The sequence below is a fragment of the Rattus norvegicus genome, chromosome 15 (genome assembly GCF_021556685.1).
Source record: "Rattus norvegicus strain SHRSP/BbbUtx chromosome 15, alternate assembly SHRSP_T2T, whole genome shotgun sequence".
Taxonomy (NCBI): Eukaryota; Metazoa; Chordata; class Mammalia; order Rodentia; family Muridae; genus Rattus; species Rattus norvegicus.
The window spans coordinates 34769983-34895572 of NC_141548.1; the positions used below are offsets into that span (position 1 = coordinate 34769983).

General features: G+C 40.0%; 1 protein-coding gene and 1 pseudogene across 1 annotated transcript; one reads left to right on the forward strand and one right to left on the reverse strand.

Annotated features, from left to right (window-relative positions):
- Positions 1–230: 230 nt before the first annotated feature.
- On the forward strand, positions 231–73335 carry Zmym2 (zinc finger MYM-type containing 2). Its single transcript, NM_001399496.1, has 25 exons — positions 231–317; positions 1409–1471; positions 15002–15858; positions 22493–22775; positions 24610–24775; positions 25563–25775; positions 34619–34690; positions 35673–35823; positions 36487–36602; positions 39733–39849; positions 41854–42004; positions 45833–46005; positions 48770–48935; positions 49630–49664; positions 53028–53157; positions 54342–54457; positions 55173–55344; positions 57551–57676; positions 59137–59231; positions 60789–60957; positions 61471–61622; positions 67105–67219; positions 67767–68018; positions 69193–69313; positions 70641–73335. Exons 3-25 carry the CDS (start codon positions 15012–15014, stop codon positions 70831–70833), a joined length of 4131 nt encoding a protein of 1376 aa, NP_001386425.1. The 5' UTR covers positions 231–317; positions 1409–1471; positions 15002–15011; the 3' UTR covers positions 70834–73335.
- Positions 73336–105323: 31988 nt separating this feature from the next.
- Positions 105324–105416, reverse strand: LOC120097196 (U6 spliceosomal RNA; annotated as a pseudogene).
- Between the last annotated feature and the right edge of the window lie 20174 nt (positions 105417–125590).

Consider the following 125590-nt stretch of genomic DNA (forward strand, 5'->3'; position numbering starts at 1 on the left):
TGGGGAGGGCCAGCCGGCCGGAGGGCGTGGCCCACGACTGACGGACAGCCTCAGTGACTACCACACGGAGGAGAGTCCTGAAAGAAGGCCGACTGGGCCAATGGAACCTGCCCGAGGCATTCCGGGCCGCCCTCGCCGGCAGCCAATGAGCGTGCGGAGGGCGGGGCTTCCCGGGGCTCCGCCGCGCCGCCGCCTCCTCTGCCTCCTCCTCACCATCGCTAAAGCCGGGACTGGACCGAGCGGAGTTGTGCGTGTCGCCGAAGGGGGGTGGGCCGGGGGAGGGGAGGTTCGTTCCGCGGAGCTGCAGCCAGAACCGGGTGAGGCTTCTCCCCGCTGTCTTTCCTGTCGAGGGCCGCGGAGAGTGGGGGTGGCTGGGAGCAGCGCAGCCTCGGGAGGAGGAGGCGGAGGCGGGGGCGACTGGGGAGGCGGAGATGGGTGAGGGCAGCGTCGGGAGCCTCCCACGGAGCCCGGCTTAGCAGCCCGCGGCGGCCGGCGTCGCCGCTGCTGCGTCGGGGCCTCGGGGTTCGCTGGGGGCCGCGCTCATGTCCAGGGCGGCTTCGCGTGCGGCCCGAGGGGTGAGGGAGCGCGGGTGCGGCCGGGCGGGCTGGGTGAGGCGGCCGCCGGGGCGGGGGTCGTGGGGGCCTCCGGGTGCGGGCGGCGGCGGCCGGAGGTCGCGGGGTGTTTTCCTTTCTGTGCTGCGGGCGGGCGGGCCGGGGAGGGGCCCTTTGGCCCTCCCGCTTGGTGGCCGCACTCCCACCCTGTGTGCGGGACCGAGACCCCAAGTTTTCGTTGGCGAGGGGTGCCTTTTGAGTCTTGCCGAGTCCCCTTCGTCGCTGGTCTCCTCCCCAGCGCTATGCTGCGCGGTTCTTGCTCCTCACGTATTGTTTGGCTGGGTCTCTAATGGCGGACGGGGAGGCAGCGCTGCCGGTCTCGGACTGCAGGGGGGGCAAACCTCCGGCCCAGGGCAACTGCTTGGGGCAAATATGAGCAATATTAGCCCATCGTTGACATAAACTGTTCCTTACATGTAAATTGGTTCTGAGTTTGACTGGAATGACGGTGGTGGTAAGATTTGCTAGGGAGTGCAAGTCCCTTGCTGGCGTCGGGGCAATGTTTGCCCTTCCCCCTCCCTACCCCCTAGCAGGCTTGATGCCCTCAGGTCCCTTTCCCTGCAGATTGTGACTTATATATAGGTTTTGGCCCCAAATAAAATATTTCACTCCACTTGGGTAGGAGTGGGCCGTTTTGCGTGGGCTTTGGGGTAATAATAGAAGAGCCGAACCTCCTTGACCTCTTAGTCCCTTCTCTGCCTCCTTCTGGTGAAATAGGCTTGGTGCTTCTACTAGATTGGGTGTTCATCCATTTCTCTCTCTCTCTCTCTCTGTCTTTTTTTTCTCTTTTATCCCAGGACCAGAAATTTCGTTCAACCCTATCTGGTGCATCTTTGGCAGAAAGTGAGGACAACACCATTGTGAGTCCTTTGCTTCTAATTTGTTGCTTATTACAGAGGACATCGTCGGGTTATAGGGGTTCAGCTATGGGACTTGGCCCTCCTGGTTGTTCTTAAGGGGAGGAGCCTTCTCTTGGGTGGCAGTTGTTCTCGGGGAGAAGCTCCAGTGATGCCTGGGGAGGCAACTGGGAGTGGGCGCTGCTGTTTCCACCGCTGCAGACATCGCTTCTGCTGCTGCAATACCAACCTCAGCAACCAGACGACGGGTTCTGCAGCTGCTCACGTTACTGGGGGAGGAGGGGTGTCGGGAAGGAGGGCATATTTCTGGTGCCCTCTAGAGTTACAGAGTGGGAATTAATGTTATTTGGTTTGAAGTGCACGTAACCATTTTTGACATTTTTCTTGTCTATGGCTAATGGACCTTGAGTATTGAACAACCAGGGAGATCTGCTTAACTTTTTCTGTCTGATCTGAATGACAGAATTTGACCATTAAGGTGGATGTGTTTCTAGATCTTTTCATGTCTTTGGTTAAGAAAGGACACAATATCTGTTCTTTGCATCTGTTTCACCCCACCAAGTAGATGCTGCTCAGACCTGTGCGGCCTTCTACTTAGTCTTTCGTCTCTGGTGTTGACCAGTCTTCTATTAAGTCCCACTTTTTATAAATTTCTAGAAATTTATGTAATGTGTGAGTGCATGATGTGTTTGTGTTGGTGTACATGCCACAGCACCAGTGTGTAGGTCAGGACAACTTTTGGAGTGAGTTCCACCCTTCAACGTTGAGTGGGTTCTGTGGATCCAACTGAGGTGGTTAGGCTCATGTAGCAGGCGCCTCTACCGAGCTCAGCCATCTTGCCAGCCCTGTCACTTAATTTTGAGATGGAGTCTAATGTATCCCAGGGTGTCCTTGAACTTTTGTTGCATAGCCTAGAACTTTGAACTTGTGATCCCTCAACTCCCTAAATACTAGAATTACACTTGCACCCTCTTGCTAGATTTACGTGGTGCTGGGAATCAAACCCAGCTTCCTGCATGCTAGCAAGCACTTTACCAACTGTGCTACATTTCTAGACCCAGACATTACTCTTGAGCCCAGTACAGCCCGTGTTATTTGTATACTTTCAAAGGTGTGCTATAAGTATAGATGCTTATGGTTTCTTCCGATGCATTTTAATGCATGTGATTGTTTTACCTGCTTGATTGAATGTATGTGTGACATACATGTACTTGGTGGCCAAGGATGCCAGAAAAGGGTATTGGATATTGTGAGGCACTGTGTGGGTATTGGAAACCCAACCTCGTAAGAACATGTGCTTTTTAACTGCTGAGCCATCTCTCCAACCCAATGTTAAACGTTTTAAACTTGTAATTAAGTAATTTAATCCATAGGAGCACTTGGTAGTATAGCTAATATTTTTCTCTTCTGGATCCTGTTTTTATTCTGAATTTTGAAATAGGTATAGAAGGATACTGGGAAGTTTTTATAAAGCAGATTCTGAATATAAGCCGTGTGATGACAGAGGTCAGCATCAGCAGCTGTACTGAACTTTAGGATTCTCAAGTCATTGATCTCACATTTCAAACCAAGTCAAAGTAACCTTTTCCTGCTTGGGACTAGAAACATACAAAGTGCTTGAATCCTACCCAGTTCTTTCTTTTTAAAAAACAGAGAACGCTGGGTGGTGGTGATGCACACCTTTAATCCCAGCACTCAGAGGGCAGAGGCAGATCTGTGAGTTTGAGGGTAGCCTGGTCTATAGAGTGAGTTCCAGGATAGCTTGGGCTACATTGAGGAACTCTGAGGGGTCGGGGAATGACCGTAGTTAACAATTGATATTCATTCATTCATTCATTCATTCATTCATTTAATTTAGACTGAGATTATGGTCCAGGTTGGCCTTGAGTTCACTGTATAGCACATGATGTTTTTGGGTTATTTTTGCCTTTTTTCTAGTTAGTGGTGTTATGGCATGTGCCACCATGACCTGCTTCGTTTAGATTTTTTACTACCTTATTTCAACACCAATAGAGGCTGTTTGTATCAGTATAATGTTTTTGAAGCATATGTTCAGATTAGTCTGAAAATTTGAAGTAACTTTATTATTATTGAGATGAGGTTTTTGCCATATAGTTCTGGAACTCACTTTGTAGACCAAGCTGGCCCCAAATTCAGAGAGGTCCACCCGCTTCAGCCTTCCAAGTACTGGAATTGCAGGTGTCCACGTCTGTGCCTAACTTGAATATAAACTGCTAATGAATGTACAGTCCTTTTAGGAATTAAGTCATTCAGGTACTACATTTCAGGACCTTTTGTGTGGATGTTTTGTTTTTTTTGTTTTTTGTTTTTTGTTTTTTTTCTTTTTTTCGGAGCTGGGGACCAAACCCAGGGCCTTGCACTTGCTAGGCAAGCGCTCTACCACTGAGCTAAATCCCCAACCCCGTGGATGTTTTTGTTGTCCTGAATGATTTACTTATCTTCTCTCCTCCCCTTTTTCTTATATTTTTGATTATGAACCTAGCCTTTAAGAGACTGAGCCGTCTCTCTAGCCCTCCTCCCCTCTTTTTGTAGTTGTGGTTTTTATATGTTTGTTTTTTGAGACAGTCTTGGGGTGTGTGTGTGTGTGTGTGTGTGTGTGTGTGTGTGTGTGTGTGCGCGTGTGTGTAAATGTTGCCCAGCCTGGCCTAGATCTGCAGCAGTTCTGCCTCAGTCTTAGTGCCACTGGACATGGTCTGGCTGTGTCTGTTCTTTGTTACTTTGGTGGGCCACAGAAACTGACACAAGAACACTAACAGCTTGCATGGATATGAGCTTGCGGACTGTAGATTTGCATAATTGGATTTATTTTGTAGACTTATTGTTTTGCTTGTTTGAGATACAGAAGTATACAAGCAGTGTTATTGTGACAAAATAAATCTTTGGCTCTTATAACATGCTCTGGTATTACTATGACAGGAAAAAATGTCTGAAATACTATAACTGTTGTCAAAAGATGTGGTATAATTTTAATTTTGTCTCTTATGCTTTGATTTCTATTTCAGTGATAACATTAACACATAGTTTATTATGTTAAATGTCACCTATTATAAGAAATCTTAAGAATATTCACTTCTGTGTGTCTTTAGGGACTGTAATGAAAGTTCAAACTTATAATTTCTTTTTTTTCCCCCTCCCGCCTGGCTCCCAAACTTATAATTCCTTATCCTGCTGGGATTGTATGTGTGGTCCACCACAGTGGTATCTTGATACCTTAAGAGAGAGACACACAAAGGCAGACTGTCATCTGGAACAGCCCTCACTAGGAAATAGATTACCTGGACTCCATGCTTAGTGCATTTTTATTTGAATTTTACTTGATTTATTTTCTTCTTTTACTAACTGTATAGAACAAGGATTTTAGATTTGAACATACTCAAATCCAAAAGCTGTGCAGATCCTAATACATGTAATTCATAAAGTTGCCAGTGAGAAAAAATTGTTGTTGGATAAATGCGTAAGTCTGAAGTGTAAAGTTCAGAGCGGCAACTACAGTGTATTCTTTTGTAATACAATCTAGACAGTTTGTTGTATCTGGTTGGATATTTTAGTTTTGAAATAATTGACATCTTAACTTCTGTTTTTTAAACATAGAAATAGCAAGTGCATCTTCATTGGTGCCCGTGCTAAATTCATAATAAAAAGACAGTTGATCATCTTAAAGGGTGAATAAAACACACCTTTTATTTTGTTTAAAAGCATATCAGTTTAGGGGCTCAGTGATTAAGAACACTGACCATTTTTCCAGAGTTCAATTTCCAGCACACAAATGGTAGCTCACAGCCGTCTGTAACTCTGCTTCTAGAGGACCTGGCATCGTCACACAGACATATGTAGGCAAAACACCAGTGCACATAAAAGTAAAGAAATCGTTTAAAGAAGCATATCAGGTTAAAAAAATGAAGTTAAAATACTTAGCATTTTTAAAACTGCAGAATAAAATTTTTGTTCACCATTAAAAGTCCATTTTAGCATTAGAAAAGTGATTAGGTACCACAAATACTTTATCACACGGTGTGATTTGTGGTTTTGTTTGTTATTTTATTTTATTATTTTTATTAGTGTTCTATCTTTTATTAGTGTTAAATTATCTATTATTAAATTAAATTAAATTATCTATTATTTATTAGTGTTCTATCTTTCTTGCTGTGATAAAACACAGATCAAAAAAACAACTTAGACGGGGCTGGGGATTTAGCTCAGTGGTAGAGTGCTTACCTAGGAAGCGCAAGGCCCTGGGTTCGGTCCCCAGCTCCGAAAAAAAAAAAAAAAAAAGAACCAAAAAAAAAAAAAAAAAAAAAAAAAAAAACAACTTAGAGGAGGAAAGGATTTATTTGTTCTACAATTCTTTTTTTTTTTTTTTTCTTCTTTTTTTGGAGCTGGGGACCGAACCCAGGGCCTTGTGCTTGCTAGGCAAGCGCTCTACCACTGAGCTAAATCCCCAACCCCTTGTTTTACACTTCTAGGTCACAGTTTACCATGGAGGGAAATTAGGGCAGGAACTCAAGCAGGAACCAAGAAGGAATGTTGTTTGCTGGATTGTTTTTCTCCTCTCCCTCCCTCTTTTCTTCTCTCCTCGTTTCCCCTCCCCGCCCCCCAGAATTTCTTGGGACTTCAGACATTAGACCAGGCTGCACTCAAACTCAGAGACCTGCCTGCCTCTGCTTTTGGTTCCAAGTGCTGTTAAAGGCTGTGCCCTGTTCAGCTAGTTTTATACAGCCTAGGCCTCCCTGCTCAGTGATGGTGTTACCTAGAGTGGGATGGGCCTTCCCACATCAAACATGAGTCAAGACAATTCCTCACAGACATGGTACAGCACAATCTGATCTGGGCAGCTCCTCATTTGATACTTAGATGACTCCATGCTGTGTCACGTTGACAGCTGAAACTAAATAACTAGGCTACTCCATTCCTTGTCCACTTGACACACAAACATATCACTTGAAGCTATAGCATTTCAACTCTTTCCTTGTTTCTAAGATCTTGTTAAAATCATAAAATAAAATGTAGTTCAACTTTGAAAACACAGTTTTTATAAATTGCTAATACTTGAAAAGTTTAATCTTTTTAAAACTCCAAAGTCTTTCAACTGTGGGCTCTATAAAATTCTTTTTTTTTTTTTTTTTTTTTTTTTTCTTTTTTTTCGGAGCTGGGGACCGAACCCAGGGCCTTGCGCTTACTAGGCAAGCGCTCTACCACTGAGCTAATTCCCCAACCCCTCTATAAAATTCAAAACCAGTAATATCCTTATTCTCAGTGGGAAGAACTGGGCATATTTATACTCAGATCAACGCAAACCCAAAACCGAGCAGTATAAATCCAAGTTCTGAAGCTCAGTGTCTGGCATCTTGGACTCAGTCAACCTCTGGGCCCCAAAGGGCTTGGCAGCTCACCCCTTTAGCTGCACTGTCCACAGCACATACAACTTGTCTTTTAGGGTCAGCCCAACTCTGCTTCACACCTGCTATTCTCACATCTTAGTTCCTCAGTGCAAGTGCGACTGCACTCTCATCAATGGCTTCTGGCCTTTATTGACTCTGACTCTGCCAGATGGTGTCAGGCCTCAGCCACTTTCTATGAACCTCTCAGTCCTGCAACTTTATGCCTTCAGAACCAGTGCAAGGTGGACTGATTCTTATGAGTTGCCTAGTTTTGCTCACCAGTAGAATGATAAAGCCTTGGTGTCGTCGTGTGGCGTCTACACTGGAGAAATAACCACCTTGAAGAGTTCGCCTTAGTGATACTGACCTCTTATTCATCACTAATGATTATTCAGTCCTCACTGGATCAGAAACCACAGAATGATAATTCAAAATGCAGCACAAACAATTCTGTTGGGAGTCTTTGCTTCCCTCTGAGAAACCAGATAAGCCAATTTTTAGCATTTTTACCTTCCAAGCTCCATTATAGCCCATTTACTAAGCAGTGGTTTGCAATGATTCTCCAACTCAAAGTTTGAAAATTCTCCACAATTCTCTAGCCAAATAGTCCAAAAGCATGAAATGCTTATGGTCAGGTTCCCTGTAGCTACAGCCTCACTCCTGATACCCGACTCAGTTCTGTTTTGCCTTTTTGTTGATTGTTGCTGTGAGCAATTTTGAAGAAGAAAGGATTCGTTTGGCTTATACTTTGAAGGATACATCCCATTGTTGAGGGAAGTCGGGGCACAAACTGGAAGCAGAAACCACAGAAGAACACTCTTCCCTTGGTCAATCTCTGGCTTACTCACACGCTCATGTTTATCTAGTTTTCTTTTCTCTTGGTTTTTCAAGATGGTTTCTTTGTGTTGGCTTTGACTTTCATAGAATTCACTATGCCTTGAACTTACAGAGGTCTGCCTGCCTCTGCCTCCAGAGTGCTAGGATTACAGGCGTCTGTACCACTGTCAGCCATCTAGTTTTCTTACACAGTCTAGGCTCACCTGGACCAGAGATGATGTGTTGCTGCCCATGCTGGGCTGGACCCTCCCATATCATTCCTCAGTCAAGACAAGACATGGCACAGACCAAATTGATTTGAACAGTTACTCAGCTGCGACTGTCCCTTAGATTTTTTTTCTTTTTTTTTCTTTTTTTCTTTTTTTCGGAGCTGGGGACCGAACCCAGGACCTTGCGCTTGCTAGGCAAGCGCTCTGCCACTGAGCTAAATCTCCAACCCTGACTCTCCCTTAGATTACTCTAGACTATGTCACATTGGCAGCTGAGATTGACTAGGATACAGGGTATCATTATGTCCGTATTGGCCTCAGCCTCCTTGCTAAGTACTGGGGTTGCAGGAGCTTGTTAGCTTGCCTGACTAGAATTTTTCTATTTTAAGTTCCTAACAGTCCATTAAAAATTAGAAGAAATAACTTCTACTCTTGGCTAAGAACAAACCTTTCTTTGTGGCTATAATTGTGTGTGTCGTATGTATGTACATGTACATTTGGTTGTGTGTGTATGTCAAAGGTTGGTGTTGGGTGTCTTCCCAATTGTTCTTTATAGGTTTTGAGGCAGTTTTTCTTTTCAGTGTTTCTTGGGTAGGTGGTGGTTGCTTAAATTTAGTGTGAGATCTTTGTAAGAGGTATTAGCTGGATGTGGTGGTGCTTACGTTTAATTCCAGAACGCAAAGGCAGAGGCGGTGAATTCTCAGTGAATTCAATGCCAGCTTGCTGTACATGAGTTTCAGGCTAGCCAAGAATACATAGTGAGGTCATGTGTTCAAATAAATAAATTAAAAACAAAAAGATAGTATCATGGGTGGAGAGATGACTCAGTGGTTAAGGACTTTTCCTACTCTTTCAGAGGACCATACATAGTATAATGTAAAAGTATTAATTAAGCCTTTTTATCTTTGTCAGTATAATAAAATAGGTGTTCTTTAGAATCTAAATTTGTATTTACTTAATACAAGTAGTTCTTTTCTTCTTGGTAGCTTTTTTTTTTAAGTAATTTTTTTTTAAAAAATTACTGTTTTATTATTTTATATGTATGGTTATTTTGTCTGCCTGTTTGTAAACTTTGTGTCTGGCCAGAAGAGGGTGTCTGATTCTCTGAGAGTGGAGAGTTACAGATGTGTGTATTACCCTTGTGGGTGCTGGTAATAGAATCTAGATCCTGTGGAAGAGCAGCCCAGTGTTCATAACTGATGCTTATTTTCAACTGTTCAGATTCACTTTTAACAGAAAAGTACTTTTGGTCCCTATTTCCTGACATACTGCTCCTGAATCATTTATGAATCTCAAATGATGATACCTGTGCTAACGAGGTTTTTCTGATGGCTGGCAGTCCTGGTAGTTTCAGAATATGGATAGGGCAAGGGACTGGTAATTTGAAAGACCGGGGTATAAGAGAGTTGGGAGAAACAGTTAACTTTATCATCAGTGTTCACAGGCTTCTTTTATAAAAAGCTAAAAGAAAAGGTTCAGGGAGCTTTTGGATAGATGAACTTTTAGGGAGCCCTGGAGGATGGCACCCTAGAAGGGGCATGGGGCTCTTTTGTTCTTTCTTATTTTCCAGATCTTTTCTCTAGTCTTTAAAATACTATTTATACAAAGTAAACTGTTAAGTGTAAATCCCAAATTAAGTTTTATGGATAGCTTTAGCAAAATTTGGACCTAACTTGAGGACTCCCAGTTTAGAGTTGATTAATGAAAAACATGGTAAAACAACCCTGCGGCTTGCAATCTGAATTGGAAGATACATGAGTCCTCAACCCATGGATCTGATGTCTTTAGATAGAAGGCATCAGAATAAGCTGAATCAGAAGGTATCTTGCTGGTATTAGGGGAAGCCCTCTACAGTTGGTTATAGATTTTCTGTACTAATTTTTTAGTGGGAGTATTGGAGAAACTTTAATATATGTTTTTCCCCCTAATTGGCCATTCTGTTGCCCCCATATAGTTACTTGTCTTTCATTTTTTTCCTTTAAAAATTTGTGACATTTAAAAATACTTATTATTAACATTTTTTAAGTTTATTTTTATTTTATGTGTATCAATGTTTTGCCTACATGTATCTATGTGTACCATGTGTGTGCTTGGTGTACACATATACATAACACAGAATGCATGTGTACACCTATCATAATATAATTTTTAAAATGTCATTGAAGATTCTTCATTCCTTCATCCTTTTTTTCCTCTCAAGACAGGATATGTCTGTGTAGCCCTGATGGTCCTAAAACTTGCTCTGTAGACCAGGCTGATCTTGAACTTGAGATCCTCTTGCCTCTCTCCCTCCAGAAGTATTGGAACTTCTGAGCTGTGACTTATGCTGCCTAAGGGTGAACTACAGGTGTGGGATACTACACACCAGGTTAATGTGGGATTAGAGTCAAGGTTTTAGCTATGTGAGAACCCTAACTAGCTGAGCTATATCTTTTTTCTTTGGTAAAAAAAAATTTTTAATAGCTACATTATTTTACATTTCCAACAGTGCTAAGGAGATGTGGTTTTTATTCTTTTCAGTAATTAAAAAAGTTACATGTATTTTAATATGTGGTAAGCATTATGGAATATTTTCCAGGACATACTCTGTGTAGAATAGAAAGCTTGCACATTTACTTAATGGTAGTTTTTCTAAGAAATGACAGCTGACTTGTAATGGATATGATTCTCTCCTTCTACTAGGAGAATCAGGGACTAATTTCAGGTGGTCAGGCTTGTCACTAAGCAGGAGCAAGTACCATTTTGGTGGTTCCTTTGGATTTTTTTTTTTTTTCTTTGAGACATACAAAATGTAGCTCAGGCTGACCTGAAATTCTCACTTTGTCTCCAGCACTCTGAGATTACAGATAGCAGGCCATTGAGTTGAGATTTCTTGGTTTCCCATACATTACGCAATGACTGATAATGGACCATCTTTTGATTTGGTTATGGGTCATTTGTGTGTCTTCTGGCAGAGTGTTTTATTTAAGTGCACTGTTCATGTTAGAAAATTGTGTTGGGTGTTGTTGACGTTCCTACACCTACTTTCCTACCAGTCCTTGTTGATTGTTGATTTGCAGGTATTTTCTCTGTGCATTGTCTTTATTTCTTTGGTAATATTCTTTGCACAAATATTGTGAATCTTTTTCTTACCTGTTTGGTGTCATCCAGAATGACAAATCCAGAGGCATGGAATTTTCTCTGAGTTTTTAGTTGACTTCTATTTAGATCTTGCTTCTTTTTGAGATTTATTTATATATTGTATATGGTATAAATGAAGGACCAGTTTTTTGAGTTTTTCCCCCTTCAGGTCATCTTTCTGTTTTTTTGTTTTCATATATGAAAGAAAGCACAGGACTGGCTGTAAAAGTAACTTTTATTCTCCTGCAGTAACTGTTGTCTTGGAAGCTTCTAGCCTCTGTGTGATCTAATCTAGGCGTAGAATTTCCAGAATTATTGCTGCATAAGCTCACCTTTTCTAACTTTTTCTGAACTCTGGCTTGCTGGTTCAATTCAGCTGTTTGGGTTTAAATTCTTTTCCAAGCTGACTGATTCAATTTGGCTTCTTTCTCTTGGCTTCTGAATTTCTATGCTTAGCTTCATACTAACTTTGTTAATATGTCCTAATCTTCTGGCTTCTTATTCTAGCTTGTTCTCTGTCTTTCTGCAATTTGTCTCTGTATAACTATCCTCCATCTTTCTCTGTACTGCTCCTAAAAGAGCTTCCCTTTTCTCTATCTCATGAGAGTTGGGCGTATCCTAGTCTGTCAAATGTTTCTCTGATTTGTCTGCCGCTCAAGTAGACATCACTTTCTGACATGGGTGCTTTCTTCTACAAACTAACTTTGCCTTCATTGTTTGTTATTGAAAGTGCGTACTGACATCATCACCATCACCACCAGCACCAGCATCAGCATCATCATCATTGTTTTTTTTTTTTTTTAAAGGTTTATTTATTTCATGTATATGAGTACACTGTAGCTGTCTTCAGACACACCAGAAGAAGGCATTGGATCCCATTACAGATGGTTGTGAGCCACCATGTGGTTGCTGGGAATTGAACTCAGGACCTCTGGAAGAGCAATCGGTGCTCTTAACTGCTGAGCCATCTCTCTACCTCCCCTGTCTCCAATTTATTTTTTGCTGAGCTATTTCTGATTACTGACTTAATCAACTTTGCCTCTTTTTAGGTCTGCTCAGATTTCATAGTCTTCCTTTGTGTGAAGTTTAAGGATTTTTTTTCATTTTATTTTTGTTATCCAGTTTGGCATATGATGAATTGCTTGAGTTATTCTTTAAAAATTCTATTTCTGTAAAGTTAGTAGTAACACCCATTTTTATTTCCCATCTTAGTAATTTGATGCTTTTCCCCTCTCTTAAATAGATAAGTACTTTTTTTTTTCCTTTTTTTTCGGAGCTGGGGACCGAACCCAGGGCCTTGCGCTTGCTAGGCAAGTGCTCTACCACGGAGCTAAATCCCCAACCCCTAGATAGTACTTTTTAAGTATGGTTTACTTCCCTTTCTAAAGAGTCAACCTTTGCTTTTTTTTTTGTATTTTAATTTTTATTTATTTTTGCAGTACTTTTTTTTTTAATTATTTCCTTCCCTTATGAATTTAGGCTTATGTGCTTCCTTTTTCTTTGTTCTTATTGATTTGAGAGGATTTTTCTTTTCTTCATTTGTTCATTCTTGTTTGTTCATGTACTCCAGTCTGGCCTCAAATCCATTGCATAGCCAAGATGCCCTTGGAGCCCTACCTCTGCTCTGCAGTGCTTGGACCACAGACATGTGATAGTGGACCTGGTTTTTGTGGTGCTGAAGATAGAGCCTGGGTTTCCTGAATGCTAAACAAGCACTCATACATCTCTCTCTGATCCTTGTTTTGATGGATATTATTTCTAGAATAGTGCTGTGATAATAAAAGATTATTCTTGTCATTCTTTAATGATTGTTTAAATATATTTTATTATATTTGATATTTTGTTGATATATTAATATTTTGTGACTCATTTTTCTATTAGAAATTACTAATTTTAAATTGATTATATTAATTGAGAACTATAGTAAATACAACAAACAGATTAGCCGGTACTCTTGTTATAGAAAATTTATCTTAGCCTCCTATGATTCCTTTATGGAACTTATAAAATTTTTAGGTAAACACATTCTAAATGTTCTTTATTTCTTCTTTTTTTAAATTTGAGACAGGCTTTCACTCTGTTAGGCTTATAAGTGAGAAGATAATGATAATTTGCTTTTATTTTGAGACAAGGTTTCTGTGACGCTAATGCTGGACTTAAACTTGAATTTCATAAAGCTAAGCAAGTTATAGACAATTGTTAGTCAAATATGAGTGGTAGTAAGTTGCCTATAATTAAGTCATCTCCTGCTATGGTTCATAAAGGAATAAAACATTCGTATATCTTTTAAACCTGAATTGTCCTTAACAAGAAATTTAAGCTGATGGGAAAATAGACAAGAGTCACAAGCTGAAGTCTCCTGGTATATAACTTTGCTTATTCTGACACAAAAGAGGTAGAATAACATTTAGAATGAAGATCTTCCATTCACAAAGTCAGGGGATGACTTATGAATGCTCAGTTAGTGGGAACGTTCAAGTTTACCTGTGAATGAATAGTCGATGTATTTCCACTGTAAAGCTATTGGCACTGCTGAACACTCTTACTACAGTCAGCTCTCACTGTAAACCTTTTGATTTCCCCACCAGTTAATGTTATTTAATTCATACTTTTAAACTGTGTTTTGGAATAAAGTTTCTGACCATCAATTACACATTTTTCTGTTCTTACCTCTTTCTCATATTATTGGTTGATTGTGTTTTGGAGACAGAGGTTATCTGTGTCGCCTTAGCCATAATGGAACTAGCCTTACAGACCAGGGTAACCTCAAACTGCAAGGCCCTATCTGAGACATAAAAGCCAAGGATTTCTCCAATCTACCAATAAATTCAGCTTAAAAAATGAAAATCATGTGATATAAAACTTAGGAAAATGATAAACGGTGAGCACATTCTCTACCCCTGTCACCCATTAGTTTAAGTGCTCATTACATTTATGTCCTCCATCCTATTCGCTCTTTGTCCTCTATGACTTTAAGCCAGGCCTTTACGATTCATATAACCAGGGGTGAGTGATGGCTCAGGTGAGGAAATGCCTGCTGCGAGCGAGCGCGTGCAGGTGTGAGGACCTGGATTTGAGCACCTACAGAGGAAACTGTGTGTGCATGTCATCCTAGCAAGGGAAAGGTAGACACAGCAGGATCTTTAGTACTTGTTAACCAGTCAGTCTGACAGAGTGGTGAGCACTGTTAGTTAAGTGAGAGATTTAACATTGAGGTGAAAAGTATCCGAGAGAGACTCAGTGGTTAAGACTGCTTCCTTCTTCAGAGGACTTGAGTTTGCAGAGGACTTGAGTTTGTTCCTTGCGCTCATGCTGAACAGCTTACAACTGCCTGTTACTCCTGTCAGCTCCAGGGTATCTGATGCCTTCTTTTAGCCTCTGCGTAACTGCACATGTGTGGCATACATTCAGTATACATACCCATAAATAAAAATAAACGTTAATTAAAAAAAAGTAAGGTAAAGAAAAATCTGCCCTGGGATCAGATCAAGGCATCAGTAGTACTAAGCTTCCTTTGGAAGCCCTAGGACTTGCCAACCATTGTAGATTGGGTGGCTGTGAAAAGCTAGTAAAAGATTTCTGAATGTTCATGGACCAAAGAGTCAGTGAGTTCCAGGTAAAGATTCTATCTGGAAAGAAATAGAAAGGAAGATACCTGATGTCCCTCGCCCCTTGCTTTCATATTATCATGTCAGTTTTGGAGTTTCTGTTGACCGTTAACTATTTACATTTTGAGTAAACTTTATGGATTAAATAGTGTATCTCTTGAAAGTGGTAGTGGAAGTGTAGTACACATGACTACTGAAAATTGGCTATGTTCCTTGTTACCCTGCATGTAGCTATATGGATATGTAAACTACAAAATGTTAGAGACCACAGAAGATCCTGCTGGCATCTTATAGCAGAAAATAAATTCATCTTTAAAAATAAAGTCACTCTTATTTTTATTCTTTCATTTCTCTGAACAGGTTCTTTGGCATGGACACAAGTTCAGTGGGAACATTAGAACTGACTGATCAAAGTCCCGTTTTATTAGGAAGCACAGCCATGGCAACTAGTCTCACGAACGTAGGAAATTCATTTAGTGGCCCACCTAATCCTTTAGTGTCTAGATCTAGTAAGTTCCAGAATTCATCAGTGGAAGATGATGATGATGTTGTTTTTATTGAACCCGTACAACCTCCTCCATCTTCTGCACCTTTGGTTGCTGATCAAAGACCCATAACATTTACATCTTCAAAAAATGAAGAACTACAAGGAAATGATCCCAAAATTCTTCCTTCATCGAAAGAGTTGGCTCCACAAAAGGGCAGTGTAAGTGAGACAATTGTTATTGATGATGAAGAGGACATGGAAACAAATCAAGGGCAGGAGAAGAATTCCTCAAATTTTATTGAAAGGAGACCTTCTGAAACTAAAAACAGAACGAATGATGTGGATTTCTCTAGTTCCACGTTTTCAAGAAGTAAAGTAAATGCAGGAATGAGTAATAGTGGTATTACCACAGAACCAGACTCTGAAATTCAGATTGCTAACGTCACAACCTTAGAAACAGGCGTAAGCTCTGTGAGTGACGGCCAGCTGGAAAGTACTGATGGGAGAGATATGAACTTAATGATTACTCATGTAACTTCACTGCATAACACCAGCCTGGGAGACAGCTCTAATGGACTGCAGTCCAGCAACTTTGGTGTGAATATACAGACGTACACCCCCTCTCTGACATCACAGACCAAGACTGGAGTGGGACCGTTTAATCCTGGTAGGATGAATGTTGCAGGAGATGTATTTCAGAATGGAGAGTCTGCACCTCATCATAATCCTGGTAAGAAGTGATACTTTGCTTCATAAAGATGAATTTACTGTTTTGTTAGATACTTTTCATTGAAATAAAAGTGTTGTTTAGTGGCCTCATATAGAAACTGTTTTAATTTTGTTAATATTAAAGTTTGGAATGTTAATGAATTGTAAAATATATAATTGTAAAGTAGAATATTAGTCCGATTTTATTTAATGAATTAAAAATTCTGCATAAACTTAGCATATTTTTATAGGTTGATTTTTGCTAATATAATATGTAAATTAGAACAAAAGGATTAATAACATACTTAAAAACATTGTATATTGTTCTCTTTCTGCATGTTTTTCATGTTTTTATTAAGAATTGACTAAGGTTTTTTTTTTTTTTAATTTCCTACCCTACCCCCCACCCCAGCCTGAGGACCAAACTCAGGGCCTTGCGCTTGCTAGGCAAGCGCTCTACCGCTGAGCTAAATCCCCAACCCCTATTTCCTATCTTTTGAAGAAAGCAAAACACAGTTTTAATTTTTAGATTATTCTAAGGGATGATTGACATATAAAAACTGTACATGTTTACTACATTCAACTCATTGACTTTGAGGTCCTTGTGCTTTGTTTGCTTGCTATTTTCTTTGTTCTTTGAGATAGGGCCTCACTTGGTAGCATTGACTGGCCTGGAACTTGCTGTGTAAACCAGGGTGACCTTGGACTCAGAGATCTACTTGCCTCTAAGTGCTGGGATTAAAAGGCATGTAGCAACACGCATGCCTTGCTTTGATTGCTCATTTAGTGTTATTTTTTATTTATTTTACATTTTCCAGTGATTTTAATAAGTACTTTATTATTTATCAAAGTTGGTATATTTTCCTTTTCTTTTAAAATTTTTTCTGATACAGGGTTTCTCTACATCCGTGATTGTCCTGGAACTGACTCTGTAGACCAGGCTGGCCTCAAACTCAGATCTGCCAGCCTGGCCTCTGCCTCTGCCTCCTAAGTGCTGGGACTAAAGGCTGGTGTCACCACTGCCTGGCTATGTTGGAATATTTTTTGACTATTGGAAGTTCCCTTTTTTTGTAAGCTTCTTTGCTCTCTGCTTAGCTGGGTGTAATGGCACATGCCTGTAGCCTTTCAGAGATGAAGGCAGAAGGATGAGGAATTCAAAGCCAGCCTCTGCTCTACATAGCACATTTGAGGGCATCTTAGGCTACAGTGAGACTCTATAAAAGGTCTCTCCTCAAATAAAACTGGCCTTTTCACAAACACTGTGTCTGTTCCTCTTCTCTGCATGAAGATATGTCTTCTACCTCAGTTTCTATGTGTTTATCTCCACTTCATTATTTAGTCTCATTAGCAATTTTAGCACCTAGAAAGTGTGTAAAATTAATGTGGGATCACCAAAATGTCGTTGATATGCACTGTTCCTTGATATATATGAGGTTTAAAAACCACTTTACTCACTGACTGTGTATGAGTATTCGCCTTTGTGTATATATCTGCACCATGAGCTTGGGGAGGCCAAAGAGGGACTAGAACTCCTGGCACTGGAATTACAGACGTCTGTGTGAGAGCCTCCAAGTAGGTGCTGGGGATCTAACAGGAGTCGGAAATGGCAGCTGGTTACTCAACCTATAAGCCTGTTATTTTTGTTTATTTACTTCAACATTAGTCTCTGATTAGTGGAGAACATTTGGGAAATGCATAATTAAGAATGAAGGATAGGGGCTGGAGGAATGGCTCAGTGGTTAAGAGTGCTGGCCGCTCTTCCAGAGGACCCTGGTTCAATTCCCAGCACCTACATGGCAGCTCATAGCTATCTGCAACTCCAGTTTTAGGTTATCTGGTACCCTTACACAAACATAAATGGAGGCAAAACACTAATGCATATAAAGAGAAATAAATACATAATTTAAGAAGAGAATAAGGGTCAATACCCTTATTTTTATTAATGGAAGATGATAATTGCTATCAGTGTTGTTGGTAGTTATCTTTAGTAAGTCCTGTTTCTGTTTCTCTTAATTTAGCCTAGTTGAAACATAGCTCTGTATAATGTAGTTTTATGTTTTTAAAGATAAATTATTTAGATTTGCTTTATTTTATGAGTGTTTTGCCTAATCCATAGTAGAGACTGGACTTTTGAAACCTCAAAGCCCACCCCTAATGACACACTTACTCCAACAAGGGCCATACCTACTCCAGCAGGGCCACATTTACTAATTTTTCTAATCCTTTTCAAATAGTGCCACTTCCTGTGACCAAGCATTCACACATATGAACCTTTTGGGTGCATACTTAGTCCATCAGCATAATGTCTACATATGCATGTCTAGGCCAGTGGTCATTGTTGGCTGTGTTCTTCAACCACTTCTTTATTTTTAGGCAGGGTTTCTGAATGAACCTGAAACATATGGGTTTGACTTGACTGGCTGGCCAGCAAGCACTAGGGACCTCCCTGTTTCTGCCTCCTCTTTACTGGAATTCACTGTATCTGTTGGGTTCACTGTACCTGTTAGGTTTTTGGTTTATTTTTTAATGTGTGTTCTAGGTGATGAAACTCTGGTTCTTATTTTTCCATGTAGAGTGCTTACCCAGATCTTTGTTATTTATTTATTTTTTTGAGACAGAGTTTTATGTAGCCCAGTTCAGTATGGAACTAAAGATGACCTTGAATTACCAATCGTTTTTTGCTTTTACCTTCTGAGTGGATCACAGGCATGTGCCACCACCATGTCCAGTTGTTTTTTTTTTTTTTTTAATTAAATACTTTTCTCCTCCATGACATATATTTAGGAAAAGCCTTAAATATAAATAAAAATTTTCTTCTCTCTTTTATGTATGTGTATTTACAGTCATGCTGTCTTGGTTACTTTTATATTGCTGTGATAAAACACCAAGACCAAAAGCAGGAAGTGGGAGGAAAGGTTTATTTCAGCCAACATGTCCTGACCACAGGCCTTCATACTGAATGGAAGGACAGAAAGCCAGCCTAGAGTGTGGAGGCAGCAGCTGCTGCAGAGACCTTACAGTGTGTTGCTTACTGACTCACTCTCCTGTTTGCTAGGCTGTGTCCAGCTTATGTAAAGCTAGCCTGGGCACAGCCAAACCTTATAGGAGTCAGTATCTCCGTCTTGTAGGTCCTGGGGCTTGTTGACAAGTGCCTTTACCTGCTGAGCCATCTCACTTCCTCGTGCTTAGGTCTTTGCAGTGTTCCGGATCAGCTCGTTACACAGACTCTGCTGAGCCATATACCCAGGTTGAGAATTTTTGATTTATGACATATATTGCTATATGTTTTCCAGACCATTTTTAAAAATTTATATTGCCACCAGGTAAATATTAGTATGTTTTTCATTGTAGCTTTTTTTAGTTTATATAAATGTAGTCAGAGTTAGTTTGTCCTCAATGTTAGTTTTAGAATAGCTGTTTTTCTAATCATTATAAGTATGTCAACAGTATTGATATGAAAAAGCAAATGGCATTGTCACCATTAAGAGGAATCAATCACTTCAGCTAGGCCTACATAGTGAGACCTGTCTAAAAAATAATTGATAGTTTCTATAGTTCTGAGAGCATGGTGGAGATACTGTTCTGAAGTCTCTATACCATTCCTTTAAATACCTAACAGGTTTTCCTTTCTAAAAGATTTATTCTTAGTTATGCCTTACGTGCCTGTCTGTTACGTGCATGTATATGTGTAAATGCCTGGAGAGGATAAGAGGGGGCATCAGATCCTTCACAGCTGAAGGTATGGCTAGGTATGAGCTGTCTGACATGGGTGTTGGGTACTAAACTTCAGTTCTAGAAAGCAGTTATTCTTGACTGCTGAGCTATCTTCCCAGCCTCTACAGGAATTTTTAAAGTTTGTCTATGTCAAGTTTATGTGTATCAAAGTTCTTGATTCTTAGTTTAATTCTAGTTTTTAAATGTAATTATTTTTAATATATGCATTTGTCTTATTTTTATTTCTTTAGGAAAATAGATGGGTCGTAAAAATATGTATTACTCCTATACTGCTTATTTGTTATATAAAAGAATGTAAAAATTCACTTAAGAAAAATAGAGGCTGGCAAAATACCTCAATGAATAAATGCCCATGTCACTTGAGGTTCATACCTGGTGTGGTGGAAGAGGAGAGCTGTCTGTCTCCCAGAACGAGAGAGCTGACTTCTGCAAGTTGTTAAAAAAAGAAAACAAAAGAACAAAAAACCAACCCCCTCTTTCAAAACCTAAAATGCAGTCAGACTGATAAAGTTTTTAATTAGCCTCTTACATTTTTGGACTATTTTCATTTGTAATAGAGAATAGATTAAGAGTTAGAAAACTTACTAGGCATTGTGGTTCTAATCTGTAATCCTAGCATTTGGGAACTAAACCCAGGAGTGATCAGTAATTTAGAGTGAGTTACATAGAAAATTTGAGGCTACTCTGACTCAAAGAAGAAAGTTATAATTCTGCTATTTATATCAGTTCTTCTACTCGTGTTATTTGGAAAAATATAACTTATTTCGTTATCTTTTTATATAAAAGTGAGGGTTTAGATAAATGATTAATTACCATTCCTGCCTATCCCTAAAATGTTTTTAAATATTGGGGGAAGTGAAAACCTGGAAGTAGGGGAAATGTAAGAGATGTTTTTAAGAGATGTTTTTAAGATGATATGTAAAGAAAGCCATATACTATTCCTCAGGAATTAAGCTAATTTTTTTTCTTTTGAGACCTGGTTTCTAGTGTAGGTAGCCCTGGCTGTCCTAAAACTCACTCTGTACCATGCTGGGCTTGAACTCAAGAGATCCATCCATCTGTTTCTCTTTCCCCTCTGCTGGGATTAAAGGCGGTGCCACCACTACCTCACACTGGAGGCTTTTATTTTTAATTTATTAATTATTAATTTATGCATACCAATTGAAACCTCCCTTTCTCCTTTCTTCCTAGTCCTTCCCTCTCACCTCCCCTGAAAAACTATTCTGAAAAAGACATTTTTTTTGGCCTATGGCATGTGCATATGCAGAATCAAACAATAGATAAAATAGAAAAAAAATTAAAAAGATGTTTGGAAATAGATTTATGTCTTTTCAAAAATGTCATTTGTTCAAGGTTCTTATATTTTACTTCATTTTTTTTTTTTTTTCGGTTTCTCTGTGTAACAAGTTCTGGCTGTTCTGGACTGATGTTGTAGACCAGGCTGGCCTCAGACTCACAGATAATCTGCTTACCTCTGCTTCCTAAATTCTGGGACTAAAGGTGTGTGCCACCATGCCTGGGGCCATATTCTATATGCTGATATGTTTGTTCATTGTAAATACATCTACACTTCCTGTCTCATAACTGATGACATTTTTAGTGCATCCTGAGTGCTAGTCACTGAGCTTTGTTTTACAGTATTAGCACAGTTAATATTCTATGCCATTTGTAGTTTAGAGAAGCGTGAAACACATTTTATTTTTTTATTTTTTTCGGGGCTGGGGACTGAACCCAGGACCTTGCGCCTCCTAGGCAAGCACTCTACCACTGAGCCAAATCCCCAACCCCCAAAATGTGTAGCCCAGGCTGGCCTCGAACTCGTGATCCTCCTGCCTCTGCCTCCTTCAGCAAATCCTACCGGCGTGCGCCACCACAACCGGCCACATTTTTTTAATAGTAGCATACCAATCTTAGAAGTAGTAGAATACAAACTATTACTTTAAATGTGTTTTTCCTTGTTTGCTGTATGTGCATGGGTGTTTTTCTAAGGTACATGTGCATTGCTGTGAGGGCCAGAGGTTAATCTTGATTATTGTTCCTCAAGCATTGTCTATCTTAATCTTTGAGACAAGGTTTTCTCATTTGCCTAGAGCTCACTAAGTAGCCCTGGGGGTCTATCTCTGCCTCCTCAGTTCTGGTGTTATGAGTGTGTGTACCATACTTGGCTTGCTTTTAAAAGAAAACAAAACAAACCAAAAAAAAAAAAAATGTGAGTTCTGGGGATTGAACTCAAATCCTTCCTTATGCTTGTGCAGCCAAATAGTTAATGGCTGAGCCATCTTCCAGCTCCATTCTTTTTTTAACTGACAAACAAAAATAATATGCTTTTATCTCGGAGAACATGTTGATTAGAAATATGTATATAGGGCTGGAGAGATGGCTCAGCAGTTAAGAGCACTGACTGCTCTTCCAGAGGTCTTGAGTTCAATTCCCACCAACCACATGGTGGCTCACAACCATCTGCAATGGGATCTAATGCCCTCTTCTGGTGTGTCTGAAGACAGCATTAGTATACTCATATACATTAAAAAAATATGTATATATTGTAGAATGGCTAAATCAAGCTAATCATATATCATAGCATATATTATATACTCTCTTGCTCGTTTTAAGACTACATATATTGTTTATAGAAAGCAGACAGTCTTACTTGCAAACAGTTCCTCTCAGCAAATTTGCTGCTTCATCAACATCTGAGACAGGTCTCTTACTTCAGAGCTCAGGATGCTCTTAAATTCATGGCAACCTCCTGTTTGAGTTGTCCAGGTGTTGGGGTTATAGGCATGAACTATCATGTGTTTATGATAGTTAGTATCATAAACTTGGGCAAACTGGGAAAGTAAAACTATTTCTTTGATAATAGATTTCAATGTCTTTAAATACCTATTTGATTATTCTTCTCTATATATTTTATTTTTAAGATTCTTGGATCTCCCAGTCAGCATCATTTCCTCGTAACCAGAAACAACAAGGAGTGGATTCTTTATCACCAGTGGCCTCACTTCCTAAACAGAATTTCCAGCCCTCAAACCAACAACCCACTAAACCAGTTAAAGTCACTTGTGCAAACTGCAAAAAACCTCTACAGAAGGGGCAGACAGCTTATCAACGAAAAGGATCAGCTCACCTCTTTTGTTCAACCACCTGCCTTTCTTCTTTCTCTCATAAACCTGCTCCAAAGAAACTCTGTGTTATGTGTAAAAAGTAAGATTCATCTTTCACACAATTCCATGTCATCGAATATTGATCATAAAAGTTTTTAGAGATTTTTTTTTGGTGATGAATTTATGTTCTAAAAATCGGTAAGCTGCTTTGAATCTTTGAAGTCCACGTTTAAGTGGCTTATGGATAGGGCTTCCTATTTGTAGGCGTGTCTAGGTCCTTGTAATTATTTTGACTGTCATCTCCAATGGATTCATTAAATTTGAAAAAATGTGATTATTTACAGTTTTATATTTTTTGTTTTTATAGCACCAGGCTAGTCTAGAGCCTCCCCTCAGAGACGCTCTACTACTAAATTCACTATTAAACATAAGAATATAGCTTAGTGTTAGACAGTTATGTCTTTATGTTTATAATACAGAATGTATATATGGCACATTTTCTATTGTAATAAGCCACGTTTTACAGTACCTTTGGAATGTGGTTTTCAGTGGATAAAGCTTTGGGTTTTTTGTTTTGAATATTATCAAAGGCTTATAGCTTCATGACTTGGGAATACAGTTTCTGCCCTTGTTTGGAACTGTTCTCACTGATTACAAACAAATACAGATGATATATAGGGTTAAATGAGATGAATTTTCTACTTTCTTGGAGCAGCCCAAGTCTGCAGCTGATTTTAGCCAATAGACCCCTGGGAAGGACTTAGTGCTTCATTTTTGTAGTAAATCTAAGCACAGAAACAGTTGTTCTATAGTGTTTAGATTGTTTTACAGTACCTTAAATACTGTAATAGAGAGTTTAGAAATGTAGTTATTTCAAAGAAGTGTCAATACTATTATTATTTAGATTTTTTTTGGGGGGGGGTTGGTTCTTTGAGAGTCACCTTGTTATGTAGTCCAGGCTATCTTAGAACTTTATGTAAGTCATTCTGGCTGCAAACTTGTGGCAGTCCCACTACCTCTCCCAAGTCCTGGGATTACAGGTTCATCCCCTCCCTTCTATTTATTTGTTTGCTCATTCACTCACTCACTCATTCATTCATTCATTCATTCATTCATTCATTCATTCATTCATTCATGTCCAAACATGATCTCATGCAATTTAGATTGGCTGTACACTGAAATCTTGAACTCTACGATCCTCTAAGTATTAGATTACTGGAAAAGTAAAACAATTTTTTTGATAATAGATTTCAATGTCTTTTTTTTTTTTTTTTTAAAGATTATTTTATTTATTATATATATAAGTACACTGTAGCTGTCTTCAGATACACCAGAAGGGGGCATCAAATCTCTTTACAGATGGTTGTGAGCCACCATGTGGTTGCTGGGAATTGAACTCATGACCTCTGGAAGAGCAGTCGGGTGCTCTTAACCGCTGAGCCATCTCTCCAGCCCTCAATGTCTTTTTAAACCTCTACCTTCTAAGTATTCAGATTATAGGTATGAGCCACCATGCCTGGCAAGTGGTGCATCTAAGTAGATTATTTTATGTAGTTTCTCTTGATGTTAAATTCCATGATCTAGTCATCTCATGTGTACCTATTAATCAACCAAGGAGGGGAATTGAACAGGCATTGTCAATTTAAATAATTAGTCTTTTATTCCATGTTATTATAGAAATTTTACTTTAATGTTTCCAATAGCCAAAAGCCTTGTTAGTGTATTTGAAGATAAATTATGAGTGACAGGATCAAATATTTTGACTTTTAGTCTTTTTGTTCCTAAGAATTTATATTTTATACTAAAAGTGATTTTCTGGATCTAAAAATGGTATTTGGTTTCCATAATTCAATCTGTGGTTAAACTATCAGTTCTAGCCTTTACTTTTGGGTTCTTAAGAAATGGAACTTTAAGTTGTACCTCTTGTTTTTCAGAGATATAACTACAATGAAAGGAACCATTGTTGCTCAAGTGGACTCGAGTGAGTCCTTCCAAGAATTTTGTAGTACATCTTGTTTGTCTCTCTATGAGGACAAGCAGAGTCCTGCTAAAGGAGCTCTAAATAAATCAAGATGCACAATCTGTGGTAAATTGACTGAGGTTTGTACTTCTGTACTTTTCACTTTCTCATAGTGCAGATTTGAACAGTTTTCTTGTGCTCTGAATTGATGTGTGTGTCCTCAGAATGCCGATATATAAGGCTAGGATCAGATAATTCTAGTCTTCCAAGGAAGCTGACTCAGGAAAAAATGACCTTGTTCATTTAGTCCCAGAAAAAAAGTCAGAGTATTATGATTGCATTTCCTTTTTTTATTGGCCTAATAATATGTTTATTTGTACAAATAGACCGAGTATACCTGAAAGACAAGTACTTGTAGCCAAAGAGAAGTGGAAGCATTTTCAAAGACTCACATTATTAGTTATGATCTTTTTTTTTTCTTTTTCTTTTTTTCGGAGCTGGGGACCGAACCCAGGGCCTTGCACTTGCTAGGCAAGCGCTCTACCACTGAGCTAAATCCCCAACCCCATTAGTTATGATCTTAAAGCAGTGTATATATACATACCTTATTTGAATTGATTGTAGTACCAGTGCAGTGTATTTTGTCATTTCTTTTGTTGTCTAAAGATTTTAAAGCATAGTGGCTTTTCTGTCATTTTATCTTTAAAGAGGTTTATAGTGATAATTATTATGGTCATTCATTTTTTTTCAGTGCCATGCATGTGTGCATATATTCTTTCATACACGAACAGTTCAGTGACATGAAATGTATTTCGATTTTTTTTTCTTTTGCTCAAATTAGCCTTCTTGGGCTGTAGTGCCTTTGTTGCTGTTGAAGCACCTTTTTAGCTACTTGAAAACAGATAAACTTGTTTGTTTTTCTTTTAGATTCGCCATGAAGTTAGTTTTAAAAACATGACTCATAAGCTGTGCAGTGACCACTGCTTTAACAGATACAGAATGGCCAATGGTCTGATAATGAATTGCTGTGAACAGTGTGGAGAATATTTGCCCAGTAAAGGTGCTGGAAATAATGTTTTGGTGATTGATGGTCAGCAGAAAAGATTTTGCTGTCAGAGTTGTGTCAGTGAATACAAACAGGTAATTTATGTGCTAAAAAACAAACCAGGTATTCTTTTGGGTGGATTTGGTAGCATTGTATGTATTGCTAATGTAGGAGGGTTTACTTAGATTTATCTTGGAATCCCATTTAATTTTGATTGTCTTCATATGAAGAGGGCCTACCTCAAATGAATTAGGAAAAAAAAATATATATATATATACACACACACACACACAAACACACACACACACACACACACACACACACACACACATAGTTGGAAATCAGCTAGTAATTATACATATAATAGTAAATGCTACTAGTGCAGTCTTGAATTTTCTTTGGGGCAGTTGGAGAGGGATTTTCAAACTTTTAGAGCTTGGGTTGAGAATGATTACCTTCATATTTAAGCTTTAAGATTAATTTCTAGTTTTAGGTCTCATTTGAGTTTGTAAATACATTTATTTAGAAGTAACATGTATTATAAGATGAGCTTTAGTTCAGCTGCTGTTTTGTTTTCTCCTTGACTCTTATGCATTATTTGTAAGTAGTACTTTTCAGTTTATAGTTTTTTGTTCCGTATTCCTTTTGAAAAATAAGGAAATAGCTAACTTCATTGTTAAGGTTCTTTAGTTTTAAACAGAAGTATGTATTGTTCTGTATGTCTCTTAACTCATTCGATATCAAAATCTGGATAGCTCCTTCTCATTCTTTATGATAGCATAGGGGCTGGAGAGAGACTGCTCTTCTGGAGGTTCCAAGTTTAATTCCCTGTAACCACACGGCAGCTCATAGCTGTCTGCAGCTCTAGTTCCAGGGAATCTGACACCTTCAAACACTATACACATAAAAATAATTATTTAAAAAAATACCAGAGCCTTTATGGTAGCATAGTCTATTTTATCATAATTTTATGAATCCATTATTAAAAATTAAATTGAAACATATAGATTAGTATTAATTAGTTCTTTAGAGCTGCTGTATACCATATACTGTAGACTCTGACGTAAACAATAGTGATTGGCATCTCTTAGTTCTGGAGAGTGAAGTCCAAGTAGTGGTCTCTGCTTCTGCCTCTTACCTACTTCCTGCTTCCTATAGCTGTTTCTTTTTGCCTTGTTAGTATATGACATTTCCCTCTTCTCATAAAGGAAATCAGTCCTATTGACTAGTATCCTACCCTCATGACCCTCTTTAATCTTAATTGCCTCTGAAAGATCCCATCTTCATATAACAATTACATTGGAGGTTAGAGTTTCAAAGTAGGAATTGGGTTGAAGGGAGCACACAGTTCAGTCTACAATTATAAAAGCAAAGATACTCTCACTACATTGTCTTATTTATTCTGTATTGTGACAGAACCTCTTTTGTAGCCCAGGCTGTCCTTGAACTTGAACTGCTGCCTTAGCCTCCCCAGTACTGTGTAGGCATACATCACCATTCCCGCACTGCTTATTGCATTTTATCTTTTCTCTGCGTGCTTGTAGGTTATTTGTATTCAGTATGTTTGTATGCTGGCAGCACAGTATGTACAATAGAGTACCTCTGTCTCTTCTCACTCCATGCTCAGTTCCATGCTAAGAACATAATTAGCCATAGCAGGAGTGTTAACCAATAAATCAAGATGTCTTCCTGTAATTCCTTCTATGGTGCTGGGAGATGACTATAGGATAGTCAATACAAGCCTGTATTGTAGTAGCTTTGTTGTTGATTGGCACTTAAGCTATGACCCGTCTTTTGCTCTTATAAAATAGTTAGTGAATGATGAATAACAGAGTATTCTGTTTCCCCCATAGTTGGGGATAATAGGTATCTATCTATAATCTCAGTAGTTGGGAGGTTAAAGCAGGAGGGTTGCTTATCTGAGGACTATCCATAGTAAGACACACCTCAAAAATAATTTGATGCTGGCTTTAGAATCATTTGGTCCAGGTTGACATAGGGCTCTACCCATTATTAAGTATGTTCCCTGTTGAAATTACTTGTGTGCCTTTTCTGTTTTTATTGTTTGCAGTAGGGAAAATGCTGACCTTTGTGCAAGAGCAAATGTGTACCTTATATTCTTGGGAACCTGCTTCCCTGCTTTGCTATTGCGTCTTTCTTGCCTATGTTTTCGTTTGCTTTGTTTTTGGTACTAAGTAAGTCAGGAAATAGTTTTGTTTGGCTACCCTCAATTCAGTTCTTGATTGTTTGGATATTTTGGGCCATTCTAATTTTATATGCATATGAGAAGCTGCTTTTCAAGTTCACAGAAATAGAACTTTGATATGGTGGCATAGAATCTACATCTTGACAGTATAAGGCCTTGTATTTATAAACGTGTGTTTGCATTTACTTAGGTCTGTGTCTTGAGCAGTCTCAGTTTTCACTGTGCAGGCCTTCATTGATTATTATCCCTCCATGTTCATCTTGGACTTGTTAGTTGGCACATTTATCTCATTTGGATGAGTTACTGTCCTTTGTGGTCCTCAGCTTTGCCGAGAGATTCATTACCTCTAATGTCTGCGAGCGTCTTGGGGTTTTTTCTGTAGTTTTAGTCATTCCATGTATCTGGAATTAGAGCTTTACTTATTTTCTAATATGGATGGATGCCTTATATGGTTTTTCTTTACCGATTGCCGTTGGCAGAACTTAATGTGTCATGTCTAATGGAATGATGAAAATGACCCCAGAGGGAGCTTGTTTTTCACCAGTTGGTAGCTCCTGTAGCTTAAGTGTATTGGGTCTTTTTATTATAAAAGGTTCTGTTGGAGTCAGCTTAATGCTGTTTCTGTTCCTTTGAGATAATTAAAAAATTTTTATTTAGCAGGTAGATTGATTTCCTCTTTATAGGGATAAAGCCCATTTGATCTTTACTACACATTTTTTTAAAAGATGTATTTAATTTAATTTATATGAGTACACTGTCACTGTCTTCAGACACACCAGAAGAGGGCGTCGGATGCCATTGCAGATGGTTGTGAGCCATGATGTGGTTGCTGGGACTTGAACCCAGGACCTCTGGAAGAGCAGTCAATGCTCTTAACTACTGAGCCATCTCTCCAGCCCTTTACTACACATTTCTAACTAAGTTCTTGCCTACTCTGATTTTCTTCTGCTGTTATATATGTTTTGTTGTGAGGGTATTGCTGGCAGGTGGAAAGGTGGGTTAAAATGTTTCCTCCACTTTTTAGAAGAGATTGAGATCCCTGTTGTTTATAGAGTTTAGCAGTAAAACTGTCTATTCTTGGGCTTTGATGAAAACTTGCATTAGTCTTGAAGTAGAATCTTGTTATGTTCTCTGGGCTGGCCTCAGACTACTGTGTGTAGGATTACAGCTGTGTGTCATCATGCCAGTGGCGGGGAGTTTTCATGGATTAAGTCTCTTTACTTAATAGGAGTTTTTGTGTCTGTTTTGGGAAATTCTAGGTTGAACTTGTTTTGTACAACTTTTCATACCACTTTCTTGTACTCCTTTTTTCCCAAAACATTAATGTCATTTATGTATATTATGTTTTTTCTCTCCATTTTGGTGTATGTATATATGTGTGTATATGTGTATACATGTTTGGATATGGGTTCAAGTGTGCGTGTGTAAGCCATAAGTCAACCGAGGGTGTCTTTGTTTAGGTGTTTTCCACCTGGTATATATGTCTATACCTTTGTTTTGAAATATGATGTCTTATTGACATGGAGCTCACTAAATTTTATAGGTTGCTTGACCAGTGAGCAAGACCAGGGGAACTACTATGCTCTGTTACAAGTGTACCCAGCTTTTTATTGATTCATTTTTAATGTGGGTATTAGGGGTGGAACTCAATCTATCAGGTTTCTGTGTGGAGGAGTTTACTGCTTGAGTTATTTCCCCAGCCTTTGTGTATTTTGTTAATGTAGCAAAAGGGTCTTGTTTGTTTGTTTGTTTTATATTTCCCCCTCTTTCTGTACCTAGGGCCTCACACATGCTAAGCAGATGCTTTGCCACTGAGTTGTGGCCTCATCTCTCTTCTTTCTTTCTTTCTTTCTTTCTTTTTTTTTTTTTTTTTTCTTTTTTTCGGAGCTGGGGACCGAACCCAGGGCCTTGTGCTTGCTAGGCAAGCGCTTTACCACTGAGCTAAATCCCCAACCCCATCTCTCTTCTTTCTATATTTCCTTTTTTTTTGTTTGTGTGTGTGTGTGTGTGTGTGTGTGTGTGTGTGTGTGTGTGTAGCAGGGAATGGTATGAGCGGTTGTAGATGCAGGCGTGTTTACAGGTATATATATATGTATGGAGGCCACAGGTCACTCTTGAGTGTCATTCTTCTGTCATCCTGGTTTTTGAGGTAATGCATTGCCATGAGATCAGTGGCTCACAATTAAGTTAGACTGACTGGCCCAAGAATATCCATGTTTCCATCTCTCCAGCACTGTAATATAAGTGCATGCCACTATGCTTGGCTTTTTAGTGGGATGCTAGGGAGTATTCTTTTGTCCTCATAATTGCTGAAAACACTTTTTAAATTTTAACTTACTTAACAATTTTATGTATATGGTGTTTTACCTGTATGTATGGGTGTGCACAACACATTCTTCTGGTACACACAGAGGCTGTAGCCTCTGAAAGAGCAGCCTGTGCTCTATTTATTCATCTCCCCAACCTCCCCGACTCGTGCACGCACGCATTCAAATGAGACAGGTTCCCAGGTTTGCTTGGAATTTACTGTGTAGTCCAGAATGGCCTAAAACTCATAGCAACCTATCTGTTTTAGTCTCAGTAGCTGATATTATAGGCTTGTTACCTACAGGTCTGGCCTTTATCTTTTTGAATAATCAACTTCTGTTGATTTTTATTTTTTAAGTTTACTATTTTTTTTCTTTTTTCTGTTGTCAAGTTATAGCAGTGATTTGCTGGAGCTCAGTAGTAGAATATTTACTGCTTGCCTGTGTAAGAAAAGCCTTTGCTTCAATCTCCAACCCCTCCCCCCAGGGTTTCTCTGTGTATCCCTGTCTGTCGTAGAACTCACTCTGTAGATCTGCTTGTCTCTGCTTCCTGAGTGCTGTGACTTATGGTGTGTACCACCACACAGCCAGGTTTGTTCTTTCTTTGCATGTTTGTTTTTCCTTTTTAAAAGGGAAGTTGGAGTATTGATTTGAGATTTAATGTATAAATGACAAGTTCTTGTTAAGGAGCCAGATTGTCTCAAATAGGTATTTTTCCTGTCTCATCCCGTCTCCTGCTCCATGACTAGCAGCTGTGGTGTGTAAGAAAAGCCTTTGCTTCAATCTCCAACCCTCTCTCCCCCCTTATTTTTCTTTGTATCCCAGGCTGAGTATGAGCTTGTGTGTAGGTGAAGATGACTTTGGAAGGCTGGTTCTCCTATATCTACCCTCAGGTGGTACAGTTATAGACAGGCACTAACACAGTGGTTTTGTGTGGTTCTGGGACTTCACTATGGTCTTCATTGCACATACATTGCACTGAGATACATTGCCAACCTCTGTTGTTTTTGTTGTTTGTTTTTTAATGTTTGAGATGCCTAATTGGCCTTGTTGCTGCTAGTTACTGGTTTGACTGACTTAGGTGAGACCACTTTAGTAGGATTTGGGTTAAGAGTAGTTGTTGGTGGGGTGGAAGATTTGGTCTTTAACATAATAGTGTCTAGATTGGGGTTCTTAGGAAAGGTATCTTCTACAGAAGAGTGAGATGGGAATCTAGTCTCTTTGCTTTTGCTTGTGGGTGGGACTAGAGAGGGGTTGAATGTTTTGTCTTTCTATGCTGTGATTGTAGTGTAGTTGTGTTTTTTCTGTAAATGTTCTTTATTTTTTTCTAATTTCAAGATTTCTTTCTTGTCTTTAATTTTACCAAATTGTTGGTGTATCTTGTTTCTTTTTTCCTGGATGGAGGGGAAGTTACTCTACGGTTTACTCAACTCCTAGCTGTAGGTCTAGCCTTCTGCCTAATGTTAGGCATCTCCAGGCAGTATTTTTTGGGGAAACTTAACCTGTCTAGCTCTGTCTTTTCATCTAACGCTCCAGAGATTCATAGATAGGAAATAGTACAATTTCTTATTGTCTTACAATTCTCTGACCTTTTAGCATTCTTTTCTTCTCTGTATTATTTCTTTGTTTTTTGAGATAGCCTTGGCGCAACTTGAACTCCGCAGAGATCGCCTGCCTTAGCTTCTAAATGGTTAGGATCAAGGGTGTGCACCACCACACCTGGCTCTGTGTCTTGTTTGTAAACTAGAGCTTGTACTTTATTCTTAAACATACTGTGATTACTGAAGCAGTATTATGATGGCTGTCTGTGAAATCTTAGCTAGATAGTTCTAACTGGTTTTAGGTGTGCTTTTGGTGATAAGGATTGCTCTTTCTAGCTGAAGTGTCGAGTTCCCAGTCTAGGGGCCTTTTTTCTGTTTTACCTAGTTTTCTTGGTGTACTCACGTGTTCACTGCATGTCTTGGAACCCATGGTGATTCTCCTTTTCCTTCAGCCTTTCAAGCGGAACTTCATGTTAGTTAGGCATGCACCCACCCTATCACTGAGTGCCACAGCCATGTCATATTAAGTCAAATTAGTAAGTAAAAAGCTTGAAATGCTTTTTTATGTTCTTTAAGCTATTATTTTCATACTGTCATAAATAAGTAGGTAGGAGTTCATGCCGGCCCTTTCATTGATCTCAAGACGTAAGCAGACAGGTTGGAGACCACAACAAAATATGTTCTAGTCCATACAGTATCTCCATACAGCTTAGGGCTAAAATTACATGATCCTTTCTTAGTCTGTCCCTCTTTAGCTTTGTCCTTCTGATGTTGTCCTTTGGGGTTTTTTTCTTTTATTTATTTTTTAGGGTTTCTCTGTGTAGCATTGGCTGACCTGGAACTCACTCTGTAGACCGGTCTGGTCTTGAATTTACAGAGATCCACCTGACTCTGTCTCCTGAGTGCTAGGCTTAAAGGTCAGCATGGTGGCTGACTTTTAATCTATGTCCTCACGGCTAAGTATCTGGAATTCTCATTTTTTTTTTTAATATGCTGTAGATCATAGTAGTGTATACAGTGTGATGCTTAATTGCTTTTCAGTAGCTTTTGACTTTTTAGCATATTTTGACTTTTATAACATATAAGAGACTTAATTTTACTTACTTTGAACTTATATTTTAGGGTGAGGATATATATTTTATCTATTAGAGGCTATCTTAAGTGCTTTAAAATAATTTTCAAAACAACACATTTTGTAGTAATGCAAATTTAATTTAGATTTAAGATTTTATTATAGTTTAATGATTTTTGAATATGCTAGGTTATCTAAGAGGAACAATTAATTTTTCTTTTTTAAAGGAGAAGTAAATGTGGTTTAGTACTACAGGACTGATCTCAGCTAATCGGGAAGTTGATGTAGGAAGATCCCAAATTTTAGGCTAGTCTGAGCTAGACAGTGAGTTTAGAGGAAGCCTGAGAGCAACATAGTAAGAGCATCTCAAAACTCAGAAGTATAGGGGCTGGTGTGATGGCCTCACATGCATGCAAGAGTGATGATCTAAGGCAAGCAAGGTAGCATGCTGTCTGTAATTCCATTGCCCCTACATCAGGATGGGAGATAGAGATAAGACATCCTGGAAGCCCAGGGTCCAGATTTCTGTCATACTTGACAATCAGGAGAGCTGTCTTAAATAAGGTAAAAGTCAGAAGTGATTCCCAAGGCTGTCTCCTGATTCCACATGTTCTACATGTGATTAAAAACATCAAAAGGGCAGGCTGGATATGCTGGTGCACTGTTGTTTTTTTTAACAAAATCTTTGTAAAAACACCAGTCAATTTTACTAGTGAAGACTGGGCTGCCAGATGCTGGGGTGAAAGCCCGCTAGTTCAGAGAGGCAGAGAAAGCACCCAGTTGACCTTCCTCCTCAGCCTTTGGTCAGAAGCAGTCCCATCAGGCTATCTCAAAAAAAACAAACAAACAAAAAAAAAAAACCCATCTACAAACTCAGTGTCTGTCCCTTCTACTTCCCATGTGTGTCTCTATCCACCTCCTGACTCCCTCTTACTCTCTATGTTTGTTCTTAATAATCCTGTGTTCATTTCCTGTCAACTGATTGCTTGCTCCACCTCTTGACTTATGGTTGACTTTAATATCTATAACAGTACACACCTTTAATCTCAAACCCTCAGGTGTTAGAGGCAGGACACGATCTCTGAATTTGAGATTAGTTCATTCTGAATACCAACTTCTAGTCCAGCCAGGGCTAGCTATGTAGTGAGACCCTTCCTGAAAAAAAAGAAAGGGAAAGGAAGAAAAAAAAAAAATGGAACCAAGACCAAAACAAAAGGCCAAAGGTCCAAATTCTACAATTAAGATATATTTTAATATATCTAGCCAGGATGCTGGCTCATGTTTTTAGTTTCAGCAAGTCAGATCTCTGTGAGTTTGAGGCCTGTCTGGTCTACATAATGTAGCATGTGTTGGTGTTGTTGTTGCTGGTCTACATAAAGTAGAGTGTGTGTTGTTGTTGTTGTTGTTGTTGTTGGTGGTGGTGGTGGTGTGTGTGTGTGTGTGTGTGTGTGTGTGTGAGAGAGAGAGAGAGAGAGAAGAGAGAGAGAGAGAGAGAGAGAGAGAGAGAGAGAGAGAGAGAGAGAGTGTTTAATACCAGAGTGCTTATCTAGCATTAAAGAGTAGGTGTTGGTTCTTTAAAACCTAAAGGGTATGGAGGGAAGGAATCAAACTTTTTTTCTTTACTGTGTTGTTAAGTTAGTGTTTTATTATTGTATCACTTTTTCCCCATCAACAGTGGGCATGGAACAGAGAATGCATTGTTGTAAGTTAGATTATAAATTAGTCAATAATTGAATCAACTTTCATAGATAGTTCGTTTGCTTTTCAGGCTGTTATTCTTTATGTACTTATAAAGTCTTTCTGAATGTTTTAGGTAGGTAGCCATCCAAGCTTCCTGAAGGAAGTTCGAGATCACATGCAGGATTCTTTCTTAATGCAGCCTGAGGTGAGCAGAAACGTTGGTGAGATCTAAGATCTATTTAAAAAATTTACACACACACACACACACACACACACACACACACACACACACACACACACACACACACGAGCTACAGATACTGTATCTGTGTGTGTGTACCATGGTGGGTGTGTCAAGGTCAGAGGACAACTTGTAGGAATTAGTTATCTCCTTATACTATGTGAGTCTGTGGTGTCAAATGTATATGAAAAATCACATCCAGTTTGAAGCATCAAAATGTATTTTTAGCATAATAGTTGTTTAAATATATTAAAATTTGTTTTCTTAAATAATATGAGATGATGAGTGTTTTTGTTATCTCTAAAAGAGATTTTTCAATTCCACTAAGTTTTACATGCCTTTTGTCAGAAAATACTTGTGTTCTTAGAAGATTCTTTAGATATATATATTTTTGTATTGTTTACCCAGATGAGTAATCCCCTCTGATATCTCTGACTTCATGCAGCACCAGCTGCTTTCATGTCTAGGCTTCTTTCTCACAGATGCACATATTAGTTCTTAGCCAGATACTTCTTCTCTTCGAGATACCCACAGTCAGACAGCCATTGTTCTACTGGTGCAGCTCCCTCCATTAGTTTGTTTTCCAAGCTGGAGTTTCTAGAACTTCATTTTTTAATTCAACTTAGTAACATTTCTGGGCTTCAGAAACTGCGACCCACCTCCAGGCACTGAGATTTAGTAGCTCTGCTGTTCGCTTGGCTCTTGTTTCTTTGAGAATCAGTCTTGAGCATAGGGCCAAAATCACTGCACACATATAAAAGGTAGTCCTAACCAGATCTCAACTCAGTTTTAGAAAATCACGGTTTTTTGAAGGAGAGTTAGATGATGACAATTGGTTTGTTAATACCTAATCTAGTTAACAGTACAATGATATGAAATTGGTTCTAGTTGAACTGTATGTGTGGTATGTGTGTTTATAAATTATCTTTTTATGTTCAAATTTTAGAAGTACGGAAAACTGACAACTTGTACTGGTTGCCGAACACAGTGCAGGTTTTTTGATATGACTCAGTGCATAGGTCCTAATGGATATATGGAGCCATATTGTTCAACTGCTTGCATGAACAGTCACAAGACAAAATATGCAAAATCACAAAGTAAGTTTCAGATATTTGGAAAGTTTAAAGAATTTAATGACATAATTATTTATTAAAGGTAACTGATCTTATTTTTATTTAGTTTTAACTGTTTTTTGTTTTCCCTAACTAACTTTGGTGATTTCCACACTTGTTAATTTTTAAAAGTAGTGACATTTTTTTCTGTATCTGAAATTTTTACCCAAAACTCTTATTACACCCAAAAATATCTAATCCATATTTTTATGTATCCTTGTATGTTTTAGGTAATTTGACAGGTATTTTTTATTTTTTATTTTTTTAATGGCAATACTTTTCTATTAAGTATCTATTTTTATTTTATGTGTCTGGGTGTTTTGCCCAAATGTATCTGTGCACCTTTGTGCATGTAGTGCCCATAGACGTCAGAAGAGGGTGAAGGATCATCTGGAAATGGAGTTACAGGTGGTTTTAGCTGTCTGTGGGTGCTGGGAACTGAACTTTGGTCCTTTGAAAGAGCTCTTACTGCTCAGCCATCTCTAAACTCCTGACAGTATTTTTTAAAGATGGAAATAATCTTGAATAACTTAAGTTACAAATAATAGAATAATTTATAAGAGACCCATTTTTAAAAATTAGTTGCCATTTGTAGAAAGCCTTATTTTACTTTATAAAGAAATGAGGTATATATCTTTTCTCTTATAGGTTTGGGAATTATTTGCCATTTTTGTAAGCGAAACTCTTTACCTCAATACCAAGCCACGATGCCTGATGGAAAACTGTATAATTTTTGCAATTCTAGTTGTGTGGCTAAATTTCAGGTTGGTTATTTACTTTTCCCTACCCCCATGAATACACCAAGATAACAGTCAGTGTAATAGGCTTTCTCTTTTCTGTTACTTTTAATTTGTTAAGTGCCTAATGGGAGGTTTGAGATTATAGCCTGAATCACAGAAGGCTGGCTGTACTTTTGTACAGATTTGATTGATTTTTAAATTATTACTATGATACAGATCTTGAAGGGGGAAAATGAATTTTAGTATGGGTTAATTTGGTGCTTTTCTTGTTAGTTTGAGTAGCTGTGCTCTATGATAAATGAGTGAAAGTGTCTTCAGCCTGAAAGTATTAAGAATATATGCTTTTCAAATTAGAAATGAACCTTGTCAAAAGGGAATTAGGCTTCTGAGAGTAGATCTCAAGTTAGTGTGTGACCCATTTCACGGAGACAGTATTGATGTGGTAAATATTTTGGAACTGTCATAGTTCTTCAGAGTTGGAGTATGGATAATCTCAGAGGATACTGTTAAAGGTAGTGTTGAGACTTAGTTTGGTTGATCGCTCGGAGGGAATAGTATAGAGGGACTCAAGCATTCGTTAGGTAGTACTAGTAGGTTTACCTATTGTATGTGAAAATTTCAGGGTATTGCCCAAAGGTTCAAACCAGTGCATAAAGTCATGCTTGATGAGTTAATTCATCCAACAGTTCTACTTTATTCCAGGTACTGTGCTCTATGTCAATTTATTTAAACTGAAACTATAGTCTTAAATATGCTACAGTGGTTACTACAACAGTTAAATTGAGGTTTTAAACTCAGATGAATGATTGTTGTTTTCTTGAGTTATATCCTCATTAAAGGTGGATGATCAAGTTAGTTAAGGTTTTGTTTTATTCAAATGTTTAACACTGTAAGTTAGGCTAGTCTAGAACTGGAAGTACATATCCCTGTTTCACACTTGAAGTGCTGGGATTGCAGGTTTGAGTCACTTTGACCAGCCTAGCTACTTTCACCATTTACTTGAAACTCATGTTGGCTCTGGTGTGATGAGACTGTACATGTACATTAAATTTTTCTTTTTTTCTGGTTTTTTGAGGTAGGGTTTTTCTGTGTAACAGAGTCCTGGCTGTCCTGGACTCACACTGTATACCAGGCTGGCCTTGTGCTCATAGTGAAAGCCTGCCTCTTCCTCCTGAGTGCTGTGATCAAAGGTGTGCACCACTGTGCCTGGCTACATTAAATATTTTTAAGTAACAATTTTGAATAGCATAGCACATTTAGGGGTGTGTGTGTGTGTGTGTGTGTGTGTGTGTGTGTGTGTGTGTGTGTGTGTGTGAGAGAGAGAGAGAGAGAGAGAGAGAGAGAGAGAGAGAGAATGAATGTGTGTTACCAATTTTATGTAGTCTCATTTATGTATAAATAAGACTAAGCTGACAAATAGGTAGTATTTTTATCTCTCAAGCTGTATAACTTGAACTTTATATCTGTTAGATATATATAACTTTATATCTATTAGATAGTTTCCTTTTAAAAGCAACATAATAGGACTGGAGAGATCGATCAGCAGTTAAGAACACAGACTGCTCTTCCAGAAGACCTGGGTTCAATTCCTAGCACTCACATGGCAGCTCACAGGTGTCTGAAACTCCATTTCCAGGGCATCTGGCACCCTTACATGCATGCATTCAAAACACCAGCATGCATAAAAATGAATATGTAGAAAGATAATAGTCTTCTTTATCTTTTGAAGCTACTATTACAAGATAGCTCATAAGCAAAAGTTGCTGTAAGTTCACAGTTTTAGAAGTTAAAAAATCCAACATGGCTCTTGCAGTTTTGTGACTCAAAGTCCTCTTGGACTTGAGTAGATGAAGGTGTGTCAGATGGCCTAAAAGGCATGTGACATTTTAGTCACCTGATAGTTAATGTTTTTTTTAAACAAACTTTAATCATACTGTGTGATATTTAAAAATGATTGTTTCTCCCTCCAGTGTTTGTTGAATAATTTTATTAGCTACTTTATAAAGGCACAAGGTTATGAGTCACATGTATATGTGATATGTAATATAGTTCAAAAGAAAGACAAATACAAATTAAGAATAAAAAGAAATAGCTTTGCGTGGTGGTGGCTTATACTTTTAGTCTCCATACCCAGGGGGCAGAGGCAGTGGATCTTTTGAGTTTGAGGCCAGTGTTGTCTATAGAGTGATTTCCAGGTCAGCTATGGCTACACAGAAAAGAAAAGAAAGGAGAAGAAAAGAAAGGAAAGGGAGTTGGGGAGAAAAGTTCTTTCCTTTGTGGTGGTGTTTGCCTTTAAATCCTAGCATCTGTAGGGCAGGCGGATCTCTGCTCCATATAGCTAGTTCCAGGACATCAGAGACTGTATGGAGACCCTCTCATAAATGAAGACTCAGAAAACAAACACAAACCCAAAACAGAAAAGCATTTTAAGTCCACGTGTGCTTAAATATTCTGTCTTATTCTGCGAATCATTTCTATGTGCTTATACTGCGAATTCTGTCTTATTCTGCGAATTATTTCTGGTATGATACCAGTTTTTACTCCTAACCCACCTAGCTCTGAAGAATTGATTCCCTTTTACAAAGTAATACATGATGTTTTTCTTGATAATAACTTGTAGTGAGAGTTATAGGAGTGATGTGAGTTATTTGTAGTTTAATATTTGAACCTTAGAGAGGTCAGTGCGTGTTTCTATCTTCTTTCTTGACTTTCCCCTTCCTCCCTCTCTCCTTATCCCTATTCTCTGAGTTTATTTACATTTTAGAACTCGTGAAACTAACTTTACTTTTTCCATTTTCTTCAGCTGAAATAATTAAGCTGTAGTTTTTCCTTTTCATGTTTAGATAATCTCTTGGTAAACATTTCATTTCTAAAGCTAACAGTGGGGCTTTTTTGTTGTTGTTGTTTTTAAACTACTGGAGATTAAAGCTAGGACCTCGTTCGTGCTTGCTGAACAAGCATCTTACCACTGAGCTGCATTCGGTCCTTTGACACAGTATATTTTAAAGGCAAAATTAAGAATTGTTGTTTCATGTACTAAAGAAATAATTAGCATAGAAACTTGCTTTCTGCATGTAGTAGACATTCGATAGTTCTTACAGATAGAAGTTCTAAAGTACATGTCAGACTAAGTGTATTTTGTTCTCTATTTTAGGCTCTAAGCATGCAGTCATCTCCAAATGGCCAGTTTGTAGCACCTAGTGATATTCAGTTGAAATGCAACTACTGTAAAAATTCCTTTTGTTCAAAACCAGAAATCTTGGAATGGGAGGTAAGTCTTGATTCCTTATTGTGTTATCTAATGCTAAGACAAGAATCTAAGAACATAAGTGGCATTTCTGTTTGGAAACTTCTTTTTTCAGTGGATAATCATAAGCTTTGTATTTTGTGTCATTGGTATGTTTACTTCGTGGAAATGAAACCAATAGGATAGATTTCATGGAAGCAATTTATTGAAGTCACATGTGCAACTGTATGTTTGTAGTAGAGTGTAAAAGTCAGTTCACACCCCCGAAGTCGCTGCGACCACCGCTGTTCTCGCCTGGTCACCATCGGCGTCTGTGAACTGTGAATACGCTGTTGCTCACTATTTGTACAAGTAGGATTTGTAAGGCAGATACTGTGCTGGTGTTCACTATCTTACACTTTGATAAGGGAGTAGAGGCTGTGAATGGTGTTCATTTTTTCCTTAGCTCCTAACCTTTTCCAGTGCACTGATTCATGTCATGTTCTTCCTTTTGCTGTTTCCATGTGAGTTTGTCTCTTTAAGAGGACAGTAACGGATCGGTAGATGATCCAGGCTGCCCATGGATGTAGTCAGCAGTGTTTACTTTTGGTCATCCTTCAACTTTCTTTTTTGGGGGGGGGGGGTGGATTGGGTGGTTGGAGGGTAAAGCATGGAATATATAGTTAAAAAGTTATATAAGATACAAAACTAAAATCAAACTCTTTTCTATGGTTGTTCACATTAACTTAAAATGTAATGCTTAGGTCAAGAGTGGTATCTAAAGTATTTTGGAAATTTGGTGGTTTATTGTTTTAAAGCCTGTGAAATTCTTTACTTTTATTATTATTTTATTTTGCTTGGTGCTGTCTCTACAGTAGTTAAACCATTCATGCTTTTGAGACTCTTGATGGTATCTCATCATGAGTTTTAAATAGCAGAAGTAATATTGAATACCCAACATGAGATTAAAGGAATTGCCAGGGAGTAAAAAAAGAGATCTATGGGCAAACATACAAAATAGTATCATACAGGAAATGAAGATTCCATGATAAGCTGAAATCTGATAAAGTTTTAAATGAAAATGGCAGTTTCCCCACTTTCCATATTTTGTAGTACTGTAGTGTTGCCTCTACTTGAACACAGAACTCTATTGTTAGATGCCATGAAGAGATACTGCCCTACTGAGTGAGCATTTCTCTCAGGAGACTGTGGGCTTAGGATCCCATAATTAGCGGTTATGATTTTTTTCCTCTTAATTTGTGCATGTGTGTGCATATGTGTGCGTGTGTGCAGCTTATGGAACCCAGGACCTTGAGCATGCTTAGCAAGTACTTTAGTTTTGAGCTCCCTCCCTGTTATCCTTCTCTTCTGAGTTTTATGTATTCATAATGGGGCGGTTTTCCACTCATGATTGCTTTAACTACTCGAGTTGTCTTCTAGACTTTCATTTTCCTTATTTTAGTCTTTAGATATCTTTATGTATTACGTTGATTATTTAGACTTAATCTATATCTGCTATAATTTTGGGAGAAAAGAAGTTTTAGTTCTTAACTCCTGGATCACTCTTGAAAAAGTAGGCCTGACAATTGTGGCTTGAAGCCAGAAGAAATAATAATTAATAACCTTTCATGTAACTAACTCAATCTCATGTTTTTGCATTAGTATCATATAAGAAGAGCACCAAATTGAAAACTTTAATAATCAATGTTTTTATTAAAATATGACAGGAATGTGTTTGAATGTGTAAAAATGTTGTATTTTGTAGATTACATTGTATTTTTCATTATTTTGTGTCTCTTCAATTCATTAGCATATCCAGGCTGATACTTTATGTTAGTGATTGTTCTCTCAGTCACTTGGTACCTAAAGGTAGTTAATAATGCACAGTTGGTTAACTTAGGTGTCTGTGGCCTTTAGCAAATGTAACTCCAAGGATCATTACATTTAGTAGATTAATGATTTAACTTTCTGTAAAAGTGGCTTGTTTATTTCTTAAGCTTGGTCTTGAGATGGCTCTCATACTTACCAAGGTTCCCGTTGTGCATTTAGAACAAAGTGCATCAGTTCTGCAGCAGAACTTGCTCAGATGACTATAAGAAGTTGCATTGCATAGTTACATATTGCGAATACTGCCAAGAGGAGAAGACTCTGCATGAAACAGTAAATTTCTCTGGCGTTAAGAGACCTTTCTGTAGTGAAGGCAAGTGTGTATACAGCATTGTTCCTCTAATATATATATATATATATATATAATGTTTTTTGCTAAATTATTTAAGGAATATATAATTACAAACGTCCAGAATAGGTACACAATTTTAATATAGTTTAACAAAACTTAGTTTAGTTTTCTACTGAATCTTTTTTTGTTGTTGTTGTACATGTATTTTTAGACTTCTGGGCCTAAAGGTTTCATCTCTAGAAATATGGGGATACAGTGAAAGAAAGCATTGTCGTACCGTGTTACTGCTAGAATTGTACTTGTGCCCTGAAAGTTGATTTTCAAGAACAGGAAGAATGCTTTGCATTAGCCCATTTCCCCTACCGGCTTGCAGCTGTAGAGTTTTTTTAGTATATAGATTGATCATCACTGACCCCAAAATCTGAAACCCATGATACTCCAGAAGTTTCAGGTTTTGGATTTTCAGTTTAAGGAAGTCACTAAAGTCCATGCAACTGTTCAGAACAAATACCCCACAAAAAGCCCCCAAATTTCTCAGACCCAAAGCGTTTTAGTAAGTGTGGTTGAGGAAGAGGTGGGAGGGCTTACATGCAGGAATAAACACAGTGGATCCATTGTGGTCTGTGATGTCTGAGACACATTGGGTTCACAAGTGCCCTTTCTCCTCACTTAGAGTTGCACTGGCCTTATACAAGAATCAGGTTATAGACATGAATTTGAGCTCTGAATTTATTTCTCCAGAGTTAGAAACAGGATTGGGTTTTAGGTGTTCTTTGTTGCTAGTGTTTACAACTGTCACATTTTTGCTCTTAATTTGACTTTTATCTTCTGTCTTTTGTTGGGAATCAATAATGTATCTGTTCTATTTTCTTCTCAAATATCTATCTATCTATCTATCTATCTATAGACATATATATACATAGACATACACACAGACATATATATATGTGTGTATGTATATGTGTGTGTATATATAGATATACCCCCCCCCCCCCCCCCCACTTAAAGAAAACAGCTCTTTCCAACCTCCATTAGAAGCCATCAACTGTGAGGAGCTATATTCCTATTACTTTTTTTGTTTGTTTTTTCAGACAGGGTTTCTCTGTGTAGTTCTATTGTGTAGACCAGGCTGGCCTTGAACTCAGAGCTTTATCTGCCTCTTCCTAACCCAAGTGCTGAGATTAAAGATGTGTTGCTCCTTACCCCCCCCCCCCCCCCCCCCGTGAGCCCCCTTCCTATCACAGTTTTTAAGGCCTCTCTTCAGTGACTTCCTGTCTTGACAGTTTTGTTTTGTTAGGGTGGAGTTAGAAATCATAGGGAAGCCTTCAGTATCTCACATTCTCAATTGTGAGTCTGTAGTCATTAGCAATAAATACCATTACAGAAAAGCTGCCTATCTGTTGTTTACACCTGTTCTTTTTCCATTGAGGACTCTTTGTCCCCTGCTTCTACTTTTTCTGTAAATTCCTGTATCAGATTTGGGGCAAAAGGGAAGTTGGATAATCCTGAATGCCAACAGTCAGTGGCAGAGAGAAAATGTTTGTTTATGATATCTCCATACATCTCACATAGTACAGAATGCATGTTAGAAGGTATTCACAAAGCAGAACGTTTCTACGTAGTTGTAATTGCTACATCCCACCCAGAACCATCCTTTACTGTTATTTTCTAAGAGCAAAGTTATAGTAAGAATGACCAGTTCTAAGGTGTGATGTCACACATCTTTAATCCCAGCACTCAGAAGGCAGAGGCAGTTAGGTTTCTGTGAGTTTGAGGCCAACCTGGTCTACATAGCAGGTTTCAGAACTGCTAGGTCTATTATGTAGAGAAACCCTGTCTTGAAAAAGCAATAGAAAATTAATACTGAGTTGATTTACTCCATCACCTACATTTTTGTGCCAAAAATCGTATAATTCACCTTAAGTCTGAACATATTGATTATTAATATATCCATCAGTGATCTTACAGAGATTATATTTTTATAAATCTAAAATGGATTTTATTAAATTGAAGAGTGCATCTCAAATATTTATTTGGTACTTAGAAACATAATTTTTATTGGGAAGGACTTAGAGTTTCAAGTGGGTAAAAGTGTTAAGGATATGAATTTTTATTTTTACTTTTTACTACTGAATGAGTTTTTATTTTTTATTTTTTTAAGTCCTTTGTTACCCAACCTAGTTTTCTAGGTAAAGTATTTACTATCAGTCAAATTCAGTAAATTGAAAAAGGCCAGGTGCGGTGGCATATACTTTCAATCCCAGTACTCTGAAGGCAAAGGCATGAAGATCCCTATGAGTTTCAGAACAGCTTGATTGACACAGTATGTTCCAAGACAGCCAGGGCCACATAGAGACTGTCTCCAAAAACCAAAACCAAAAACCAACCAAATACCCAACAACAAAAAACTAAAGATGTAATTAAATATTTTAAAATATAGTTCAAAGGCTGGTGACGGTTCATTGGAGAAAGATGAGAGGCCTGGTGACCTGTTTGATTCCTAGTACTCATATAATAGAACTGACTTTTTAAAGTTGTCTTGACTGCCGTGTGTATGCTATAGCATGATGACATGACATGACACATACATATTTACATATGCAAATCGGTAAATGTAATTTTAAACAAAATATAGTTCATAGTAATAAATTATAGGATGTTACATAGTGATTTGCAAAACTTTTATTTTTTAAAGATGTATAGTTAGGTATGGTGGCAGTTGCCTACAATCTTAACACTTGGGCATCTGAAGGAGGAGGATTGGAAGTTCAAAGCCATCCTGAGTTAGATTGTAATGAGACCCAGCTTCTAAAAGCAGAGATTCACAGATAAGGCAGAACATTTAAACACTTGAGTTCATGAAACATTGTATATGGTAGAATTAAAATTTGAGCTTTTTATTAAAGGGTAGATCAGATTTCCCAGATATTAGTAGATTAATCTACTTACATGAAGTAGCATGAGCAAGAAGAATGTGGAGGCTTATTTAACTTTAGAGGTAGTACAGGTGGAAATTAGATATGTCAAAATACATTTATGCAGAAGATAAGGAGGTATTTCATTAAAGGAGTAGATAGCAAAGTATTTTCTCTAGTCAGAGTTCTATTTTCTTGAAGAATTTCTATATGAAAATAAGCTGTTAGGAAGAATCTAGAAAACTTGAATAAATGCCTTCTAAAGAATATATCTGAATTTGGTCAGAACTTTTAAGCAGTCTGCATTCATTTTGCAACACACTCACTTGTATCTTTGTGATTTTATTCAAATAGAAAACAGTTCTGAAGCATTACTAGGTTTAATGTCTTAAAAGTATTGTTTGAACCTATGTGATGGATGATAGGTTTTCTAGTATAATAATGTTCTGTTCTAATTTCTACAGGTTGGTGTTGTTATAATAGACGTAGTATTTCAGAGGGCCTGGGGGAAAAGTTCAGTCAGTAAAGTGCTTGCTGTTCAAACATGAGGCATAAATACCTGAGTTTGGTCCCTATCATCTATGTAAAAGGTGGACCTGGCAGTCTGTAGCCCCAGCACTGGGGAAGGGAAGCAGAGACAAGAGGCTTTGGGGGCTTGCTGGCTAGCCAGTCCAGCTATATTAGCAAGCTTTAGGTTCAGTGAGAGACTCTGTTGAGGCAATTGAGGAAGACTACTGGCATCAAGCTCTGGTCTCCACATGCACCCGAGTGTACACATAAAACATGGAGGTTTTTAATCAGAAGGGAAGAGGACTTTATATGAGAATATATTCAACAAACTCTGAATCTGATAATCAGCTAGTCTTTTAAGATTTGTCTCAGTTTAAAATGTGTCGTTTTATGTGTTCTTTTTAAAAAATACAACATTTTTCAGGCTGCAAGCTGTTATACAAACAAGATTTTGCAAGACGATTAGGATTAAGATGTGTTACCTGCAACTATTGTTCTCAATTGTGTAAGAAGGGAGCCACTAAAGAGCTGGATGGAGTTGTCCGAGACTTCTGCAGTGAAGACTGCTGTAAGAAGTTCCAGGAGTGGTACTACAAGGCAAGTCAGCACCTGGTCAGGAGAGCAGCTGCTTTGGTTGTCTTCTAAAGTGTTTGGTAGCCGTTGCCGTGGCTAGCAAGTGTCTATCTAGTTCTGTCTTTCATTCATGTACTCTGTACCTAGTCCTGTTTTTGCTGTTCATTAAGATGGTTTTTGTCTTTCCTGCTTGTTTTTTATATTTTGAAGTGGAATTATTAATTTTCCTTATGCATTACCAACCATTAGACTATTCATCTTCAGTGGTGAAGCTTTATAAAATGGATATTTCTCTAAAATTATTTTTAATAACTCCATTATCAGTATTGAACAATAAATGGCAGTAATAGCTTTAAATACTAAGCTAGTATTTTGTAAGTCTTTGCTTCTATGTGTATGTGGGTTCACATGTAAACATCTCTTTGTGGAACAGAGGTGAGGAACAACTGTATTTTGTATATTATAAAAGACTTTTTTATAAGTCAATAAATGATACCCTTTGGCCCATTGTATTAACCACTTTTTTTGAGACAGTTTCATTGTGTAACACTGGCTGGCCTTGATAACACACATCTCTGCTTTCTCACTGCTGGGATTAAAGGTGTGCACCCTCATTCTTGTTGACTTTTTTTTTTTTAAAGACAAGAAAATAAATATAAATTTGGGGTTTGTATGATGAGATTATATCCAAGAATAAGTTACTAATTTCTTCACTGATAACATAGAAAAGTACCTCAGTGGTAAAAGTTCATGATATGGATATCATGTGTGTGATAAGTCTGGGTATAGTTTTAAAGCATGTGAAAATAGGTATTATGACTACTAATTTTGTAGCATAGATTAAGTTTGAAGGATCTGACTAACACTTCAAAGGATGAAGCTGGTTACTGTCATAACCTATTGCCAACCAGGTGCTCCATTGTCAAGCACCTTTTTGAAGGGAAAAGTGCTTTCACAGCCAGCAACAGGCTTTAGAAAACGCTTTCTAAGAATTTCATCAAATCTCAAAGCATAAATTTCTCTGGAATTAACAGGCATTTCTCATTGGCTCAAAACAAAAAGAAACAAAAGAAATGTTTTCTGTTTTGATGGGTAGAAATGTGTTTTTGCCTAGTACACATATATCAAAACGTGTGTGTGCTGTTTCTTTTGTACCAATATAGTAATTATTTAAAACCCACAGACCTTTTTGCAGTATGCATAATAGAATTGAGAGGCTACCTAGAATTCAAATAATTTTATATAATTTTAGCATTTAAATTTAATGAGAGTTAGCTGTATAGCTCAGTGCTTAGTAGGCAAAAGGCTCTGCGTGATGCTAAGTACTACAAAAATATATTTCATTGAAATATTTAACATTATGCTTTTAAAATTTCTGTTAGTATGTTATATTAGTTGCATTTCTATTACCCTGATAAAATAACATGGGCAAGATGACTTATAGAAAAATTTATTTTGGCTTAACAATTCCAGAAAGATAGAGGTCATAATGTATATGTATATATGTGAAATTGCAGATGGTTTTGGTCTGGTTGTATGCCTCGCTTTGATTGGATATCTTTTGTTTCTTTGTTTATTTATTTAATAATTTTTTTTTTCTAAGACCAGGAATCTCTGTGTAGCCCGAGCTGTCCTGGAACTTACTCTGTAGACCAGGCTGGTCCACCTGTGCCTGCCTCCCAAATAGTTGGGCTTAAGAGCACATGCTGCCCTTGCCCAGCGTCTAATGGGTCATTTGCTAGATTATTTTACTTTTAAAGTAAATAGTACCTGTTTTAAAATGTAGTTTCTAAGTGCTTGTAAGAGAATTGACTTCTTTTTTAATTTTATATTAAACTGTCAGAAAATAAGGTATTTTAAGTGCCATTTCTGAGTTCCTATTTTAAGAGCTTGTTTCATAATTATTCTGATCTTCTTGGAGGCATCATTCCTATTGCTGCCCTGTGTGCTGTCCTGCAGTACATTCAATGAACTTTCTTTCTTTAAAAGAAGGTGTCTGTTTATCAATAAGAGCCGTTGAAGACAATACAATTGCTAGAGACTTCTTCTGGTTATGATTATGGGCTTCAGCATTAGTCTATCTTATGTTACGTGCTGTGTTTGGTTTAAGTTTTTGTTTTATTTTTATTTGAGTCAGGGCATTACTGTGTAGTCCATGGTGGCCTCAAACTTGCCAACTTCTTCTTTTTTTTTTTTCTTTCTTTCGGAGCTGGGGACCGAACCCAGGGCCTTGCGCTTGCTAGGCAAGCGCTCTACCACTGAGCTAAATCCCCAACCCCGCCAACTTCTTTCCTTAGCCTATTGACTATTGGAATAGTAAGTATGCACTACCAGTTCCAAGATTATTTTCAAGTAGATTTCTATCAACTTAGTATACTTATGTTAAATAATCATTAATTATTTTTAATTATTCATGTATGTGTGTATACATGCTTCTATTTGAAAACCGTAAGAGGGCGTGAGATCCCTCAGTTGAGTTTATAGGTATTTAAGGGATGCTGTTAGTTTTATGGATGCTAGAATCAGAACTTGAGTCCTTATGATTGCATAGCACATACCAGAGAGGTGCTGATCCGTCCTCCAGCTATTATTCTTTCTTTTTTACTTCGTGTTATAAGATTGGAGTTTGTCAGTTGTACCACACATTTAGTCTTTATGTTTGACTTACAATTTTATTTTATTTTTTTGACATCATTTCAGTACTACTCATCACTTTGGCCAGCTATTGTGTGTGCTATGTTAAATCTTCTCAGTTGAAACATCTGAGCGCTTTTCCGTTTTTATTAAGGCTGCGAGGTGTGACTGCTGTAAATCTCAAGGCACTCTGAAAGAGCGAGTGCAGTGGCGTGGCGAAATGAAACACTTCTGTGATCAACACTGCTTACTACGTTTCTACTGTCAGCAAAATGAGCCCAACATGACAACCCAAAAAGGACCTGAAAACCTACATTATGGTATGTCAAGTGGCCACTTTAAAATAAAGAATCCCAAGCATTGATAGTAAACAGTTGATTTTGAAGGTAGTTATAAGACTGGGTCATGGCTCACTGGTAGAGTAAGGATGATAGTTTATAGCCCTAGTAAGCTTCTCCCCCAAAAGGTCAGTCTTCTCACAGTTTACGTACAGATGGACAATAATAATTGAAAGAAGTCCCATACTTCCTCTAGGTCTAAGTACCCTGCATGATAATGTTCTATAGATACATTGCTTATTTTATTTCCCCTTAAAAACCTATTTGATGAAAAGTATTGGGCATCATTGAGCTAAATTACAGAGAAATTAAACAGAATTAAAAGAACTGTTTTAAAAACAATCTGTCCTGTGACAGCTAACTTCAAATTCAAACAAAAAGTTTTCTGAGCAGATTATGTGCTAGCTGTGGCCTAGAAGGAACAATAAAAGTTTTTAGAAGTTGAGGCCTTTTATTTAAACAGTAATTCTTAGAATATGGAATTTTTCCTAAAGCACTCTGCATTCAAAGGGAAAAATTACTCACTTACCTCCATATTTTTTATACATGTTTATACATTTGGGATTGTTTCTTAAAATAGTTTTTTCAAAATTGGTGAAACTTACTGATAAACAGGGATTTATAAAAATGTCAAGAAAGTGTATTTGTCTTATTTTTAAATGTTTATGTTTTTTAGATCAGGGCTGTCAGACGTCCCGAACCAAAATGACAGTGAGTATTTCTCAGTTTAGTGTTGTGATGTGATTTATAGTGTAAGTGAAAGTAACTAGGCTGAGTTAATGCGATCACAGTGAAAGGTTTTACTTACTTATTTAGTTTGCTATGTTGAAATAGTGGCAACGTTCAGCTTACTGACTAGTAGCAGAGGCTGCCAGACATAATGAGGGACATAAAGGAACCTTTATAGCCTCTACCCAGATGGTATTGAATTGACAGGAATAGCTTTGATAGGCTTGCTCCCTCTCTGTCTCTGGAGGGCATGGATCAGCCAGTGGTAAACAGAGTTTTCAAGACAAACAGCAGAGGACAAAGTACATGAGCTACACACTAGAGACCAACCTGACATGGGTCTCTTGAGAGGAGAGCAAGGGACGTGAGGTTGAAAGTAGTGATGTAGGGGAGGGGGGGGGGAGGGGAGGGAGGGGACGGGGGCTATGGACAGGAAGCCGGGAAGGGGAGTAACATTTGAAATGTAAGTAAAGAAATACATCTAATAAAAATTAGAAAAGTAAAGAAGTAGTAGTGATATTAAGGTCCCTTAGTGGATGGATGGCTAGGTCTATGAGTCTTTTAAACCCAAAAATATGGACATATTTGTTCTCTAATCCTGTTTCTGTTTAGCCTTTTTCTTTCTTGTGGTACAATGCACAAATCCTTAATTACCTGTAATGATTACTAGAGAGCAAAAGCAGTGCTTGACCACACCATGAAGGACAGTGAGGCACTGTCTGCCTTTAGTATGTTGCCTCTTTTGGAGGCACCTTTGTTCAAAAGGTCTGTGCTTCAGGAATTGTTCATTGGCATTAGAAAAAGCCCATGAACCAGCTTATTTGTTTAACATGTGGTTAAACAAATCAAGAAAGATCTGTAGTTCCAACAGAGCTCACCTAGCAGGTTTTCAGAACTCTGATAGTTAGGCTCCAACTTAGAAATTGTGATTTAGAAAATTATTTAGGTGGAGGTAGTTCTAAATAAAAGTAGAAATGACAATAACCTACAAACATACATTCTTTATACCCTTGGGAGGATGTCATCGTGAACTATTAAGAACTGTGTCTCTTTTTTTTGCATTGTAAACTTTTATCTCTGTATCCATAGTCAACAAAGGAGTTTAGCTGGTTTTTGAAATAAGCTAAGATAGGTTCTACTTCTGAGATATACCCTTACAATATTTATTAATAGAATTTCATTTGAGATATGATGTTAGAGATAATCACATACACAATATAAAACTATGGATTAGAGTAAAAAAAAAGCCATAGCCACAATTATCATAAACTGTAAAGTAGTACTTAGTATTATCAGAATTTCCAAGCTGTTAAGCTGACAGTTTTTAAAAATTGTACTAATTTATTTTTAGGTCAGAATCTTATGCCCTATTTACAAAAAGTGTATTGTGTAGCTTTCTGCTTACAGAACAATAATCAGAATTAGCAGAGTGTTAAACCTCGGCTGGTGCCAGCAGTTTGCACATTAGATATGTTGAAAAAGTTGAACTTAAAGGAAGTAAGTTATATAGATACTGGAAGGATCTGGCAGTGTTTTGCAGGAGAATGAAGAACAGCTTTCTAGAGCTTACGTGAGTGTCTGGAGCTCTCAAGGGCACTGGTAAACTTACTAATAGTTTTCCAGTATCTAGCTTTAAATTAATCAATTTCTGCAGCCTTGCCTTTATGTCAATGCTCAGAACAAATTTACAAACTGGTATTGACAGTGCTCTGAATCTATGAACTGTCTGTGTGTCATTCTGTGGGAGATGGGATGAAAAGGCATAGGGATGTCTAAAATATTCTGGAGTCCTACAGCTGGATTATGCCAGAAGGGAGAGAATCTGGCCTTCAGAGCTGAAGAATTAATGTGTTTACCAGGCCAGAATCCTTAGGTTCTAATCATTTCTGGAAACAAAATCAGAATACTTCTCTCCGACACAGTCTAATCAAGTTGAAAATTAAGGCCTGATGTGGTGAGACTTGTAGTCTCAGACACTCAGGAGTTGGAGGCAGGAGGATCAAAATGTCAAGAGCTAAGTGGTCTACAGAGTTAAGTTCAAACCTTAAGGAAACTGAGACCCAACTCAAAAATTTTGTTGCCTTAAATAAGGTTACATGATATAGCCTAGTAGAAGTGCTCTTGCCTAGGGTATTCCAGGACATAAATATTTTTTTAAAACTGTCAGCATTCTTAAAACTTTGAAGGTGTGAGGAAGCTGCAAGTTTTAGTATTTACAAAGAAACTCCCACAGTGCACAACTGCCCATTATTATTACATTACCTCAGCCTGGGAACATCAAACAAATTTCTATTAGCTAATTAATGGAGAAATGTTTGTTAGACTACAAAATTTGAAGGCTCTAAATTCTGGTAACTGGAAAACAGCTCAGCAGTTAGAAGCACTGACTGCTATTGGAGAGGACCTGGGTTTGGTCTTTAGCACTCCCATGGTAGCGCACACCTGCCCATGACTCGAGTTTCAGGGAATCCGATTCCCACTTCTGACTTCCTCAGGCAACAGGCATGCACAGAGGCAAATACTCAAATACATGAAATAAAGATACATAAAAAATTTGGAATCCGTGTAGTTTATGTTGTGCAGTGAATGAGTAGGCAAGGCTTTGGTGACGTGGAAGGAGACGGTACAGCAGGATGGATGTCTTGAAAAGACTGCCAGTGTTATAGAGAAATACGACCTTGTGCTTAAAACACGGCATCAGAGTTAAGCACCACATGTGCTTGTGCTTTGCATAACATACAAGGCCAAGAGCCTTGGCTTGGGAGGGAAAACTAGTGCTGCCAAGTCACAAGCCCTAGTTCAACTAACCTCTCCCTTTGTTTCATCAATTTCATCAGGGTTGAAAGATAAAATCAACCACTGTACAACATAGATCTCAATCTCTACCAGAGTAATACAGTGTTTATAATTAAACCTCAAATGCTGCCCTTTTTGTGTATTTTTAGGACTTTATAGTATCTCTTGAAGGTGACATTATTTTGTAGAATGAATTTCTGCTGCTAACCAGTGTTTAGACCCACATTGACCCTCTAGATTTTGACTGGTAATCTAGGAGTAATAGTATTTGGTTCTACTTTCCTGCTTTCTGTGGAAGTCCACTTAGGAGTTAGAAAACAGCAATGACTCGGGCATGGTGGCACATACCTTCAGTTCAGCACTCTGGAAGCAGACACATGTAAACCTCCATGAGTTTGAGGACAGCTTGGGTTCCAGACCAGTCAGAACTACATAAGACTCTGTCTCAAGAAAGAAAAGAAAGACAGAGATAGAGGGCAGAAAACATGATCAGTACCAGGAAGATGTAAAAATTACAAAAATAAAATGTTTCTCTTTGCTTCTCTGTAGGGCTCAGCACCACCCCCTTCTCCTACACCAAACAAAGAGATGAAGAACAAAGCGATTCTTTGCAAACCTTTAACAATGACAAAAGCAACTTACTGTAAGCCTCACATGCAGACCAAGTCTTGTCAGACAGGTAACGGGGACGTTTGGGTTACACCTCCTCCTACTTAGACCTTACTGCTTTAAAGTGAGTGCTTTTTTTTTTTTCCACTTTTTTTTTTCTTTTTTTTCGGAGCTGGGGACGGAACCCAGGGCCTTGCGCTTGCTAGGCAAGTGCTCTACCACTGAGCTAAATCCCCAACCCCAGTGAGTGCTTTTCTAGAGTGAAACGCTACAGGATCGGCGTGATAGGGCATCATGTCCTTTTCATCTGTGTGACTCTTTTTTTATATTTCCTTGAGAATAAAGCATATTAATCAAATTACTTGTGATCTGTTAGTCAGTGATTAAAGGTCTAGAGTATAACTTGTTAAAAACCACATAATCCTATAAAACTTTTCCTGCACTGATAGCTACAGTTGCGTGTTTCCTGTTGAGAAAATGGTTTCTTTGTGGTCTATAACAATGATAGTTTTGTTTCCTCCTGTTCAGAAAGATATTAAATAATTTAGGTACTTATTTCACATTTGTAACATTAACTATTTCTGTTCTTCATTTCCTTCTGACTTTTTCTTTTGGGATTCTGCCTTGCGGTATAGCTCAGGTTTCCCTTGAATTTAATGCTGTTGAGTACTGGGGTTACAGGAATGGACTGTTGTGCAGCTCCATGTTTGCTGCATTTAATATTTAAGTAAGTAGCCTGAGGGAATTGTCAGGACAGTGTGCTGGATATAGATGTGTACTTTTAAAGGATATATTTTCATTTTTTAAATAAGTGTTAAGTAGTATTCTAAGTTAGAATAGGTGTTGTAGAAAGCTTTTGAAGTTTATCAAATCTTATAGAAACTAGAAAATTCTTTTAAATTAGGACAAAGTTATTTTCTTTTGTTCTTAAGTTGCCAGTTAATATTGTTAATATTAATGTTAATATTGTTTGATGAAATCAGTTAACCAAAGAAACAAAAAGTCATGGTTGGTGGCTGTATGCTTTTAATTGCTCACCTAGGAAGGCAGAAGCAGGGCCATCTATTAAGTTAAGGCCAGCTTGGTCACAAACAAGTTTAAAAACCAAGAGAGTTATTATGGTGGCTCATACCTATATTCTCAGGATGTTGAGACTGAGGCAGGAGGATTGCCAGGTTAAGGCTAGCCTTTATGACATGTTTAATGATTTCTTAAAACCACCCATTGTTCTTTTCCCCATGTCTTGTTTTTCAGATGAAAATTGGAAGACAGAGTATGTCCCAGTGCCTATTCCTGTGCCTGTGTATGTCCCTGTGCCTATGCACATGTACAGCCAGAGTATTCCTGTTCCTACCACAGTCCCTGTCCCTGTACGTAGACCCTGCCCTCAGGCTAAGCTTTGCAGGCCTTTGGGAGACTAGTTTGTAGTCACTAGCTCAGTGATGCTGGCAGAGCTGTACTAGTCACGGTGACTGTGTCAAGGTTGACTTAATGGAAGGAGAATTTTTATTTTGGTTCATGGTTTAGAACTTCCTAAGAGGTTCTACCTTCTAATGGTTCCACAGCCTTTTAAAACAGCACCAGCAGCTGTTGACATTTATACCCAGTAGAAGCCATCTGTCCTTTTCTTCCATGGTTAGATTTTGTCAGCTTCTTGCTATCATTTGATTCTTTTAATATTTGTTTGCCTGGTCATCTCAGGAGTGTTAAGTTGAGCAGATGGCTGTATCTGCTGTGTCAATACTGTATTTTATATTTGAGTTTATTTTCAGAGGGAAGTTTTTTGAAGCTGTAAAGTTTAGAACCGAAACATAGACTATAGGTTCTTGAAATATTCACTTAATCACAAATCACATGTAATATTTAAAATACTATGTTTGAGCTTGACTTCTTTTCTCTTAATTTTATTTTTAAAGTATTTGTATTCTGGGATTTTCTTGTCATGGTAGGCTTCTTAGTTTTGATATTTAGTCTTGCTAAAGACTTTCTTCAATAATGTATTTATATAGTAGTAGGTCATGCATCTAATTTCAGAAACTAGCTTGTATTGTTTAGTTTGCCTAATATTAACAATGCTTTGGTTAGGTGCCCGTTCCTGTGTTTTTGCCTGCTCCATTGGAGAACAGTGAGAAGATTCCTGCCTCAGTTGAGGACCTCAAAAGCAAAGTGTCTTCAGATCCTCTTGATACAGAATTGCTTACAATGACGGATATGATGACTGAAGAGGAGGGGAAAACAGAGGCATCTAATATCAACAGTAAGCTACACTATTCAGTTTGTCAGCAAGAGGTTTGGGGGACGGGGTCTATGTATTGTCATCTTTACAATACTTAAAGGCATATCCTGTAGCAGGAAAAAGGATTATAGCAGAAATATTTTATATTAAGAAATAACACACTTTGCCTCAGTGGTTAAGAGTACTAGTTACTCTTGCAGAAGACCTGGATCTGGTTCCCAGCACCCACATATCTTTCTTTAATTCCAGTTCCAGAGATTCCCCTGCCCTCTTCTGGCCTTCACAGGCATAAGACATGCAAGTGGTGCACAGATATACATACATGTACAATACCTGTACACATAAAACAACACAATTTTTTAATAAAGAGGAATACACACTCCAACTTGAACCAGGTTTGCTCTAATGCTAAGCTTGATCTCTAGTGGAATATTTTGTTTTATTTTGAGATGGAGACTTAGAATGTGTCCGAGGCAATAAACTCTTGGCCTCAAGAAGTCTTCAGTGTCATCTTCTGAAGTAGATAAGATTACCTTTTCTTAGAAACAAAAGTTGGGTGGGTTTGTTTGTTTGTTTGTTTTGGTAAGATTTCTTTATGTGTTTGAGAGTTGCATGTGTGTATGCCTGGCACTTGTGGAGTTCAGAAGATAGAGCATTATATCCTTTGAAAATGGAGTTATAGATTATGAGCCACCATGTAAGGGCTGGGAACTGAACTTTGGTCCTTTGCAAGAGCAGCCATTGCTTCTAATTCACTCACTCCCTATTTTTTTATTTTGTTTTGTTTTAATAGTAATAGGATTTGAATTCAGTTCAGTTATTTTTCTTAGGTTTCTAAGATTTTATTTTGTGATCGTTATTTCTAGTAATATTTTATTTTTTATACTAATCAAATATAATTTGCTTTATTATATTTATATTATATTTATCTAAACCAGAATTTTTCCTACTTTCTTTTAGGACACTGCTACATAGTGGTGTGATTTAATATGAGTGTTTTGTTGGGCAACTCTGTCCTTTTGAACATTTATTCCTTCCTATCCGTAGTCTTCTGGTAATATTTAGAATCCATTTTTAGTCCTGAACTGTCTAATTGCTTTTATACCAGAAGAAAAGTGTAGAAGTTGTTTTGCAGTATTCTCAGAGGTTGTCAAATGAAGTGGATTGTACTTAGTGGTATGATTTTTGTTGTTGTTTGTTTGTTTGTTTGTTTTTTGAGACAGGGTTTCTTTGTCTAATCTTGGCTGTCCTGGAATTAGTGCTGTAGACTAGGCTGGCCTGGATCTCATAGAGATCCCTTTGTCTCTACTTCCCAAGTGCTGGGGTTAGAGGCATGTGCCACCACCACCTAGTGTGGTGTTCATTTTTAATTAAGAATAAAATACAGACACCCACTTAGTCCCTGCGCTCAGGTGTTGGAACATGAGTTCTAGGTGTGTCCAGTATATGACACTACATACCTCATGGGAAAAAGAATGGGAAGCCATGTCTGAATCCTTCAGAGAAGAGTTAGGTGGGTTTGTGAACGCCTTTGTTTCCTAATTATATACGTTTGTCTTAATTTCTGTCTGGAGACCTATTGTCATTCTAGTATATATTAGATAGAATGCATTTATAACTACGGCAAAACAGTTAAACAGTTCATCGAAACATATGGTAGCTATTAACAAGCATATACTAAGTATGTGTAAACTTGGTCAAAATTCAAAAATACTGTTTGAAAACCATAGTTGTTTATTTCCATAAGTTTATTTCTGATAAAGAATTGTTTTATGAATATTGACATGGGGAAATGGCCCACTCAGTAAAGTGCCTGCCATATAAGAATGAGATGAGAACCTGAATTTGGATCCTCCGAACCTATTTAAAAGATCAGGCACAGTGGCTTGTGTCTAACCCTAGTGTGAATTGACAGATTAGGAAGGGAAGATGGATCCATCAAACAAAGAAAAACACAGGACTCTGGTCAGCCTCTGGTCTCCACATGCATTCCTGTCTGGAAGCACTTACATCACACTGGCAAGTAATGTATGTGTCCTCCCCACCCCCACCACACACACACACACACACACACACACACACACACACACACACACACACACACACACACACACGGGAGTTGTTTTATATTAACTTTTCTACTTTTTCCTTTGGGAGCTTAAGTACAGATACTATTAAGTTTTTTTTTTTTAATTTGATTTCTAATGATATTATTGCTTGGTTACAGGTGTAATTATTGAGACAGACATAATTGGCTCAGATCTTACAAAGAACTCTGACTCAGATATACAATCCAACATGCCCGATGTACCATATGAACCAGATTTGGATATTGAAATAGATTTCCCCAGAGGTACTTAAATACTACTTTATCATTATTAAATCAAGTTATATGGTTGTATTTAAGGTAATTGATCAACAGTGTTAGTAAAATTACCTCTTATCCTCATAATTGTTTCTTTTTTCCGTGTGTCCTTTGTAGTGGAGGATGCTGCATGTACTTTTCCACTTAGCTACATTCTTCCTCCTTTTCTTTTTTATTTCTCCAAATAAAACTGAATTAATTGCAGGAACTTTAGAAACTAGAGAAGAATACAATACTTGTATTTTTTCAATTCAGAGGTATTGATAGTATTAGCGTAGAGGTAGGAATCATGATAGGGTTTTGCTATATAATTCAGACTGGCCCCCAACTCAAAGCATGCCTTCTCCCAGCCTCTCATGCTGGGATTATAGGTACGTGTCAAATGTATAGCTTGGTAGCATTTTTCTTAATGTTCTTGAAAGTTAAATTCATATTTAAAGGAAAAGAAATACATTTACTTCTTTAACAGATGTATGCTCAGGGCTGGAGAGATGGCTCAGTGGTTAAGAGCACTGACTGCTCTTCCAGAGGTCCTGAGTTCAAATCCCAGCAACCACATGGTGGCTCACAACCATCTGTAATCAGATCTGATGCCCTCTTCTGGTGTGTCTGAGGACAGTGGCAGTGCACTCATACATAAAGTAAATCTTTAAAATAAAAAAAGAGAGCGACACGCTCCCTTTCGCTGCTGGTTAGTGCAGATGAAGTGTAGACGTCTTCCGTCTCATACATAAAGTAAATCTTTAAAATAAAAAAAGAGAGCGACACGCTCCCTTTCGCTGCTGGTTAGTGCAGATGAAGTGTAGACGTCTTCCGTCTCGTCCGTCCGGATAGCTTGGCATGCTCTACAGTCCCAGCCCTGGGAGACGGGGGCAGAACTTAAGTTAAGGGCAGCTACTGTCAGGTTGTGAGGTCAGTCTGATTTAATTAATAAGGGTCCGTCTCAAAAAAGACAAGTGTTTGAAAGCCTTGTGATAGTACATTCCTGCAGTCCTGTTGCTAAGGTAGGAGGGTTGTGAAGTGTAGACTCTGTAAAGTAGGTTCCAGGCCACAGACAGACAAATGTGTTCCTGTTCTCATTTTCCCCTAATTTATAAATTCCTACTGAATGAAGTGTAAAGCATTCTACGAAAAAGACAAGAGATTGAACAAGATTGGCACTTTTAGATCTTCTAACTAGTTTTATAGTTGTTTTCCTTTTTCTAGTATCATACAGTTCTGTGATGCTTCTGTACTGATTGATACTTGCTACATTTGGTTTTTAGTTTATCAAATAGTTTAGCAAAACTCAACACCATGTTAAGTATGAGTCTCCCTGTGCCTCGCCTCGCTGAGACTTACCCCATGTCTGGATGATCCTTCATGTCACGGGACTCTTTATTGGCCGTGTTTATGTAGCAGAATCTTGTACTGTTATATTTGAAGTAAGATATTTTCTAATTTGTCAGCTGCAGAGGAACTTGATATGGAAAATGAGTTTTTATTACCACCAGTTTTTGGGGAAGAATATGAGGAGCAGCCCAGACCTCGATCTAAAAAAAAGGTATAGAATTTGTTAATGTTTTATATTTTTTATTCATTTAACATCGCTGTAGCAGCATGTCAGAGAAAGATGCTTTGGGGATATCTTGGGCCTGACAATATGGGGAGATAGATATTAAATTCATCTTAATATAATGTCAAAATGGAAAATAGTTGACATAAAAAGAAAATTCAACTCAGACAATAACAAAGATTATTTTCTGAGTGAGCATGGTGGCACATAGCTATAACCACTGCATTTGTCTCAATGGAAAGGAGAAAGGAGAAGGGGTTGGTGATTTTCAGTGGATTAAATTTCTCATCAGTTTGGATGAGGTTAATTAATGAAGAGAGATGTAGTTTATTTTTAAGCATGCCAACACAGAGAGGAAGACATTTGGGGAACTAGGGATGCAGCTCAGTTGGTAGAATGTTTGCCTACTGTGTAGGAGGCCCTGGACTGGAGGCCCTGGATTTGATTCCCAGCTCTGTATAAACTGGGTGTAATTCTAGCCAGAGAGGCTATAGGATCAGCAGTTCATAGCCCGCTTGAAATAAATGTTACACTGTTACACACACACACACACACACACACACACACACACACACACATGGACGCGCGCACGCGAGGGAGGGAAGGAGGAAGGACCAAGTGCAAAAGAAGAAGAAAGAAAAACTAGGTATGTATTAGACAGTGATCATTTAGACATACAGAATTAAATTTGTTTAATATTCTATCAAATAAACTTTCTGTTTCTGACTTCCAACATAAGACAAGATGAAAAGACACTAAGAAAAGGACTTTCATAAATTTGTCTCAGGGAAGAAAACTTAAAGTAAAGGACTATGTACAGTGAGATGAGGTGAACTCTGAGGTGTCAACACTGTATAGAGCCATGAACTCACATGGGTCCTAGTCCTAAATGTTCGAGCACAGGGAGTTGGAGACCATCTGGCTACATACTGGGGCCCTTTCCAAAAGGACGAGCACCCGTACCACCGGGTACTCAAAGAAGGGACTGAGGTGACCGAGGCACTGTGATCGCCTAGCATGTGAATGGTGCTGGACTTGACCCTCAGCACCAAAAAGAAACAAGTAAAGAGGAGATTTCTGTGTTCTTTTTTGTTATTGCTTTGTTATTTTTAAGACACGGTTTCTCTTTGTAGTCCTGTCTGTCCTGGAGCTCATTCTGTAGACCAGGCTGGTCTGTTAAAGCCAGAGATCCACCTACCTCTGCTTCCCGTGTGCTAGGATTAGGGGCATGTGCCGCCACTGCTGCCTCAGAGTAAATTTCTTATATGTTGAAGCTATTAAAAAGTTCTTCAGTCTCAAGCTGACGTTTAGAATCGTTTTTATTTTATATTTTTTCTTTATTATATGAAAATGATTTGTTTACAAACATTTATGGTATATTGGATTTCAAGAAGCAGTATCGAGAACTATTACCGCTGTATACTACTGTAATGATAATTAGCTCTCAGAGTACCAACCAGCAGTTTTTTTAGGTTGCCTTTGTTTAGGATTACATGAAATAATGGAGTCTTAGAGAAAGGATTTACAGTGTTATTTTATTACCAGGGAACCAAGAGGAAAGCTGTATCAGGATATCAATCTCACGACGACAGTTCTGACAATTCAGAGTGCAGCTTTCCTTTCAAGTATACGTATGGTGTAAATGCATGGAAACACTGGGTCAAAACGAGGCAGCTTGATGAAGATCTTCTGGAATTAGATGAGCTAAAGTCCTGTAAGTGTTTTGGTTTTGTCATCTCAAGTTCTGCTTAAAAAAGTCTGTTTCCATATTTAATTGCCTTTGATATTTTTCTTTTAATTTCTTATTTTTTTCACATATTACTTAATGTATATGAGTGTTTTGACTACATGCCTGGTGCCTACCAAGGCCAGAAGAGGATGTTGGATTTCCTGGAATTGAAGTTACAGAAAGTTGTGAGCTGCCATGTGGGTGCTGAGACTCAACCTGGGTCCTCTGGAAGAGGAGCCCTTGAATTAACTAATGAATCTTCTCTCCAATTCCATGATTCAGTTTTAATTTATATCTTATGTGTGCATGTCTATGATGTGTCTATGAATGTATTTTGTGTGTGGAGAGAGAGAGAGAGAGAGCGCCCATGCCTGTCTGCCCACCAGTGGAAGCCAAAATAAGACACTATAGTTAAAGCTGGAATTATAGGCAGTCGAGAATTTGTGCTGCATAAGTGTACAGACATAATAGTTAATGATAATTTTTATTTCTTTTTAGCCAAATCAGTAAAGTTAAAAGAAGATCTACTCTCTCATACTACAGCTGAGCTCAACTATGGCTTAGCCCATTTTGTCAATGAGATCCGACGACCAAATGGAGAGAATTATGCCCCTGACAGCATCTATTATCTCTGCCTTGGAATACAGGAGGTGAGCATCCATGTATGATATTACTAAGAGTAGTTGTACAGTTTTATTTGCTGGAACTTTTAAAAAGTTTTTTATTTAACTTATGTGTGTGTGTGTGTGTATGTGTACAAATGTGTGTTTTGGTGCCCACAGAGGTCTGAAGAGAATGTCAGATACCTTGGAGGTAGTGTTTGTAGGTGTTTGTGAGCTGTCAGATGTGAGTGCTAGCATCTGAATTCTGATCCTCATGGTTGACCAGTGCTCTTAGGTGAGCCATCTCTCCAGTCTCAGTTTTCTGGGATTTCTATTGGCTAACCAGGAAAGCTAGAGTATAAACTCTTGGGAAACACTTAGGGTACACAGGGATTCTCTAAGATATTCTATGCTTACAGTAGCTACGCTCCTTACACCTTTCAGTTCTTTAGAACACAAAATGTTGACCTAAGTGAAGTGCTCCCCTTGTCCCCTTTAACAGGGTTTCACAGTGTAGCGCCGGCTGACCTGAGACTCACAGAAACACACCTGCCTCTCTGCCTCTCATGCTGAAATTAGCATGTGCACCATCACACTCAGCCTCAGGCATCTTTGTAAGGAGTCCAACAGGATCGTGTATTTGGGGATGACATCACTTTTTAGTAGATGCAAATAAATGGATTCCCTTAGAATTGCTGATGGTTTTATATACGTATAGGGCATAAGTGTAAGTGCATATCCTTGACCCACTCTAGCAATGCTAGGTAAGTGCACATGCTCCTTGTCCATCTGTGTAGATATAGTGACATTACTTTTGACTATGCAGATGTAAAGATCAACTATTTTTCTGTATGAAATAGCACTAGAGTCCAGTGGGGAAGGGAGAGAGAATATTAGACTTGTTATTTTTATCCAGTGGTATATTTTTGTTGTGTTTTAGAATTCTACATAAAATTTTATTTAAAAGGACCTCCTGTTAAACTCATCCTAAAAATGAACTTACATGATCAGTTAGTGTTGAGGGTTTGTTTTTGTTGTTTTAATGATATTTTTATTCTTTGAGAATTTCATAGTGTATTCTTCCACTCCTCTAGGATACATCTCAGCCCTCTACTCACTCTATGTTTAAGGAGTCATTGGCTTTTTGAGACTGGATGTTGTTGATCTTTAAATCCAAGACTCACTCAGCCTGTTAATGTATCATCATCCCCAGCTTTTTTTGATTTTTAAGTTAGAGTAAGACCTCAAAAGACATATAACCCTCTGGTATCTTGCAAGGCAGCTGCTTTACCATTGAGCCCCATGACCAGGTCTGTCCCACTAGCGTCTTATCTGTCTAATTTGTCATCCTTTTTCAAATACTTTAAGTTATGTAAACTGCTAATCTGTCTTTTTCTTTTTTCCTCCTTGTTCTGAATGACACGTTCCTCTTTCCCCCGGTGCGTTTGAATGGAAGTGGAGAGAGACGAGACCTTTGTTTCATGGTCTGGAAGGAACGTCCTCAGTCTTTGCTGTTGAGTGTGATGTTACCACCCTTTTTATTAATTAAGTTTCCTGTTACCAGTTTGAGGAAACTTCTCTTCTTAGTTGACTAAGGCCTTTTTGAAACTTTTCTTGTTTCTTTCTATTATAATTAGTTGAATTTTGTCAGCTGCGTTTTTGTATCTTTCAGATGATCCTAAAATCCTCTGGCATTTATGAATGTAGCAGTATTCATAAAGTGAATTGAGAGGTGTTTCTTTTTTTATTTTTAAAGATTTATTTCATGTGTATGAGTACACCGTAGTAGCTGTCTTCAGACACACCAGAAGAGGGCATCGGATCCCATTACAGATGGTTGTGAGCCACCATGTGGTTGCTGGGATTTGAACTCAGGACCTCTGGAAGAGCAGTCAGTGCTCTTAACCACTGAGCCATCTCTCCAGCCCCTTGAGAGGTGTTTCTTTTTCTGAGAAAAAAAAAAAATGATGAGGATTGCTAACTATTCATTCTTTCTATAATAGTTTGGACCTGGATTGATTAATTTTGAGTGGGAAGGATAGCTTTAAGTTACTACTTCTTTTAGCTTATCTAGAGACCCTTTGCTTTTGGTTCAGAATCATTTTGGCAATGTTGTCTTTGAAGACATTTACACAGGGTGGGCATGATCGAGCTCACCACTCAGCAGCCTCTGAGCAACCAGGCAGGAGAACTGTAAGTTTCAGGCCAGCCTTGAGCTACACAGTAAGGTTCCGTCTCAAAAAGGAGAAATTACTTGTTAAATTTTCTAGTTTACTAGCTTAGGGTAATCATTCTCTTTTCTTTTAATTTTCTTTTAATTTTGGAAGAATATGCTCTTTCATTTCTATTATTGTTAACTTATGCCTTGTAGTTCTCGAATAGTCTAGTTAGGAATTAGACTTTTCCACAAAGACAAAATAGTAAGTACTTTAGGTTTCCAGAGCAAGAAGAAAAAAATTTAGTTTATTATATAATTTCTTTTTTCCCCATTTGTTTGTTTATCCTGATTGCAGTTCCCTCCCTCTTGTCCCAGTCCCACCCTTACAAATCCCTTTCTCCATTACCTCCTTTCCTTTTCTTAGAGCAGGGGAAGCCCCTCCTTGGAAACCTCCCCACCTTAGGATATCCAGTCACTGCAGGACTAGGCACATCCTCTCCCATTGAGGCTCAGCAAGGCAGTCCAGTTAGAAGGGGATCCAATGGCAGGCAACAGCATCAGAGACAGTCCCTACTCCAGTTATTAGGGACCCACACGAAGACCAAGCCTCACATTTGCAAGTGTGTAGGTTGCCTAGATCTAGGTCCTGCATGCCCTGTGAGCCCCCATGAGCCCAGGTTAGTGGACTCTGTAGATCTTCTTGTGTCCTTGGCCCCTCCCATTTACTCAGCCCCCACCCCACCCCCAGGTCTTCCGTAAGACTCACAAGCTCTATCTGATATTTGACTGTAGGTCTCTATCTGTTTCCATCCCTTGCTAGGTGAAAGCTCTCAAGAGAGAGTCATGCTAGGCTCCTATCTGCAAATAAGGCAGGGTATCATTAATAGTGTCAGGGGCTGGATCTTTTACATGAGATGGGTCTCGAGTTGAGCCAGTCATTGCATTCCTTCAATCTCTAGCTTTGTCCCTGCACATTTTGTAGATAGGACAGATTTTGGGTTGAAGGTTTTGTGGATGGGTTTGATGTCCTTCTCCCTCTACTGGAAGTCCCATCTGACTATAGGAGGTGGCCACTGAGTTCCATATCCCCCATTATACAATTTCTTAAATAAATAACTGGTTTAAATATGCTGGTTGGAACGCTCTGTTCTTTTGTTGCAGAAGGACTTTACTATGTAGTTAAGGCTGGTCTGTCTCTCTTATGTAGACCTCAAATTTAGAGGAATCCTTCTGTCCCTGCCTGATGGAAGTTGCAGGCACACACAGCCATTGTTGGCTTTCCGTCTGTGTGCTGGGAATTTGAACTCAGGCCTTCAGTCTGGTAGGATGACTCTTGTCCAAAGTGCTGTCACTCCAGTCTCAGTAAACAGTAACTCGACATCATCCTAGACTTTCTTCTAGGATTTTATCCTTGAGTATTTCATAGATAATAATGTAGTAAGATTTTGTTCTAAAGCTGTGAACAATGTTTATTAAATTTAAGAAATAGTAAATCACAGCTTATGTAGTTAATTTAAATTCTATACAAAAATTTTTTAATAATTATAAATTATATCCAAACAACTTTATCTGTGAGCCTCTAAGACTACATTTATAGAATATAAGTAAACTTATAATATTTATGACATGAACTTGAATCTTACCAATCCTTCTTTTTAATTTTTTTCTGTTTACTGGCCAATGGCATGGGCTTTGGAAATTAACATACTCCTGGTGATAAATTACATTTGCTGACTGCTAGTAATTGGTTTTCTCTGTACCCATGCTAGCTGTTACTGTTTTTGGTTTGTTCTGATGAGGAGAGATGAATTAAATAATAGCTTATCTAGAATGTACAGCTTGCATGTTTAAGTGTGGGTCAGATGTGGTAGCATAGTACTGGGAGGCTGAGGCAGGAGGCTCATGAGTGTGAGGTCACTCTTGACTACAAAGTGAGTTTATGGGCTTGCCTGGGCTGTATAGCTCTGTTTCAAAATAATCAAGTAGAATCTGAGCAGTTTGACTTTAAAAATCTTTATAAACCAGGTACATGCTAGCATTTGTTAGGCAAGAGGGCTGTGAATTTGAGGTATGGGCAGTGAAGGAGAATAGCAAGGAGGCCACAATAGTAAAGCTTCACTCAAGTATTTGAAATATTTATACCAAGGAATATTGATAGCACGGTTTTGGAACAAATCAGTGTTATCCAAGTATCTCAGTGAAAGATATAGTAGTGGGCTGAGGAGATGGCTCAGTTGGTGAATTGCTTGCAGAACAAGCATGAGGAACTGAAAGTGGATCTCTAGCACCTTATAAAAAGCCAGGTATGGTGCTGTCTGCTTGTAATCCCAGTGCTAGGAAGGTGGAGATAGGAGGCTCCTATGTCTTCTTGAGAACCAAGGGAGCTCCATGCTTAGTAAGGGACCCTGTCTCACAAACATACAGAGAACCTCTGGTCTCTACATGGATTTATACGCACACGCACACGCACACACACGCACGCACGCACGCACACAAATAGGTAATAATATGAAAGACCTTTTAAATTGAATTTTTTGAAACACAGGCAGAAATTTCTCAGACAGAAGGAATGAGCATAGAATGGCATCCTTAGAAGACAAGAGTCGGCATGGTTTCCCAGGAACCATGTTTAACATGGCTGGAAGGAACATCAGGTGTGAAGTCATACCAGAAAGGGCCTGGATGCTTTTATAAATTGTTCGGTTTTCAGGTATAAAGATTGTTTGTGTTTTTGTTCTGCTGTACTAGAAATCAAAGTCCCGGGCCTTGAGTATGCTAGACATGTGCTCTCCCCTGTGTTGCACACCTGATTAGGTTTTCCGCATTTGTACGTGTACACACAGGATTTTTGGCAGAGGAAAGGGAAAGCATAGGCTGACAGCTCTTCATTGTTTTCTTTTATTTGTTAATTTTCTTTAAAATGGATCTTTTCTTCTATGATATAAGGATGTCATTCTGTATATTGTCTGACAGTCTAATGAGAGAGTATGTGCTGTGTGTGTATGACGAAGGTCTGTGTGCCACACCGCACAGATGACGGTCAGAAGAGGACTTAACTCAGGTTGTCAGGCTTTTGCATGGCAAATGCTTTACCGGCTGAGGCATCTCACTGGTTCCAACCTGATGGTTCTTATCCAATTTTCACATTCAGGATTCTGTGTTAGACTTTCCAGCTTTGCATGTTTTAAGTAACAGCTTAATTAGGAATGTATGCTTTTTTAACTTGTACACACATACCCAAGGGCAGTAATCTCATGTTTTATTAGACCGCTTGCTTTTCCTAAACATAAAGCTTTTTTTCTTAAGAACTGCAAAGTGTGATACATTGACTATTTGTAATTAGCTGGTTTCCTTTCAATAATTTTTTTGTAGTACTTATGTGGTAGTAATCGAAAGGACAACATATTTATTGATCCAGGATACCAGATGTTTGAGCAAGAACTGAATAAAATACTCCGAAGTTGGCAACCAAGCATACTTCCAGATGGTAATGCTATTTTAACATGTGTTGATAATGGCATTGTTACTTTTACAGTTTTACAATATGTTAAATATATTTAGGAAGTAATTGAAGTTGCAATGTAAGAGCCCATGAGCTCATATGCAGATAAATAATAACTGTTTGTGAAGAACTTAGTAAAACCTACTTTCTTTGTAGTACAAAGCTAGATACTGTCTTAAGACCTACAATGTAGATTCTTATGTGAATAAAATATATTTGTTTCTGAGAATCATGTGTTGTTTTTAAGAATTGTACAGATTTTAAATTATTTTCTGATCATGATGTCCTTGTCTTACTGAAGGACAGAAATAAGCATCCTTTACCTTATTCTGGGGATGATGGTGTCATCATCTGTTTCCCAACCTATGTGTTGTTAAAAGAGCTAATATGTAATTATGGGTTCATTCACGTTGACCTGAGGTGAGTAGTGGATTGACATAGGGCTATTTTAAACTTACCTTATTTCTAGATAGTCAAATTAAAACTGTTTGTGGTATTTATAATTCTTTTAAAGTAGTTTTTTCTATTTAAGGGTCAATATTCTCTCGAGTTGAAGAAGACTATCTCTGGAGGATAAAACAACTAGGATCCCACTCTCCAGTAGCACTTTTGAACACCCTATTCTACTTTAACACTAAATATTTTGGCCTGAAAACAGTGGAACAACACTTAAGACTTTCCTTTGGCACTGTGTTTAGGCATTGGAAAAAAAATCCTTTAACAATGGAAAATAAAGCGTGTCTTCGCTATCAGGTGTCTTCCTTGTGTGGAACAGACAATGAAGGTAGTGTAACTTTTTAAACACAAGATGTGTCTCTATTTTATATGCTTGAATGTATGTGTGCATCACACATGGCCAGTGCTCGCTGGTATCATAAGAAGTGTCAGACCCCCTGGAACTGGGCTTTGAATGGTTGTGAGCCACCATGTAGGTGCAGGGACCTGAACTCAGGTATTCTGCAAGAGCAATACATACTCTTAACCTCTGAGCCATCACTGGCCCTGATAGTATAGCAGTTTTATTTGGAGATTGTCTATGGTGGGAGTATTCAAACTTTCCTTACTAAAGCAAGTCATTCATTAAGAGACTTTCCTAAAACACAGCAGACTGTGTATTTGGGGGTTTGTTGTTGTTTTAGTTTTTGTTGTTTTGGTTTTCTTTGTTTCTTTTTCAGACAGGGTCTCACTATATTGTGTTGGCTAGTCTAGAATTCCCTGTGTAGACTAGGGCTGCCTCAAACTCCTAGAGATCCATTTGCTTTTTTCAAACTGTATTATCTTAAAATGTCTTATGTCTTGTTGTGGTTCGTTTTGAGATAAGATTTCTAGTCCAAACTGGCCTTAAGCCATATAGCAAAGAATGACCTTGAATCTGTGGTTCCTATTCTGAGACACAGGCATGAACCACTATACCTGTGTTTAAGCTGAGCTCAGGTTCAGACTGGGCCTTCTTGCATACTGGGCCAGCACTCTACTAACTGAGCTACATTCTCAGCCTCTGGGATCTTTTTCTTGGAAAAATTGTACATTACTAAAAGCTGCCACACAGAAAATCTTGAATGTCACCTAGTGCTATGTTGTTAAAACAGGTACTAAGGGTAAATAGTAATGTCTTCTCTCAGAATTAGTTTTAGGAGGCTGTGGGATAACTCATTGGGTAAAACCATTTGCTGTGCAAGTCTGACTACTTGAATTGGAATCCTGGAGCCCACAGAAAATGCCAGATGCAGGAGAGGGGAGAGGTGAGCTTCTAGGTCAGTTATCCTGGAGTGTACGGAAACAGAAAGACCCCTGCCTTGGATAGGTGGACAGCAAGAACTGACATGCACACATGTTGTGGCACATGTACACCCACGTTCACACACGTCATACATGCACACATACTCATAAGAAAGGGAAAAAAGGTGGTGGTAGGAGCCTTATTGTTGTTGTTGTTGTTGTTGTTGTTGTTGTTGAAGATAAAATTGCTACTGGGAAGCGGAAGCATGAAGATGATGAGCCGGTATTTGAGCAAGTTGAGAACACAGCCAACCCTTCCAGATGTCCTGTGAAAATGTTTGAATGCTACTTGTCTAAAAGGTGAGTGAACATTGATGGCATTTGACTAAAACTTTGTAGTACTGGGGAGTTTAACTTGGGGTTGCCTGCCTACTAGATATACCGAACTACATCCTTCGCCCAGTAGTTTTTAAAGATGTTTAAGATGCTTTAAAGGTAATTATTAAGAAATGAAGGTATTTAATTAATTTTAAAGATTTTTTTTCTCCTTACTTAAATGGAGTTTTTTGTTCCAAAGTTATATTTAGCTCTAACTTTAGAGTCCCCTTGTGGAATACCTAGCACATGTACTTTATATGATTCTAGTCCATGTTGAGAAATCACTCTTTACTAAAAACTATCACTCTTGCTGTCCTCCTTAGTTAGAACATTAAAGTAGGTCTGTTGATTGCCAAGCAAAGATGCAAACTTTCTGTACAGAAGTAATCATGTTAGGCTGTTGGGGTGTTTAGTCTCTTTACACAAACAGGCTGTTGGCCATTGTCTGCCAGCTTCTAGTGCAAAGGTAGGTGTGTTTAAAAGTAGGTAGAATGAGCAGAGATGAAGGGAAAATAGATGTGAATGGAAACAGTCTTGGAAGACACTTTTTGGAAGGCCCTTACTCTTCAGTCGCATGACTGCCTTTTTCCCCTGTCTAAAAGCAGCACACTGGAACTATTGAGGAGCCGAGGGCCCATGGCCTGTCTCATTTTGAGTGCTGGTTTAAATAAGCACTCTGATTTCCAGAAAGAGAAAGTACGGAACTGTGTTGTACATTGTAAATAGCTGTCCAAATCCTAGTGCGACTTCCAAGGTGGCTCTCGTGAGCTAGTGAAAACATGAGCATCACCCAGCATGACCATATCTGTCTGTGGGTTCTTCAGCTCTGTTTTGGACCATCAGTTTAGTTTCGTGCATTTCCAGTGCTGGTAACAATTTGCCAGGTGGGAATTCGTTTTTTGGAATTTAATGTTTTTCTATTGTATAGTGCAGTGAGACTTTTTTTATGTGTTACGTATTTTCATCATTTTAGGTCACATTTTTCACATTTCCTTTTTCCTGAGGAGGACATGCACACTTAATGTCATTGAGATTGTAATTGGCATCATACCGTGATGACTAAAATTATAGTTTGTATATTAATGGGGTCTCAGATTTATGAAATAAGAATTTCAATTATTTGGAAACTAATCCTTTATCACAAAAACTTAGAGAACAGTTTACTGATACATTATTATTGCAGTTAATGAGTCCGAGGCTCTGAGTACATCTATTGTTTGGTGCTGAGTTACTCTTGAAAGATTTTAATTTGCAGGGGGTTTTGTTATGTTTTATGAAATTGACCTTTTCCCCCCTTTTTTCTCCAAAGTCCACAGAATCTTAATCAGAGAATGGATGTATTTTATTTGCAACCAGAATGTTCTAGTTCTACAGATAGCCCTGTCTGGTACACATCTGCTTCCCTGGACCGGAACACCTTGGAAAATATGCTTGTACGGGTTCTTCTAGTAAAAGATATTTATGATAAAGACAATTATGAACTGGATGAAGACACAGACTAAAAAGGACCATTTCAGAAGCAATGGGATAACACAGCATTAGATAGTCATGCTGCTAGATCTTTACAGGAAAACATTTCAAGTTTACTCCTTCTGTTCTGAGTTTTGTAGCAATGTGCCCACACTGGGTATCACCATGTAAATAATCTGTGAGTGGAAGTTGCCATTCTTCTATGTAGTGGTTTTAGGATACTTAACGAATACATCAAATTCTTTTTTATTATTATTTATTTGATTAGGTATGTTTGTAACTTTTTACATTACAAATATGAAGAGAATGTGCCATGTATAAGTTTTCTTGTTGCACTGCTCTACTGTTGCAAAGCTCCCTCCGAAAGGTGTGCTCTTACTGCGTTCTTGACCAGATGGTTGTGTATGGGTAGCACTACTCAAGTTTAGAACTTGCGGTGTCTTTCAGAATTTTTAAAATAAACTGTAAACTAATAGGCTGGGTTTTTTGTTTTGTTTGGGTTTTTTGTTTGTTTGTTTTATGGTTTTATGTTTTAGTTACTGAAGCCTTACCAGGTTATGTAGAGAGGTAACATCTTCTGTACCAAAAATAGACAAGAGAATGCTGTGGATACTGGTGTTCTGTAATGTGAACTTATGCTGGTGAAAACAACTTTATGTTCCCCTTATTAAAACTTAGTGTCCTTTTCTCACTTGTGACTTTCTGCATCACCCCATCAATTTAAGGGAAAAAAATATGTATATATGTGTAAGTAGAGAGAGAGAGTGAGAGAGAGAGAATGACTATAACTTGAAAACAAGATTAAGACATTGTTCTTTGTAAATGCCCGGTGACAGTATGACTTTGCTTTTCTTTTTCCATGCCAACCATCAGTATATGAAACCCTTCCCCCATTAAGGGTACAGATCATGCTGCATTACGACTCGCATAGCACTCTCAAGTTTTACTGCTCTTACTAGAATTCTTGTGCCTGCTTCTAGAAATGACATGCATTTGTGGGGCAGAATTATTTTTAGAAATGCCACTCCTGAAATAGTCATTTTAGAAAGTCAAGCTACTTGAGGGGAGATAGTGTCACATTGTCCTACAGATATTGCCAGTGGAGAACGCTGATTAATCCAGGTGATTGAAGAAACAAAAGCTGGTGGATGAAGTCAGTTTCAGAGGAAATTGTACTTGGAATTAGGTTGTTTGGCTTTGAAATTTAAATTACTTCTTATAGAAGATACATTTAAAATACCTTTGTGCTTCTGCATAGCAGTTTATCTGTTCATAACTTTTAGATTAAGGAAATCTACTTCAAATTATACTTTCTAAAGATTGAGTAAAGTGGTATCTGAAAATTATCAGTTATTTAGCTGACTTTGTGTAGCATGTGTGATGTTGCTTTCTTAATTCTGAATCCTGAAATCACCACGGTGATACTAGTTTTCAAATAGCTCTGAGGGAACTGGCCTGCTCTCCATAGTGACTAGGTAGTAGTACCTACAGCCCGTCTGTTTCTCTCTCCTTCAGCGCAGTAAAGACGTTGTCTCAATCATGGTTTTGGAAATTTCAGAGGTATAGCCACTGCTCGCTTAAGCAATAACTATCTGAAATGTTTTCGGCATGAAAATTTATAGTGTTCTAAGTTTTTGTAAGTATGAATAGTTTCAGTCCCTTGAATCATCAGACTGACAGTAGCAACCCCTTCCTTTACAAGGTAGACCTGCCCCTCACCTGTTAAAGGAATCTGGAAACACAACAATGCAGACGTTTTTTGGCTTTTCAGTGCTCCTTTTGAAGCACGTTTACTAGAAATGCATATTGTGATTAAAGCCTGGTTAATCCTAACCGTCTTCTATTCTTCAGAGTGGTGCTATAGCCCATCAAAAAAGCAATAAACTTACCCACAAATGTCACATGTATATTTTACCAAATACCATAAATTCTGCCGTGGTACTACTAAGCACCGTGTCTCGCTATTTAGTTTTTATTGTTTGTACATTTTAGCTTTTCTAAGCAGAAATGCTGCAGAATTTTGATCATACATGATAGAGGATTTAGAACTTGTCTTTGTCTCATGCAATCCAATGACTGATCTATTTGATTCTCAGGGGGAAAGAGAAACAAACTATTTTATGAGAATTGTTCTGGGAAATGTATTCACCTGGAACACATTTCCTTGGTTCTTGGCTGGCCTTACAGAGCGGCCATAACTGACTGCTGAGAGACAGGACATTGAAATGATAGTTTATTTTTACTTCTCGGTGGTTTCTGATTACAGACAGCATCCTGTAAATATAACTTTATTGTCTTGAGATGTCTATTGAAGATTACTATATTTTTCTGTTTTGAACGATTTTGCCACTTAAAATCGTTCAGTGCAAAAGATGACTAGCTATTCTGAGGCAGGTGGATTTCCCATGCAAACTGAATCCTCAACGCATTTCAGAAGGCTTTTACTGTATTAGGTAACATGAGATATTAAAGGATTTTTCTAGGCAAGATGCTCAGCCTTTTTTTTTCCCCCCATAAAAGTACTTTTACTCAAATTGTAACTCATGTTTTTCTTTCATGAAATGGAGTGGTTATTGAAGTGTTCACACTGAAGTAGGAGAAGGGTGCATATACACCGCTTTTTCTGGCTTCCCCTTGTCTTAGCCAATTGTGATTTGCACACCGGGGTAACTCAGGACAGAAAATAGCAAGTTTGAGTTTGCATTTCTCTACCATAGGTACCACTTAGTCTATCTAAATGTCTTAAATATCCCAAATACAGTCTTAAATTACTAAACATTAATGTTTTTATCTGGCCAGCTATTTTCAAGGGGTTTCATTACATGACTTTGCTTTTGTTCTGAGCTACCATTAACTGTAAGTTACTTGAGTTTCTGTCAAAAAAAGGAAAAAAGTCATGACTTTCATGTCTGTGTGGAAGCATTTTCAAGAATAAATTTTACTAACTTAATTACAGAATTATCAGCTTTACCCCTGACAAGACATTGTGTATGTTTAGAGTAGATTAAAAGTTTGCTAATTCTATTCTGCTGTGTCCTTGGGATTACACCAATTTCAGAGTATTACCAGCTTGGAAGCTTATGTCTATAACAGGTCATTGTAATCTTCATTTGGAAGATGCATATTTGGAAGGATAATCAATAAACTGCTCTGTTTACACATGAGATGAACTGGATAGGAAAAATGTTCCTATAATAAAAGGCAGGGACTATCCTGACTACTGAACTATACAGGCTCATGAATCTAGACCAAAACACAAGCTAAGATTTACCTTACAGACAGTAGTGACAAACAGAGCGTTCCTAGTTTGAAAATCTGCAATGGTCTTAGAAATCCAGAGCTGATGGGGGGCCATCATGGCAACGCTTTGTGTGTTAGAATCGTTACAGACTCCAGATTGATCGTGCTGCCAAGTATCTCTGCTTGTGTGGGACTGGATAGCCACAGGCAGTGCTGTCACAGCTGAGCTCCAAACTGACCTTAAGAATGGTAGGGTTCGAGGTTTCTAAAGCCCAGTACTGCTTGCATCTCTGATTCACAAATTGAGCTTGGTTATAATGCACCTCACAGGTTGACGGTCAATCCGTGTGATTCATTTAGCATTTTTTCTTGGAAATGGGGAAGGTCTAAAACAGCTTTAGCACAGAAACCATATCATTTTTTTAAAGTCCAACTCAAAACTATACACCAATGTTAACACCTGACTGTTTACTACACAACTTTCTTTTTTCTCTTGGTTTACCCAGACAGGGTTTCTTTGTGTAGCGCTGGCTGTCCTAGAACTTTCTCTATAGACCAGGCTGCTAGCCTGCCTCTGCTTCTGCCTCTGCCTTTGATCCAGTAGGATCAAAGCTGTGTACCACCACACCTGGCTTTTTACACACTTCTTTTTTTAAAGTATGTGTGTGTGCCACGGAGCTGCTGCTCTCCAGGGTAGGTAGAGAAAAAGTGTGTCAAAGTACTTCTAAACAAGGTAAGATACACACAACAGCTAGGGATGTACTCTCCATCTTCAGAAGGCTATGAGTACAAGTTCTCCAGAGGCTACTGCTGCGCCCTAGGCTTGTTTATGAGACCATCACCTCCTGTGAATGTGGAGTAGATTGCCCTGTGACTGCAGGTGTACCAGTGGAGATGGTCTCAGCCCAACACAGTGTATGAGCAAGAAGTAGTTCCCAACCACCACAGACCTGTACTGTTCATCATGCGTTAGCCATGTCTACAAGGACCTTGGCTACAGTGAATCAAGAGCAATCCAGTTTCTAGGTTTTGTACAGTAAGTGGAGCACATAATTTCCAACATGTTGCAAGTTATTCTTCTACATTGGGTTTCTACAGCAATTGCTTTTGGAATAAACTCAGCTAGCTAAATCATAGTGTATTCTTAGCTCTACACAATATAAAACGTTCCCACTTTGATCACATAGTAGTTTTGTTGTTGCTTGTTTGAGATAGCCTCTTACCTATCAGAACTACTTGAAACCCGATCCTTCCTCCCTCAAACGCACAGTGTTGTAGTTCTGAGTAGCTGTCAGGAGGTGGCAGTACTGCACAGCATGGTATGGCTTTCCTGTGTGGCATTCACACTAAAAGTCCTTGGGAACCTTGTAATTCAGAATTTCTAAAGGTGAATTACATGCTGTTGAATGATGTTAGTGAGGTCGGGGCAGCACCTGGTTACGATACTGCAGCTGAGAACCAAGTATGTGGCGTAAGCTATGCTGTACACATTGTAAGTCCATTTCTGTCACAGATTTGGGGGGGGGAGTTTTTCAGAACTTTTAAGTATTATTAATAAGGGATCAGTGATAAGAAACATAATTGGTATTTTAGTAAAATATTTAGGCTTTTTGTGGGGAGGGGAATAGAGATAAATCTGTAAGATTTGCATTTGGATTTTGTTTCATTCTAAGATGGTTTATTATGTACCTTGGAACTCACAATGTAGATAGACCAGACTGGCTTCTAAGTCATAGATATTCACCTACCTCAGCCTCCCAAATGCTGGGACTAAAGGAGTATGCCACTATGCCTGGCCCCTTTTGGATTTTAAGAGTGCATAAAATAGGGGGCTGGAGAGATGGCTCAGCGATTAAGAGCACTGACTGCTCTTCCAGAGGTCCTGAGTTCAATTCCCAGCAACCACATGGTGACTCACAACCATCTGTAATGGGATCTGATGCCCTCTTCTGGAGTGTCCAAAGATAGTGACAGTGTCATATACATTAAATAAATAAATCTTTTAAGAAAAAAGAATGCATAAAATAGGAACAATACACAAGTGATAATTTTAGATTCACCATTGAATTCTGGCTCACTAAAATGTGATGATCACTTTCAACTCTTGGACATTTGTAGCCTAAATATGTAAACAGGACACCTTTGTGGAGAACTATTCTTTCTACAGGAGCCAATCATTTATTCAACAAACTGACCATCCTTCAGGGACCTAGTCACCTGCTAAGAATGGAATAGGTCAAAGAGCCAGGCTTCTCCTCTGTGAGATATGGTCTGTAGCTGGGGAGACGATCAGCTAAGACTTGGGCCTGGCTCTGTGAGACCAGCTCGGTCTTTCTGAATGAATGAAATTCTCCATTAACATGTTTCCAGTTCTGTCCAGAGGGAGAGAGGCAAGGTGAAAATAGAAAACATCTCCCAGACTTGAGATTTCTGTCTTCAGAAATTTTATTTGCTCATGTTTGTCCCATTCTGTTTTTAATATCTCCTTGCTACAAGAGCAGAATATACATCATATTTTGTGAGAATGAGTGGGTCATCCCCCACTCCCCATTGCAAGTACTATGTAGTAATAAATATTGCAGGGGTGACTCAGTGGTTGAGAGCTCTGACTGCTCTTCCAGAGGCTCCTGGTTCAATTCCCAGAACCCACATGGCAGCTCAAACCTGTCTGTAAAAACAGTTCCAGGGAATCGGCCAACCTTTCAGACACACAGGTATGCAAAACACCAGTGCACATAAAAATAATTATAAAAATGTTTGTTCAATGAATCAATGATTTTAAGTAGACTGAAATGATGCGTAAGAATGCGCCTGTTTGGGGATGTGCCTCTGAGCATGTGTTTTACCTGGATCTCTGCTGACTCATCCAGGATCCTGCTGCCTCCTGAATTCCTAGGCCTTCCATTTCAATACAGGGGAGTTAGGGTGTAGGGCAGGATGTAGTCTGCATGAGCTTTAGAGGAGTAGCTGTTTCTGTAACATTGGTTAGAAACGTAGTCAAAATCAGCCACAAATCCTTAAAGGAACAGGCCGTGTAGGTAGAGTGCAATAAAGTCCATCTAACCCTTACTGTTCGGGGTGACACATTTTTATGATCTCCAAGTCTGAAGGCCCTACCCTCTGGTTTTGGAGGCAATGATCTGTGCCTACATTCCTGTTTTAGATTCCACTTAAATTTCTATACTGAGCTCCACCTGGGCCATATTTATGCTGTAACAACTGTTCTTTTCACCAAAGCTAGAGTGGAGTGTTTTACCCAAAGTTCAAGGCTCCCTGACACCAGCAAAACTTCCTGTGAGATTAAGAGCAATCATTATTCCAGTGTCTTCTATGTAATACCACCTGCAATTTAAAGGCCTTAATTTAAAGGCCTGTGTCACACAAGCCAATGGCAAAAATGCCATTTGGGGCTTTGGAGTCACTGTACAGTTCTGCCAGGTGTGAAACAGGAAGTCCAAATGACCTACCTAGTCACAGGAGAGCCAGTGATAGCCACACAGGGAGGACTCGTCACCGCCACAGCTGCTAGCAGCAAGGCACAGTGCTCTCATCTATTAGCATCTATAAAGGACCAGAGACTATGCTAGGCCTAGGGGCAAAAAGACAACAGGAAAACAATTGATGATGTGAGATACTTAAAGGAATTCTCACAAGGTTTCTACTCCAAGATGACAATTTACAGGGAAATCAGTATTTTCTAATAAAGCTCCAGTAAGATTGGCATACCCTTTATTTAAGAGGGCTACCCATTTTGTTTAAGTGGGGTTCAAAGGCAGTGATTTGTTGTCAGAAGTGGTTGGTTGCAAATGCTCATCTGTTGGGTCTCATCTTTAAAAATGTCTTCTTAAATGGGTAGGTATTACTGGTAGGCAAGTCTTGAGTCAAGTGCATTCCTCTCTTGGAAGGCAATAGTACAATTTCCTTCCTTCCTTCCTTCCTTCCTTCCTTCCTTCCTTCCTTCCTTCCTTCCTCCCTTCCTTCCTTCCTCCCTCCCTTCCTTCCTACCTTTTCTTTGCTCACTTATTTACTTATACTCTTGTTTTACTTCTTAGTATATCATTATCTTGCAGATTAATCGCTTTCCATTCAGAGTCCATGGATGTGGTTGCACCATCAGCTGGCAGGTTAATGTCAGTTGTTGGAAGTCCCTCTCCTGCACTATGTTTTATATTGCAGCATTGTTTGTCTTGTGATTTTTGGCTTGCTCCTTAAGAAACATCACTACCCCTGTAACAAAAGCTAGTTTCTAATATGGGGAACACACACACACACACACACACACACACACGGGGGGGGGGTGTCAGGGGAAGGAGAAAAAGAAATTTTAGCTTGGCCCTGAGTGTAAAAACACAATAAACTTTACACTGTTAAGCCCCCCAGCTTAATAGTGTGGTAAGACCAGAAGGGGCTATTAAATTGACTTGACAAAAGTCTATGGGTCCAGCATCCAAGAGAGTGCGTGGTGCTGGCCCTTGCCACTGTGGGTTTAGTCATGGGTAGATTCAGGCATGCTACAGTAGGACCAGCTGAGGGCCACTAGCTACCATCAGCTTCAAGATTTTCAATCTCTGCTGAGTCTTGCTCCAGATACTTACACACCCATCTCAGCATCATCTTTTAGGTTTTAGTGGATTTTTTTTCCATATAGATCTATTGATAGGTATTTAGTTCGAGGGGCTGGTGGAGCTCTGGTAAGATGCTAGCACATATACTAGGCTTGAGTTCTACCTTGACTTAGCACTGTGAGAAAGAGAAGGAAGGAAAAGGCTGAGTCTTCAGTCACTTCAGTCTGGGGTGACTCATTACAAGCAACTGTGGTCTATGGTGTAATCACAGCTCATGAGGAATGAAAAGAACGACAGGTGTGACAATTGGACACCTGTCCCTGCATTTGGGAATCTGAGGCAGAAGGAGAGGTTGAGGCTAGCCTAGGTTATAAACTGAGATCTTTGTCTTACACATATGTCCCCCCCAACTCCCCTCAAGAAAGAAAAGTAAAAGGGGGAGGGTAAGGGAAGAGGTTAGTCAGTGATGTGGGGGTTTGATGATCCCTTAACCAGAAGCCTGTAACTCACAGCTACCGACCAAAGATGCACGGTTGAATGCGTGAGGAAGAAGTGTTTAGTCGCTTCCAGTGGCCTTAGCCTCTTCCAGGTCCAGGGGCAGAAAGAGCCCTGGATGGAGCCAAGCCGAGCCTCTAATAGTCAGGCAAGATGTGTAGGAGCATTGCTACCTGTTAAGTACAGCACACTGCCAGTCCTGTAGAAGGAAAGGAGCTCCCTGGAATGCCCTGGGCTTGGTGTTCTGTCTTCCTCGTTCTGATCCAGACCCCCAGGGACAGGAGGCAGCAGGTATCTTTAAAGAGTGAGCCTCAGAGGGCTGGCCATGACTTTTTCTTGGCCTGTATCTCACTGGCGGAGTTTGTAGGATTAAAACATTTAGTAATTTAGGATTTTTTTTTTTTTTAGCATGGCATCTATTGAGGACAACAGATTTAATTGCAGGCTGCCACAGGAGTTTTTCCTGCCAAAACTCAGCAGCAACCAGCAGTGGAGAGGCAGCACCACTCCTGCAGAAGTTCAGTGAGCAGAGCTGGTCATGAGTATAGATGACTAAGCGACTGCAGTAGTTGGTACCTCTTGAGATCACTTTCCTGGGCAGGCAGGAAGGCTGATCGAATAAAGGTGCTGGATCATATGACTTAGTTCCCGTGGACCCACGGGGTAAAAAAGAGAGAATCAATGCCTGTAAGTTATCCTCTGACCTCCACACGTTCACATGTGACCCCATTTTGTTCCCCACACGAAAGATAAATAATTGTAAAACCACGTTTCTCAGCACATGTTCAGGTTTTACTAAACAGGCTAATTTGGATTGGTGGATGTGGAAAAGGAGACCGGGAAGGACAAGCTCAGCTTCAGATGGTCTTTAGGGAGGTGGCTCAGGACCCCAGCCCACTCAACAAATAAAGGCCCAGAACTTGCCTTCTGCCGAAGATAGAGTTTAGGACATCCGTCTGTGTTAGCTAACACTGAGGTTCCCCCCGCCCCCTACTTTGACCCGAAGACCAGTAATAGCGTTTTATCCCTGCCAGCTTGGCACTCATGCCCTCGGGCTCGGTGAAGGCAGGCTATAGCTCTGTACGGGGTGCGGCAGCAGAGGGCCATACCCGTCAGCAGGGGCAGGGCAAGGCTGTAGCTGTTACTATTATGGAGACAGGATTCTCTAGTCACTGGAGAATCCAGCGGCTGAACCGTTGCAAGAACACTGTTCTTTCTATTAAATTTGAATTGTTCTATAATTTGAGATCATTATTCTCTGCTGTCTCCTGAGCCCTCTGGATCAACTCGAGCTGGCTCTTTGGGCTAAGAAAACGGTTACACAAAGGTGAACCAGAGGTTTAGCAACTCATGCCTTCATGTGGATGCCTGTGTCTGGTACACATTCTTTAGTGATATTCTCCATACTCCGACATGGTCATAATGGATTCCTCTGAGTGATGTTATCAGAAGGGGGCACAGAAGAAAAGAGAAGTGGTTTTATTTTGTTACTAAAATCCCAGCTCTGGGATACATTCTAGAAGCCCTCAAAATGGAGGTAAATTTAACTCACACACATTTCTACTGGGAGCCAAACCTTCTGAGCTCAAATGTAGTTGCTTAAAAATCTCTGTCTTGTTTCTTCTTTCCCTGGAGTCTGATGATTTGGCCCAGAAGCTTCCCCATCCTGTTGAATGAAACGTCTGAGACCATCATGTGGCCAAGCTTTCAATGAAACACAATAAAGAGGCTGCAGTCAGACATGGGCACAGTCATGAAAGGCTGACAGAAACACATTCTGGTGAACTACAATACGTCAGGGAAGTGAGGCAAAAAGGAGGGCACAGAGATTGGTGTTGAGGAAAGCAAGAATGATTCCACACAGTCCTCATTCAGATTATCAGTAAAATATTCCACTTTATTTTTTAATTTTACTTTTCTTTGATATTTTATGTATTTACACTTCAAATGTTATCCCCTTTCCTCCCTCTCCCATACCCCATCTCCCCTCCCCCTGCCTCCATGAGGACGCTCCCATCCCCACCCACCCACTCCCACCCCAATGCCCTGGCATTCCCCTACACTGGGGAAATGAGCCTTCACAGGACCAAGGGCTTTTCCTCCTACTGATGCTGGACAATGCCGTCCTCCACTGCATATGTGGCTGGAGTCATGGGTCCCTCTATGTGTACTCTTTGGTTGGTGGTTTAGTCCCTGAGAGTTCTGGTGGGGTCTGGTTGGTTGATTGATACCTTTGTTCTTCCTATGGTGTTGCAAACCCCTTCAGCTCCTTCAGATTTTTTCTCTAACTCCTCCATTGGGGTCCCCACCTGAGGACCCAGCTATACCACTTTAGATCTTAAGTTTTCTGAGTCAGTACTTTGTTAAAGCAGGAAAGAATCTGTACTTGGAACCACAACAAAATCTTTTCCCTCTGCATTCCCTTTCTCATCTCCCCTGTCCCACTTGATCCCCTCATTCCTGTTCCCCACCCCATCCATAACTATCCATTATATTCCCTTCCACCCATCTACCTGGCCCAGTTCCTTACTCTATAACTAACCTCTGTGGTTCTACGAACACTTATCGTTGACTTAACAGTTAATATCCACTTATAAGTAAGTATAACCCTGTTTGTGTTTCTGGGTCTGGGTTACCTCACTCAAGATAGTTTTTTTCTTGTTCCATCCATGCACCTGCAAATTTTAAGATTTTGTTTTCTTAAACATCTGAGTAATACTCTATAATGTATATCACATTTTCTTTATCCATTCTTCTGTTGATGGATGGCTGTTTCCATTTTCTGGCTGTTATGAATAGAGCAGCAGTGAACATGGTTGAGCAAGTGTCTCTGTGGTAGGATGAAGTTTCCTTTGTGTCTGTGCCCAAGAGTAATACAACTGGGTCTTGAAGTACATCGAGATCCATCTTCCTGAGGAACTGGAGGAGTGTCTCCCTTACTCCACATTTTCTCCAACAGGAGCTGTCACTCGTTTTATTGATCTTAGTCGTTCTGACGGGTATAAGGTAAAATCTCCAAGTAGTTTTGATTTGCATTTCCTTGACGGCTAAGGAGGCTGAGCATTTCTTTAAGTGCTTCTTGGCTGTTTGAGATTCCTCTTTTGAGAATTCTCTCTTTAGATCTGTACCCCATTTTCTTTTTTCTTTTTTTTTCCCTTTTTCTTTCCTTTTTTTTTCTTGAGCTGGGGGACCGAACTCAGGGCCTTGCGCTTGCTAGGCAAGCGCTCTACCACTGAGCCAAATCCCCAACCCCCCATTTTCTAATTGTATTATTTCCTTGATATCTCTTTCTTGGGTTCTTTATATATTTTCAGTATTAGCCCTCTATCAGATGTGTAGCTGGCAAGATTCTTTTCCCATTCTGTAGGCTGCTGCTTTGTCCAAATGATGGTGTCCTTTGCTGTGCAGAAGCTTTGCAGTTTCATGAGGTCTCATTTATAATGGTTGGTCTCTGTACCTGTGCTAACGATGTTCTGTTCAGAAAGTCTTTTCCTATGCACATGAGATCAAGACTAGTCCCCATTTTCTCTTCTATCAGGTTCATCATATTTGGTTTTATTGTCGAGGCCTTTGATGTACTTGGCGTTGTGTTTTGGTACATGAGTAGTGTGGAGCCACTGAGCTTTTCTACAAGTTTGACCATTTGTAGAAGATGCTGTAAAAAGAGGACAGTGATATTTCTGACTTCTTTATCAAAAGGCAATGATCGTTGGCATGTGGATTTATGTCTGGGTCTTCAATTCAATTCCATTGATCAACATGTCTGTTTTTGTGCTAATAAAATGCTTTATTAAAAAGTTTTGTAGGGCTGGAGAGATAGCTTAGTGGTTAAGATCCCTGACTGCTCTTCTAGAGGTCCTGAGTTCAAATCCCAGCAACCACATGGTGGCTCACAACTGTAATGAGTTCTGATGCCCTCTTCTGGTGTGTCTGAAGACAGCTACAGTGTGGTATATGTAATAAATAAATAAATCTTTTAAAAAAAGTTTTGTAGTACAACTTGAAATTGCGACTTGTTATACTTCCAGCAGCTTTTTTTAAGTATTCAGAATTGTTTCAGCTAATGTGTGTCCGTGTGTCCATATGAATTGTTTCAACTAGTGTGTGTCCGTGTGTCCATATGAAGCTGAGAATTGTCCTTTCAAGATACGTGAAGAATTGTGTTGGAATTTTGATGGGGATTGCATTAATTCTGTAAATTTCTTTTGGTGGGAGGCCATTTTTTATTGTATTAGTTCTACTGATCCCATGAGTGTGGGAAATCTGTCCATCTTCTGATACTTTCTTCAATTTCTTTTTTTCCTCCCAGTGCCTTTCTGTTTGCTCCTTTTGGGTTTGATTCCTTCTCCTCTTCTTCCTCCTCCTCCTTCTTTAGATCTTTCAGGTGTACTATTTTGTTACTAGTTTGAGATCACTCCACTTTTTTCTTTTCTGTGTAGACATTCAGTGCTATGAACTTGCCTCTTAGAACTACCTTTATTATGTCCCATAAGTTTGGGTATGTTACATATTCATTTTCATTCAATTATAGAAAATATTTAATTTTTGCCTTGATCCATTTTTATTCAGTAATGAATTACTCAGTTTCTGTGAGTTTGTCAGTTTTCTATTGTTTCCCATATCAGCTTCAAGCCGTGGTTGTCAGATAGGATGCAGGGTGTTAATTCAGTTTCCTAATATCTGTTAAGACTTGCCTTGTGTCCAGGTATGTGGTCAATTTTGGAGAAAATTACATGAAATTCTTTGTATTTGGGTGAAATGTTCTGTAATATCTTTTAGGTCCATTTTGTTTATAACATTTATTAGCTCGACCATTTCTCTGTCTTTTTATTTTTTTGGTGGCTTGTCTATTGGTGAGGGTCAACTATTGAAGTCTCCTATTATCAGTGTGTGGGGGTCAATATGTAATTTAAGATATAATGGTGCTTCTTTTACAAACTTGGGTGCCCCGTGTTTGGTGCATAGATGTTATGAATTTTAAGTCCTCTTGGTGGTTTTTTTCTTTTGATGCATATGTAGTGTCCTTCCCTATTTCTTCAGATTAGTTTTGATTTGAAGCCTATTAAAATGTCTACACCAGCTTGCGTCTTAGATTTAGTATCTTCTTCCATCCTTTAACCCTGAGGTGATGTCCACTCTTTATGTTAAGGTGTTTGGGGTGAATCCTCAAAGCCCAGCACCTACTGACACACTTCCTTCACCTCCTAATAGTGCCACTCCCTATGGTCCAAGCTCTCAAGCACTTGAGTCTATGGGGGACATTCCTATTCAAACCACCATATTTCATTTCCTAGTCCTATAGGCTTGTAGCCAAACCATAATGCATGCATTATGGTATGCATTCAGACCATCTTCAAAAGTCCTTATGGTCTGTAACAGTTTCAACCTTGTTTAAACGTCCAAAGTCTATTCTGAGACTCATGCAAATCTCTTAACAAATTAAACTGAAGAAGCAGATCACACACTCCCAACATATAAGAGCACAGGATATACATTACTGTTCCAGATAGGAGGAGAATAGTGAGGAAATACTGGACCAAAGCAAGGCTGAAAACCAGCTGCGTAACCCCCAAACTCTGCATCTCCATGAGTGGGGTGAGAGCACTCTTTAGGTCTCCAGCTCTTTCCAGCTTTCTTGACTGCAGCACAGTACTTTCTCTCGAGCTGGTTAGCCCCATTAGCAGCATTTCTCAGCAAGCATCCCGTGACTTTGGCATCTCTAATATCGTGGGGTCTCCAAGCCAATCTAGGCTTTACTTCGACAGCTTCACACAATGGCCTCTCTAAGCCTCCATGCAGCGACTCCCCGACACATGCCTGACCTCAGTGACTTTTCTTAGAGGGAGACTCCATAACTCCATTCTTGACTCTAAAGCCAAAACCACGTGGCTGAAGCTGCTAAGTCTGCTGCTTGCTGGGGTTGGAACATGGAGTCGTCATTCAATTACATCTTCACCGGCTTCCTGTTTTTTATGGACTCCTTTACTGCCTAAGCACGGCTGTCCTAGAACTTGCTCTGTAGACCAGGCTGGCCTTGAACACAGAGATCCACTGGCCTTCTTCTCCTGAGTGCTGGGATTAAAGGCATGGATCAAAGTTTTTCTTTAATTCCTTTTGACAATTAGCTGGGTGGTCTTACCTTGAGGTCTTACCCTTTATTTCTTTTAATAGCAGGCTTTTTAGTTAATGTTTTAAAAACTTCCTTGAATATTGACTTAGCTCCATTCCACTGCCTGGTGTCCCCTTTCTCCTCAAATTGTACATTTTGTATTTTTCCTTGTTAAGCTTGCACCTTCTCCTTATAGATCTGCATAAGGGTGAACACTAAGAACTACATAACAGAGTCAATACTAGGCTGTTTTGAGATTTCCTCTGCCAAGGAGATTAACCCAAAACTCTTCATTTTAACCTCAGGCAGACTTTTCAGACAAGGAAAAAAAAACAGCCATTCTTAGGCAAAATATTACAAGAATAGTCTCTAGGCCACATACAAATATTCTTTTCCTCTGAAACCTCTGAGTCAGGCCCCCACAGTGCAAATCACCCTCAGCACCACCGTCTTCCACACACTTACAAGTATGGCCCGTTACTCCCCACTTAAAGGGTTCAACTGCTTTTCTAACCCAAAGTCCAAAAGTTCACATTCCTTTAAATTATAGCATGGTCAGGAATATCACAGCAATACCCAGTTCCTGATACCAACTTCAGTTTTAGTTGGGGGTTTCTTTTGATGTGAAAAGATACCTTGACCATGGCAACTTTTATAAAGGAAAAAATATTTAATTGGGGATGGCTTACAGTTTCAGAGATTTATCCATTATCACTATAGAGATAAGCTTGGTAGTGTACAGTTAGACATGGCGCCAGAGAAGGAGCTGAGAGTTCTACATCTTGTTCTGCAGGCAGTAGGAAACTGCCACACTAGGTCCGCTTGAGCATATGAGACCTTAAAACCAACCTCCACAGTGACACACTTCCTCCAACAAGACTACATCTACTCCAATTAAGGCCACACCTTCTAATCATATCACTCTCTATAGGCCAAGCATTCAAACACATAAGTCTATGCAGGCCACTCCTATCAAACCACCACAGTCTGTGTCTTTTTATTGGGAAATTGAGACAATTGGCGTTGACAGATATCAATGAACAGTGTTTGTTGATTCCTGAGTTTTCCTTCTCATAGCCTTCTCTAGGGCTAGATTTGTAGACAGATGTTACGTAAAAATGGCTTAATTGTGGAATGTCTTGTTTTCTCCATCTACTGTGAGCAAATGTTTTACTGGGTATAATAGTTTGTGTAGTCTATGGTCTCTTAGAGTCTGTGGAACATCTGTTTAGGCACTTCTGGCTTCTAGAGTTTCCCTTGGGAATTCAGTGTTATTGGTATTCTTTTGTATGTTGTTACTTGGTCTTTTCCCCTTATCATTCATAATTTTCTTTCTTTATCCTATACATTTAGAATTTTGATTACTATGTATATGGAGAATCTCTTTTCTGGTTCAGTCTATTTGGTGTTTTGTATGCTTCATATACCTTAAGATATAGATTGTAGAAATTTTCTTCTATGATTTCATTGAAAGTGTTTTCTGTGCCTTTGACCTGGGTTTCTTCTCCTTCCTTCTCTACCTATTATTCTTAGATTTGGTCTTTTCATGGTGTCCCAGATTTCTTGGATGTTTTGTGCCAGGAGGTTTTAGATTTAACATGTTTTTTTTGACTGAGATTATTTATTCCTTCTACAGTGTCTTCAATGCCCAATATTCTCTCTTCCATCTCTTGTATTCTGTTCGTGAGGTTTGTCTCTGTTCAAGTTCCTAAATTTTTCTTTTTCAGACTTCCTTCAGTTTGGGTTTTCTTTATTGATTCTATTTTCAGTTTCAAGTTTGAACTGTTTTATTCATTTTCTTTCACTGTTTGTGTTTTCATAGATTTCTTTAAGGGATTTACTCATTTCCTCTTTGAGGACCTCTATCTTATTCATAAAGGCTATTTTAAAGAATTTTTCCTGTGCTTCGACAATGTTGCAATACTCAAGAGCTTGCTTTGGTAGGATTGCTGGGTTCTGGTGGACTTGTATTATCCCAGCTATTATTGATTTTTGGGAGAAAGTGGACCACTGGGAGTGAACCTTGAAATATTGTAGCCCAGCCCAGTGGATACAATGTGACCAGTGGCTACTGGCCACTGCTACTGTGTCTTGTCCACCTTGATGAGTGTTTCCTCTCTGACTGTGAGTTAGAATAAACTTTCCCAAGCAATGTCACCAGCTGGGGACCAAGAGCCTTTTGGGAACTTTCACATTGAAACCACAGCAGTGAGTAACTTCAAAATGGGGCCTTAAAATATGAACCTGGTTAGTTTGCTCAAGATTATCTGAAGAGAGGACAGTCCACAGACAGAGAGCACAGGTAAGAGACAAAGGAGACAGAAATGGAGAGCTGGATCTCTCGGGAAAAGGTACTGGGTGGCGTGTATATGTGTGATGGAGTTTCAGGCTGTAGGTCTGTGTATTACAGCCTTATGCTAAAGGCTTAGCTTCCCAACTGTGCTGCTATTGCAATGAAGGTGGAGGAACTTTTAGGAGGTAGGACCTAGGCAGGTCATTGAGAGCATACCCTCAAAAGGGAAATGGAGATCCCAGCCCCTCTTACCTCTCTGTTTTTTGGCTGGCAAGTGGGGAACAGGTCTCTGCCACAAGCTCTCACCACAACGTTCTATGCTGCCACAGGACTGTAGTGATATGGTCCAGTGACCATGGACTGAAATCTCTGAGAATATGCACCAAAGCAACCTTTTTTCTCTTTTTAAAACTCTCTTGAAAATGTCACAGTAGTGGAAACTTAACAGTGTCCCTTAAGTTTTTGGTTTTCTATTGAGACAAGGTTTCTCTGTATAGCACTGGCTATTCTTAAACTCTTTCTGTAGACCAGGCTAGTCTCAAACTCAGAGATCCATCCACCTCTGCCTCTGAAGTGCTAGGATTAAAGGTGTGTGCCACCATCACCCAGCATGACTTAAGTTTTGGTACAGTCTTCCACCAACTCCAGAGGGGTCAGGAGGAAGAAGCTGTGGCAGGTGGACCCTCAGTCCGGTTTCTGGGCGTGGAGGGAAGGTGAGAGAAGAGATGAGCTGATTACAAAAACAGGGGTTGAGAAGAAGGTGAGACCAAGAAGGAGCACAGTTACAGAGACAAGATTCAGGGGAATGGTCCTTAGTACCATCCAGGGGAGACCATGGGGAAGCATAGGAGGAAGCAGGAGGTTGATGTCAGAGGCCCTGGGTCAGCATGAACATGGAGTTGAAAATGCTGACCAGAAGCTTGAGAAAGCAATGCTGCTCCTGAGAAAGTTGTTGGTGAAAGGGGGGCTGGGAGCCATTTTGTTTTTAGCCTGTCCTGAGAGCTGTGCCCACTCACCAGTGGGCAGTTCATCCTGACTCTTACCTCTTTCATAGACTGCAACAGTGGGAACCAGGCAGTCTACCTCACATTGGCCACTCTTCAGTCCACTCTGATTCTCATCCCCGTCTCCAGCCAATATGGGACAACCTAATTCTAAAATGCCACTCCTACCCCACAGGGCTGAGCCTGATCATACAGTGAGAGAGGTCAAGAAGGGCTGTGGGTTATAAACAGGGAGTCTCTCAGACTGAATCCTGCTACCAGCCATGCTGGGTGCTGCTGTGTGGGTAACTGCCACACTCATCAGTCGAGTGTGCACGTTCACTTCCTGTGCCCAAGGCAGAACTGAGGGGTTGCATAAGGGATCATTTGGCTCTCACGTGTAAAGTACCCACCATATAGGAAAGGCTTATGGAGCCCTGGATCCCAGGGATGATTGACAGCTGTGTGCTTATGATGACTACATAGGTCTTCCTTTCAACCTAGGCTAATTGTAATGCATTTTCACAAGCACCAGGAACATTTTTTTTGGAAGTCAGAGTTTTCCATCAAGGGATGTTGGCTGGGCTCCAGCTTGGTTCTATTCATGTGAAGGCAGAGCTGGACAGATACATGGTGTGACAATTCTCAGACCTCGCTTTTGTTTCTGCTCAATCCCTGGTCCTTTTAAGCAGCACAATAAAAGTGCTTCGGTCAGCAGGGTCAAACAGGATAACCAGAGAGAAATGTGAGAACGAGATTATGGCCCGTGATTAGAGGCTGGGACCTGTGCTGAATGTCTTTGACCACGTGGTCTGAGCTAAGGCCACCACTTGTCATAAAACAAACTGCCTGGTGCCCAGGCAGAATAGATGACAGATGCACTTTAACATGTTTTGTTCAAGAAAGCGAAGTGACATTGTTTTGGAAAACAGAGCCCAAACAGAGCTGACAAACAGTGAAAAGATTCCCATATTTTCGTATTCGTCTGCTTTTAAGGGGCTTGGGTTCCTTTGGGCATCTAGATAGATACTTGTCTATCTGTGACTGGGGCTTCCAGTTCTGGCATAGGAGCACCCATGAGTGTCAGCTCACATAAGTTGGGACAGTTGTTATTCCACAGCTGAGACATGGTCCTCAGGGGCCAAGGTGGAGGACAGTCTTCCTGGAAAACAATCTGTAATGAACACCTTAGACGTCATCTCCAGCAACCTTAGCAACTCACTTCCACACAGCCATCATGAAGAAATAATCAGTGGGGACTGGGGTGATGGTTCAGCAAGTATCAGGATTGGAGTTTGGATTCCCAGAAAACCATGTAACTATGGTGGGCATAGTGGATTACCCTCAAAGGTAAGCTGCCCAGCAAGGCTGGCCATGGCTGTGAGCTCCTGATTTGATCGAGAGACCATGACTCACTGAATAAAGAGGAAGAAAGGTTGAGGCTGGGTTTCCACATCACCTTTAAGCCTCAGTCTTACAAAATTGGCTTTTGATTAAGCAAATTATCATACAGTGAAATGGTGGAATTTATTTATTTATTTTCTTGTGGCTGGATTTTGAGACAGGGCCTTGCATGGTAGCTTGGGCTATCTTCAAAGTACTCTGTAGCCCAGGCTGGCCAGATCTTGGTGATCCTGCCTCAGCCGGCCAAGTACCAGGATTGAGTATCCGTGACCTAAGTGGTGGGACCTTAGCTGCCTCTACAGATTACACATTTGAAAAAGAAAATATACTAACATAGAGAACATTCATACTATAATAAAAAACATAAGAAGAAATAGGCATGAGTCAGATTCTACGTGAACATATGGGTAGAAGATAACACAAATTGAAAGCAGAGATGACCCCGGAGATAAACCTCTCGTTCATGCCTACATGTTTGTACTTCTACCATAGCAAGTCCTGATGCAGTGTTTGACTTGAGGTGCAGGAGGACTAGGAATTCACTGGGCTTTCAATCCATGGATAGGATCTTTCATTAGACTTGGTCATTTCTCCTTCTAAAATATTGTCCCTGCCCTCAACTGCCTCCTTCCCTTCTAGCATGTTGATTTGTGTTGTTTGTTTGTAGTTTCATTTTTGTTTTCCAAGATGGAGTTTCTCTGTGTACCCATGGCTGTCTTGGAATTCACTCTGTAGACCAGTCTGGCCTCAAACTCAAAGAGATCCCCCTGCTTCTGCCTCCTGAGTCCTGGGTTAAAGGCGTGTGCTATCACCTGGCTAGCTTGTTGGTTAAACAGGAAACTTCTGATCTCTGAACTTTTTCTCACACTGCTGAGTAGAAAAAGTCCATCTCTAGCCTTGGATGGAGACTTAACTTTCCAGTTGAACGGTTCATTCACTTAGCCAAAGGACAACCCCTAGGAAGGCTGCTTACCTTAGGCCGAGCTGAAGAGATAGGAAGAATTATTGGCCCTTTGCTGAGATGTTTCCTATTTCCTTCACAGAATCTCCACCCTTATGGGAATACATGCAGACTACAGACATCCGTATGTCATGAAGATCTGTTGGCTTTAATTTTTCCTTTTCTCCTTTCTTTTTCTTTTTGAGAGAGGGTCTCTTTATGTAGCCTTGGCTATCCTGGAACTTTCTCTGTAGGCCAGGTTGGCCACAAACTCACAGAGATTCACCTGTCTCTACCTCCTGAGTGCTAGGACAGAGATAGGCCACCACTGCCTAGCTCTTCCTATTTTTAAATGCTGGTCTCCCTAACACTTTTGAATCCCCCACATTTTGGGCTTCTTTACTCTTTCTCTAAACTTGTTCCCCTCACCCCTCACCTGTGGGCATGTGTCTGACCTGCTGGCCAGCTTACAAGGCATGGCCAATTTTTTTTCCTCCTCTTCATCCCCTCTTCTGGGCAACTTGATGAGGTTAACAAACTGCCTTCTCTGAAGTTGTTTTATTTATTTATTAATTTTAATTGTTAAATTCTAATAAGGTTGTCTGTGACCTACACTTGAGCCCATTCTTAGATTTCTTTATCACTCAGAACACCCAAAGGAGACATCTATTTATCTTGTATGCCTTCTATCTCTAGTTTGTGGTTCTTTCAGGATAATTCCTTCACTGTATTAACTTGCTTTTTAAAAAACAGACTCTTGATAGGTCATTGTGATGGTTATTCTTGGTTGTCAACTTGACTACATTTAAAATGAACAAAAACCCAAAAGTAAAGGACGTGCCTGTGAGGGATTTCTGTTTAAGAGAAGATCTGCTTCTAATCCAGATATCTGCGGAAAGAAGATATTTATTGCAGATCTAATCTGTGTCATGCCTTCTGCTGGAAGCCTATATAAGGACATGGAAGAAGGAAGCTTTAGCTGCTTTGCCTGCTTGCCTTTACCTTGATAACAAGTCCATTGCCTCACTGGAATTAGAGCCTACACTTTCTGGATTTAAGTGTCTACTGAGGACCAGCCGAAATATCCAGCAATAAAGAACTACTGGGGCTGGAGAGATGGCTCAGTGGTTAAGAGCACCCGACTACTCTTCCAGAGGTCCTGAGTTCAATTCCCAGCAACCACATGGTGGCTCACAACCATCTGTAAAGAGATCCAATGCCCTCTTCTGGTGTATCTGAAGACAGCTACAGTGTACATATATATAATAAATGAATAAATCTTAAAAAAAAAAGAACTACTGGTTTGAGCCTGGGACAGGATCCCTCCCATTTCCATCTGTGTCTGGAGCTGACCCTGTGCCGCAGTTCTCCATACCCAGATCCTGCTGGGAGAGAGCTGGTCTCTCAGGAGTGCTGACACATTTGAAAGCGCAGGTAAGACCACCACTTCTGCTCAAATACCTGGGGGACCCACCCAGAGCCCTTAGGACACAGGAACCAAGGAACAGCCTGGGTCAGGATCCTTCTGGTTTCCATTTTCCAGAGCCACCCCTGTGCCACAGCTCTCCATACCCGAATTCTACCTGGAGAAAGCTGGTCTCCCAGAAGTGCTGAAACACAGGCTTACAGGAGGGACAAGCCACAGTCCGAGACAGCAAGACCAGCTAACACCAGAGATAGCCAGATATCGAGAGGCAAGTGCAAGAACATAAGCAACAGAGACCAAGGCTACCTGGCATCATCAGAACCCAGTTCTCCCACCACAGGACACCCTGGATACCTCAACACACTGGAAAAGTAAGATTCTGATTTACAATCACATCTCATGATGATGATAGAGGACTTTAAGAAGGACATAAATAACTCCCTTAAAGAAATACAGAAGAATGCAGGTAAACAGGTAGAAGCTCTTAAAGAGGAAACACAGAAATCCCTTAAAAATTATAGGAAAACACAAACAAGCAGGTGAGGGAGTTGAACAAAACAATCCAGGATCTAAAAAGGGAAATAGAATCAATAAAGAAATCACAAAAGGGAGAAAACCCTGCAGATAGAAAACCTAGGAAAGAGATCAGGAGTCATAGATATGAATATCACCAACAGAATAAAAAGACATGGGGCTGGAGAGATGGCTCAGCAGTTAAGAGCACCCGACCTGCTCTTCCAGAGGTCCTGAGTTCAATTCCCAGCAACCACATGGTGGCTCACAACCATCTGTAAAGAGATCCGATGCCCTCTTCTGGTGTGTCTGAAGACAACTACAGTGTACTTATATATAATAAATGAATAAATCTTTAAAAAAAAAGACATAAAAGAGAGAATCTCAGGGGCAGAAGATACCATAGAAAACATTAACACAACAGTCAAAGAAAATGCAAAATGAAAAAGCTCCTAACCCTAACATCTAGGAAATCCAGGATACAATGAGAAGAACAAAACAATGTACAATACATATAGAAGAAAGCTAAGATTCCCAACTTAAAGGGCCAGTAAATATATCTTCAACAAAATTATAGAAGAAAACTTCCCTCACTTCAAGAAAGAGATGCCCATAAACATACAAGAAGCCTACAGAACTCCAAATAGATTGGACCAGAAAAAAATTCTCCCATCACATAATAGTCAAAACACCAAACACATTAAACAAAGAATATTAAAAGCAGTAAGGGAAAAAGGTCAAGTGATGTATAAAGGCAGACTTATCAGAATTACAGACATCTCACCAGAGTCTATGAAAGGCAGAAGATCCCAGGCAGATGTTCTGGATCCTAAGAGAACACAAATGGCAGCCCAGGCTATTATATCCAGCAAAACTCTCAATTAACATAGATGGAGAAACCAATATCTTCCATGACAAAACCAAATTTACACGATATCTTTCCACAAATCCAGCCCTACAAAGGATAATAGATGGAAAACTCCAAACAAGGAGGGAAACTACACCCTAGAAAAAGCAAGAAAGTAATCTTTCAACTAACCCAAAAGAAGATAGCCACACAAACATAATACCACCTCTAATAACGAAAATAACAGGAAGCAACAATCACTATTCCTCAGTATCTCTTAAGATCAATGGACTCAATTCCCCAATAAAAAGACTTATACTAACAGACTGGATAACTAAAGAGAACCCAGCATTTTGCTGTATACAGGAAACACACCTCAGTGACAAAGACAGACAATATTTAAGAGTAAAAGGCAGGAAAAAAGTTTCCAAAAGAATGGTCCCAAAACACAAGCTGGAGTAGCCATTCTAATATCAAATAAAATCAACTTTCAGCTAAAAGTTATCAAAAAAAGATAAAAAAAAGGACACTTCATATTAAAAAAATCTACTCTCAATTCATCTATGCTCCAAATATAAAGGGCACCCACATACATAAAGTAACTTTATTAAAGCTTGAAGCACACATTGCACCTCAACAATAGTAGTGGGAGACTTCAACACTCCACTCTCATCAATGGACAGATCATGGAAACAGAAACTAAACAGAGACACAGACAAACTAACAGAAGTTATGAATCAAATGGATTTAACAGATATCTATAGAACATTTCATCCTTAAAAAAAAAGAATATACCTTTTCAGCACCTCATCGTACTTTCTCCAAAACTGACCATATAATCAGTCACAAAACAGGCCTCAACAGATACAAGAAGATTGAAATAATACCATGCATACTATCAGATCACCACGGACTAAGGCTGGTCTTCAATAACAACAATAATGACAGAAAGCCCACATACACATGGAGGTTGAACTATGCTCTACTCAATGATAACTTGATCAAGCAAGAAATAAAGAAAGAAATGAAAGATTTTTTAGAACTTAATGAAAATGAAGGTACAACATACCCAAACTTAAGGGACACAATGAAAGCAGTGCTAAGAGCAAAACTCATAGCTCTGAGTGTCTACAGAAAGAAACAGGAGAGAGAATATATCAGCAGCTTGAAGGCACACCTAAAAGCTCTTGAATAAAAAGGAGCAAATACACCCTAGAGGAGCAGATGGCAGGAAATAACCAAACTCAGAGCTGAAATCAGCCAAGTAGAAACAAAAAGGACTATACAAAGGATCAACAAAACCAGGAGCTGGTTCTTTGAGAAAAGAAACAAGATAGATAAATCTTTAGCCAGACTAACCAGAGGACACAGAGAGGGTGTCCAAATTAACAAAATCAGAAGTAAAAAGGGAGACATAACAACAGAATCTGAGGAAATTAAAAAAAATAATCAGATCCTACTACAAAAGCCTATACTCAACAAAACTAGAAAATCTGGAGTAAATGAACAATTTTCTAGACAGATACCAGGTACTAAAGTTAAATCAGAATCAGATAAACCATCTAAAGAACCCCATAACTCCTAAAGAAATAGAAGCAGTCATTAAAAGTCTCCCAACAAAAAAAGCCTAGAATCAGTTGGGTTTACTGGAGAATTCCATCAGACCTTCACAGAAGACCTCATAACAATACTCTCCAAACTATTCCAAAAATAGAAACAGATGGAGCACTACCCAACTCCTATGAAGCCACATTTATGCTTATACCTAAACTACACAAAGACCCAACAAAGAAAGAGAACTCAGACAATTTTCCCTTATTAATATTGTCTCAAAAAAATACTCAATAAAATTCTCGCAAACCGAATCCAAGAACACATCAAAACGATCATCCATCATGATCAAGTAGGCCTCATTCCAGGGATGCAGGGATGGTTCAATATATGGAGATCAACATAATCCACTATATAAATGAACTCAAAGAGAAAACCAAATGATCATCTCATTAGATGCTGAGAAAGCACTTGACAAAATTCGACACCCATTCATGTTAAAAGTCTTGGAAAGATCAAGAACTCAAGGCCCATACCTAAACATAGTAAAAGCAATATACAGCAAACCAGTAGCCAACATCAAACTAAATGAAGAGAAACTTGAAGCAATTCCGCTAACATCAGGGACTAGACAAGGCTGCCCACTCTCTCCCTACTTATTCAATATAGTTCTCAAAGTCCTAGCCAGAGCAATCAGACAACAAAAGGAGGTCAAAGGGATACAAATTGGAAGGGAAGAAATCAAACTATCAATAATTGCAGATGATATGATAGTAACTTAAGTGACCCAAAAAGTTCCACTACAGAACTACTAAGCCTGATAAACAACTTCAGCAAAATGAATGGATAGAAAATTAACTCAAAGAAATCAGTAGCATTCCTCTACTCAAAGGATAAACAGGCTGAGAAAGAAATTAGGAAAACAACACCCTTCACAATAGTCACAAATAACATAACATACCTCGGTGTGACTCTAACCAAGCAAGTGAAAGATCTGTATGACAAGAACTTCAAGACTCTGAAGAAAGAAATTGAAGAAGACCTCAGAAGATGGAAAGACTGTCCATGCTCATGGATTGGCAGGATTAATACAGTAAAAATGGGCATTTTGCCAAAAGCAATCTACAGATTCAATGCAATCCCCACCAAAATTCCAACTCAACTCTACATAGAGGCAGAAAAGAACAATTTGCAAATTCATTTGGAATAAATAACAAAAAACCCAGGATAGTGAAAACTATCCTCCACAATAAAAGAACTTCTGGGGGAATCACCATCCCTGACCTCAAGCTGTATTACAGAGAAATAGTGATAAAAACTGTATGGTATTAGTACAGAAACAGGCAGGTAGATCAATGGAATAGAGTTGAAGACCCAGAAATGAACCCACACATCTATGGTCACTTGATCTTTGAAAAAGGAGCTAAAACCATTCAGTGGAAAAGATAGCATTTTCAACAAATGGTTCTGGTTCAATTGGAAGTCAGCATGTAGAAGAATTCAAATTGATCCATTCTTATTGTCCTGTACAAAGCTTAAGTTCAAGTGCATCAAGGACCTCCACATAAAACCAAATACACTGAAACTAATAGAAGAAAAAGTGGGGAAGAGCCTCAAACACATGGGGAAAATTTCCTGAACAAAACACTAATGGCTTATGCTCTAAGATCAAGAATAGACAAAGGGGACCTCATAAAACTGCAAAGCTTCTGTAAGGCAAAGGACACTGTCATTAGGACAAAACAGCAACCAACAGATTGGGAAAAGATCTTTACCAATCCTACATCTGATAGAGGGCTAATATCCAATATATACAAAGAACTCAAGAAGTTAGACTCCAGAGAATCAAATAACCCTATTTTACAAAAATGGAGTATAGAGCTTTTCCTCAGAAAATTGGACATTGCACTCCCTGAGGACCCAGCTATACCTCTCCTGGGCTTATACCCAAAAGATGCTCCAACATATAACAAGGACACATGCTCCACTATGTTCATAGTAGCCTTATTTATAATTTCTAGAACCTGGAAAGAACCCAGATGTCCTTCAGTGGAGGAATGGATACAGAAAATATGGTACATCTACACAATGGAGTACTACTCAGCTATCAAAAACAATGACTTCATGAAATTCATAGGCAAATGGATGGAACTAGAAAATATCATCCTGAGTGAGGAAACCCAATCCCAACCCACAAACCCAGACAATATTGATGAAGTCAAGAAGTGCATGCTGACAGGAGCCTAATATAGCTGTCTCCTGAGAGGCTCAGCCAGAGCATAATAAATACAGAGGCAAATGCTCACAGCCAACCATTGAACTGAGATTGGGGTCCCCATTGAAGGAGTTAGAGAAAGGACTGAAGGAGCTGAAGGGGTTTGCAACCCAATTAGAACAAGACTACCAACCAACCAGAGCTCCCAGGGGCTAAACCACCACCCAAACAGAACACCTGGAGAGACCCATGGCACCAGCTGCAAATGTAGCAGAGGATGGCCTTGTTGGGCACCAATGGAAAGAGAAGTACTTGGTTCTGCCAAGGCTGTAGGATGATGTCACTATACAGGTGAAGGCAGGTATAGGATAGAAGGAGGCCTATCATTGGACAAGAAGGAAGAATGGATGGGAGAGAAGTTTTAGAGAGGGGAGGAGACTGGAAAAAGAGAAGCAGCCAAGTGAACATGTTAAGATTCCTCTCTACACATTTAGAGGTTCTCTATGAATATTCTTAAGGGCTGTGTACAGGGCTTTGTATGTCTAGATGAGCAAATTATATATTATCAATTGAATCAGAGGTTATTGTGTTGTGTTCTTTCATGTGGTGATTTAAGCTCAAGAGAGGGTGTGGTGGCTAGAAACCCTAGCCAGCCATGGAATTGGGATGTGTATGTCTCGTATGGTGGCAGCCTGCCTTGGGAACTAGACAGATAGAGAGATTGTTGTCAGGCTAAAAGAGTAGCCATCGGCAGTGTGATGTGGGGTGGAGCAAAGCAGGAGAGACGCTTTGCTGACTGAGATGAAGACGTCTACCAGACATCCTGGGGCGTTACAGTGCCAGACCTACAGCGGGATAAAAGACAGCATTTTTTTTTTTTTATAATTTTACAGCAACAGTACCCCCTAGTGTAGGGGAAGATCAGGGTGGGGAGGTGGGAAGGGGTGGGTGTTTGGGTGGCTAAACACCCTCATAGAAGTGGGAGGGTGTATGGGATAGTGGGTTTATGGTCAGGCCACTGGGAAAGGGGATAACATTTGGAATGTAAATAAAAAAATGTACAAAAAAAAGAAAGATTGGAGAAAGGTGTATTTTCCCAACTCAGAGTTCTGGACCAGAAGTAGAACTTTCCCCTTTAAGTGATTAAGATAAACTCCTCAGAAGGGTGCCTAGACATTTGAGACTTCAGTTAATTCTAGATGTAGTCAAGTTGAATGCAGTCACAATGTCAACCTGACTGACAATCATATCACCTCAGGTCAGGATTGATTTTCAAAATAAACAATAACTGGTTCCTTATTAAACCTAAAGTGATGTAACTGTTCCAGGTGGAATGGCAAATATATATTTGCTCTTGATATTATCTTAGTATCTGACACTTAAATGTTAAGTTTTCTTATTCTCTCAATTGATATTATATCCCCCAATCATAGACAACTCAATTTTGAACCCTTTTCTGAGAATTTGGAAGACTTGAGAGTCTGTGAAACGCTGACCACGAGTTCTCTAACCTGAGGGAGAGAGAACGAAAGAGCTGCTGAGCTGGTGTGGGGAAGTAGAGGCTCCCCTTGTGGAGTAGGAGTCTCAGTGTCAGGAGTCTGGTGAACACAGAGGGTACGTACACAGGAGGTGCCAGGACCCCCCAAAAGCAACCTCCACCATTAAGTACCACATCCCCTGCCACACTACACTTAAGGCCTCCACTGAAGTGACAAAATAAAACATAAGAGAGTTATGCCATGGAAATTTATTTAATTTCCTATTTTCCTCTAAGGAGATGGAGAAATTGAGTATCCATAGAGTGCTTATGAGGTTGAGGGTTTTAGAGAAGAAAAAAGTCTCCACATGTCCTCACTAAGGACGTGGACTTCCATCACAAGTAGAACACAATGGATAGGTGTCATTTCAGGCATACCATCGGTAACCTAGTGAATTCTGACTGTACATCATCAGTGATGGGTTCCCAGGAAGCTGTCCAGAGGGTATAGATGTGGCGGAAACCCAAGGCTGTTGAACTGGAAGTAGCATCATCATTGGAGGCTGAGGGTACATGGACACCATGGGGTTACCAGACCAATCATACAGAGCACCTGAGAGAAGAAAAACAAAGAGAGACCTTGAAAATGTCACCCTCACTCTCCATGACTCACTGTAAGGAATTGCCTGGCCTCTGGGTCAGAGTCACCTATGAATAGGTCCAAATTCCATTGACTTTGGGTGACAGAGAAGGGTAGACACACAGAGCAGGGTGCTGTGTGAAGCAAAGGGATTTTGGGAAAAGGACTTCCCTCAACTGTGTGCTCTGCCCTATGTCCAGCTGATGCTATTCTCTGGGACCTGAAGAGTCCTCTCTACACAGGAGACTCACCTGGGATGTGGTCTCTCTGGGATCTGTAACCCAAGATCCTGTACAGTTCCGATGCATAAGGAGAAAACAAGGGTTCAGACCTTGGCCTCTCAGTACAAAGAATTCTGTGCAGGTCCATCATGGATAACATCTGTTGAAGGCAGCTATTCCAGCTCTTCCTCACACCGCTTGTATTGAGGCGCCTGGAAAGGGACTGGGCCTTATTTTTGATATTGGCTTGGTGCCCCATTTCATATTCAACCACTTCCCACTCTTGTAGGAAGATCCAGATTTCATCCTCAATCCACGGGCTCTCAAAAGGACCTGGTAGGGACAGAGGGAGGTGATGAGTATATCATAGGTCACACACATGTACAGGCCACCTTGTCTCAGAAAGTCTGGCTGCACATTGATTAGCTAGAAATGGTTTCATTCAGTTATTGAGTGTTTATGGATGCTGTCTTGCTAGACTTGTTACAGCATGTACCCAACTCTTAAATGGATGAAGTACACTCACTGGGAAAGCATAGGTGTCTCCCAGATTGAGGGAAGACATCTCAGAATTCAGCCATATCCACAGCATTAGCGCTCCCAGGGAATGTTAAACCTGCCTAGACTCATGAGCAACTGCACTACAGGGAGACACTCAGAACCTTTGGCTCTTCTGGGTGAAGGGCAGACATCAGATAACCCTGAGTATCAGTCTAACCTTGCCACAGATGTCCACATCTGGGCTCTTATCTCTACTCTCTATCACAGAACAAAGAAACACAATAACAGAGTTTAGGGTTAAGCACAGATTGGACTCTACATACTTGAGGACCTCTGGTCTTCCTGCCTCGGCCACCTTGTCCTATTGGTTTCTTCAGTGTTTCTCACACTTTGGACTTCGTTTGTATCTCTCTGTGAAGAAATGAATAAGTCAAATATTAAAACAGGTTCCATGATACTGGAATCCATCTCCAAGCTGTGAATGGACTCAGGAACCAGCCTTCTGTGGTATTACCTAAGCAATGGGCCCTTACTTCCTCATCCAAAGCTGCTGGTCCATTCTCACCTAATCAGAACTTGGCTGTGAAGTAAAGCAAGGAAAGTGTCTAGAGTGACCTGGGCAGTTGCCCTTGAGCAAGTGGAAGCTAAGGAACAACAGAAGCACCTTTCTTTTGAGAAGACCTCAGTCACTCTCTCCAGCTCACTTTCTCCCCATTATCTGCAGAAAAAAATCCCTTTCAAAATCTCCTAATAAACTCCAGCAGTGTTTCAAACATTACAAAACTGTATGAAACTATACTTTTCTGTTTCATATGACAACACATAGGTGTCTGGAAGGTGTCCATAAGGCCATTCATTCCTAAGAGGTATGGGTGTTCTCAGAAATTCAGCATAATTATTGGCTCAATCGTTGGTTATGGGTAGCCTTGGATAATTACGATAGAGACTCAAGAAACCCAAGTAAAACTACATCTGATTCTTGTAACTCTGCAAATTATAGATATGGGCTCAAATTCAAGGTAGTTAACTACATTTAGCCATATGTTGAGACACAAATATTCCAACTATCCAACAGACAATACGAGTGGATTCCCCCCATCTCACCTGCATGTTCTTTCCTGGGCTTCCTTGGCTGAACACAGTGAGGAAGCTAGGGTCTGCTCTGCTCTGGTGTTCACGAGAGCCTGGAGTTGGAGTTGGAGTTGGAAGTCGGCTTACTCCTCTGGATTACTGAGATTCTGAGAATCCTGTGTAAATGTAGTCCTTTATAAAGCTCTTCCGTTTGGTTGACTCTGTCCCACCCAACCTGTATGTGAAGGGTGGGTCAGCAACCTTAACCTGGGACCTTTAATCCCACTTTGCTGAGGAATCTCGTAGGCTACTTAGCAAGGCTCCACAGTCTCTATTGAAAACTATTAAAGACACTAAGCAACACCAAGGGCAATTAATTAATTTAATTCCTTTTATGAGGCAGAGTTTATACACATAGTCCTGGGAATTCTTCAATTCACTAAAACTGAGACCAAAATCTGGAGCATAATACACTGATCTGCCTGCTTTTGGCTCTCCCTCTGATACCTGGGATTAAAGGTGTGGCTCAGAGATTAACCCATTTGCTACATACGTTCATTTCACATAAACATAACCAGAAACTGAGGGGAACCGAATTTGATTCTAAGTCATTATTTGTAAATGAAGATCATCTCTTAAAACTCTCCCTAAGTCATAGTAAATGGGAATGTAGATCTTGGAAATATCTTCCCCAAGGAGTAGGAAAGGGGAAGTAGAAAGGAGATGGGGGAAGCAGGAAGGCATGGCCTTTGGACAGACAGGAGTGCTGGGACATGGGGCTTTGTGATGGAGGCCACACTAGACATGGAACTTCGGGCCCAGGCCATAAACCTGCTCTTCATCTCTTCTCATGAGTCTTCAAGCCAGGAGGCCTGGGTCCTGGAGGCTTCTCTGATCTCCAGAAGGTCACAGTTACCTGGTCTAGCACAGCAGTCCTCAGACTGTGTGTCCTACCTCCTTCATGGCTCAAATGACCCTTTCACAGTAGTTACCTCAGAGCATGAATAAGACATATGTTTACATGATAACTCAGAACAGAGTAAAAAACCAGTTATACAGGACCAAGGAAAAGAGTTTCCTGGCTGTCAGTCGCCACTCTATGAGGAACCGTATAAACGGTGGAAATATTAAGGTTAGAACCCCAGGTCCAGCAGATATGACGGAACGTGATGTTACTGTGTTTACAGTACTGCAAAGGGAATGAGAGACTATGCAGAGGGCCACCTGCATCAGGAGCCCTTATAATTGTCAAGGCCTGTCCCCCTGCATTCAGTAAACCATCCCCCTCTGACTGAAATTCATTTTGGTGTCCTTTGTGGGGCAGCTCCTAGACCCCAGCAGTAATTAACTTTCAAGGGCAGGGAAAACTTGATGCTCTTTGCTTTTACGTTTTCTTCACTGAGTTTGCAGCCTAGCTTTCTAGGTATCCCAGGCTACCTCTACCCCATTCTGAAAGCCAAGGATTAGCACCTGTATATCTCTGACTTCCTTTGTTATCTACACATTAATGCCATGCCCTAGTGGATGGAAAATCCTTGGCTGATAGAACACAGCAGAGATGAAGTGTTCTGAGACATTTTTCTGTGGATTTAAGCACCAGGATAGAGAAAATCAACTGGAGGTCATGCTTGGGAAACTTTGGTGCACCCATTTCTTTTCTTCTTCCTTTAGAGACAGGCTTTTGATTCCCGGGGCTGGCCTCAATCTCCCTGAATAGCACAGGATGACCTTGAACTCTGGATGTATCCAAACTAGTTTGGGATCTTTGTGTATCCATAGGCCCAGACTGTGCCAAGTCCAATCGGAAGGAGTTAAGATTTGAGCCCTAAATCAGCACAGCTTTCCTAGGTAGCCAATATCTCACGAAAGCCCTGTATTTTCTGAGAATGAATACCGTAGTTTTCTACTAAGGCCTAATTAGGCTTTGGATTGAAGGACATAGATATGCCTAGTGCATTATATTCCCAGCCTATGGAATGGATATGTGGGTATGTAGCTGCATATATATGTATATGTGCAGATGTAGAGGCTCTAAAACACAGGCTTTTGGTCTGGATCTTGAGGGTCAGTGGTCATGAAAAGCTTAGGCCCAGGCATGAGGGTACACACCTTTAATCCCATGAGACAAAGCCAATTACATGTCTTAGTAAATGTCTAGCCTGGGACAGAGCAAGTTCAAGGGGAAGAAAAGCTTAAGTCCAGCTGTGGAGTACATACACACCTTTAATCCCTTTCTTCAGGAGAGAGAGACAAACAGATCTCTGACTTTAAGGACAGACTATAGAGCAAGGTCCAGGACAGCCAAGTTGAGGCAGTGAATGAAAGAATTGAAAACAGAAAACAGAAGGTGATGTAATAACACCTGGGGGCCGTGGTCCAGCCCCAGCAAGCAGCAGAGCTCAGCTGAATGAGCCTTGAGATCCTCGCTTTAGAGTCAAGAATAGAAGGGGTTACCAGAACAATGGGTCCTGGTTAGAGCAGCTAAGAAATTAACGGTGATTAACAGGAGACCAGCATCACTGAGGTGAAGTCTTCTGGGAAGTAATTTCTGAGAGTACAAAGAAGCTGCATTCCAGGAATAGTCAAAGTTGTACCTCCTGCTGCAGCTGGACTTGATAATGTGTAAGAATCACTCAGGAATTACTGGGTTTTAAGATATAAATGGGTCATGGAGAGCAGCTGAGCCTTGGCCCTGGAAGAGCCCAGGAAAATCTTTCTTGTGGTTGACATGTTTGTTCTTCTTTGCTGTTGGTTTGTTGTTTGTTTGTTTGTTCATTTGTTTTAAAGTCTTGCTTTCCAGTGTCCATGAATTCGTGGTGCTATTGACCTGCTCAGGTCTTACTGGATGTGGAATTTACTGTCACCTCTCCTGCAATAATGGCAGGGTTCCTTTGTCCTCTTTTCTCAAATAAAATGAGTTAATTTCAGTGGATCTGTATGTTGCCACCTACTTTCCCATGAGAATGGCGGGGTTCAGGTGTCCTCTTTCTTCAACTGTTTTAACTTCAAAAAGCATTCTTTAATTTATTTACATCACAAAGGTTTCTGATCCCGTCTCAGTGGGTTCCTCCATTCATCCCGTTCTCCTTTCCCTCTGAGAGGGTGGTTTCCCTGACTGTTACCTCTATCCTGGAACAAAAAGTCAATGCAGGATTGAGGTGATCTTCTTGCCATGTGGCTAGACAAGGAAGCCCTCTGGTACACATGTGCTTGGGACCTCAGAGCATCCCTTGTAATGCACTTTGGTAGGTCAGACTCTAGGCGCTCCCAGGTTATCAGTTTAGATGAGACTTTTGGTCTTCCTGTGAGGTTGCCATGGCCTTCAGGGCCTATAGAAGGCCATTTGTGAAGGTGCAGCCTGAGTTGCAGGTGATCCTCCAGGACTTAAAGGGTCATGCAAGAATTGGGGCCTAGGCTGAATGAAGGTAGCCTATGGGAGGCTACGGGTAAAGTCCTGCTGCAGCAAAAGGACCCAGTGCATGATGCCCACCAAGAACAGAAGCAGCAGTGGAGTGGGTCAACCTGAGCATAGAGTGCTATGGAGGGCTGAGCCAAAAAAGTAACCCAAGTTCTTGGGAGGAGCCCAGAAGATCATGTGTAGATCCCAGACATTCCAAGAAGAAGCTGGAAACTTTAAGTTGCCTTGGAGACCCCAAGATGTTGGAGAGGCCAGAGGCATAGATAGCCTGCCCAGGAATGATGTTAAAAAGGAGCAGAACTATTAAAGAGAAAGAACTGGGTTTCAGTTGAGAAGGGTGAAAGGAGTTGGAGATCTGAAGATTGCTGTGACACATGGAGATGCAGGGTTTGGAGTTTGCAGATTGGATTTTGGTCTTGCTTTGGTCCACTATTTCCTCACTAGAACATTTTGGAATAGAAATGTATATCCTGTCATGTTGGAGGTATGTGATGTGCGTTTGGATTTTGATTTTTTATAGCAGTACAGTTACGTCATTGGATGAAAACCAAAACAGATGTTGAACTTTCATAGACTTTTAACATTTGTTAGAGTTTTATATGGTTTAGGGACCTAAAATATGGACCGCTTTCCGGATTTGCATGTCATCCTTGGGCAGGGGCCACGTTAATTTTCTCTCTATCGTATGTGCTGCCAAAGCGAGCACAGACCAAAACTCTTTTTTTTTTTTTTTGGTTCTTTTTTTTCGGAGCTGGGGACCGAACCCAGGGCCTTGAGCTTCCTAGGCAAGCGCTCTACCACTGAGCTAAATCCCCAACCCAAGACCAAAACTCTTAATTGGTAATCCAGCCCCAATTAATTGTTGTCCTTTACAAGACTACGTGGTCATGGTGTCTCTTCACAACAATGGAAACCCTAACCAAGACAAGAGGTTTGTTCTGTTATCATCACCATAAGAAGCATAGAATTCCAGCAGTGATGATGTTGGAGAAGGAGCTCAGACTTCTACAACTGCATCCCCAGGAGGAAGGAGACTGTGTGCTCAACTGGACAGGTGTTGAGCATACCCACAGTGACATACTGCCTCCAATAACCCCACATATTATCTAATTAACAGTAACCTCCTAAGAGTGCTACTTCCTCTAAGACAATGAGTCAAACACACGAGTGGCTGGGGTCTCTTTGAATTCCTACGATCGCAGGTTATTCACAGCCCCCATAGGCTTGTAGCAGTTCCGTTATGCAGAAATGCATTCCTTCCGACTTCTAAACGCCTCTTATGTTAAAACAGTGTCCATCCTGATTAAAAGTCCAAGGTCTATCCTAAGACTCAGGCCATCTCATAAGAATTATCCCCGTTGAATCAAAATCAAATTGCACACCACATACTTCCAGCATATAATGACCTTGGATACGCGTCACTATTCAAATGTGAGGAGGGGCATTTTGGGGAAATAATGAAGCAAAACAAGATTGAAAACCAGTGGGGCAAATGGCAGAACCTGCATCTCCCTTTGTGCTGTCAATGCACTGCTCAGATCTCCCTCTCCCTCAGACTGCAGTGCACTTCTCTCGGGGTCAGGTTGAGCTCCCAGGTTTAAGCTTGCCTTGACACTTAGCCCAAGGCTCTGCGTCTCTAATGTCATAGTGTCCCCAGAGCAATCCATGCTTTATCTTCACAGCTTCATACTACAGCTTTTCTAGGCCTCTGGGCACTGACACCCCTGCCTTACATCTGACCTCAGTGGGTTTCTTTAGGAGCAGAGGGAGATTCTGTAACCCCTTCCTTCTATTCTTGATTCTAAATCCAGATCCCAAACTCTGAAGCATCCAGGTTCTCCTGTATGCTGGGGCTGGAACCATGGCATACTTGGGCAATTACATCTTCACCAGCTTTCGATTTACCATGGTTTCCTTCACAACCTACGTTTGCCTCTCCTGGAATTGACCAGGCTGATCTTGTACTCAGAGCTGGGCTTGCTTCTGTCTCCTGAGTGATAGAATTTTCTTCTTCAAAGATCTCTAGCCTCACAAAACTGATAAAATGCTGTAGGCATTAAGAGAACTTACTGAAATGATTTACAGCCTGGAGTTGACCTAACTCAACAATCAGCATATGTCAGAGGGACTATCAAGAATTTAGTTGTTGCTCAGTCCCAGGAAGTTAGGTGTTTCAGACGGTCTTGTGGATAAGATGGAATCCTGAAGAAGTCGGATCCAAGAGATGGACTGTTCAGAGCAAGTAAGTAGAGAAGAAAGGACGGCTCCTCTTCCCAGGGGAATTATGTGGTCCTCCAATGGATGGTAGAATCTGGATCAAAGCGGTATGCAATGACACAATTGGAAACAAGTTGTTCTTAGAATTTATCCATTCCCAGCCTGACTGCCTTGAAGGCGGTGATCTCTTTACCTCTGTGCTCTGGGATGAAAAGTGTGAATCTTTCATGGTCCTAAGACTTTCATGGTCATCATGCCTCATGGCCATGATCAGAGCTTGTGTCTTTCAGTTTCAAGATCTTGAACACAAGTGTGTCCTCCAAATTTGCAATGTTGTTCCATTCATTCCAGATACAGTCACTTTGACAACTGAGAATAGCCATCACAGGAATAAAGGCCAGAACTACCATACTTAAACCTAAACGGCTCAATAATTCCTTTTCATGAACTGGAAGTGTAGCTGGGTGGGGTCTACCTAGACATCATCACAGCTTTTATCCCACTTATTAATCTGTTTATCTCCATAAACATAGGGCTTTCCCCACATTCTCCTGCTTCTTGTCCCATCCCTCGTCAATCTCTCCTCTTTGTCTTTTTCCTTACTCAGTTTGCTTCTTTTTATCAAAACAATTTCATAAGAATGAAAAGTGGCAACCACATAACACAGTCTAGACTGCTGTTGTAAGATTTCCTCTGAAAATGCAGTTAATGTAAACCTCTTCAATTTAGCCTCAGGCAATTCTCACAACAGTTCCAAAACCAATCACATTCCTTGCCAAAATATTACATGAATGACCTCTAGGCAACATACTCATATTCTACTCCTCGGCAGACTCTTGTGCCAGGGTCCTACAGTTCAGTCACTCTCAGCAACACAGTCTTCTATGGTCTTATACTATGATTCATTAAGCAGCTTTTAATTCATGCTAATTCTTTCCTAATACAATGTCCCAAAGTCCAAGGGCCTCCAAAAAATCAAGGCCGGGTCTATCACAACAATACCTAGTCCCTGGTAGCAATTTGTATCTAAAGAAGGCTTTCTACGTCTGTGAGCAGATACTATGGCTAAGGCGACTGTGATAAAGGAAAACATTTCACTGGGACTGGCTTACAGCTATTCCACTATCACCATGGTGGAAATCAAGGTACAATACAGAGACACTTTACTGAAGAAGGGGCTGAGAGATCTACATCTTGAACTCCAGGCAGCAGAAAGGCACTGTGGACAACATGTGACAGAGCTTGAACATAGGATAGTTCAAAGCCCGCCCTGCCTCTCAGGGACACATTTCGTCCAACATGAACACATATTATCCAGATAGACCACTGCTTCGAATAGTACAAGTTCTGTGGGCCAAGCAGGCAAATTTGAGTCTGTGGAGGCCTTCCCTACTCCCATCACCTCAATTCCTGTTCAAGACCATCATTTATGTTGTCCCTCGGTTTCCTTCCCATTAAAGTCAAAGCAGGAGCAATGACTTCCATCATATCTTCAAGATGAGTGGTTTCTAACCTCCATATCTGGAAGTGTTTCATGCAATTCCTCAGGGTTTTGTAAGCCCCAACCATAAAATTGCTATCCTCGAGACTTCATAAAAGTTTTCTTCCTAATACAAAAAACCAGAAGGCAGATATCTGATATTTTTGATAGACTTAGGTGATTCCTATGTCATGTTAGCTCCATTAACTCCAACCACATCACAGCCAATAATGAACAATCTCTCCTCTACCCACAGTAAGTGGATGCACTTTCCAGTGAGTATGACATGTGCAGGCAATAGAGAATTTTCTTTTTCTGTGTCCTTCATATAGACTTGTAGCAGGGAATGTGACCCTGACGAGAGGCTACTTTTACCACCTCTAAAGATCAGGGAAAAGTATATTTTCCCATCTCAGAGATCTGTACCAGAAGTAGAACATCTGACTTCAAGTGATTAAGCTAAACTCCTCAGAAGGATGCCTAGGACTTTGAGATTTAGTTAATTCTAGATATAATCAAGTTGAAGGAAATCACAATATCTTTTGGGAGCTGTGTCCTTAAACCCTCCATTATTGATGTTAATATTATAGTTAGAGTTAGGTATGCCTGGGTTCATTAAGAGGTCAGGACGATGGAATATCCCCAGCCAGCTGCAGAAGACTAATACAAATCTGTTGGTCAGGATGCCTAATGATATGACAAACTTGTGGCTTTTCTGAGAAACCAACATCTTCTTCATGTCAACCAATTGCCTGAGGTGTTGAAGTCAGATGATTTCCTGAGCACAAGAGCACAGTGTCTTTGGCCTGTGTAAATGTTTCCCGATTCCCCTCTCCCTCTGTTATCTCTGATATGGTATAAATTCCACCTTGGGAAAAAATAAAAATTTTCTCCTTGATCAGACCCTTCTCTAGGCCTCCTTCTTTGTGTCTCTTGTCCCCATTCTCTCCTAGGTGGTCCCCAACCTCGGCTGACTGACCTTTAGGACCGGGAACACTGGTGCCCAATGTGGAGCCCTGGAAAATTTTTGGAGGGGAAGGAGGAACAAAAATAGGATTAGGGGCCGTGAGGTCTGGGGAGGAGGAAGGTACAGGCTCTTTTAACAATTTTATGCTAAATATAATCCCTGTATCAGAACCTGATTGAAGAATTCTAAGGCCCCAAGTATATCCATGTGTCCAATCCTGGTTTTGACCCTCATAGGTAAAGTTAATATTTAGGGGAATGCACCAACACCTTGTTTTAGAATTAGAACCGTCACAACGGGAATCTGGGACACGCATAGTAGTAGGACGGGAGGTATTATATATCAAACAACACAGTGCATTAGGTGATAAAATTCTTAAGAGCAGGGGAAAGTGGCCAGGCAAGAAAGCTAGGGGGTGGCCCAGTGAGAGCTGGAGGAACAAGCAGATCAGGTGACAAATAGCGTTCAGTCACACAGCTACACTAGGACGCTTTCTTGGGATGAAAAGGGCAGTGCAAATAAGGAGCACAAGCTTTGTGCCTGTGAAACAAGAAGGCGAGAGGAGGGGCAGCTGGAAATATCAATCTGACTGACAATCATATCACCTCAGGTTGAAAGACCCTCACTCAAGTCTCAGGATAGCGCACTCCAGGAAACTCGAGAGACTTTCTTGATGCAAAAGCAAGAGGCAGTTTAATGACGGAGCTCCGGGCCAACATGTGTCTCACGCAGGAGATAGAGGAGTCGACCCCGAAGCTCAGAAATCAGGGGTTTATATAGGAAAAGTTAGGGAGTTTGGCGCGATTACACATAATTGACTGATTCAAGCAGTGGCGGGCTAATTTTGGCCCTCGATTACATCAGCGAGTAGTACCTGTAAGTTAACATTCCAGCGACGTGGTAGGGCAGTTTATTTTGGTTAGTAGGCAGTCAACTTAACCTCAGAGAGGTAGGGAGGAAGGGGAGAGTGGGCGATTCCAGATGGTCCACGGCCTTGTGGAGATTGTTTATCCCTTATGGTCAGCTATTTTTTCTGATGACTTGGCAGCCTTATATCAGGCATGTCCAGGCATGTTCAGGCCTACCTCTTTCTGTTTCTTTCCATTTCCTGCTTGAGTATAGATTTTGTGCTTTTTAACTACAGGTACTTAAATTTTAACTCCTTCAAGGTCAGGATTGATTTTCAAAATAAACAATAACTGGTTCCTTATTAAATCTAAAGTGATGTAACTGTTCAAGGTGCAATGGCAAATGCACTATGTATATAAAACCAGGCCACGATTAAACCTACCGTGATATAACAATCCCTCTTCCTTCTGTAAATGAGTTACAAATTTAGGATTGTGGCAAAGTCCCTTGACAGACATTCTTTGGGTATCGAACACTTAAATTTTTCATATTCTCTCAATGGTTATTATATATACAGTGTTAGATATAATAGACAACTCAATTTTGTATCTGTTTTCCTTGTATTCTGAAGAATTTGAGTCTGAGAACAATGGACCCTAGTTCTACAGCAAGAGAGAATGAATCGCTGAGCTGATGTCTGGGAAGTAGAGGTTCCCCTTGAGGAGCAGGAGCCAAAGTGTTGAGTGTCTGATAAACAGAGGGAACATTAGAGGTGCCAGACCCCATAAAAAGGAACCTCCAGGGGCTGGAGAGATGGCTCAGCGGTTAAGAGCACCCGACTGCTCTTCCAGAGGTCATGAGTTCAATTCCCAGCAACCACATGGTGGCTCACAACCATCTGTAAAGAGATCTGATGCCCTCTTCTGGTGTATCTGAAGACAGCTACAGTGTACTTATATATAATAAATAAATAAATCTTTAAAAAAAAAAAAAAGGAACCTCCAACATTAAGTACCACATCCTTTGCCTCTCTACACTTATGGCTTCCACTGAAGTGACAAAATAAAACGTAAGACAGTTATGCCATAGAAATTTATTTAATGTCCTATTTTCCTCTAAGGACATAGAGAAATTGAGTATCCATAGAGTGCTTAACTATGAATAGCATCCATAGAATGCTTTTTTAGAAAAGAAAAAGTCTCCACATGTCCTCACTAAGGTCTTGGGCTGCCATCACAAGTAGAACACGGCAGCTGAAGGTTGGTGTCTCCAGGAACAGAGGCAGGAAGTACAGGCGGAACTGACAATGGATAGGTGTCCTTCCAGGCATACCATCTGCAATCTAGTGAATTCTGACTGTATATCATCAGTGATGGCTTCCCATGGAGCTGTCCAGATGGTATAGATGCGGCAGAAGCCCATGGCTGTTGAACTTGAGATGACATCACTATTGGAGGTTGAGGGTACATGGACACCATGGGGTTACCAGACCAATCATACAGAGCACCTGAGAGAAAAAAAAAAAACAAAAAGAGAGACCTTGAAAATGTCACCCTCACTCTCCATGACTCACTGTAAGGAATTGCCTGGCCTCTGGTTCATAGTCACCTGTGAATAGGTCCAAATTCCATTGACTTTGGGTGACAGAGAAGGGTAGACACACAGAGCAGGGTGCTGTGTGAAGCAAAGGGATTTTGGGAAAAGGACTTCCCTCAACTGTGTGCTCTGCCCTATGTCCAGCTGATGCTATTCTCTGGGACCTGAAGAGTCCTCTCTACACAGGAGACTCACCTGGGATGTGGTCTCTCTGGGATCTGTAACCCAAGATCCTGTACAGTTCCGATGCATAAGGAGAAAACAAGGGTTCAGTCCTTGGCCTCTCAGTACAAAGAATTCTGTGCAGGTCCATCATGGATAACATCTGTTGAAGGCAGCTATTCCAGCTCTTCCACACACCCCATGTATTGAGGCGCCTGGAAAGGGACTTGGCCTTATTTTTGATATTGGCTTGGTGCCCCATTTCATATTCAACCACTTCCCATTCTTGTAGGAAGATCCAGATTTCATGCTCAATCCACGGGCTCTCAAAAGGACCTGGTAGGGACAGAGGGAGGTGATGAGTATGTCAAAGGTCACACACGTGTACATGCCACCTTGTCTCAGAAAGTCTGGCTGCACATTGATTAGCCAGAAATGGTTTCATTCAGTTATCGAGTGTTTATGGATGCTGTCTTGCTAGACTTGTTACAGCATGTACCCAACTCTTAAATGGATGAAGTACACTCACTGGGAAAGCATAGGTGTCTCCCAGATTGAGGGAAGACATCTCAGAATTCAACCATATCCACAGCATTAGTGTTGCCAGGGAATGTTGTACCTGCCTAGACTCATGAGCAACTGCACTACAGGGAGACACTCAGAACCTTTATCTCTTCTGTGAGAAGGGAAGATGTCAGATAACCCTGAGTGCCTGTCTAACCTTGCCACAGATAACCAAATATGGTCTCCTACATCTACTTGCTATCACAGAACAAGAAACATAACAAAAGAGTTTAGGATTAAGAGTGAACTAACTGATACCGTCCCACAGTTCCCTGTACCCAAATCCCATGGTAAAGAGAGCTGAACACCCAGGAGTGCAGACATCCTGAGGCAGCAGGACAGACTGCCACCTCTGCATACCTCGGCCCACATCCCTGGTCCAAGGGTAAACTGCACAGTGCCTCTGGACACAGGGATATAGGAACAGAGAGCCGGGGGACCAATGGTTCTGTTCTGCGCCCAGGACTGAACTGAACCATCCAAACAGCTGCCTGCACCCAAATCCCATGGGGGAGAGAGAGAGCTAGACCCTCAGAAGTATAGATACTCCTGAGAAGTCAGAGGAGACTACCCTCTGCCCACAGTCCAGACCCAAGAGGGAATCACCTAGTGACAACTGTGCCCCCTGGGTTCAAGGACCTAGGAGCAATCAGGGGCAGGACCCTTTGTTTCCTGCCCACACCTAGAGCTGAAAGACAGTCTCCACCAGTGCCATCACACCTGTAATCAGAGCACCTGTTCTCAGGAAAGGCTGAAAGAAAACAGGAAAACAGTTCTATAGGAGTGCTGACACAGAGGCCTACAGCAGGGTCAAGTCACTCTCAGAAACAGCAAGACAAGCAAACACCAGAGACAACCCAATGGCTAGAGGCAAGCGCAGGAACCTAAGCAACAGAAACCGAGACTACTTGGCATCATCAGAGCCCAGTTCTCCCACCAAAGAAAATACTGGATATCCAAACACATCAGAAAAGCAAGAGTTGGATTGAAAATCACATTTTTTTTATAATGATGGAGGACTTTAAGAAAGACATAAAGAATTCCCTTAAAGAAATGCAGGAAACACAAGTAAACAAGTAGAAGCCCTTAGAGAGGCAACACAAAAATCCCTGAAAGAATTACAGGAAAATACAACCAACAGGTGAACGAATTGAAAATGGAAATAGAAACAGTAAAGAAAGCACAAAAGGAGACAACCCTGTATATAGAAAACCTAAGGAAGAGACAAGGAGCCATAGATACAAACATCACCAACAGAATACAAGAGATAGAAGAGAGAATCTCAAGGGCAGAAGATATCATAGAAAAACATCCACACAACTGTCAAAGATAATGTAGAACACAAAAAGCTGCTAGCCCAAAATATCCAGGAAATCCAGGACACAATGAGAAGATCAAACCGAAGGATAATAGGTATAGAAGAGAGTGAAGACTCCCAGCTCAAAGGACCAGTAAATATCTTCAACAAAATCATAGAAGAAAACTTCCCTAACCTAAAGAAAGAGATGCCCACAAACATACAAGAAGCCTAAAGAACTCCAAATAGATTGGACCAGAAGAGAAATTCCTCCTGTCACATAATAGTTAAGACACCAAATGCACAAAACAAAGAAAGAATATTAAAAGCAGTGAGGGAAAAAGGTCAACTGACATATAAAGGCAGACCTATAAGAATTACACCAGACTTCTCACCAGAGACTATGAGAGCCAGAAGATCCTGGACAGATGTCATACAGACCCTAAGAGAACACAAATGCCAGCCCAAGTTACTGTATCCAGCAAAACTCTCAATTAACATAGATGGAGAAACCAAGATATTTCATGACAAAACAAAATTTACATAATATCTTTCTACAAATCCAGCCCTACAAATGACAATAGATGGAAAACTCCAACATACGGAGAGAAACTACACCGGTACAGAAAGCAAGAATATAATTTCCTTGCAATGAAACCAAAAGAGAGACAAACAAACATAATTCCACCTTTAACAATGAAAATAAGAGGAAGTGACAATCACTATTTCTTAATATCTCTCAACATCAACAGACTCAAGTCCCCAGAGGACCCAGCATTTTGCTGCATGCAGGAAACACACCTCAGAGACAAAGACAGTCTCTTCCTCCGAGTAAATGGTTGGAAAACAACTTTCCAAGCAAATGACCTGAGAAACAAGCTGGAATTGCCATTCTAATATCAAACAAAATTGACTTTCAACCAAAAGTCATTAAAAAAGATAAGGAAGGACACTTCATATTCAAAGGAAAAATCCACCAAGATTAACTCTCAATCCTAAATATCTATGCTCCAAATGCAAGGGCACCTACATTCATAAAAGAAACCTTACTAAAGCACACATTGCACCTCACAAGATAATAGTACGAGATTTCAACACCCCACTCTCATCAACGGACAGGTCATGGAAACAGAAATTAAACAGAGACAAAGAGAAACTAACAGAAGTTATGAACCAAATGGATTTAACAGATATTTATAGAACATTCCATTCTAAATCAAAAAGATATACCTTCTTCTCAGCACATCATGGAACCTTCTCCAAAATTGACCATATACTCAGTCACAAAACAGGTCTCAACAGACACAGGAAGATAGAAATAATCCCATGCATCCTATCAGATCACCACACACTAAGATATGTCTTCATAACAACAATAATGATGAAGCATACATATACATGTTCTACAGCTTTTAGGTGTGCTGTCAAGCTGCTGACATATGCTCTCTCCTGTTTCTTTCTACAGGCACTCAGAGCTATGAGTTTTCCTCTTAGTACCACTTTCATTGTGTCCCATAAGTTTGGGAATGTTGTATCTTCATTTTCATTAAATTCTAAGAAGTCTTTAATTTCTTTCTTTATTTCTTCCTTGACCAAGTTGTCATTGAGTAGACCAAGTAGAAACGAAAGGGACTATACAAAGAATCAACAAAACCAGGAGCTGGTTCTTTGAGAGAATCAACAAGAGTGATAAACCCTTAGCCAGACTAAGCAGAGGACACAGAGAGAGCATCCAAATTAACAAAATCAGAAATGAAAGGGAGACATAACAACAGAACCTGAAGAAATTTTTAAAAAATCAGATTCTACTACAAAAGCCTATATTCAACAAAACTGGGAAATCTGGAGGAAATGGACAATTTTCTAGACAGATACCAGGTACCAAAGTTAAATCAGGAAGAGATAAACCATCTAAACAACTCCATAACTCCTAAAGAAATAGAAACAATCAGTAAAAGTCTCCCAACCAAAATGAAAAGCCCAGGACCACATGTGTTTAGTGCAGAATTCTATCAGACCTTCATGGAAGACCTCATACCAATGCTGTCCAAACTATTCCACAAAATAGAAACAGATGGAGCGCTACCAAATTCCTTCTATGAAGCCACAATTACTCTTACACCTAAACCACACAAAGACCCAACAAAGAGAGAGAACTTCAGACCAATATCCCTTATGAATATTGTCGCAAAAATACTCAATAAAATTCTTGCAAACCAAATCCAAGAACACATCAAAATGATCATCCATGATGATCAAGTAGGCTTCATCCCAGGGATGCAGGGATGGTTTAATATATGGAAATCCATCAATGTAATACACTATATAAACAAACTTAAAGATAAGAACCACATGATCATTTCATTAGATGCTGAGAAAGCATTTGACAAAATTCAACACCCCTTCATGATAAAAGTCCTGGAAAGATCAGGAATTCAAGGCCCATATCTAAACATAGTAAAAGCAATGTACAGAAAACCAGTAGCTAACATCAAACTAAATGGAGAGAACCTTGAAGCAATCCCACTAAAATCAGGGACTAGACAAGGCTGCCCACTCTCTCCCTACTTATTCAATATAGTACTCAAAGTCCTAGCCAGCAATCAGACAGCAAAAGGAGGTCAAAGGGATACAAATTGGAAGGGAAGAAATCAAAACATCACTATTTGCAGATGATATGTAGTATATTTAAGTGTCCCCAAAAGTTCCACCAGAGAACTAATTAACCTGATAAACAACTTCAGCAAAGTGGCTGGGTATAAAATTAACTCAAACAAATCAGTAGCCTTCCTCTACTCAAAGGATAAACAGGCTGAGAAAAAAATTAGGGAAATGACACCCTTCACAATAGTCCTAAATGATATAAAATATCTTGGTGTGACTTTAGCCAAGCAAGTGAAAGATCTGTATAACAAGAACTTCAAGTCTCTGAAGAAAGAAATTGAGGAAGATCTCAGAAGATGGAAAGATCTTCCATGCTCGTGGATTGGCAGGACTAATATAGTAATGATGGACATTTTGCCAAAATCAATCTACAGATTCTATGCAATCCCCATCAAAATTCCTACTCAATTCTTTATAGAGATAGAAAAAGCAATTTGCAAATTCATTTGGAATAACAAAACACCCAGGTTAGTGAAAACTATTCTCAACAATAAAAGAACATCTGGGAGAATCACCATCCCTGCCTTCAAGCAATATTACAGAGCAGTGGTCATAAAAACTGTATGGTATTGGTACAGAGACAGGCAGATAAATCAGTGGAACAGAATTGAAGACAAAGAAATAAATCCACACACCTATAGTCACTTGATCTTTGAAAAAGGAGCTAAAACTATCCAATGGAAGAAAGATAGCATTTTCAACACAGGTGCTGGTTCAACCGGAGGTCAGCATGTAGAAGAATGCAAAGAGATCTGTTCTTATCACCCTGTACAAAGCTTAAGTCCAAGTGGATCAAGGACCTCCACATCAAACCAGATACACTCAAACTAATAGAAGAAAAAGTGGGGAAGCATCTCAAACACATGGGCACTGGGGAAAATTTCCTGAACAAAACACCAATGGCTTATGCTCTTAAGATCAACAGTAGACAAATGGGACCTCATAAAACTGCAAAGCTTCTGTAAGGCAAAAGACACTGTCATTAGGACAAAACGGCAACCAACAGATTGGGAAAAAATCTTTACCAATCCTACATCTGATAGAGGGCAAATATCCAAAAATATACAAAGAACTCAAGAAGTTAGACCACAGGGAGACAAATAGCCCTATTAAAAAATGGGGTACAGAGCCTAAATAAAACATTGTCAGCTGAGGAATATCGAATGGCCAAAAAGCACCTAAAGAAATGTTCAACACTCTTAGTCATCAGGGAAATGCAAACCAAAACAATCCTGAGATTCCACCTCACACCAGTCAGAATGGCTAAGATAAAAAAACTCAGGTAACAGCAGATGCTGGTGAGGATATGGAGAAAGAGGAACACTCCTCCATTGTTGGTGGAATTGCAAACTGGTACAACCACTCTGGAAATCAGTCTGGAGGTTCCTCAGAAAACTGGACATTCCACTACCTGAGGACCCAGCTATACCTCTCTTAGGCATATACCCAAAAGATGCTCCAACATATAACAAGGACACATACTCCACTGTATTCATAATAGCCAGAAGCTAGAAAGAACCCAGATGCCCTTCAACAGAGGAATGGATTCAAAAAATATGGTACATCTACACAATGGAGTACTACTCAGCTATCAAAACAATGACTTCATGAAATTCATAGGCAAATGGAATGAACTAGAAAATGTCATCCTGAGTGAGGTAACTCAATCACAGAAAAACACACTTGGTATGCACTCATTGATAAGTGGATATTAGCCAAAAAGCTCGAATTACCCAAGATGCAATCCACAGACCACAGAGACCAAAATGCGGATGCTTCCACTCCTTCTTAAAAGGGAAAAAAATATTCATATGAGGGGATATGGAAGCAACGTTTAGAGCAGCAACTGAAGGGACGGCCATTCAGAGCCTGCCCCACATGTGGCCCATATACAGCCACAAAAAGTAGATAAGATTGATGAAGCTAAAAAATGCATGCTGAAAGGGACCGGATATAGATCTCTCTTGAGAGACACCTCCAGAGTATGTCCAGTACAATGGTCAATGCTAGCAGTAAACCACTGAACTGAGAACAGGGCCCTCTTAGGGGTATTAGAGGAAGTATTGAAAGACTTGAAGGAGCTTGTAATCCCAGAGCTTCCAGGAATATACTGAAATACTAACGAAAGAATATACATGGACTGACCCAGGGGTCCAATTGCATATGTAGCAGAAAATAGCCTTGTTGGGGCACCAGTGGAAGGGGAAGCCCTTGGTCCCACCAAGGTTGGAACCCCTTGCAGGGGAATATGGGGGGGCAGTAAGGTGGATGTATGGGGGAATACCCATATGGCGGGGGGGGGGGGGGGATGGTGGCTTAAGGACAGGAAACTGGGAAGGGGAACAACATTTGAAATGTAAGTTAAGAAATAGATCTAATGAAAATTTAAAAAAAAGAATTTATGATTAAGCAAAGATTTGATTTTAAATACCTAAAGAGTTTTGGCCATCATGTGTCAGGCTCCATGTCCTATTTGTTTCTTCAGTGTCACTCACACTTTGGACTTTGTTTGCTTCTCTCTGTGCAGAAATGAATAAATCAAATCTTAACAGTTTTCATGCTACAGGAATCCCTGTCTCCCAGCTGTGAATGGACTCAGGAACCAGCTAAGCAAAGGACTCTTCTTTCTTCAAACACAGCTGCTGGTCCATTCTCACCTAATTGCAACTTGAGTGTGAATTTAAACCAAGGACAGTCTAGGGTGAACTGGGCATGTGGTCAAGTGGAAGCTAAGGAACAGAAGCACGTCTCCTTTCAGAGGACCTCAGCCACTCTCTCAAGCTCACTCTCTTCCCATTATCTGCAGGGGGAAATCCCTTTCAAAATCTCCTAATAAACTCTCCCTGTGCTTTAAACATAAGGCATCAGGAACCTTTTTGAAACTATACTTTTCCATTCTATATCACAGGACATGGGTGTCTGCAAGGTGGCCCTGATGCCGTTCACTCTCAAGAAGTATCGGGATCCCAGAAGTTCAGCATCATTCTTGGCTACATAGTTGGTAGTGGGAATGCACTGGATAAGTAAGAGGCTGATTCAATAAACTAAAACCAAGAAACCTAAAAACAAAATAAATCTGGTTCTTGTACCTCTGCAAGAACAGTCACTGAACAGCTGACTTCCAAAGCTTCCTGTCTGAGAGCCAGAGGATCCTGACTGGACAGCATCGATGATGAGTTCCCATGAAGGTCTCCAGAAGATGCAGGTATGCCAGAGTCCCAAGGTTGTGGTATTGGAGGTGGCATCGATATTGGAGGTTGAGAGTACACAGAAAGCAGGGGGTTACCAGACCAATCATACAGAGCACCTGGGAGGAGAAGAAACAGAGAGAGAGAGAGTGTGTGTGAGCATCAAAACAACACCTTCAGTCTCCCTGACTCACTGTAAGTAATCGCCAGGCCTTTTGCTCAGAGTCACCCATGAGTAAGTCCAAATTCCATTGGCTGGAGGTGACAGAGACAGATAGACACACAGAGCAGGCTGCTAAGAGAAGTAACGGACTTCGGGAAAAGGACGTCCCTCAATTGTGAGCTCGAATCTATGTCCATGGGATGCTACTCTCTGGGACCTGAAGAGTCCTCTCTGCACAGCAGACTCACCTGGGACTTGGTTTTCCTGGGGTCTGTGTCCCAAGATCCTGTACAGGTCCCATGCATAAGGAGAAAACAAGGCCTCAGTCCCTGGATGCTCATTACAAAGAGTTCTGTGTAGGTCTCTCATGGAGAGCATTAGTTGAAGGCAGCTATTCCAGGTCTTCCTCAGACCCCGTTTATACAGGCGCCCACAAAGGGCCTTGACCTTCTTTTGGATCTTGACTTCATGCCCCATTTCATACTCAACCACTTCCCACTCCTGCAGGAAGATCCAGATCTCATGCTCAATCCACGCCCTCTCACAGGAACCTGCTAGGGACAGAGAGAAGAGATGAGTATATCAAAGGTCACACACATGTACATGTCACCTTTTTTCTTGGACTCTTTTGGCACACATTGAATGGCCCAAAATGACATCACCCATTTATCAAGTCGAATGAACACTGTCTTTGCCAGCCCTGTTACAGCACCTACCCAGCTCTTACATGGATGAAGTACACTCACTGGGAAAGCATAGTTGTGTACAGATATAGGGAAGCCATCTCAGAATTCAACCATATCCACAGCATTAGCTCTCCCAGGGAACGTTATACCTGCATAGACTTATGAGCAACTGCACTACAGGGAGACACTCAGACCCTTTGGCTCCTCTGGGTGAAGGGCAGACATCAGATAACCCTGAGTACCAGTCTAACCTTTCCACAGATGTCCACATCTGGGCTCTTGCGTTTACTCACTGTCACAGAATAAAGAAGTATAGTAGCAGAGTTTCGGGTTAGCACAGGTTGGACTCTACATACCTGAGGGCCTTCGGCCTTGCTGCCTCGACCTCCTTCTCCTACTGGTTTCATCAGTGGTTCTCACACTTTGGACTTGGTTTCCTTCGCTCTGTGAAGATATGAATACATTAAATATTAAAATAGGTTTCAAGCTGCAGGAATCGGGTCTCCTAGCTGTGAACAGAGTCAGGAACCAGCCTCCTGTGGTGTTAGCTAAGCAATTGACCGTTACTTCCTCATCCACAGCTGCTGTCCATTCTCACCTAATGGGAACCTGGCTCTGAAGTAAAGGGTGACCTGGACAGTTGCCCTTAATTAAGTGGAAGCTAAGGAACAGAAGCACCTCTCTTTGAGAAGACCTCAGCCACTTTCTCCTGCTCACTTTCTCCCCACAATCTGCATTGAAATAAATGTCTTTAAAACCTAATAAACTGCAGCCATGCTTCAAACATCACAAGGTTCAGACAAAGTCTGTGAAATGATCCTTTTCATTTCATATGACAACACTTGGGTGTCTGGAAGTTGTCCTTTGCCATTCACTTCTGAGGGGTGTGGAGAATCTCAGAAATTCAGCATCACTCTTGGCTAGTTGGTTGTGAGTAGCCTTGGATAATCAAGATACTGACTCAATAAACTAAAATCAAGAAACCAAGGAAAAATACTTCTGGTTCTTGTAACGCTGCAAATTACAGACAAATACAAGGTAGTTACCTATATTTCTCTATATGAGGAGACCCAAGTATCCCAACTATTCTACAGACAATTGGAGTGGAATCCCCCCATCTCACCTGCATATTCTTTCCTGGACTTCCCTGGCTGGTGACAGTGAGGAAGCTAGGGTCTGCTCTGTTCTGGTGTTGAATAGAGCCTGAAGTTGGAGTTGGAAGTTGGCTTACTTCCCTGGACTACTGATAGTCTGACAATCCTGTGCAAATGTGGTCTTTATAAAGGTCTTCTGTTTGATTGAATCTGTCCCACCCAACCTGTATGTGAAGGGTGTGTCAGCAACCTTAACCTGGGACCTTTAATCCCACTTTACATGCTGAGGAATGAACCAGGGTGATGATCAGGATCTTGTAGGCTACTTAGCAAGGCTCCACAGTCTTCATTGAAAACAATTATAGAGACTGAGGAACACCAAAGGCAATTAATTTAAGTTCCTTTTATGAGGCAGAGTTTATACACATAGTCCTGGGAATTGTTCAACTCACTAAAACTGAGACCAAAGTCTGGAGCACAATACACTGATCTCCCTACCTCTGGCTCTCCCTCTGATACCTGAGATTAAAGGTGTGGCTCAGACATTAACCCATTTGCTAAATACTTTCATTTCATGTAAACTTAACCAGAAACTGAAGGGAACCGAATTTGATTCTATGTCGTTATTTGTAAATGAAGATCATCTCTTAAAAGTGTCCCTAAGCCATAATCATTGGGAATGTAGATCCTGGAAATATTTTCCCCAAGGAGCAGGAAAAGAAAAAGGGAAGCAGAAAGGAGATGGGGGAAGCAGGAAGGCATGGCCTTTGGACAAACAGGAGTGCTGGGACATGGGGCTTTGTGATGGAGGCCACACTAGACATGGAACTTCGGGCCCAGGCCATAAACCTGCTCTTCTTCATCTCTTCTCATGAGTCTTCAAGCCAGGAGGCCTGGGTCCTGGAGGCTTCTCTGATCTCCAGAAGGTCACAGTTACCTGGTCTAGCACAGCAGTCTTCAGACTCTGTGTCCTACCTCCTTCATGTCTCAAATGACCCTTTCACAGTAGTTACCTCAGAGCATGAATAAGACACATGTTTACATGATAACTCAGAACAGAGTAAAAAACCAGTTATACAGGACCAAGGAAAAGAGTTTCCTGGCTGTCAGTCGCCACTCTATGAGGAACCGTATACATCATGGAAACATTAGGAACCCCAGGTCCAGCAGATAAGGTGGAATGGGATGTTACTGTGTTTACAGTACTGCAAAGGGAATGAGAGACTGTGCAGAGGGCTACCTGCATCAGGAGCCCTTATAATTGTCAAGGCCTGTCCCCCTGCATTCAGTAAACCATTCCCTTCTGACTGAGATTCGTGTTGGTGTCATTTATGGGGTGGCTACTGGACTCTAACAGTAATTAATTTTCAAGGGCAGGGAAATCTTCATGCTCTTTGCCTTTACGTTTTCTTCACTGAGTTTGCAGACAAGCTTTCTAGGTATCCCAGGCTACCTCTACCCCATTCTGAAAGCCAAGGATTAGCACCTGTATATCACTGATTCCCTTTGTTATCTCCAAAATAATGCCATGCCCTAGTGGATGGAAAACCCTTGGCTGATAGAACACAGCAGAGAGAAAGTGTACTGAGACATTTCCCTGTGAATTTTAAGCACTGACATAGGGAAAATCAAGTGGAAGTCATGGGTGGGAAACTTTGGTCAGCTGTTTCTTTTCTTCTCCCTTTAGAGACAGGCTTTTGATTGCATATGGTGGGTCTCAATTTCCCTGAAAATCACAGGATGCCCTTGAACTCCTGATGTCCCCAAACTTGTTTGGGATCTTTGTTGACCCATAGGCCTAGTAGCTTTGCCAAGTCCAATAGGAAGGAGTTAAGGTGTGAGTCCTAAATCAGCACAGCCTTCCTAGGTAGCCAATATCTCATGAAAGCCCTGTCTGTTCTGAAGGTGAATACCATGGGTTGTTACTAAGGTTTAATTAGGCTTTGGATTGAAGGACATAGATATGCCCTAGTGCATTATGTTCAGAGAGCTTATGGAATGGATATGTGGGTATGTATGTGCACATACATATAGTTATAGTTATATATAATTATATATAGTTATATTGAGATGTATACAAAAGTCCTAATATAGTTATACCAAGAACAAAGCAACTATTCTAAGGAAAACTTTAAATTGGCGCTGATTTAGTTTCAGAGGTCTCATGGTTTTCCTTTCTTGTCCCAGGGAGTGGCAATTTTAGGAGAGGTGGTGTTTAAATACATCTGTCCAGGAACCTGAACTTGTTTTTTGTGTTTTCAGTTGAACAAGGAATAGTTTGTCCTTTAAATCTGGAATGGATTGAAGTCCTGAAATGGAGGGCACACATGTGATCCAGATCTAGAGGCTCTAAAACACAGGTGGATCTTGAGGGTCAGTGGCCATGAAAAGCTTAGGCCCAGGCATGATGGTACACACCTTTAATCCCATGAGCCAAAGCCAATTACAAGTCTTAGTAAATGTCTAGCCTAGGACAGAGCAAGTTCAAGGGGAAGAAAAGCTTAAGTCCAGCTGTGGTGTACATACACACCTTTAATCCCTTCCTTCAGGAGAGAGAGACAAACAGATCTCTGAGTTTAAGGACAGTGTATAGAGCAAGGTCCAGGACAGCCAGGTTGAGGCAGTGAGTGAAAGAATTGAAAACAGAAAACAGGAGGTAATGTAATAACACCTGGGGGCCGTGGTCCAGCCCCAGCAAGCAGCAGAGCTCAGCTGAATGAGCCCAAGATCCTCGCTTTAGAGTCAAGAATAGAACGGGTTACCAGAACAATGGGTCCTGGTTAGAGGAGCTAAGAAATTAATGGTGATTAAGAGAGCAGCATCACTGAGGTGAAGTCTTCTGGGAAGTAATTTCTGAGAGTACAAAGAAGCTGTGTTCCAGGGATAGTCAAAGTTGTACCTCCTGATGCAGCTGGACTTGATAATGTATAAGATCCCGCAGGAGTTACTGGGTTTTAAGATATAACTGGGTCATGGAAAGCAGTTGAGCCTTGGCCCTGGGAGAGGCCAGGAAAAGCCCTTTGTTGTTGTTGTTCTTTGTTTTTTCTTTCTTTCTTTTTTAAATTACAGTTCTTGCTTCCTTGGGTTCATGAATTTGTGGTACTCTTCTCTTACTTAGGTTTCACTGAATGTGGTAGCTTGGGATACATAGAAAGCTTGTCTGCAAACTCAGTGAAGAAAACTTGAAAGCAAAGAGAGGGAAGAGTTCCCTGCCCTTGAAAGTTAATTACTGTTGGGGCCCAAGAGCCGCCTCACAAATGATGCCAACACCAAACTCAGTTAATTGGGAATGATTTAATAAATGCACTTCCTGATAGTGATCAGTCATGGCTGTACCTTAGAATTTGGGGGCTGAGACTAAGTCCCCCTTGAACATTTCTCAGGGCCAGCTCATAAAGGAGAAAACCACAGTGAGCTCCCATTTAGGTGCAGGAAGTGCTGCCCCATGTCAGCTTTGACTCAAGCTATTAAGGGTAGTTTGACAGATCAGTTCTAATTGACCTTTGTTCTGTAAGAAGAGCTTATGGTTGTCTTCTCTCTTATGACTAACAAACCTCAAAACAGAGAATATATGTGAACATCAAGACCCTGCCCTGAGTCAGGTTATGTTCTGCATCAATGATTGGCAGGCATGAAACAAAATGGCTACAGATATGGTAGAGGGGCAGGGCCCGATAATTACAAAGACTCCTGATGCAGGCAGCCCTCTGCATAGTCTCTCATTCCCTTTGCAGTACTGTAAACACAGTAACATCCCATTCCACCTTATCTGCTGGACCTGGGGTTCCTAATGTTTCCATGATGTATACGGTTCCTCATGGAGTGGCGACTGACAGCCAGGAAACTCTTTTCCTTGGTCCTGTATAACTGGTTTTTTATTCTGTTCTGAGTTATCATGTAAACATGTGTCTTATTCATGCTCTGAGGTAACTACTGTGAAAGGGTCATTTGAG

Coding starts and splice junctions, on each gene's coding strand:
- Zmym2 (NM_001399496.1), top strand. CDS start 15,012: ATGGACACAAGTTCAGTGGGAACATTAGAACTGACTGATCAAAGTCCC. Junction 53,158..54,341: donor GACCAAGTCTTGTCAGACAG/GTAACGGGGACG, acceptor CTTGTTTTTCAG/ATGAAAATTGGAAGACAGAG. Junction 57,677..59,136: donor TGAAATAGATTTCCCCAGAG/GTACTTAAATAC, acceptor CTAATTTGTCAG/CTGCAGAGGAACTTGATATG.